Below are 144179 nucleotides of genomic sequence, written 5' to 3'. Positions count from 1 at the left end.
CCCCTGTCGCAACTTTCGCCCATTCCCCCTCGTCCTGTCACCAGGCACGTAGGAGAACAGACCAACCCCCACCTCTCTACAGCCTCCTTTAAGGTAACTGTAGAGAGCGATAAGGTCACCCCTGAGCCTCCTCTTCTCCAGGCTGAACAAGCCCAGCTCCCTCAGCCGCTCCTCGTAAGACTTGTTCTCCAGACCCCTCACCAGCTTGGTCGCCCTTCTCTGGACTCGCTCGAGCACGTCCATGTCCTTCCTGTAGCGAGGGGCCCAAAACTGAACACAGTACTCGAGGTGCGGCCTCACCAGAGCCGAGTACAGGGGCACAATCACTTCCCTAGACCTGCTGGCCACACTGCTTCTTATGCAGGCCAGGATGCTGTTGGCCTTCTTGGCCACCTGGGCACACTGCTGGCTCATATTCAGCCGACTATCAACCAATACTCCCAGGTCCCTCTCGGCCAGGCAGCTTTCCAGCCACTCATCTCCCAGCCTGTAGCTCTGCTTGGGGTAACTCTGCTTTTAGGTACTGGAAGGCCACTATAAGGTCTCCCCAGAGCCTTCTCTTCTGCAAGCTGAACAACCTCATCTTCTTCACAGGAGAGGTGCTCTAGCCCTTTGATCATCCTTGTGGTCCCCCTCTGGTCTTGCTCTGCTAGATCCATGTCCTTCTTGTGCTGGGGACCCCACAGCTGAATGTAGTACTGCAGGTGCGGTCTCGTGAAAGCAGAGTAGAGGGGGAGAGTCACCTCCCTCACCCTGCTGGCCACACTCCTTTTGAAACAGCCCGGGATATGGTTGACTTTCTGGGCTGCAAGCACATATTGCCAGCTCTTGTTGAGCTTCTCATCAACCAACACCCCCAGCTCCTTCTCATCAGAGCTGCTTTCAATCTGTTCTCCACCCAGCCTGCATTTGTTCTTGGGATTGCCCCAGTCCAGATGCAGGACCTTGTGCATGAGGTTTACAAAGGCCCACCACCTCCCGAGTCTGTCCAGGTCCCCCTGGATGACATCCCTTCCCTTCAGCACATCAATTGCACCCCACAGATTGGTGTTATTGGCAAACTTGCTGAGAGTGCATTCAATCCCACTGCCCATGTCGTTGACAAAGATGTTAAACAGTGCTGGTCACAATACTGACCCCTGAGGAACGCCACTGATCACTGATCTCCACTTGGACACTGAGACGTTGACCGCAATACTTTGAGTGTGACTATCCAGCCAATTCCCTACCCACTGGGTGGTCCATCCATCAAATCCATGTCTCTCCAATTTAAAGACAAGGATATCATGGGAGACAGTGTCAAATGCTATAATAATTATAATTATTGTTCTCAGCTTACCTAAGTTAATAAAGATCCAATCTATGAGGTATTTCTGAAATATATTTTTTTGGCTTTTAAACCATAAAAGCACCTGCAACTCACTTGAATCCTTAGAGACATGCAATTGTCTGCTAGCACACTATAGACAAATTCTAAGTGGGGTATTCCATTACAGATACTGCAGTCTACCAGCCTGCTTTCAGAATTAAAAAGGACAATAAATAAACATTTTAAAGGATAATGAAGAGAAGGAAGAGAATATAATGGGGAAAAAATCCCCCCAAAAGTGAAGCTAGATTTTCAATGATTTTTATAAACCATTTTCAGGTCAAGGTAACAAAAAGAATGAGATAGCATATTCGGAAAGAAAAGAAAAAAAAAAAAAAAACCTCAGTTCTTTGCTACTGTTCCCCAAGAGAGGTACTCAAATATAATTAATATCTTTCTGATAGACAGTGAGTTGGAAATATGGCATCACAGTTATTGGTTATGTCCTTTATTAGAAAGACAAGTGATTACTCCAGGTTTCCTATTATACATATTGAAGAAAGAAAAGTTGCAAAAAGGATTAATTCTGCAAAATAGCACAAAAAGTAGGGAAAAATCAATAGCAACAGGCATCTGGGGAATAGAATTAAAAAAAAAATAAATCACAAGTGCTGGAATAGTTACTTGTGAATGACAGATGAAAAGCATAAATAGATAGAAAGCTTTGAAGAAGGTACCATAGGAATAGATGAATATATACTCCAAAAAGATTAATGTTTTGTGTATTGCAGACAAAACCAATAGAACCAGTCATCACAAAATGGAAAATAACATTGCAGCCCATAACACTTGGTAACGATCTTGATAGGAAGAAGCTAACTGCAAAGAAATTACATCTCACTTAATTAGGTAGGATTTTGTTCAGCTTTGAAAGTATTTTCTTGATCCAGTATATTAAATATAGCTCATTACCTATAAACTGCTCATAACTTAAAAACATGCCTTCTTCTGAACCAAATGGAAGCAGTAGTTAATACTATATTTTTTGTATTTGTTAACTGTTTTTTATCAACTGAATTGCATCACTGAGAAAAAAAAAAAAAAACATTGAGAAAGAACTAGTTAGAAAGTTACCCACACACACTTTCTAATTTGAAAATGGTGATTCAAAATGGTTCCTCTTATGCAACTTCCTGGAAATTTTTATGGATAAAACTTTTTCAAATTCCCAAGAAAATTTCTACTACCAAGCATGAATATAGCAGTTAGGGTAAAGGAGATTACAAAAAGGAGAAGACCAATTCATTTGCTCTGCTTAGATTTGACCAAGCAATGTACCTTCCATTCTGTATGTCAGGAGAAAGATCCCTAAGAACAAGTGGTCATTATTTTATGAAAAGTTTTCCTACCATTTTATTCCTGTTCCTGATTCCAGTTGTTTTGTAGGACTGTCATTTCCCAAACTAATACAGAAGAGGCAGTACCATGTGTTTGTTGGTAATGAAGTTTTAAATAGATATAAATTCCAGGTAATGGATTCATCCAATAAAATTCCATGAGATAGCTTTTTTTTTTTTTTTGGTAACTGACATCTGTGTAGTGTGTATTTCACATCCTGTTATATATACTCTTGTACTCACAATGTTAAAAGCAGACAAGCACATATATAGCAGCTCTTTCTTTCTGACAGTTTCCTTCTGATGCACATCAAAGGACATTAAAATATATGTAGAAATCACATAAATGACTGATTTCTGTGCTGTGGTGTCTCGAGTCTTGCCTTGATGTTAACAGAAACACAGGCAGTGTGCTATTCTCATATTGAACTAGCCCAGCTGAGACAGGTATCACTAGATTAACAGGCAGGCTACCTGAACAAAATGTCCTGAGAAGGATTTTGTTCCATAGCTCCTATGCTCTGTTTCTGTCTTGGGACAGATGAGTTGGACAGCCATGAATATAAAAAAGCAGATGAAGGAAACAGAATTGGGAGTTCACATTTTGCTCTCAGCAAAGGATAGAGCATAACTGAGCATATCTTGGAGACTGAACCAGAAAACAAGTGTTCATCCTCTATTGTTCTTTGGTACTTAAAAAAAAAAAAAAAAAAAAAAAAAAAAAAGGTTATTACATCTTCAGCCCTACTCAGCAGACACTTAGCTAGCTTTGGATGATCTGGTACCTCACAATCTACCTAGTGTATTTTTGAGAAATTTGACTTTATTCCATTCTCCTTTCTTAGCTAAGCAAAAAGAAAAAACAAGGATATTTAGACTTCACTCTTTCTTCCTGTGACCATATACCTATAAAAGTTTAAAGTTGGAATAATCTTTACGGAAACTTTGTGAAAATAGCCACAGATTTCCAGACTGAACGGGGAAAATGTGAATATTATTTCCCCATTTTTCTAATCTACAAGAAGCTATTCTCACATCTGGTTTTCATCTTCTAACTTTGGTTTATACCTGTACTAATAGCACTAACTATAGCTGTTCTTCAGCTATGTTGTAAAAGTCTACTTCCCTTGTGTCAAAAATAATTCTATGCTGCCTCAGGCATTTTTTCTAAACTTTCCTTTCACAGAGCAGTGTTTGAGAAGTCATTTAACTCTCCTTTTCTTGATAAGTTCTCAGTTGTACTTTTGATATATTTTACTCAGGGTTTCTCTGACCAAAGGATGGACACCTCTCTCTTCCAATTAGTTAATGGTTTTCTACTTTCTGCTGCTGTAGTTTCCCTCTCACTTGTCATCCTCCTTGACCTCAGAGCAGCTGGAACTCTGCAATTAGACTAGACAGGCTCATGCAACTCAGCTACAGAGAAGCTGCTATAGTACTTCTGCTATTTGTGTCCAAAAACATGCCTGGATTCTTATTTTATTGTATAAATTGTAGTAATGACAGGTGTGTATGGACATGACCATTTCCAATACATATGAAAGCATGAAAATAATGCAAAGCAGAACAAGTAGGAGACAGGCACACTTGTTTTTGTAAACACAGAGACTACATATAAGCCCTCCTAAAAGCTGAATTCAAAACAGTGTTCATTACCCCAGGAACAGTGCCACAAAAGGAGAGCTAACACAGACAGAATGGTAATATAGTCTAGTGATTAGGAACAGCTTATTATTAAGGATTCTGTAATTGAGATTATGTCTGGTAAGGAACTAATCTTTCCATTTCAAGTATGGTATAATTTTAATGCAATGGCAAGGCTACTAGTAATGCTAGTATGCTAGTGTGGAAAAAAAGGATTTTACACAGATTGTCATACTTCTATTTTACCTTCTGCCTTTAGTGAAGCAATATTAAATGAGGTTGAACCAAATATGCTCTCTTATCCTCACTGCTTATATTTTACAAATATTTTAAAGAGATACGAGTTTTGGTAGCAACTACTCATAAAGAATCATTTTCTCCATTTCATTAGCCCAGTGTTGAAAAAGTAGAGTGAAGGCCATGTACCGAAAAAGTCTTCTGAAATGATAGGTAGTAAAAGAAACAGAAGTTAAAAGTGTCAGCTGAAAATGCAACTGAATGAGATGATACAAATGAATTGCTATTCAGCAAGTACCCATCACCTACATGAAGGTATGCCAATGTCTATACGGCTGAAAAATAAATAAATAAATACATACATACATAAATACAGCAGTAGTAGAGGAAGTAATTGTTACTTCTATTATATGCATCTATCTTCTTAATACATGCTGAGAAAGGAAAACCTATCACTTTTTTTATAGAAGACATATATTATGTTATGTTAGTTTTTTTTTCTTTTTCTTAAAGAGTTGTGGAATTAAGTCTTGCACTCTTAGCAATGGTTCATCTTCCACTTCAGTGACTCTCTGCTATTAAAGTAAGGGCAAGATCACCGAGATGTTTGTGCTCTAGCACTTTTTTATTCAAGTTTCAGCTCCTGTGACTGTGACATTGCAGTTTCGTATACATGAGGGTCAAATATAGGCTGCTTGAGCTCTTTCCAAACATTCAGGAACCCACCCACCATCCATACCTCCTCTTAATCTCTTGCATTTATTTAGACAATGAAGAATCCACATCTTAAATCGGGAAACTGAACTCTGAAGAGTTGATGTGAATGAATATAGAAAAATATTTAGGTCAGATTTTTCTACTCAGAAGGTCTAACTGATGTACTCTGAATACCAATGAATAATGAAGCTTCTACTTCTATGATGCCATTACTTTCATTATTACACTAATGTAAAATAATTTCCATGATTTTGCTGATGTAACACAATACTTTGTTAATGTTAAGGATTTCAGCCCTGACAGATATGTGTCATTAAGCAAGAAAGTGAAAGAGTCACTAAGGTATAGTGAAAGGTAACAATAAATAAATAAATAATAGCCAAAGCTGTCATGGAACACAGAACTTCTCACAGATAATCTGTCATTTAAAAACACCAACTGATCTGAATAAAAACGAAGAAAACAAAGAAGGACATTCTCCATTCTCCAGTTGTCAGCCATACTGGCAATGATATTCACTCAAAAGACCAAATTCTAGAAGTTTGTAGGTGAGTTTGATAAAAAACTCACCATAGATGCCCATCTCCTTTTTCCTTCCCTCCCCTCCCCTCCCCTCCCCTCCCCTCCCCTCCCCTCCCCTCCCTTCCCCTCCCCTCCCTTCCCCTCCCCTCCCTTCCCTTCCCTTCCCTTCCCTTCCCTTCCCTTCCCTTCCCTTCCCTTCCCTTCCCTTCCCTTCCCTTCCCTTCCCTTCCCTTCCCTTCCCTTCCCTTCCCTTCCCTTCCCTTCCCTTCCCTTCCCTTCCCTTCCCTTCCCTTCCCTTCCCTTCCCTTCCCTTCCCTTCCCTTCCCTTCCCTTCCCTTCCCTTCCCTTCCCTTCCCTTCCCTTCCCTTCCCTTCCCTTCCCTTCCCTTCCCTTCCCTTCCTTCCCTTCCCTTCCCTTCCCTTCCCTTCCCTTCCCTTCCCTTCCCTTCCCTCCCCTCCCCTCCCCTCCCCTCCCCTCCCCTCCCCTCCCCTCCCCTCCCCTCCCCTCCCCTCCCCTCCCCTCCCCTCCCCTCCCCTCCCTTCCCTTCCCCTCCCCTCCCCTCCCTTCCCTTCCCCTCCCTTCCCTTCCATTTCCATTCCTGGAGGAATTATTCAGATATTTGGAGAAAGAACAGGATCATTGCAGATATTCCAGACAAGATTGTCTGTAACCACTTATTGGCACAATATCTTCCAAAAGGTCATTGATTATTACCAACTGTGTCTATTAAAATTCAATTTAGTATGACATTTTAAGAAGCGTATTGGGTGATAAATTGCTAGATTTAAAGTGTTTTTCCAAAGAAGAGAAGGTAGCTACAAGGGTGGATATGCATTGCAGATCAGTAAGATTGCAATAAACTAGAGTACACTATCAATCTGGTGAATTGATGCAGGGTTTTTCATCCATTGCGTTTGTGTAATAGAGACTGCAGTTGTCACAGGAAAAGTATAGCATTACCAGACTTGATAACTATTACAGTGATAAATACTAATGGATAAGACAATTCTTGAGATGCACACAGCAGAGTTGATATCTAATTTATTGCAGCTGGGCCTAAAAAATATCTTTCTTTTGTCCTTTTTTCCAATGGACCCTGTCATCAATGACCACTGACATAAATGTGGGCCTGAAGAAGGGATTTAGGTGAAGTCTCTTAGGATTCTTTCCTCACCACCCTGTCCTGCAACAGACCCCTAGAGCCCATGCTGCCAGCAGTGGGGAAGCCCAATGCTTGTGCTTATTATGAAAATGGAGAATCATTTTGAAAGAATGGGTTATCTAAACAGTCCTTCTATCATTCTCAGTGATCAACAGCTTCTCTGATACGCTCGTGTTTTCCCCAGCTACACCAAAAACAAAACAAAACAAAACAAACAAACAAAAAAAACAGTAGTAACTCATCAGAGAAGTTACTTTTATTTTTTTTTAAACCCATCTGTTGATATACAAGTAGCTCCAGGAACAACAAAGATCATGAAAACAAGTGTCATACAGTTTTCCATATTTGAACTCTCTGGTGTGTAACAACATCTGAACAGGAATAATCCTTCCTGTGAATGCATCGGTAATATCTTTGTCCCTTGTGAGTTCTCTGGTACTTAATAAGGATTGAGCTCACCCCCCATCCTTTCTTTCCTTTGAGATGAGCTAGTAGTATCTGTCTCTCCTGCAGCATCTACTGTCACAAAATGCATAAGCTACTGTCTCTAAGAATGTTGTATCTTTGTACCAGAAGAGTTAAATATCAAACTGAATGGTTGGAAAGAGAAACAGCCCAACATCATAACCTGCATCTTCATAGGAAACAAGGTTGCTTACTGCCTATAGGAAGGTAGCCCTCCAAATAACTAAAGGATATGTGGGTAAGTTTTACATCTTTGCTATTTAATTGTAAGAATGTTACTAATATACATTTTACTGGTGTAGAAACTTTAGCAATGAGGGAGTAAAAAAGCAAACATTTCCTGAACATCACTTCTCACTAATGGCAGCATAAATCTGCAGTTACTCGGTTGACTTCAATGAATCTACTTTACATTTACACTGCTGTAGCCAAGCATGAAATTCGTCCTAGTGATTTATTCCACAGATGAGATAGATCTAGGCTGGACTCAGTTCTGCACTTAGAAAATGTTCCATAATTGAAAAATTCCTAGTAATTGAAGATAAAGTTCATGGTTAAGGAGTGTTTCCAGAGCTAAAATTTTTAAATGTTTCAGGGATTGCATTACTATGAAGAGCCAGAGATATGCAGTCACCTATGACTTAAAGTCTGTGTGTTGCAGATATGAAAGGGCTCTTAGGACTTGGCTGTAGAGTATTTCTATAAAGCTGATTGCTCCTCACATTTCAGCAAAGGATTCAGCTACATGTTGCATAATTCCTATATCCGTAATACAACTTCATACAGCAAAACAAAAATTATAACCTAAGAGACAGAGTTGGTGAAGGAAATTAAATAAATCCAGAACATAAATCAATTAATCACTGTACTCTAATCTTGAGATACAAATACTTAAACCACTTTCATCATAATTACATAGATATTATGGATGTAAAGAAAACAGAGATAGACTCTTCTCAGTCATATCCATGGCATGACAAGAAGCAATGGGCACCAGAAATTGAAATTCAGAAGATTCCACCTAAATATAAATAGAATCCTCTAACTGAGGACAGTTTAAGATTTCTGTTAATTTCTGCAAATTACTCAGTTATATGAAGCAGCATTTGAACTTATACAGAAATCGGATCATATACCAAAATCTATCTACATCATAGTTCATCAGGTTTGTGTGTGTGTGTGTGTGTGTCATTGTTGATGTTTTATTAAGATTCATCTGTCTTTAGAAAATTAACTCTTGCTCCACAGCTCTTATTCTTCCTCTACAGAGAAAGCAGATGAACAATCATTGGCTGCTAATGATGGCAATTGATATCACAGGATCAAGGTCATTTGTATGGAACCCTTCACCTCTGCCCCAAGAACTGCATTTTAATTTATTGAATGTGGTTTATTATTTAAAGAAAGTTGAACTGGGAACAGGGAAAAAGTCTTGAACATTGTCTCCTCTCAGTAAAGTCAAAGGAGATTTTCTGCGTTGTCCAACATTGGACTGATCTGAAACTTATTATTATTATTTTTTAAGTGTCTGATTGCAATCACAGCTTTGGATAAGGCTCCCATGTTCAAAACCATGAAAGAACCAGGAAAACAAAAAATGAAAACAAACACACACACACAACAAGATAAATTAGATGTTTTCCCCCTCAACTGACTACAGTCTCCACCCTTTTCAGTAGTTGTGCAATAGATGCTCTGTAACAAAGTTCAGAAGAAATTTACATACCCATCTGGGTAAAATATAAAATTCATTAACACCTTATCTTGTAGACGAAAATTGCAAATTTAAAACCTTTCTTCTTGTGAAAAACTGGAGACTTTTTTTTTTTTTTTTGTCAGTAGTGTGAATTGATGTTTCCCATCTTTTACTTCAAGTGTTTGGTGGGAAATGTACAATTTGCACTTCAAAGACTCACTCCAGATTAGTTGTGTGCTTTGCTGCTGCAGGAAAGTCTTATAATTGTATCATTAAAGTCGATAGATTTCTATATATTTAAAGTGACAGGCTTCCATTTGTTTAATTCTGTAGGAAGCATTAGATTGCATATTGTTCAGTGTGGCATTTCAGCATATTTCAATCTCTGATCTAGTTATTTAATCACAGAAATGATGAACTGAGTATCTATTACAGTATGAAGTCTCATGTGTGTGTGAAATAATTTAACAAAAAATCTTAAAACAGGACACAAAAATAAGCCACGGTCAATGGCCCAAAATAATCCACTCAAAATAGTTCCTCCTGCTTCAAGCCATTACTCAATTATACAGTTTATCTTTTAAATCCATGTGGTACCAGACCAAACCCTAACAGCTTTACTCATCCAATATTCCTGATGGAGAATATCCTATCATGAAGATTTCAGATAAGAAGCTGTCAGACTACCCATCAAGTCCCTGTTGCCATCAAAGATGAGTTCTGCTCTGTTTACAGTGAAACTCTGCAATAGCACAGAGGCTCTGAAACCCTCTTTCTTCTGATTCATATCATATGTAGAGAACATATCTTCATGAAAGGATTTGGAAAGCTAATGTGCTTTCACTTTAGCTTAAGCTAAAGTACTATCACAGCAAGTAGCTTACATGGCCTTGCTCTCAGCTGCTAAATCTCTGCCAGAGCTCAAAGCCAGATCATTCACACCGTGCCATGTGCCATTCCCAGCACTGCTGCACTGATGTATGTGGCAGGAACTAAACATCACCTGTATGGCTCCAGGTGCCTGGGACAGAGAACTCTTCACCATTTGGTAGCGGCCATCTTCCCTCCACATGGAAATATATATTAAATAAATAAATAAACATGACACACTGCTACCTAGGAGGAAGGGGCAAGCTGATTATATCTGATATATATCTGAAATTATCAAACCGTTGGGGGAATTATTTGCAAGAAACTCTGTGACATCATGTTTCAAGGGCACAGTACAAAGCACTATGTATTGCACTATGCTAGGCACCATGAGCGCAGGGAACAGCTGGGGCCTGTGGGCCCTCCCTCCCTAACCAGCCTGTCCCACAGCCCAACTGAGGTCAGCTGGGCCAGTAACGGTGCCTGGGGTGTGCCACAGCCTCGCCATCCCCAGGTACTACCACAGGCCCTGGGCCTGTCTGGCAAGGAGCAGGCTCAGGGGTGTGACCAGCTCAGTGGGGCCTGGGGCCAGGCCCAAAGGCAAGGCCAGGACTGGTGGAAGCCCCAAAGGAGGCGTCTCCCTGCCTGCCCGCCATCCCCGAGGCTGTGCCCATTGCCACAGGGCTGCCTCCCTTGGGCATTGTGACACTGATCTGTCACCCAAGTGGAACTAGCCAATGTACAGTGTTTTATTAGGCTTTTTTAGCTTTGATTCTGTGTTGTCAGTGACCACTTAATGCTACTGTCCTCCCCAACACAGCATTCAGTTAACAGAAGTAGTGAGGAATTAGAGCCCTCCCAGTTCAGCATTGCTGATTTAAATGCAGTCACTCCCTTTTCTGAGGTGGGAAAGGCCACAGGTCTGATTTTCCTATTGTGCCAATGATTTTCCTTCTAGTAAAAACTGCGAACAAAGAAGTTACACAAGCAGAAGGAGAGGACCAACCCCATGTTTTTATTTCCATTACTTGATAACTCCAGTGTAACAAAAAGTGAAATACCTGCTTCAGCGACTCCAGGTTGCCAAGCACTTCAGCCATGGGGAGAGCAGTTGGGGTTGAGAGGTCGGACCCCAAGGCCCAGGTGTGACAGGCACCCCTCAGGTGGGAGGCAGTGTGTCCTTACCCGTCCTCTGCTAGGGTTGGTGAGGCTGTGGCATGTGAACGTGTAGCACCAGGTCCTGACTCTTACTGGTTCTGCACTGGGCATCTCTAGGCAGACCCAGATTGCTCAAAAAGAGGATGTGCATTCCCCTCAAATTATCCACAAGGCCTCTACTTTTTATCTGCAAAATCAAGTGTTTTGATTCCAGCAGTGTCCTTGGTCAGCAGATGGCCCACGAAAATATTTCCCCTGGATGATATGAATGATCAAGTAACAAGAAAGCTGGAAAGTGTGTGGGAGGAAGAGGAAGACAAGCTCTCTTCACAGGCCTTGTTTTGGGATAAGTGATGTATGTTAATACTGTGTCTAGATACATTATAAGCTTGGTAAGTATAGAAGGCAGAAAATGCAGAGGTCTTGTGTAAGGTAAAGGTTTTAACTTGGCATCAAGTCTAGCACAGCTTGGGCTGACTTGGAAATCTTGCTAGTACTTCTAATTATAAAACAAACAAACAGAAATCTCTGAGAAATCTAGTACTTAAACATTGTTAGCTAATTGATTATTAAGGGTAAAATAAATGTTGTGGAGAATACCTTAAGAGCACAAAGCTTTTTTTTTTTTTTTTTTTAATACTAAGAACTCTATCTTCTATACTTTTGCATTCTAAATGTCTAAATAGCAAGTGCTTTACAAGTTTTAATGCATTTATAACATTTCTGAGAGACAGAGGAATACCATTGTTTTCTATTTTACAGATGAAGAATGGAGACAGAGGATTTGGAATGCTTTATTAATGACCATGAGTTGGAATTGTCGTTTCTGGGTTGTTAGGCCACTGCGCTATATCAGGCAATACTTTCTACTGATTTTTTTCCTCTGATTATGGATAATTCTAGATAGAAACATCAATAACATTTCATAAAAAAAAAAAAAAAAGTTAGGGTACCCTTCTCTCTTTCCTTGGGAGACCAATAGTGAGATCTCCCCCTCTTCTTTAAAAAAGGCTAGGAAATAAAGCAGAGGTAATCATAGACATCTGAACTGCTTTCAGGAGATTCTGCTCCTTATCAACTTAGCCCAGAGCAGAAAAATCTGTTCTGAGAATTTTGGTCTCTGATGGGCCTCCTAAGCCAAAAAATACCAGCAACGATATACAGCAAGAGGTTTTGCTCTATATCTCCAACGTGGTTTTAATCTAGTCTCCTCACTCAGCTAGGCAGAGAAACTTTTGGACATGGGGATACAGTACCCACAGGACTAGTAGAGTGAAAATCTTTTCCCAGTGCTGAGCAAACAGGATGATATCCCAGATATAAGTACCACTAAAATCAGATTAAAGACTACCAACACCTTGCTATAGCTCTACTTAGGCTTATGCTTTAAGATAAATTAATAGAAGCCTATCAATCTCACTCTCCCATATGCCATATAATTTTTTTTCCCCAGTAACTGCAGCTCTGCAGACTCTTTTGCTGATATATAGGATTTCTAGGTATATTGTTAGCTGGTTGAAATAAAGCTATGTTTGATATGAAAATTAGTAAAACTAGGATGAGGGCCTGAAACAAATGATGATCTTCATATGGCCTGTTAGGCACTAGTGTAGAAGCCATCAGGAGACAGCATGTAGGTAGCCAGGCACTAATGTTATAAAAAATGACAGCCCCTTTGCAAGAGAGACAGAAAACATCCATCTAAATTGCACCTTCTCCCTTGAAAACACAACACCTGGCCTGTTTTTCGACTCAGTCAAATCAGAGAGCAAATACATTCATTCACAAAAGAAGGCAAACAGGTTACAGCTTATAACATTTAGCTATTCACATATACAGTATACGCTCATTCATAAACACTGTTAGTATCCTTGCCTCTATTCCCTGAATATATATTCATCTTGATCCCATAAGAAAAAACATCTCTTGTAACAAGAAGAATCTCAGCAGCTCTAAGTCACATGGTGTTTTGGCTGCCAACAGGGGTCACCATGAGGAAGGAAGAGAATCAGTGGAGGTTCTTTCTGTAGGATTTACCACAGAACTGTCTTGGGGAACAGCCTGAAGAAGGTGCTACAAACCCTTTGTTACTTATGATTTCCATGGCCCAACTGTTTCAAGCCATCACTAGTAAAGGAAATGTGGTGCCATCAGTAGCTGTGGGGAGAATCAGAATTATCTCCCCAAAATGCTGCAGGTTTTTTTCCTGGCCTTCTATAAATGAGCCTGAATCCCTCCCTCCTTCCAAACACATACTTCTTTCCAGAATACAACAGATTTTTTTTTTTCCTCTATAGAATAAAACAATGTAAGATTATACAAATGAAACATTGCTGACTTTTCCACTGCCTTTTGCTGCAGCATTTTCTATTGAATGGTATTCTCCACAGACACATATACCTGCATATTTATAGCTTATCTACATAGATCACGTTTCTCCTGTGCACCTAAATTCTGGACTTTTCTCCAACTCTACTGAAGTCTTTATAATCTTTTCTTCTCCTCTGTAGGTTAAAATATGTTTTTGTTTGTTTGTTTTTTAAAGTTTGTCTTTCTAATAGATAAGACAAAAGCATAAAAATTTAAGGAATCAATTGCATTATTTCTGACTTGAACTTATGTGGTTAAACTCTTTGTATTCATAAACCTGTACTGCTTATAAATTCTTGATATAAGTGGATGTAATCAGAGTTAGTCATTGCTTGCATTGATAATTTTTATACTTCAACTTTAAAAATATATATATTATAATGATCAGTCTCTTGGAATTTGTTTTATATTTTTCAATCCTTTTGTTTTTACACACTGTATAGCTCTAATAAGATAAAAGGAATATATAATGTGAAAATGTTTTCTGCTTTCATCCTCTTTCAAGAATTAAAACTCCTCCGATGTATTATAGATAACTGAAAATTTAAAATTATGGGCTCATTTTTAACTTAAAAAAGAAAACTCTTTCAGTGCAATTCAATCCGGGAAGTCTGAAAGATAAGAAGAGCTGTTTTACAGCATTCAGATAAGGTCCTTTGCAGTGCTTTGCAATCAGGCAAGATTCCTATTCATTTTAATAGAAATTTGCAGCAGGGTACAGGGCTTTGATATTGAAAACTTTCATATATGGAAAGCATGGATATAGGAAAAGAGGTTTTTTATTAAACAAGTAAAATATCTAATAAGGAATCTGACTGGAAAGAGTGAAATATAGGGAGGATACTGTCATCTCCACTAGCTGCATTGCCCTGGATTTGTAATGTTATATAAAACCCTAATTTATACAATTAAACAAGATTATTTCAATGGATAATGGACAAATGATAGACATCTGCACAATGAAGTACATTGAACTGGAAAATTCAAGATCACTGTTGAATGTTCTTGTTCATGAATACACATAGTTATATCACGACAGTTTTTTTGCTGAAAAACTTCTTAAACATACGTAGATACATAAATCATACATACAATACATAAATGTATGTATATTTATATTGGCTTCAATAAGAATTCTTATAGTTTTGAAATTAGAATTTGCTCTCGGTAATTTTTTTAATTTGTCCCAGAAAATGCTGAAATATCATGACAGACTGAAATTCAAATCTTATGTTTTGTTTCTAGTTTGTGTTCTTTTCCCATCATTAAATGACATCTGAGTAGCAGTTACTCCTACTGACATGTCATAATAACTGAAATATTCTGTTATTCATATTTTCTTTCTAAAATCAACATGAACAATTGAATGGTACCTTGATATGGAAAAAAAAAAAATCTGTTGCAAAAAAAAAAAATAAAAATTCAGCATAGGAACCTCAGAAGACAAGAAAATCTATTATAATCTTTGGAAATATGCCTCCTGTGTCTGCTGTAATGAAAACACTGTGAGAGGCACATACCCAGGCATCTTTGTATTGATTCACAAAACTCCTACTATTTACCACATAGTTGTAATGATTTCAAAGAAAACCTGAAATATGGACTAAAGGTGTGCTTTCAGAGATGTTTCTTTCTTGCAGTAAAACCAGACCATTCCCATCCTCTGCTTTATTTCATTTTCCCTGAGCTATCCCATACAACTGTTTGGAAATCAGTGTGATAGGATTGATTTCTGCCATTTTCTGAGCTAAAAATACTTCAGAAATGTATTTTAGCTTATTTTTACCATGAAGGGGATAGTCTGTTTTTTTTGTTTTTCCATTGATCTTATATTTTCCTCTTTAATGGTATGCTGGTAGAAATGAGAGAGCAATAAATTATGATGAAGGAAAGGGAGATGGGATGTTTCAGGTCAGCTTGTCAGTTTAGGAAAATACAGCCAGATTACAAAGTTTAAGGGCTGAAGAGACTGACCTGCAGAAAGCTGACATAACTGGTAAGACTGCAAACTGCTCCAGTCACAACAGAGATTTCCTAACTCAAATCAGGCTTACAGTCTACTCAACAGCTGTGGTAGCATGACCTTGTACTAGCTATATTTGGGACAGGTAACTGTAGCCACAGCAGCTAGGGGGTCCACTGAACTAGAATGACCGTGAGCATCTTCTATGAACTACGTCTGGAAATAAACACGGATCTGAAAAAGCTCTTTTCTTTTCTGCTTTAGTTGCTATTAATTTCAAGACAGTCTATTTCCTGACCTAGTTCATCCATATTGTGGATAAGATTTCCAGCTCCCTTCATTTTTAATTACTCAAAAATCACAAACTATTTATTGAGGAAAAAAAAAAAGTGACTGTACATACTTCTAAATAAGCACACATCCACAAATCTTCAAAATGCTCAGGTTGGAATACTTCACAACATAAGCATATCATACCGAGTAGATAATTACTGGCTTTCTTACTCTTCTTGCCATTCTGCAATTTGCATTTCATTTTGCCAAACTGATAAGCAAGAAAATATGGAAAAAGAGTGACAAAGAAAGCGAACTTGAAGTGCCACCCTTAACAAATTAAAAGACAGTAAAGATAGTTTTAATGATATTCTCTGGAATGACTTCAGTGTCAAAGCATATTGAAAAAAAATTATGAAGTGCTTCAGAATAGGCACGTAATAGACATTTAAAGCCCTAAAATTTCCAATATGCAAGCATATAATTAGGACAGTGCTATATAATAAACACCAATTAAGCCAGAACAATCACAAGGGGAATAACAAAATGAACACTAAAGCAGGAATAGTAAAACCATCTGCACACTGAAAAATACCATGAATTCAAAACAGTCTGTGCATAACTGAATACCTGAAAAAACTATTTATTACCAAACTGGGTAGAGTAGGAAAAGGATGCCATAACAAAAAAATTCTTACATAACTGTCAAACTGATATTAAATTAATATATATGCAATACATAAGAATTTGCTTCACAAAAGACACTGCAAAAGAAAAAAAGTGAGAGTAAGAGAACCTGCAATCAACTGGTTACAATGTGAAGTTTAGGTCTGCTCACTGGCACATTGAGCTTGCCACATTAGCAAGAACAATAGGGTTTTACTCGTCTATGGAGATTTACTGAGGATCTTCGTTTAGTGGCTCACCTCATCATAGGCACATAAAACATGGAAAGCAACAGCCCACACCTGCAACAATTATTTCACCTTCTTTCTAACTAGTATCAATCCATCTCCTTCACATTCCTTTTTGATAACATATTGTATTCCTAATTATCATATCTAAAACACAGAAGTGTCTTTCATTTTCTCCTATATGGACTTCTTGCTTCCTTTGTCCATTAAATAAAGATTTTATTCTCACGACGACTTAAATCTAATTTCATGAGGAACTACGTCAGTGGTAAAATTCACATCAACTGGTATCTGCGCCAAAGAAGTACCCAAAAAAGCTATATATAACCCACTAGCTGTCACAGGAAACAAAACCCTAACCATGAAGGAAAAATGTGTGAATAAACTGATGGCTTTTCACAGATGAGTTATTTGAGGAACAGTACTTCTGTTTCATCTGGCATCAGAATTGCAACCTGACATACAACCTTTGGGTGCCTGTCAATGCAGGTAGCCAACAAACAAGCAAATTCCCCTCCCAGAGCTCTGCAAAGTGATGGCATCAACAATAATGACAAGAAGGAAGAAGATACAGAAGAGGTAAGAAGGACAAGATGCAAGGGATGTAGTTTAGTTAGCATGCGGTCTCTCTAAATCTGGGAATATTTCTCAGCAATGAATTCTTCCTCCTTTGATCACTCCATCCTATTTGGGAGGGTGCTCATCAGCCCCCTGACATGGTGGCAACACACCAGTGGCTCCTTGGCTACAAATGAAAGAAGAGCTGATGACTATTATTTGTTACCCCGCAGTCTCAAGGAGAATTGGTACTCTGATGCCCTTCTCTTGTTCTTGCCAACCCATTTCCAGCCTGGTTTATCAGATAACCAAACCCTTGTAATTCGCCTTTCACTGCAGATACAGCTGGAGAAAAAGCAAAACAAAGCAAAACAAATAAACTTACTTCACCAGCCCATACGTGCATGAAGGGAAAATTTCACTCTTGCTCCCTTTCAGTCTTCCCCGAAGTACAACAGTCAGCGCAGATCCTAAAACACAATCTTCTTCTGATCCACCAGGTGGAGAGGGAGGACTGAAACCAGCATTTGGCACTGAATGAATGTCAGGGCCAAAAGGAATGGGGTGTAGTTATTATTCCATCCCCGCCATGCACATGATGCAACTTTCTCCAGTTTCTGAATAATATTCTCAGCTGATGATCCTCACTTTCCAGGTGCAACAACAGATTCAGGAGTGACCTCTCTGCAGAAACACCTAGACTTTTCAAAACCAGAACCTCAATTTTTGTGCTATAGTAATAAAAAGACATCTACATGAGATGCTGGACATAGCCTGGGAAATAGGAGATCTTGCCTCGAAAGCAAATTGGTTTTAATTCTTTACATTCATGTCCCTTCTGGACCCTTCTAAATTTTTGCCTCTGTGTTGTTTAACGCTAAATGATAAATTAAATATTAGAGTCCTGTAGTTTTTGACAATACATTGTAAAAGCCATCAGAGAAAATAAAATATTATACTCAACAATATTGATCAGTGTAAATTATGCATGACTCATTTTGAATTACTTCTATAACCCAATATTCTCCTCTTGCTAGTGGGAATAAATTAATTATAACATTAGGAGCCATCGTACAAAGGTTAAAAACAGGCATGCATGCATTCAATCTACAGAAAACTAAAAAGTTTAGGTTAATGAAATGTCTGAGGAAAAGAGTCTCATTAATTAGCAGGTTCACAGCATTCTTCACAGCTATATTTTAGAGATGCCAAACTGTAATATATTAATGCTGTAGGCAAAAGCTGCATCTCCATCTAGAGAATCATTTCAAGCTTATTTTATTCAATCTTGGATTTTTTTTTTCAACTGATTTGTATGCTATAAAGCACTGACTCTTCTTCAAAGTATTTCATGAGACAGAAATGAAGTGGAATGTTTATGGCCCTGTACATAATGAGATAAAGCTACTGAAAGAACTCTAGTTATATTTATTTTTTTAATGAATTTCATATTCAAAGTTTCATTAACACGCTACCTGAAATACGTGTTTATAGATTTGTTTCCTTTGTCAGTATAATTTTTTTTTTTTTTTTTTTTGGTGGGGGGAGGAAGGGGAAGGAGGAGGAGGAGTGTTCATCCAAACCCACCGGATCAGCAGGATTCTTTCCATTGACTCTGGTGAATACTTTAAGACCTAGTTACCAGGAAAGAAGTGCAGCACTTTGCAACCTAAAAGACTTGGAGCCTTCTGTATAATATGCAGAAAAGGCATGGATTGAGAAGTATTGGAGCTAGCTTATGACAATGTCCAACCCTCAGTTGTGACCTGAAAGCCATTTGTGAATAGATTTTGTAATGATTCATTTTTTTTTCTCCTTTCAGTCTGCCTTTTGGAGAATGTCAATAATGTTACTGTTCATTGGGATTGTTTTTGTGAGATGGGCACCTGTATTTTTTAAGCAGGAAATTTATTCTGTCACTGTGCATCACCTCTAAGAACCAAGCAGTTAAGTAGCATATGTGGTCCTGTGAGTTGTTTTTGTTAGGAAGAAAAATTGCTCCTGGAGGGAGGAGCAGGAATGGGTGAGCTGCCAGGCTCACAACCAGTTCCAGGGATGGGGACTTCTTGTTCTGTGCTTGAGTGGGCAGGAGAAGGAGGAGCTGCCCACTGAGCCAAGTTTTGGGTGGCATGGCTCCCAGTAAAGAGTGTACCAGGGTAGAGAGCAGAGCTTACTGGAGGCAGCATTTCTTCAGCTGACAGACAGTTCAGAATCAAGCTCTAACTTTAAAACTCAATCATCTGAACTGGAACTGAGCCCATCTGGCTCATGGCTCATTTCAAAGCTGGATGCAGCTATGTCTATGAACAAAGCCCCACCTTGGTGGACGGGTGCTTTCTTAACAATTCAACGTTCTTTTTCTAGATAACACTGCACTCTAAAATCTCCCCCACTGTTACTCAACTTGTTCCATAACTTTTTGTTGTTGTTGTTGTTGTCATTATTTTAACTTTCTCTCCTTCTGAATTTTTATTTTATTTTTTTAATTCTGTCACTTCACATTGCTGATCAGGTTGAATATTTACATTCTTTTTTTCTGGCTCCATTCTTTGAGACAGGTCACCACTCTCCTGCTGGCTGTTACACTGCCCTCAAATCTTCAAGATTCCTAACCTATCCCATTAAAGATGACACATGCAGTTTAGCTGGAGCAATTTAAACAGTAGGCCTTCTATCAGTTAAAATACACTGAGGTAGACTGGGTAGCAGTTATATCTGTAAGAAAGGCAAAAGGCTGTAGAGTTACCAGCAGATATCTGCCGTCTTTCTCATTGACTGTGTGTGTATTGTCCACATTGTTCTGCATTTAGTCTACCAGTCCTCAGGGAAATACTTCAGTCATCTGGGTAGGTTAGCTTATTTTCAAGTCTTAACACCTACTTGAACATATTGGGTGAAGCCTTTATTATTTCCAGTAAACAGGTTTATCTCCCGCTGACCTCTCCAAGCCTACTCACCACTCAAAAAAATGAAAAAGAAAGCCAAGAACCCACAATCGTTTTGTGTGGGCTGCTGAAGAGCTGGGGGAAACTTTATCAGCAGTAACTTGGGCTTCATTTCATCCAGTGATGCTCCTTTTCTTTCCTCAGTTCATAACATATAATGAAATATATATTCTTCAAAGAGCAACCAGACAGATAGTAAGAGCAGGAAAAAAATAAGTTAGATTCAGAAGATATAAAATATATATATATATATATATATATATATATATATACTCTGTTTGATTGCAGAAGACCAGAAGACAGGGCAGATGGACCAGATAAAGTATAAATCAGCACAAGTCCTTCACTTGATAGAGCTAAACTCTACACCATCTGACAACCTGACCTGTTTTTACGTTTGTTTAAAAATTGGTTCTAGTTTAAGACGTTTTGTAGAAGCATTTTTTTCCTCATTACTTCCTCAAAGTAAATCTGGCAATTTTGCTGACCAGAACAGTTTTTCTCCTCTTTAGTTCAGGAAGAATGGAACACAAAAAAAAAAAAAAAAAGAGAAAGGGCAAAAAAAAATGTGGGTTTTTATTAGATCTTTAGTAGATCAAAATATCAATTATCATGAGTATTCTAGGGATCCTATGGGTAAGTTAACAATAACCTATATGAGGGCTGAAGATTTTATTGCATACATATATGTAAAGTATAAAAGTCTAATACCTCTAATTAAACTGGACTCAGAAGGAGACAGATCTTAACAGAGAAGCAGAGTCATACCGTTTCTGGAAATTTTCCAGTTTATATGTGTCTCTTCAATAATGTGGACCTACCAGAATCCCATGTGTTTTGCTAGTCAAAACATTGGGGAATATCCAAAATTCAGCTATCTTAAAATACCATAATATGCACTATATATACCACAACACCTTCAAAACCATAAGCACAGAGCCTGATGCGTTTCATACAGCCCTCTGTTCCTTTAAGGAAAATCAACTGAAAATCAAATGCTTTAAATTAAAAGAATTGTTTTGAATAAGAACTGAAAAGCCAATGCTCCATCTGCTCTGCATCCACGGTGAAGGTGTCTTGCTATATCTTATAGGAATAGGGGTGTGTCTTGGCATTCAATACATGACAATGCATGCACCTCATGTTGAGCAGTATGCCATGCTATGATTAACTCTTTGCCTTCCCCTGAGGTTTTCCTGGAGGGTGGAAACTACAGACTAAAAACATCCATGAGCATGGAGTAGACGGGTGATACGGAGAAGACTGGTAAAGCCTTTAGACACCCTTTGCTCCTTCCTTCTGTTGTGTGTTTCTTAATGGTAACAAAGGCATAGCTTTGCATAGTATGCACAAACTAAATCTTTTATGATACTTTTGAGCACTACAGAAATCTTTGATCTTTGAGCAAAAAGTACTTAATTGCTTGAGACTGCAATCAGGGTCCTGTTTATGTGCTTGCTTAATTCTCATCTTAATCAGTCACTCAAATCACCTGGAGTTTAAGTGTTTTACTGACCCAAGCTCTAAAAACATCTTTAACTGAAGTTGAGTACTCACTCAGCCAAGTACCTAGCCTCATATTTCCAATCAAGATAGCCTTCCAAACCATAAGGATATCTGGGGACATTTTTTAACATTTGACACACAATAAAAAAAAATCCATTGACTTGCATACCTAGCAGGTGGGGTTCCCATTGTTAGAACTCAGCACATGTATATTCTGCAAATACTGTTTGGTTTGTTTTTACATCCATCTTGAAGATTAATAACAACATAAACTCCACTTCACTTTTCACCTATCTTAACTCACTATTTCTCAGTCTTTTCCTGAAGAACCCATTTTGAGGCTGTACAAGGGACTTGAAGCTACAGAATTACATTAATATATATTCAGGCATGGGATTGGTGATTGTTCAGATTCTTCTTTCACTTCCTTCATTTCCAGTGTTGTAATTTATTTCACCGGAGATATTTCTGATGTATATTTTAAAAACAGAGAAGTTTGAGGTACCTAGCATTGGCTTGACCAGTGTCTGACTATTTTGACATGCTGAGATGGCCAAACTAAGCTTGTTTTGATATCATACATTTCTTAATTACAACTATCCAAGTTTTTTTATTTCATTCTTGAAAATCACTTGCCACTTTCTCTTGCCCATCAGAAGGCCACAAAAATCTACTTTGATTAATGAAATTTTATTCCTAATTTTCAAGGAAAATGTTCTGAGTTTTAACATCAAGGCAGTTCAATTAGACTTCCAGTTTCTGCAAAGCAAAAAATGTATTTTAAGAAATTATTTCAGTTCTAAATGCAATAAACTCCCTTTTAACACAGGAAACAAACAAACAAACAAACAAAAACTAATACCACTATTTGCAGGAGCTAGTATTAGTCAGTTCTTAATACAAACAAAAACAATCACTCCAGCCTAATTCTCCTAATTTCAAAATTTCTCCTAATTTTAAAACAAACAAAAAGAAAATGGATAGATGAATTGTGCTCCATGGCTCAATAGTAACTGCATTACAGTCCATTTTTGGACTTCCCAAGGGAACAGAGGCTCCAAGGCCATGTGGGCTACATTATACTGGTGTAAATCCCTGTATGTTCAGGGAGCTCTACTGGTTTAAGCTTTATCTACAACACTGATTGTAGTCTTCCTCTTTGGCCTGTATCCATCATTTACATTTTACCTTTTCTACATAAGGCAAATGAGTACCTACAGGTAGATGAGGTAGGAGCTCCCTCCACTCCAGCTCTGAGCTGCTAGCCATGAGATAGCTCTTGTTGTCAAGTCACTTGGCAACAATGGCTGAGTTAATTAGCTTTGCTGAGACTGGACATATTAATTTGGGTTTTAGGGAAAGGTCTTAATGCAGAAAAGTTCCAATAGATACTGATACATAATTCATGTGTGTGTCATATTTGTGTTCAGTTTTTACAAAGTATACCTTCTTATATTGGTGATGATCTTCTTAAAACCTTGCCTGGGGAGTTTGGAATTTTCTGTTCCATTGCCCTGAACTTCTCAAGGCTAAATTACTCACAAAGACACAGCTGCAAGGCTACTCTTTTCACTCAGGAATCAGAAGTTAAAACAAACACATCATAATATTTTGTATCAGTTCACAAATTATGTTAATTGAAATTTTAGGGTTTCTCTTTTTCCCCTACAGTGATATATTCACTGGAATAGTTATGGGCTAATTGTAGCTGGAGTTTACTGACTGCCACAAGATTTGTAAAAAATCAGTTTAGTCTGCCAATTGTTTATGATATAAATTTCACTATGTGAAACAGTCTTCTTGACTAAATATTGTATTTGAATAAATACTGAGACAGATTGATATGCTTAAGAACACATTAATAAATTACAATCCATTCAATTTACTTGTGCTTTTTTGTTTCTTAATCTAAATAATGGGTTACCTCTCTGCAACAATATTTAGAGCAAGTGCAGTTTGTCCTTGATACCCAAAGTATTCAAAGGCAAAGTTTGGTTGCCTTTAACCAAAAAAAAAAAAAAAAAAAGATCAGATTTCCCTTTGCTGACTCATCTTAAAAACATTTCAAACTCCATTGTCTGAACATAACAGAAAAATACTACTACTACAAAGCTAAGCCTCTGTCCTTTGAAGATCAGGTAGCACAAAAGAGAAGCATTCTCGAAGTGATCAAGTTTTGTGCATGTTGCAGTTTCCTCAACAAGGTTAACCCCACATTGGCATGCTTAGCTATAGTGAAAGGAATAATTTGTTTTCTGTATTGTTGCTATGTTATAGTTTATGTGAAAAGGCTGCCCTCTTCTGACAACTTTTTTGTTTCTTCTAAAATCTTAATATCTTTTTCTCATCTCCAGTTATACTTTATCATTTGTTTACCTGTACATTTTATTGGTGGGACCATTGTCTCTTTCCTTACAATTGTATTCAGAACAATGTAAGAAATGTGGAAATAAGAAGAGTAAATATACTATGCAGTTAATATGTAAACGGTATGTGATTGATAAACATGGTAAAAATCACTGCTTCTCCCCCCTCTCCCCCCACCAATTACTCAACCAAGTGGGCAGGAAGCACGTGAATATCTGGTATTCTGGAGCATGGAAGAAATACTAACTGCCACAGATATCACACTTTCACTTTTTAAACTTGTCACCTTCTCATTTTCAGATGCACACACAGTATGGATACACAGTGTGTTTGGTCACTATTTGCCTAAGCCTTTGAGTTTGAACAAGGACTGTGCTTTTGACACAACCTTCCCTACTTACCACAGTCTCATTTGCATCACAGATCCATATCTCAGCACAGAGTCAGTTGCTTTCAAAAGAAATTGAACTGAAAGTTGCCTTCTAGGAGTACACCTAATGCACTCTGATCAGTATTGGCAAGTCAGTGAGTGGAACCAGAAGAGATTTTGAGGAATAGCTCAAGCATACAGCAAAGGTATGGCGAGCAATCAAGTCTCACATCAACTGCTACCCATCCCCTCCTTCCTGACCACGGTAGCTGACGGCCACAGCCACTCTCTCCAGCTGCACTGAGGTTGCAGCAAGTGAGGTACCTGAAGGCTGAGCATATTTAAAAACTACCATGTTACTTTTTTTAGGGCATAAAGCTCTTTATTAATGTTTCTCTCCTACACTCCTACAGTACACAGAAGGATGCAGAGGTCGAAATTGAAAAGGGAATTTGATGTCACAGTGCAGAGCCTCTTTGGCAGTGGCAGTGAATCCAGAGCTCTGTGGCAGTAGATATATAGACTTCTTTCTTGTGAGAAAGGACAAACCAGTTGGAATTCAGAACAACTAAACACAGACTTTTAACTGTAAGCCCATTTACCTCATTGATAAGTTAATGTAAAAAAAATATGTATTAACAGTCCCTAAAGTAAGGATGGACCCAAGAGTCCCTCTTCAATTGAATACTCCCCTTGATGGGCGTACCTTTGCTTTCTCTAGCCCAGTTAATCATGGTCCCTATCTACACACCAATGAAACATCAAGAGGAGGGGGTAAGAGCTCCCAGCCCAGGACAGCTTAGAGCATGAGGGCAAAAGCACTCCCTTGGGAATCCAGAGATGTAGGCCTAAATCTCCTGAATGCCATGGCTGACTAACTTGTAGTCCAAATGTTTTTTTAACCCTAAATTGTACTTGCTAGGAAGCAGCAGCATATCATTTTCCTTACACTTTTTTTAACAGAAGGCAGAGTCTGTCTCAACTTTTTGTGTGGACTTTAGTTCAAAGCATTAGATGTGCACCAGGTATGCCCACCAGACTGAAGGGAGAGGTGTGTGAATGCCTAGACTTCAGATATTGATTAGCTAGGAGGCAGTGTCAAACTGTTCAGCACTAAGACTGATGCACAAATCTGGATATGCTCAGAAGAAACATTGCAAATGTCAACGTGAAAAAAGAGACAGGAACCCTGATAGCTGACAAATGCAGAGGGTAACTCTGGATTTAGCATAAATCCTGATTAAGTACCTCTTTAGGTCTTTACATCTGATTCCTTCTTTTCTCATTCACATCATTTGCCATCCAAACAGTAATGGCTTGTGTGATTGTTAATTACCCTGAAATGCTCCTTTAGAAGTAACTCGTAACTATTTACAACATTCACATAAAAAGAACAGAGCTTTTTTTACAGAGCTTTCTTCTTCCTAAAAAGTTACCTGCACTCCCTTCAGCCTCTCCTTACTAAATTGCTTTCCACTTAGCTGCATATAAAGCTAGCCTGTAATTCCACCAACATACATCTGCACTTTACCTTGTACAAATAAGGAATCTCAATGTGAAATCAATCCTTAAGTTATCTGAGGTAGAGACCATAAAAAACAGTCTTAACTGTGTATAGCATCGCTGAAATCAATACAACCTTCCCAAATTGAACTGGCAAATGGTCTTGTTCTACATATCTTTAATCTGGACCATTTCAACCTGTTGTGAGTTAAATAAATGATGTAGTGAACATCTCCTGCATTTTATGTTGTCTATCCTCTAAGCTACTGCTTACTCCAGTGCCTACCAGTACTTAATGAATTTCTTGATATATCCTTACTGTCATGACACTTGAAATAGCATGGTTAAAAGAAAAGATGGATTTATCAAATACAAATCAGGTCTTACACAAACACAGGAAAAAATGTGCTTATATTAGCTTTATAAACCTGTCACTCAACAATTTCATCTTCCTGTGAATAAGCATTAAATAAAAATACTACATTAAAAGTTCCAAACTTGTTGCATTTGAATTAAATAATTTAGAATTTATTACTGTAAGTATATACTAGCAAGATCCCTTTGGTATTACTACAATGATCTTGTTAATTACAGAACCTACGTTTACTCATGAGATACATCTTTTTTCATGTGTATAGAGATTGTTCCTTATGGTTAAAAACACTAGCTACAAGTAAACTACTAAGATAACAATTTATCTTTACAAATTGGGATTATTTTTTTTTATTTTTTTTTGACTGGAAAAAAGTCCCTCAAGGGTCAATATGGCATCCAGTATTGTTTAACTTATTCATTAATGGCTTGGACAAAGGGATAGAAAGCCTTCTCAGCAAGTTTGCTGATGATACAAAACTGGGAGAGAAGTTCAATACCCCAGAGTGCTGTGCTGCCATTCAGAAGGATCTTGACAGGTAGAGAGATGTGCAGAGAGGAACTTCTTGAAATTCTACAAAGGCAAGTGCAGGGCCCTGCACTTGGAGAGGAGTAACCCCATGCACCAGTACAAGCTGGGGGCTGACCTGCCCGAGAGTAGCTCTGCGGAGAAGGACCTGGAAGTCCTGGCAGACAAAGGCTCGACCATGAGTCAGCAATGTGCCCTTGTGGCCAAGAAGACCAATAGGATCCTGGGGTACATTCGGAAGAGTGTTGCCAGCAGGTCAAGGGAGGTGATCCTCCCCCTCTACTCAGCCCTGGTGAGGCCACACCTGGAGTACTATGTCCAGTTCTGGGCTCCCCAGTACAAGAGGGACATGGAGCTACTGGAGCGAGTCCAGTGCAGGGCTACTAAAACGATTTAGGGGCTGGAGAATCTCTCATATGAGGAGAGGCTGAGGGAGCTGGGCCTGTTCAGCCTGGAGAAGAGAAGACTGAGAGGGGATCTTATCAACGTGCATAAGTATCTGAAGGGAGGGTGTCAAGAAGATGGATGGGGCCAAGCTCTTCTCAGTGGTGCCCAGCAACAGGACAAAAGGCAATGGGCACAAACTGCAACACAGAAAATTCCACCTGAACATGAGGAAAATCTTCTTTACTGTGAGGGTGACAGAGCACTGGAACAGATTGCTCAGAGACATTGTGTAGTCTCCTTCTCTGGAGATATTCAAAAGCTGTCTGGACACAATCCTGGGTGATATGCTTTAGGGGACCCTCCTTGAGCAGGGAATTTGGACTAGATGATACTCAGAGCTCCCTTCCAACCTCAATCATTCCATTATTCTGTGAAAACATATGTCCACTTTTTTTTTTTTTTGGTATTAAAATGAAAAGTGTTGGTGGATATTTTGTAATCTGACAGAGAATTCAAACAGTACTGTAATCAGTCCAACTGCTCTTTTGCTCTGATGCAGAACTGAGTTATCATTACCACTTGCTTCAGAACAGGAAACCTCGGAAGATTTTTATTTTCTGCCTGACTGTGACATCCTCTGCTGAGCTTAAGAGAGCTGACAGAATTAGTACAAAGTAGCATGTGGCAGTTGGCCATAAACAGCAATGCATTTCCGAACAATTACAGCACATTTTTGCTGGTGCTGGGAGACACAAGGATGGAGTCCAAATGCTTAGCCACTTGAGAAGGGCAATTATGCACTGGAAATGCTCTGTCTGGAACAGTCCCTCTTACAAAATGGAAATTACAAACTAAACTGGAAAGACAGAATTAAAACCAAAAGAGTTTCTTTGTCTCATGTGGATTACTGGAACCTCCTGGTCAACCCCACCACTCCTTTCCTCTTCACCCAAAACTTGCCCCAAACAAGGCAGCAAATCACTGTTTCTTTCTTACCAAAACTTACATAGGTATGGTCCTCACTATACCTTATATAGGTATGTTTAAAATGTGTGAAAATTGCCTATATAATGTATCACTCTTAACACCAGTAGTCATACCCTTATGTCTCCTTGCATCTTCAGCAGCACCTTTCTTGACATTTATTCCATATATTCATAATGGGAAAATTCTAGAAAAGTATCTCAGTTGTCCTGGTTCCAGTTAGGACAGAGTTAATTTTCCCTCATAGTAGCTGGTAGGGTGCTATGTTTTGGATTAGGATGAGAAGAGCGCTGATAACATGCTGATGTTTTAATTGTTGTTGATGTTTTAATTGTTGATGTTTAATTGTTACAGCTGACCCAAACTGGCCAAAGGGGTATTCCATACCATCTGACGTCATGCTAAACAATATATAGGGGTGGCTGGCCGGGGTGGGGGGCCGGCTGCTCGGGGATAGGCTGGGCATCGGTCAGCGGGTGGTGAGCAATTGCATTGTGCATCACTTGTTTTCTTACACATTATTATTATTATTACTATTATCATTATCACTATTATTATTATTATTGTTATTATTATATTCCTGTCTTAATAAACTGTCTTTATCTCAACTCACCAGCTTCACTTTCCCGTTTCTCTCCCCCATCCCAGAGAGGGAGGGGGGAGGATGAGCGAACGGCTGTGTGGTGTTTAGCTGCCAGCCGGGTTAAACCACAACAGCCCTTTTGGCGCCCAACGTGGGGCTCGAAGGGTTGAGATATCGACAAATTTGACCAGAGTGTGTTAAACTAAAATTGGTATAAGTATTGGACCTGCTTAATAGTTGCTAGTCACGATGTTGATTGCCTTAATCTCCAGTCTGCTGTACCTGTATTCCAAATTGAGTTTTATAGTGCGTTACTTTCTGTATGTGCTCCCTGTTGCACTGTTTATCCTTTCCGGGCCCTGGTTTAAGATTGTTATGGTACTGTGCGGTGTAACAATGGCTTATGAAATGATGAAATATCTGGTCATGACTTTAACCTGGTATTTGTACTCAGCACTGACGTCGACTCTATACTTTGGAAACCATATCTCGGAAACTATTAGCAATTACACCTATTGCCTGTTTTCGTTAGGGAGCCAATCTGTGAAGGGGACAGGGGAAGACATGTTTCCCTACCTGTTCACTCTCCCTTTCTCCTTCACCACCACCCTCTTATCCCCCGAGGTAGTTACGGTGGTTCTCCAAGATGTTGAATATCCTTGGGATACTCAGACCAGCCTGCTCTTGTTGTTATGTCTCCTGAATGCGCTTCAGATTTTGTTGAGGGTTAAACAACTACTTAGGAATCTCATCCGGAGATCTGTCTTGAGGCGGGATAGTTGCGAGTGGCAGGGAGTGTGGGAGGATATGGGCAGGTTTCTAGAGCAGTGGTCACCTCCAGTGTTTTGGACATTCACCCCTGAACAACTGCAAAATCCTAAAAAGCTGGCAGAATGCTTGAAAAAAAGGTGTCATGACTCTGGCAGTTCCAAAGTGACACAAATCACTGTAGCGTGCTGGGGTCTGGCTTGTGCCTATCGAGCCGCAATTGATGCTACTAGCAACCTAGCTCCAGCCCCTGCAGCTGCTCCAGCTCCAGCTCCTGCAGCCACTCCAGCTCCTGCAGCCGCTCCAGCTCCAGCTCCTGCAGCCACTCCAGCCCCTGCAGCAGCTCCAGCTCCTGCAGCTGCTCCCACTCCTGTGTCTGGGTCAGAGAAACGAGCTGTAGCAGTGCAAGTTGACCCCGCAGAGGGTATTCCAACCCCTGTGGCAGACCCTGTGTCTGGGTTAGAGAAACGAGCTGTAGCAGTGCAAGTTGCCCCTGTAGACAAGGTGAAGAAATGGTATAGAGGCTCAGGTCATTTAGAACGCAGACAGTCTTCTGCTAAGTCTGGGCATAGTGAAGACGAGGCTGGGCCATCAAAGGTGCAGGAGACTGAAGATGAGGATGGGGATGTCGAAAAATCAACAGTAACTACCCGGACTCTATACCAGCGTGAGCTACGAGATGTGCGAAAAGATTTTGGTCGCTGTATAGGTGAGCAGCTTGTCACCTGGCTGCTCCGGTGCTGGGACACGGGAGCCAATTATGTGGAATTAGAGGGCAAGGAAGCCAGGTGGCTGGGATCCCTTGCTAGGGACGCATGCATTGACAAAGCAATTGGAGATGGAGCACGATCTCGCAGCCTCTGGAGGCGTCTCCTGTCAGCTGTGCAGGAAAGGTATCCCTTCAAGGAAGAACTTGTATGTCTACCAGGCAAATGGACCACCATGGAGAAGGGAATTCAGTACCTGAGGGAATTGGCCGTACGGGAAGTCATTTATAAGGACCTAGACGATGCACAAACATCCGCAGATCCAGATGCAGTCCGGTGTACACCACCCATGTGGCGGAAGTTTGTACGGAGTGCACCATCATCATATGCCAGCTCATTGGCAATACTAGCCTGGAAAGCGGAGAATCCCCCAGTGAATGACGTGGCTAAATTACTCCGGCAGTACGAAGGAAATCTCTCCTCTTCCCTACAGGCCTGTGTCTCGGCTGTGGAGAAACTCTCTGAAGAGGTCCACCAACTTAAAGAGAATTTATCTTCCCCTCCACCCGAACAAACCAGTGTCCACCAGCTAAAAGAGAATGCTTTGGAGAAACTTTCTGAAAAGATCCACCAACTTGAAGAAAGATTATCTTCCCCTCCACCTGAACGAACCAGTGTCCACCAGCTAAAAGAGAATACTTTTGAGAAACTTTCTGAAAAGATCCACCAACTTGAAGAGAGATTATTTTCCTCCCCACCTGTACAAACCAGTGTCTCAGCTATTAGGGCTAAACGTTCATCTATGCAGGGAAGACAATATGGTGGGCACACACACTGCGCCACCCTGTGGTTTTACCTACGTGACCATGGAGAGGACATGAGAAAATGGGATGGAAAATCTACTGCGACCCTAGAGGCACGGGTACGTGAATTGCAAAGGAAAACAATTGGGAAAAAGGAGTTCTCTGAAAAGTTTGCTGCTCCATCTTCCAGCAGGCAGTCCTTTAAACACAGAAATGAAGATTCTGACCAGGACTAGAGGGGCCCTGCCTCCAGCCAGGGGGAGGAAAGGGACAATCGAGTTTATTGGACTGTGTGGATTCGATGGCCTGGCACGTCAGACGCACAGAAGGCTTTGGTAGACACCGGTGCACAATGTACTCTAATGCCATCAAGCTATAAAGGGCCAGAGCCCATCTGTATTTATGGTGTGACGGTGGGATCCCAGCAGTTAACTGTATTGGAGGCTGAAGTGAGTCTAACCAGTAATGAGTGGCAAAAGCACCGTATTGTGACTGGCCCAGATGCTCCGTGCATCCTTGGCATAGACTATCTTAGAAGAGGATATTTCAAGGACCCAAAAGGGTTCCGCTGGGCTTTTGGCATAGCTGCCTTGGAGACAGAGGACATTAAACAGTTGTCTACCTTGCCTGGTCTCTCAGAGGACCCTTCTGTTGTGGGGTTGCTGAGGGTTGAAGAACAGCAAGTGCCGATCGCTACCACAACTGTGCACCGGCGGCAATATCGCACCAACCGAGACTCCCTGAGTCCCATCCATAAGCTAATTCGTCAACTGGAGAGCCAAGGAGTGATCAGCAAGACTCATTCACCTTTTAATAGTCCCATATGGCCAGTGCGAAAGTCTAATGGTGAGTGGAGACTAACTGGACTATCGTGGCCTGAACGAAGTCACGCCACCACTGAGTGCTGCAGTGCCAGACATGCTAGAACTCCAGTATGAACTGGAATCAAAGGCAGCCAAGTGGTATGCCACAATTGATATCGCTAATGCATTTTTCTCCATCCCTCTAGCAGCACAGTGCAGGCCACAGTTTGCTTTCACTTGGAGGGGAGTCCAATATACTTGGAATCGGCTGCCCCAGGGGTGGAAACACAGCCCTACCATTTGCCATGGACTGATCCAGTCTGCGCTGGAGCAGGGGGAAGCTCCTGAACACCTGCAGTACATCGATGACATCATTGTGTGGGGTGACACTGCAGAAGAAGTTTTCGAGAAAGGGAAGAAAATAGTCCAAATCCTTCTGAAGGCCGGTTTTGCCATAAAACAGAATAAAGTTAAAGGACCTGCACGAGAGATCCAGTTTTTCGGAATAAAATGGCAAGATGGACGTCATCAAATCCCAATGGATGTGATCAACAAGATAACAGCTATGTCTCCACCAACTAGCAAAAAAGAAACACAAACTTTCCTAGGTGTCGTGGGGTTTTGGAGAATGCATATTCCAAATTACAGTCTGATTGTAAACCCGCTCTACCAAGTAACCCGTAAGAAGAATGCTTTTGAATGGGGCCCTGAGCAACGACAAGCCTTTGAACAAATTAAGCAGGAAATAGTTCATGCAGTAGCCCTCGGGCCAGTCCGAACAGGACCAGATGTAAAGAATGTGCTCTACACCGCAGCCGGGGAGAATGGTCCCACCTGGAGCCTCTGGCAGAAAGAACCTGAGGAAACTCGAGGTCAACCCCTGGGGTTTTGGAGTCGGGGATACAGAGGATCTGAAGCCCACTATACTCCAACTGAAAAGGAGATATTGGCAGCATATGAAGGAGTTCGATCTGCTTCGGAAGTGGTCGGTACTGAAGCGCAGCTCCTCCTGGCACCCCGACTGCCGGTACTAGGCTGGATGTTCAAAGGAAGGGTCCCCTCTACACATCATGCAACTGATGCTACATGGAGCAAGTGGGTTGCACTGATTACTCAGCGGGCTCGAATAGGAAACCCCAGTCGCCCAGGAATCTTGGAGGTGATTATGGACTGGCCAGAAGGCAAATACTTTGGGATATCATCAGAGGAGGAGGTGGTTCATGCTGAAGAAGCCCCACTGTACAACAAGCTACCGGAAAATGAGAAGAAATATGCCTTGTTCACTGATGGGTCCTGTCGTATTGTGGGAAAGCATCGGAGATGGAAAGCTGCTGTATGGAGTCCTACACGACGAGTTGCAGAAGCTGCTGAGGGAGAAGGTGAATCGAGTCAGTTTGCAGAAGTGAAAGCCATTCAGCTGGCTTTAGATATTGCTGAACGAGAAAAGTGGCCAGTTCTCTATCTCTATACTGATTCATGGATGGTAGCAAATGCCCTGTGGGGGTGATTACAGCAATGGAAGCAGAACAACTGGCAGCGCAGGGACAAGCCCATCTGGGCTGCGGCATTGTGGCAAGATATTGCTGCCCAGGTAGAGAACCTGGTTGTAAAGGTACGCCATGTAGATGCTCATGTGCCCAAGAATCGGGCTACTGAAGAACATCAAAACAACCAGCAGGTGGATCAGGCTGCTAAGATTGAAGTGGCTCAGGTGGACCTGGACTGGCAACATAAAGGTGAATTATTTATAGCCCGATGGGCCCATGACACCTCAGGCCATCAAGGTAGAGATGCAACATACAGATGGGCTCGTGATCGAGGGGTGGACCTGACCATGGACACTATAGCACAAGTTATCCATGACTGTGAAACATGTGCTGCAGTCAAGCAAGCCAAACGGTCAAAACCTCTTTGGTATGGAGGACGATGGCTGAAATATAAATATGGAGAGGCCTGGCAGATTGATTACATCACACTCCCTCAAACCCGCAACGGCAAGCGCCACGTACTTACAATGGTGGAAGCAACCACCGGATGGCTGGAAACATATCCTGTGCCCCATGCCACCGCCCGGAACACTATCCTGGGCCTTGAAAAGCAAGTCCTATGGCGACATGGCACCCCAGAGAGAATTGAGTCAGAAAACGGGACTCATTTCCGAAACAACCTTATAGACACTTGGGCCAAAGAACATGGTATTGAGTGGGTGTATCACATCCCCTATCATGCACCAGCCTCTGGAAAAGTTGAACGATACAATGGACTGTTGAAGACTACACTGAAAGCAATGGGTGCTGGGACATTCAAAAATTGGGATACACATTTGGCAAAGGCCACCTGGTTAGTCAATACCAGGGGATCTGCCAACCGAGCTGGACCTGCCCAATCAAACCTGTTACGCACTGTAGAAGGGGATAAAGTTCCTGTAGTGCACGTAAGAAACATGCTGGGTAAAACAGTCTGGGCTACTCCTGCCTCAGGAAAAGGCAAACCCATTCGTGGAATTGCTTTTGCTCAGGGACCTGGATGCACTTGGTGGGTAATGCAAAAGAATGGGGAGGTCCGGTGTGTACCTCAAGGGGATTTGATACTGGGTGAGAATAGCCCATGAGTTGAATTGTAGTATGTTAATTATTATATAATACTGTATGTCATCACTACCATGATTGCTATATATCATAGATGAAAATGGTGATTAATTAGAATGTATTGGAAAGAGTGTAACCTGAGCATGACATAAATGGTATGGAATAAGGGGTGGATATCTGTCCTGGTTCCAGTTAGGACAGAGTTAATTTTCCTCATAGTAGCTGGTAGGGTACTATGTTTTGGATTAGGATGAGAAGAGCGCTGATAACATGCTGATGTTTTAATTGTTGCAGAGCAGTGTTTACACCAGGCCAAGAACTTTTCGGCTTCTCGCTCTGTGCTGCCAGCGAGCAGGCTGGGGGTGCAGCAGGAGCTGGGAGGGGACAGACCCAGGACAGCTGACCCAAACTGGCCAAAGGGGTATTCCATACCATCTGACGTCATGCTAAACAATATATAGGGGTGGCTGGCCGGGGTGGGGGGCCGGCTGCTCGGGGATAGGCTGGGCATTGGTCAGCGGGTGGTGAGCAATTGCATTGTGCATCACTTGTTTTCTTACACATTATTATTATTAATACTATTATCATTATCACTATTATTATTATTATTGTTATTATTATATTCCTGTCTTAATAAACTGTCTTTATCTCAACTCACCAGCTTCACTTTCCCGTTTCTCTCCCCCATCCCAGAGAGGGAGGGGGGAGGATGAGCGAACGGCTGTGTGGTGTTTAGCTGCCAGCCGGGTTAAACCACAACACTCCTTGCATCTTCAGCAGCACCTTTCTTGACATTTATTCCATATATTCATAATGGGAAAATTCTAGAAAAGTATCTCAGTTTTCAATTCTTCATATTTTCCTACTCATGTCTTATGCGCTACCTCACAATTCAATATAACATGACTGCTTGTGTAGGCACCATTTTGCCAGTACGTTTATATGATAGGTAAAGGATGCATGGGGCTAGTAGCCTGCTCTATATATGAGTTATGACTACTGCCTAAAAGCAACTTCTCCTTTCCAAGGGCTGCAACACCAGAGTTCTGTGGGAAAGGAATTCGCAGGGAGCTTTGTGCTGTTTCACACGTCCCTGAGTTAGAGATAATGAGGAAAACAGCGGTAGAACCAAAAACTTGAGCAAGGTCTAGATAAAGTAAATTGGCTACAGTGTTAAAGATGAGCTTTGGGCAGTGGCCAATTGCTGGCTGGCTCAAGGCCCGTGTCTGAGGGTCTCTAACCAATTGTAAGACAGATTTGGGCGCGTGGACAGCGCGTGGGGCTATGGGGAAAGTATATGTAGTAGTGAAAAAGGGCAATAAAGGACTCCTGTTCAAAAGCCATCAGGAGTCCGTGTCTTGCATCCCTTCAGAGTTCCACCCTACTTTGGGAAGCAAGTAAAAGGCAAAGGATATAATTTATAGTGAAAATGCCAACCCCACCAAATACTGAAAAGGCAGATTTTTATGTATCTTTGTCTTATAGAGTAAGCTGTTGAAAATTAAGCTCATATGGTTAAACAATGTAAAAAATAGAGGGGAAAATACCCAACCATTTGACAACTATGTCAATAATAGCTGTAGTGGTAAACAAGTACTCAGTATCATTACTGGAAAGGGCAGTACATCTACCCTTAATGCTGCCAATTTAGAGACAATACAATTTCATTAATTTTTCCAGATAGTAACTTGCAAATGACTATCTCAAGCAAAATAGAGGTTTATAGTCAAAATTATATTCATACTCAGTACTTCAGTTCTTATCAACAGGACATAAAAACAAAGCAAAAAATAATAATAATAATAAAAAAAAAAAAACAAGAATATAAAACATTACATAAATAGTTGAAATGCCTTATCTCAGAGTACATCTGATACATTTCTCTGCCTGAACATCTATGTCACCCATTGAAAGATTATTTTTTGAGACATTTGAAATTTACTATCAGGTCTCTATGCTTCCTTTTAAGAGACATAAGAAACAGGTATTTGAAGGTAAGGCGATAAAGCAAAGGAAGCTCAGAGACTTGTAAAGGGAAACCTAGGGGAGGTGAAAGCACTGCTGTGCAAAAGCCTACAGAATGAAAACAAGCAGACAAGCAGAATAGCAAGACCAAAAAAAAAAAGAAAGAGGGAGACTGAGATGATGAAATACAGAAAAACACACACACACAAAAACCCCACACTTCCCTCCATACACATGTACATAAGTATACTAATGTGGAATATATAATATAGATGGTTTATCTTTTTTTTTTTTTTTTAAAAGTCCCCGAGCAAGTCTGCCCACAGCCAAACTCAGTTGTTTCTTCTGTTTAACTTCCAAACTACTCTGGCTTGTGAGCATCCCATATTTTCTTTGGTTAACCCATTTAAAAAAAAAAAAAAAAAAAACAACACCAAAAACACTTGAATAACAGACCGTCTTCACAAATAGACTTGCTTGGCTGAAGAATTCCAAAATTCTTTTAAAAAATAATAAAAAGCAAAAATTTGACAGTAGCTCTACAGAGCATATAATTTTTTTTCATCATTTTCTCTTGTATATAAATATCCTGTGATCTGTTTGGCTTACAACAGTAGTAAAACAACAACAAAAACCTACCCAACCAACCAACCAAAAAAAAAAAAAAAACCAAACACAAATTGCTATCACTAATTCTAATTTTAAATCTAAACAAAATGCCATGATGATGTATCATGTAAGAACATAAAAATAAAAATTAAAAAAAGTTACAGAACAACAACTTAGAATATGCTAACACAGCTTCAATCCTAGACAGCCCAAAACAAATGGTTTGCTTATCTGTTTAGGTCCATACTTTGTGCGAATCACTATGGTATCTGAATGATGTTTTTAACCCATCAGCCATTTCCTTCACAGTAATGAACCTGATGAAGCAAGATGCTTTCATTAAAAGTGGTCCGTTCCTAGACTTAAGGTATTTAAAGTGCTTGCTAGTTCAGAATTCAAATGTGTTCTGTGTGAACGTACGTGCATGTAAAGTGAAAATGTGGTTTCTACTGAAATTAAAAGATTTAGATGTCCTTTATGCATCACAGCTCAAATACCATAAAACTTAATTTGAATACCCCTGCAATTAAAAAAAAAAAAAAAAAAAAAAATTTGTTTTCCCTCCTGTGAATGAATGATGGTAGATTGTTCCGGTTTGGTTTTACATGCATGAACCCACAGTCCTTCATGAAGTAAGGGAGAGTGTGTGCAAACACAGATACATCTGGCAGCACTGTCTCCCATATTCCTTCTAACCTAGCTGTTGACTTTCAATACAACTTACAGTTCATAGGTTTTGGACATCCCACACTATTGACATTCAGATGAAATTGGCCACTAGGTTCAACCAACTGTTGCTATCAAGAGCAAGGACAGTGTAGGCATGGGAAAGGAAGGAAAAGGATAATGTGCATAGGACTCATTCACACAAGAAACACGGTTAAATACATATTAAAAGAATTAGAAAGAAAAAAGTTTAAAGAAAAAGAATGCACATATCTTTTCTTCAATCAGTACCATCAGAAAGGCAATCTGGCATTGGAAAACTTTTCTGAACTGGCGGAAGAAATCTTTATGTAGGATTTATTCCTGTTCACATTCCAGTAAGTGAAAAGCTGTCATCAAGTACATGAGCAGCAGTTCTAATTGCAAGAGGCCCAAACTGAAACACAATATAAATGCACATATTTCATCTTCAAATTATTCTCTTCAGAACAGACTTTAGAATTACTTCATATCTGAAACATCACTGCCCTGTCGATAGCTTTAACAGAAAAAATCTGAGTGGGTGCAATAGTATTCATCTCAGATGAGGATACAGATAATTAATTTAAACAGCAAAGTTACACATTTGTTCACAAAACTTATTGTTCTAGTTCTTAGAAACTGAGACAGTACATAATGAGAAAACATGAATTCATTTATCCAATGAACATAGCACAGAAAAACTGCTATATATTAGATCTGTAGATCATATGTACAGTATATTAAATTCACTTAGTAGACAGGTAATTATGTTTCAATGTAAAAACCATTATAAATAATAAATAATTAAATATATGTATGACTTGATTAATAATGTGCTGAGATTATGCAGATAATTCATCTTTAATTCAGTAGTTGCCTCACTGCTAACAAATAATAACTAATAGATCATTGTATGTTTTCTATGATGCATTGATTTTATTCAAATTTCCTGAATACATAGGCACCAGAACTTTTCAATGAATTTCACCCTAAGGCACTCAGAGGAAGTAATGCATATTACCATACAGACTCTTGAAAATAAATCTAGGTTATCTCATTTCCCTTCTCATTGCGATCTTTTGAGGAAGAATCAAATGTCACTGCCATAAGAGAAATTAAGTTAGTAGAAGCTCTCTCTTCATGTACTGTTCTCTGGACAGGGGATGGGTTTGAAGGTCAATTCAGTGTTCTCCATCAGTACAAAATCATATCTGCACAGCTGTACCCTATGAAAGTAGAAACAAAATAAATATATATGTATATGTGCAAAACAGAAAATTTAAGATTAATAGAAAAATGTTTTAGTATCTGAATTATTAAACCTTCAGTATTTACTACCTCTCAGAAACAGTACTCAGGACAACAACAAATGTCTTCTTGTCTAAGTTTACACCCTACTTTATGCATCACTAGAGTAGTTTTGCCAGATTGCAAACAACCAGGTCATTAGATGGATGGTGTACAGTGGCTTAAGAAGAGTACCACATCAGTCTGAACTATGAAGACGCTGTAATTCAGCCACTAAAGCTATTAATCTGTATTAAAATTAGTTCTTTAGAACAATGTTCCAAGTGCAGCCCAATTCCTGTTAACACTCAGTCTGAACAATTTATTTTGAATTTCCTAGGTAGGAAAGTTCCTCTCCTTCATTCCAAAGACAGAAGCAAAATACTGCATCTTAATAACTTCTCTCTCTCTTTATTATTTATTTATTTATTTATTTATTTTTCTGCAATGAGAGCATGTATAAGAAGTTCCATGCAGGAGTGTAATTTATCATCTCAATGCCTAGAAAACTCAGAACTGCACAATACCACAGGAACATATGCAGATGTCACAAAAGGAGCCTCTCACACACAAAATTTTACTTTTTGATGTCAACAAAGAAACTAGCTGTGTGCTTTTAGTGCAGAGACGGGTCACAGCTCTGCCCTTTATGTGCTATAGAAGATGGTGAGAGCTGGATGGGACAAACAAGTGACTGATGCAGCCTTTCCTCTGATGGCACTTCTAAGGGCATACAAACTATGTTACTTATCCTCTACATTGCTCTGAACTGGCTAAACAACACAATTCACCTCAGACTGGGAATTAGGTACAGTGAAACACCTAAGGGAAAATAAAGGGCTGAGAAGGAACATCCCACAAGGCACCTTTGTTTTCATAAGTGTGAGATTTCCAAACAGTTATGAATCCACCTACCTGGATGTGAAAGGACTGACAGATTCCTATATAAGAATTTGAGGCTCTTCAAAGGCCCCACAAAAGCTAAAACAGTAGATTTTGCAACTAAGATCAGGAGAAATTCTGTATATTCTGTATAATGCAAAACGTAGAATTTAACACAGTCCTTCATCCACAATTTGTTTTGATTTGAATGTAATGGTTTACTCTTACATTATTTTTGTACAGGGAGAAAAAAGCACAGAAACTGACAACATTGTAAAAATCCTCACAAAAGACTGTGAAAGAATTCACAGGACAAATCTGCAAACAGAACAATATAAGATTATTATATGTATATATTTCTTGAATTTACTTTCAGTTTACAGTGCTGTATTTCAGTACATTTGCAACAGTAATCACCATGCAACAGCAGAGTATGTTAGCACAGCCTATTCTCCAACAGAAGAAATCACCTGGGAAGGATCCTGTCTTATCACAGAGGATACAACAGTTAGACATGATGATAAATACTAGAAATAAAAACATTGTTTCCAATATTTTGTATCTCATTTGAAGTGAAATCCACCTAAGTTTGTGATTATTAAGAACCAGGCATGTCTCCCAGGAGTGTAGACCTGAGAGAGGAGAGGGTTCTCCAGTTCACTGAGAAGTAGCAAAAGGCAAATAATTTTTTTGTGAAGTGAGGCAATCATAAACTTTCATCCCATGTGGCTTCTCTTCCATCTACTAAAAAGCAAGGGCATGCCATGCTCTCTTGTTCAACAGAGATATTAATAAGGTCTTCTTTTTTTTACTCTTCCTGTTCTTGCTTTGATTAAAAATAAATAAATAAATAAATAAGTTGGCCGGACTAAGTATCTGTGAAACATTCACCTTCCTCATCAGTTGCGTCTGAGCTGAGTGACAGATTCAAAAGCTTTCTGGGAGAACTGACACCTGGATGAACACAAGTTATAAAAGCTTTCTGTTTTTATGCACGAGCTGGAATGATTTATCTTAGAGATCAGAAGAGTCTGAAAATTATATGTACCCTTTAGCACTCCTACACTCCCACACCAGCTGTGTGAATAATGGGTCAGTAAACAATTTTCAGTGATATTCCCCAGACTCCCACCATCCACTATTAATCCAAATCTGGGGAGAGTGAGACTCCCATTGTCTTTTATCCCTGCACCTGTCTCCTGGTTTTTACCTATTATTTTGTTCTATGAATAATTTAAATATTTAAAGTAGTTTCTAGTTAATTATCCTGTACTCAAGTAATTGGTGTAATTATGTATAACTAAATAAGGTAAATATAGGTAGTCATAATTACAATGAGCAATTACGTAATTATACCAACCAATGGTGCTGTAACATCTGCATTTAAATTACCTTCACATGCTGATTCAACACACTTTTTTCCATCACTATCTTAAAGTATCTAATGCCTGTATGACTGCCATCTGATGAGATTCCATAAGAAGAACTTTAGGGGATTCTATATTAAAACAAATCAAGTGCATCTTACTTTAAAACTAACAACAGTCAGAGTAACAGGCATGAAAACTCAAAACAATAAGGATTGTTCAATGAAAGCATTCACTATTTGCTAGATTATTAATCTGAAAAAGTTCTGAATAATGATAGGCTTCCATGAAATGCCTCCTTTGATTTATCACCATTGGGTTGGGAAAAAAAAAAGTCACAATATGATTTAGAGCTTTGACTATCTCTCATCACCAAATGCTTTTAAATAAAATCATTCCAGTTCACCTGAGAGCTTGAAATTTATGGTCTTCAACAAGTTAACAAAGTCTAATGCATATATATTTGGAAGTACTATTTTGATTACCAAGTGTTCTGTTTCTTTCTAAATCTCTCCCACCTGTCTTCTCCTCTTTCTCAGTAAATATGAAATAACAGATTAATTTAACAAGATTTCTTAATTGTTACAAATTATCGTACCTGATTCCTTCCGGACTATTATCATATACCAAATCAGAAAGTCTCAATTGCTGTTTCTTAAGTTAAAAAAATATACAGACTTAAGACTTACTCATATTATAACATTGTTCCCACTCATTAGTTATTTGATTACCATGAATAGAATAGAATAGAATAGAATAGAATAGAATAGAATAGAATAGAATAGAATAGAATAGAATAGAATAGAATAGAATAGAATAGAATAGAATAGAATAGAATAGAATAGAATAGAATAGAATAGAATAGTTCAGTTGGAAGGGACCCACAAAGATCATCAAGTTAAACTGCCTGACCACTTCAGGGCTAACCAGAAGTTAAAGCATGTGAATGAGGGCAGTGTCCAAATGCCTCTTGAACACTGACACACATAGGGCATCAACAACCTTGCTAGGAAGCCTGTCCCAGTGCTTAACCACCCACACAATAAAGAATTTTTTCCTAATATCCAGTATGAACCTTCCCCGGTGCAGACTTTATTTTAAAATCACACTTCGCTGAATCTGCTATTCATGCAAAGCAAATATATGTAATAACTCTAAAATAAAGTATTGTTGCTACTCCAGGGTATTTCTTAAATTTTATATGTAAAATGTTATTTTCACAAGATGAAAATGTAAAATTTAATTGCTAATGCTATATTAGAGGTAACTTTGGAGATGTAAAAAATCAACATATAGCAGCACTGCCGAAGTATTTCAATAAATAAATAAATAATAGAAGTGTAATAACAACACTTGGTATAATAAATGCAGATTATTTCATTTTAAGTGTAGGAAAGCACAGACTGTATGTTTTGCTCTTGGAGGGTCTTCATCAGCAGCAACAGGACCAAATGCCTATTTCAGTCATAGAAGTGCTCCATTCCACGTCTAAGAAAAGCTGTGTGCAGACACATAATTATAAGCAGAAAAGTACTTCATAACATTCATCTTCAGGAAGAGAACTTCTCCCTGCAATCACTGCAGCTGTAAGTCAGGCTGACCTACGTAAGTGGTCCTTGAGAGCTCCTTCAGAGCAGACTGCAGCAGCAGTCTGCTGTAAAAAGGAGCATGTATGACTTTTACATGCACAAGAGTACATTTGAGGGTGCTGTGCACTAAGTGTTAATGTACAAAACAGCTCTTCCACATGATGAACTTTATCCTAGATAGGATTAGAAGAATATTCATGCATTTATGAATATGTGATAAAAAAAATCGATAGAGGCAAGTACAAATTTCTGAGGAAACATCCTGAGCAGTTTAGTTCACACACAACTTTGTAACAAACACTTACCTTTCTGGGTTATTAAGAGATTTCAGCCTCATCTGAAGAATCCTAAGCTTGTATTTTGGACCTATTAAAGTCTTCGTAGAAAAGGTCAAGGAAATTTTTGATATTTTGTCAAAATCCCGGTAAAATCCAGTCAATATTTTGACTCTCTTATATTGCTGAAATGTTGCAACTTCACTAGAAAAAAATATGATTTTTAGTCAGAGTTTTTTTATCTGAGAAATATTCATGATTTCCAAGAGTTATTACTAAGAACAGAAATCTTGCAAGATGGATCAGCTGAGAACATTCAGGACAAGGACACTGAGAACTGAATTCAAACGAGTGGCAGACAAGGACATGGGCTAGTTTGGAAAGGGAGGGAAAATCATTTCAGGTTGAGAAGCATTGCCTCTCACACTGAGCCATATCAGATCCAGGAAAAGGAGCTGTGACTAAGACTTAACCTCTTGACTTAGTTGACAAGTCTTAAGCAAGGCTTAGGAAACTCAGGAAATTAGTTCTACACAGAGATAAAAAAAATTTACAGACAAAGCATGACGTACCTATTCACCTCTGATTCTATTGTGTTTCCAGCATAATCAGTTATCTTAACTTTAATGAAACCTCTCCTAATGCTTTTATTCCAGGTAATAATATACAGTAAGTAGTTATACACTGCAAAAACAAATAGGAAATAGTAAGATTTAAGGAATGAACCTCAACAGGATACAGTTATTATCAGCACCCTTCTAAAAGTATTCACTTGGTGATGGTAATAATAGTGACCCTTTACTTCTAAGTAACCAGCTAAAGCCAGAACAAAATGGCTATTGACAAAAAGAAGCTTCCACAAAATGGCTGTTTGGAGGTCTCTGTAGTTAACGTACATTTTTTTCCAGTTCTTACATGGAAACGACTTGCATCAGAAAACTGCCATCAGAGTTAACATGAGGAGTTTGACCTGCCTAAGGAAACAATGCAAAATTAAGCCCTAACTGGCACCTTCAGTTCTTGGCAAGCTCTGGAAAGTGGGGATATTTGAGCTACTATTGTAGTGAAACTATCACGCTATCCACAAAAGTGACACATCCAGAAAACAGGTGAGGTACATTGGCAGGAAGAGGGAGGAACAGTGTTCATGCAAGTTTTATGGACAGGCAAGCCAGGCAGTTAGCTAGCTGAGCAGATGAGTCAGGAGCTAACAGCTGAAGAGAGACATTATTCTGTGTCTTGATTGCCCAGCCTGAGCAGTTGCAGCAGTACACGTTCTCCGAGCACCCCTCTCTCAGAGGAAGCCAATAGGCCCAAACCTGCTTTTAAGGGGATAGACCACATGAGTACTAGAAAAACTGTGGGGGTGACTGAGGAGAGGAGGCTGACTCCTTTTCCATGCTCCAGTCCCTTCTGCCCTTCCATGGGAGGGCTCATGGCCTTGGAAAAACACACCGGCTGCCAGGGACTGGTACCTCAGAGCACCAGCCCACTTGTTGGAGGGAGGACAGCATGCAGCAGGCCTGCTCTGCCATGCCCTGTGAAACCCTGACCTGGCCTCCCACTGCCCTTCTGCAACCACCACCTATACTGTGACTGTGCTATGGCTTTCCAGAGGAAATACAGCATTACTACTATGAAAATTAGGAAGCCAATTCAAACCCTTCTGTCTTTTTTTCTGGCATGTTTCTCTTTAACAGTCTCTCCTAAACGGCAAAGCCTCACCTTGAATGAAAAACTTGTCCTACTCAGGTTTACAGTTTTATTTAGTTCAAGGCTTTTTTATTTTTCTATTTCCTCATGTTTTCAAACATCTATGAATTAAAATAAGGCTTAGTTAATAAACACCCTCTTTTTCAGACTGGTTTATTAGACTTATTTTTCTTCTTAACTTTGCATATTTTCCCTGAAATTCATCCTGTCATTACAAATCTTCTTACTCCTTTCCATGTATCTCCTCCTATGTTTGGTAATAATCCCTCTGTTTTCTTTCTTCTACCACCCCTGTCCCAGACTACTACATATAATCTTTTTTACTTCTATATACTATTTCCACCAGGAAAGAATCAGGATTCTGCCTGAAAGAATCAGGATTTTCAATAAATGCCCAGACTTCAATATGTGTGAGAGTGAAAGCAAAGCCATATTTTTCTCCAGGAGGATTGAAATGAGGAGACCTAGTAACCTATGCAGCCCTGAAAGCATGGAAGAGCAAAGTCCAAGCAGACCTGATGGGGAGAGGAGCAGTGGTAGCAGGTGTTGAGTGGAAATACCACCGGGAAAAGAAAGATCTATTTTTCTTCTCTGGGTCAGGAAGGAGAAGGGGGAGAAGATTTGACTTGGGCAGTTTAGAGAAAAAGGGTTGGGAAGACTCTGGAGTATGTAAAGGGCACTCAAATAGGCACTGTAACATTAAAGTCAATATACTTGAAATGCAGTTAGCAACCCATATGATCATTCTTCTTCATCTGCTACTATGGAATACATATATGTAAGCAAATTTAAATTTGTGCCTTAGGCTTTGCTCCCCAAGTCTTTTTCTCTGCACACCAAGACCACTTCATTTTGTTAGTCAGCTGCACCAATAACCCTAGCACTAAGTTATATAAAATCTGTAACACCTTTGTTAACCTCTTCTGGGCCCTTGGAAGAAACAGTGATTTAAGCAAGCACAATTACCACAGTCACAAGAAATAATTCAGTCCCTGGTCACAAAGCTTGCTGAGAAAATGGAAAACGCTAATGGGAAAACTTGATTTCACTTGAATTCCTTGTAAGCCTATCCCTATACCCCAAACCAAAGAATTTGTAATATCACTAATTAAAAGGGTTTCTTGATAAAAACATATGAAATCAGAAACAGGATGAGAATCTAAGCTAGACCTCCAAATGGAGAGGTAAATTGTTGTAGCTAAAGCCCACACCAGAAGAGTTCATCCCCATATAGCATAACCCTGATAAAGTCAGATAGGTTTTTCCTCCTCTGTTTTCTCATGGATCTTTAAAAGCTGGAGTAGCTTTAGTTCACTGCAGGTCACTCACCTCCCTGGGGAGGAACATACAAGCGTTTCTTTTCCTTCCTCCGCCCAAGGAACTCCTACCAATTTTTACTCTCTGAAAATGGCAGGAACAATCCCATCTGAGCAGATTCTCTCAGCTTTTTCCCTGTCACTTCATTCTCATTTTTTGTCTTTCTTATTATTCTGTCAGTCAGTCCATTTCATTACTTTTAAAGTCACATTTCTTTCTCAGTTAACATATTGCTTACTTTTCTGCCATAATCACTCTTTTCCTTCCACCCAGTCTGCAAACTGACACTTCACTCACGGTTTGTTCTTTTTCTGTTGCAGCTAACAATAACTTTCTACTTTTAACACATGTTCCCTTCAAGTCAGCTAACAAATAACAACTATAATATTTCATAAAGAGTTTGTTATGTATATATGTATACATATGTGTGTGTGTGTGTGTATTCAGTCACTTACTGCAGAATGGGTCGTTGTCTGAAGTATCAAAATAAGCTTTTGTTGGTGAATTCTTCAGTATTAAATGCTTTTTCCAGCTATCAGCATAATAACCTGAAATTCAAAGTTTAAACATTTTATTTCAGACATAGAGCAGTATCACAATACACATACAATTACATAAAAGCAAGTTACCCAAAGTGACAGACGTGAGTTTAGTTTTCTTAAACATCCACTTAGAAAGTCAATGGCTTGGAAAATGCAGGAATACCATAAGCATAACAGAACAGAACAGCATAACATATATATGTATTTCATTTTTCTAATATATTAGTGTCACTACAAGTAATATAATCAAATAGTTAGAATGTTTTTAGTCTAGAGTACTAACTCTGGAAAACAGTGCCAATAAAATCCTGCAGAGGTAATAAAAACAAAACCAAAAAACTAGCTCACATATTTGCAGAGAACAATTACAGAACAGCTTCACGTTTAGTAAAATGTCTTCCTTTCTTTCTTGAATCATTACAGTAAGCATTTTTAAATCCTGTTTAAATTCTATAATTGTGGATATGATTTAATAAAACATTTGATGCTCATTAAACCTCGTAAGTTCTTGGATGCAATGTATTATTTATTTTTATGTAATTATGCTTTTTGTCTTTGGGTCTTGATAAAGGTCCTTATTTCTAAAATGGCTGATACTATACTGTCCCTCTTGACTTCTTTACCTACACTGGACAATGAGGGCTAGTTCCAGGCTGCATAGCTGGCACTGCAAGACAGCAGGTGGGAAAGCTTGCAGCAGAAGGATGCTGTTTCTCCTCCAAGTTCCCAGTTTCAGCTGCCTCCCATTTCCTTATAGACTTTACGGTTATTAAAATAAAAATTAAAAATGAGGGCAGCTGATTGGCCATCTCCACCTCTAGCTCAGGCATTCTGTGTAAGTGCATCAGGCATGACTAATAAGCATTCTGGGGAAGTCCCTGGGTCTTCCTGCCCTATTAGAAGGTCCTGTTATAGCTGGTTCTTATTATAAAATAGTATACAGATACATCTATTTATGTTTTTTCTTCAATGTAGACCTAACTAATATAACTATTCAAGGACATACATCAGAAGACAAGGTATGAATTGAAAGTTAACTTCTATTTAAATATTCTAAATATTTCATTTTTATGAAAACCCTGCTCTGCCAACTGGGAAATGCTCACGTTATTGAAGCTGCTTTCAGACTGTCCCTAGATCTTCTCTAAAAGTAATAAAGGCCCAAACAACTAACAATCTCTACAAATATGAGCTTGATTCCAAAAGAAGAGCCAGAGACTCCATGAAGTTGCTATAAACATTACTACTCTTAATCAAAAACCACCAGTACTCCAGGAATGATAGCACACTACGAAAGCCTAAAGAGATGGGCTTAAGTAGAAGCAATTTCTCTCTATAGAGGAAATGTATTCTGAATCCATTTCAGACTAGAAAGCCTAATAATCAAATATTAGGAACATTCAGCACCCTATCTAACAGAGCTAACTATAAAGCAGACAAAGCCTTAAGCTTTGAACTGTTTAAAACAGTATGCAGCTCTACCCTCAGTCAGTCTCATCAGATGCCTTAGCAAGATGCTACAGATCCCTGGAGCAGGCCCAGAAGGAGCAAGTCTGAACTTCTCAAAAACTTCATCCATCCCAGAGCAGATATGGTAACTCTTACCCATTACTGGACATGACATTGGTTGGAAAGCTTCACAATCAACACATTTTCCTCTCTTATAATCTGAGTAAGAGTCACAAGGATATGCTATTATGTTGCACTTTCTTTTCAAAGATGATAAGAAGAGGAAGACAGATCTTTGATGGTCACATTTAAAATACTGCAATCCTTCAGGAAAGAAAAAATGAAATATACAAAGAATATGTCATTATGTTTCTTCAGGAAAGAAAAGATGTTACTCAAATAATCTCATTTAACTAAATCATTCTTTGTTAGCCATGTCTTTATGCCCTGTTTAGTTGACCACTGAATGTACAAAACGGATGCACACACAAGAAGAAGAAAATGAAGACTGTTTTGAATATTACAGGTATAGAGAAAAATATTCATGTTTTTATATGCAAGAAATAGTCTGTCTACTACGTCCTATCAAATTTAGACAATTTTTATTATCAGGCATGAGCCTGCATTACAATTGGCTTTGTTGCCACAAATGACACAGTTGATCCTGTGTAATATTTAAGTAGAAAAACTACTGTGAGCACTACTTCATATATATATATAATCCATATGTTTATATAAATACCAAAAAAAATATTCAAAATTATTAAAAAAAAAAAAAAACAACAATGGGTAGCAACTTTGCCTAAGATTTATGGAAGTTGAAATAAGCAAAATTCTGCAGCAAAAGATCATGCAATAAAAATGTTTTCGTTCTGAAGAAAACAGGTCTAAAAGACCTGTTCAAAACCTAGTACATCACTGCCAATCAGGTAGAAACTTAAGACATATAGTGGAGACTTTAAACCCTTGCCTTCCATGTCATCTGAGAGTGGTGCTGTTCAAATCACTTACATCTTCCCTACATCTTTTCCTATACCTGGCCATATATAAACACAGGAAAATATTGATCACTACATGCAGATTATATATACAGTAATAATGGTATGATGGAATATGTATGCATATGGGAAGATCTTTATTAAAAACAAAATGCCCAATATCTTTGGTTTTCCTTTTTGCTGAATGAGAAGACGAAAGAAATACAGTGACCTCAGACCCAATATTACTGTGAATGGGAAGTGCCCATTGAATTCAGGTCATTTTTGATTTGATCTCAGACTCTTTTCTCATTAACTGAACACATTTTTATTTACCACTGAATACTGTTTGTGGGCAACCAGGCTGATCCATTCCTCCATTTGGATAGAAATCAATGGTTCCTAAAGGTTTCTTGAAACCTAGTACTAAAAACATCACAAATTAAACAACAACAAAAACATAAGCAGAATTATCCAGTGAATAATTTATCATTGGATTGCACTACAAAATAACATGGATCTTTTAAAGAAAATATTTGCAAATATATTGTTCTTTTGTTCTTTAAGTGGAATTCATGTTGAGTTAAAATTCACATTTTTTTTCTTTTTAAGAAAGTTATTCAAATTAATTTGCAATCTACAAGTGTGTGCATGACTCTTATTTCCGCAAAAGAAAAAGGATAGGACAGAAGCAATTCTTTAGTACTGCAGCTGAAACATTATTTGCATGAAGAAATTTATGAAATTCATGTTTTCTCTAGCAATGAAAATTCTTTCCCAATGTTTAACTACAGTAAGATTTCCCATTTTTTTGCAAATGACATTGGATTCTGAACTACACTAAAAAAATCTTTATTTCTCATGTTCCATAAAAAAAAAAAAAAGACTGATTTCAGTAAGATTTAGCTCAATCTGACCAACCTTCCTTTCTACCTTCCTTACCTTTATTCACATAATGGGAATGTTGCAAACATTGGTATTTTACCACTTCACATATAAATTTGTATAATAAAATGATAAGTTTTAATATTGTTAAAGAAACTGATATGAAACTACACAAATAATGGGCCACATGTGGTAGATTTGAAAGGTTTCCTAATATTTTGAGAAGAAAATTAAACCAGACTACAGTATGAAGAAATCAGACTACAATGTCCTTCAACCTTACAGTAATGTGATTCCATACATAATTTTAGGCAGTGGATCTGAACAGTGTACTAATGTGTTACAGCTGAGACTGCTTATCTGAGAACAGGCTTTAATTCAGTGATATACACATGCTTACAACCTCTGTGTTCATACACACTAGCACAGTGAAAGAATGTTTACGTGATACTATTTTGCAAAGAATAGTATCAGAAATTAATGCAATAGACACGTTTTATCCAATGTGTAGACTTCTTGGTTTTGTATTCAGAAATAATATACTATAACAAACAAGGCATAAATTATTATATTTGCATGGCATTAAGTGGACTCATGTCTTTATGTTTATGTACACATGCCTTCAGTTAGCTGTTGGATGTGAAAGTTGCTTCAGTATTTTCAGGTTCAGTTATGAAGCTAACTCATTCAATAACAGGACTACTCATGTCAGAACAGAACAAAACAGGTCATCATTGCTTAAATAATCATCAAAGTTGAGTTTCAATTTCTTGATGAACAAGCTTATATAAAACATGATTTCAAAAGCATGCACTGTTAGGAAGCAACAGCACAGCAATCCACCCATTAAAACTACTGCAACGCCATATGCATGTTCCTGAAACAGCTTATCCCATCTCTTTCCCTTTTCTGCCTTTCCTCTAGCTGAAATAGGGAAGTTAAAGCTATGGTATTACCATCAGTATCTGTATGAATTACGTCAACGAATTTTGCATCAGTGCGATCTAATCTGCCCTCTGGTGGTTCTCGAGTGAATGAAGGGCCTGCTGGATCAAGACCTAAATGAAAATGACATTAGCATTACAAATCCTGAGGTCTGTTTCTAGTTATATACAAGATTGACACGTGAGCATTATTCATCAATGACTTACCCCTTTTCATGAGGTAATAATAAGAATAAAAACAAAACAATTATTCACAAGCTTCTATTCTTCAACTTGCTAGGCTAAGTAAAGCAAGGATTCCTAGTACAAGACCAAGCCATATGTTTGAATTTCTCCCTCTCCTATTAAGTTTCTCTCTCTCCTGTTAAGTTGTGCTCATCTCCACATTATCCAGAACAACTATAAGCCAACTATATTAGGAATCAAATCAAATTAATTCATTTCCTTTTTTTCCCCCAGAAAATACTATTCCTATTATTTACTTCATAAAAATAAAATATGAAATGTAGCTGCTCTCACCACCAGAACCCAGGATAGAGACATCTTGGATGGGAGATGATTTCAAACAAGCCTTGATCATTTTACCAATTGGTGTTGGAATTAATTATAGAAAAAAGTTGTTAAAGGAAAAGAAGTGAAATACTAGTTTTTTACACAATTTCACCTGAAGCAGGTTTGGAAATATTATACTCAAATTGAAACTGAGCTATGACAAAAGAGTTTTCAGCTGAGATCCAGAAAAAGCACTTGATATCTAAGAGGAGAGAATTTGGGTGGTAAAGTATTTGAAGCATAAGCATTGCTTATTCTCCTTCCTTTTAGCAATAGAGAATTATTGTTGTGCAACCCTGAAGCCTAACAGTTTTCAAGATAGTAATTACTGTCCTTCACAGGAAAGAAAAGTCGTTAGTTGAGGTTTGCTCTGTTCCTATTTTCTTGACAACAAAAGCAGAGACAAAGGGAAGAAGGTGGCAAAAAAAGCAGCAAAGATGGAAAATGTAATTGTCAAGACAAAACGTATCCCTACGCTTGACTCCTAATTTCATTCTCACTAATTGTGAGATGGGTCTAGCACATGACCTTAGTTTATTCAAGACCCAGCAAATTTGTATTATGATTTAACTGGCAGATGTGCTTTAAGAACTGGTCTAGAAAGTTTTCTCTCAAGATCAAGATAACCAAGATCCAAACTACCACAGAGGCTCATGGAATGCCAGGATTAAACATTCATAGTATCCCAGGTGACAAAGTTTATTGTTTCCATCTATTAATCAGTTTTATGTTTCAGAAGTCTCCATTTTTTATTTATTTATTTTTAATCTAGTTTTTCCAACACCAGTTTGGGCCACTTTCTTATAGTTTTACACCCAACTTGTTGGAAAGAAACAGTATCAAAACAGTCAAGAGATTATGAGCCTTGTGAGTTTGGACTATCTAGTCTTTGCCTTCATCTGTATTTGAAATGACAGGAAGGTGATTGGAATGTTTCATACAATTCCATTTACCCTTGCACATCTGAGTTCAGAAATGACATAGATCTACTAGCTCACAATTAATATAAGAAGTCAGAAAGGCGGCAGACTTGTTGGCCTAGTATTGCCATCAAGATTGTCCCCAACCTGTGAAGGAAAAAAAAAAATACTCCAAGGAATTGTGTAAAGTGGAAATTAATATTTATAACCAAGGGAATATAGCTTATCAACTTTTAGAAAAGGCCATGGCTTTCAGATTGCTGTAGTAAAAGGGGAGGAGTATCTAATTCCCTTTCATAGAACTGGCTACTGGCTTCTATTACATTTGGAAAACAAAACAAAATAAAACAAATCACTTTAGTACCACAAAGAGATGGTTAGGAGCTATGAATCTCAAGGTGTTTCCTTTCAGCCTGAAAACAGCTGCTCACTTAAATCTTAGAAAGTAACAGAGCCTTCTTACCACCTTTTCTAGTAGTTAGCTAAATCAGCTTCCTCCTCAGCATGCTAGCTGCAGTGAATTTAGCTCTTGCACAATAATTATCAGGAGCCTGTGTACCCAAATTAGCACTGTGGATTCTGCCCTAGGAACTAGCATTGAAAAGTTATTCTTAAACTTCATGTGCCTGAAGGATGTACCCAAATGAGGGTATTCAAATTTTCACTGTATACACCACTCCCACAATTGACAATGATGATTTGCAACAAATATTAGGTAAGATCTGCAGTATCCATACACAGGCTGCACACCTGATTTAAGCTTCCTGTAGCAGGTTGCCCAATATAGTAAAGCCCACACCATGCTCAGATAATTCAAAGTGAAACTAAATGCTTGTGCCTAATTCCTGTGTTCTGACCAAAAGCTTTTGAACCTCCCTTAAGAGGGACCTCATTTTCTTCATCAACCAGACTGAAACTCAGATAGCACATCACTTAAGTGGCATCTGGATGCAGCATTTAGTTTTCTTTTGAAAGACAAGAGGTAAACACTGGAAAAATGGGAAAATTCACCAGTAACTTAACTCCTCAAAGAATAATTTTGCAATTTTCTGAACTTACATCAATGACTAATTTTTCTTCTTGTATGTTTCTAAATAATCAGTTCTTATTTGTTGATATTTCAATACCAGCATCTATGTGATCTGTAGCAATATCAACAAAGCAGGGTACACTAGAATACAGGTATCAGGATTAAAAGCCTTACCCGTAATTCTGCCAAGTTTGCCATCATACTTATGGCCAACAAAACCAGCAATATGAGCCCCAAGACTGACTCCAATCATGTGCATAGAGTCAAGAGAAGCTCCATCTGCCTATCAGAAAAAAAAATACAAAACAAGACGCACACGGAGTTAACAAAGCAGACATCAGCAGACTGTTTTAGTATTCACATTTGGTTAATACTCCAGGCTATATATTGTAATTCTGTAACTTTAAAAACAAATGGAAGTTCCAAACTTATTTTCAGTTTGACTTTCTGTAATAGTTATATATCGTAGTAAGTATGAAATTATTTGACTATAAAAATGTAAAAAGGAACCTTGAGTCACATTTCTTCCAAATTGTCACACCAGTTTATTTGAAAAAGGAGAGTATAGAGATGGAAGAGGAAGACATTTACCAGATACAAGAAAGACGAACCAAAACTATGAACAAGGGGGGCAGGGAAAATCTCTTCGTACCTTATTTTTCCAGTATAGTAAATTAAAACCATAATACCATTAACAAACCACAGAACAAGTGAATAATGGTGCCAAATACACACCTGCAGGAAAGTCTTAACAGGCCTATTCTAGAAGGCTAACCGTATTTAAAAAAAAAAAAAAAAAAAAGCTCAAATTCCACAAAAACATTTTATTACAACAAAGCATTAGGAATGCAGAGAAGAAAACTTGGGTGATAAAAACTCAAGTAATAACGAAAATAAATGATACGATTACATTTTGTGTTGATTTGATTAAGGATATAAATCTACAGCCCAGTGAAGAATACATCAGCAACTCTTTCAGCAGCTACCTGTAGAATCAGGAAGTTTATATAAATTTGTGACAAATATTTATATATGTTGGTGATTTCTTTTTTATTCAAGATCCTTAACTATAGTAATTTAAGATTGGAAAGAGTAGTGTGATGTTTTTATTTATTGCTGCACACTATTTGAATAACTCTTACTTCTTTTCCCCACTGGTGCATTCACTTTTTCCAGAAGACTTAAAATTTCCATCTGGCTAAAGAAATGAGATGCAGTCTTATACATATTTCAGTGAAAGGGAAATGAGAACTCAGGTGAGGTTAAAGATATGTAGTAATTACTGCATGCAAAATTAGTAAATACTTTGTTAAAGAAATATCACTTGATATTCTCATGGGGCTCCTCTTTAGACATAACTATATTTTAAATATTCATTCCCAACTGAACTATGCTATTTAAACTTGTTCAGAACAGATACAACTCTCTGCCTTACCAGCATCTGGTCAACATAGTTCTTCAGTGTTTCTGCAACTTTTCTGCAGTTTTCAACAGCAGTTGTATAAATCACAGTTGTTGCACCACGATTCCAGTCAACTATAATGAGATTAATATCCCCAGAAGACAGTAAGAGCTCCTTTATATCACCTAGCCATGCTGGTGGAGACCCTGTTGGTCTGAAGCCATGAATAACAAAGACAGTTTTCTTGGAGGTATTAAGGTACTCAGATGCAGTAACATTATGTTCAATAAGTCTCTCAGAACAATTCGGATTTTCCCTTGTGTACAGCAGTAGCTGGACATGGAGTTCTGTTCCAGATAAAGCATTGCCTATATTAAGGTCTGTAAATTCAGGGCATTTTTCCTCCTCATCTGGAAAAGATGAAAATGTTATTAGACAGTAATTTGATGAGTCAGACCAAACAAAATATCACCTCTTCACTTTTCTTTCCACATTTATCCGTGGAAAGTGAAGAACCTGAATTTTATTTACTCCAGATCTTTGGAATGAGGTGCCAGAAGGTGTGCTGAATGAGTAGGAGCCACAGTTAAATTAATGACTTTGTAGATATTACTGTGATCCTTTGAATAATTCAAATATGAAACTAACCTTTCTAATTATTTCTGAACCATATATTTTCTCCATAATAAATAAAAATTAGCAACCAATGTTGATAAAATCATTCACTTAACCATCAAATTTAGGTTCTCAGAATTTTTTCACAACCAGCGTGTGTTGTATAAACAGGAACACCACTGTGGTTGGTTCTTCCTCTTTTCAGCCTGGGTGTCAAAGCTGCTAATCCTTATGCCTTATTGTTCAATCTAGCAATAAGAAACAGTTATCTGACACTAGGGGATGACCCAGAATCCATCCCCAATTTTGGATCACCATAAGGACATCATTACCAAGAAACAAAGAAACAAGAAACAAAGGATACTGTCCTGAGTTTGAAAAACTTAGCTGTATATAGAGGACACAAGAAAACCTGCAATATTTAGCATTTCTGTAGTCGGACAAAACAAGGTTAAGCTTTAGATCAGTCAGGATCAATAGGAGGATGGCAATTTCCAAGAGTCTACAAAGGCTTAGTTTTCCCCCAAACATCAAAAGGTAAGGCATTAAAAAGTAACCTTCAGCTACTGACATCATAATGTGTGGAAAGTGGTTTCAGGATTCTAGGCATAACTCCTTTGCCTGTCATAGTTTTTCTGTACGACCTGTTCACCTTCTCTATGGTTTAGGTGTTTCATGAGCAAAGGTATTTGGGCCAATCTGTTGAGTTCTAGTGGTTTTAGTGGGCTACTTTAACTTTACATAATTCTTTTTTTTTTTTTTTTTAATATTTGATGGCGCTTGTGTCAACTTTCCTGCCATTAACAATTTTGTAAAACAAGTCAATCAACTTCTAGAAAGCAAAATTAGGAAGAAGAATAATGCCTACTCAGTTCCCTAAAAAAAAAAAAAAAAAAAAAAAAAAAAGAGTAACCTGAAATTTCTCAGTATTTTTGAGTTATAGAAGAGGCAGTTCTAGCTCTTCTCCTTTTCCCAGCATCTGGTTAGCAGGCAGAACCAAATTCACCACATTTGCAAATCTGAGGAAGACGAAGAACCCTCTACAGTTTGTAAAGGCTTGCAAAGCAAGCATGGGGTTAAAAGGTATCTGAAAAATGTGTTTGATATCATAGCAGAGGTCTAAATGAAACCAAACAAAGTGAACTGCAAAATTTAAGATGCAATAAAGATAAAGTGAAAACACTAATTAGCTTAGGGAACTAGACCAATAATCTCTTGGTCAAACCATGTATTTACAATGATTAGACCAGTCAGCACTGGACTGGATATCAGGAAAAATAACAGGTATTTGCAACCCAGAGTAGAGTTGAAGTTACAGCATATTAGAAATGGCCTGAAACTTCCTGTCGAATGAAAAAAAAAAAAATTCATGCCTATCATTACCTTAGCATAAATTACAATAACTTCAAGTATTGTGTCTGGGAAAAGTTAAAATTACTTGTATTTCAAAATAAATATCACAGTTCTCTTAATTTAGATATTGAACAATTTAAGTTACTTTTATTGTGATTACTGGACAGGTTATTAACTAATGACTGATACAGGAAGGCAACTCAGTTTCGTTGCTGAGACTTATACAAGTTCAGAAATCAAACACTGGTCAGCTGCAGTTTTCTTGAATTTAGTGGAAACTTGATTACACTTGATTACAGTTTTGCTGTTCAGATTCATAGCTATAACACAGCTCTTTTATTTTTGCCTAAAAGTGTTCTTATGTTTTGATTCCTTACCATATCATTTGACTGGGAGAAATAACAATTCATTTTTGTAAAGTCAATGGAATGACACTGACATAAAACAGAGTCTGATCCACTGAAGGGAGAAAACTATCACAAGAAATATATTTTAACTGATGAAACCTATTTACTTGCTACAAAACATCAAACAGAAAAAATCATTTACTAAAGGCTATGAAATAAGAGCAGAATTGTTCTTTGAAAAGTAAATTTAAAAAAAAAAAAGTCATTGTGAAATTAGATCAGTCCTAGAAATAAATATGTAGATTTAATAGTTTAAGTTGTTAAGCAATGAATCATTAAGGAGAATTTTTTCATACTCCTCTTTCTCTTTGACACCTGGAAGGAATGCCCAGGTGCCCTTTGTGCGCACTTGTGAGAGTACTCAAGTACACTGTTCTGTACAGTCAGAAAATACAAACAGGGGTTGGGCAGTTATATATGCAGTTTAATTCAGTTAATATACAATCTCAACTTTCCTGTGTGTGCTTGTAAGCATCATAACTGTCTTTTGTGGTCAAAAAGGGGGAAATCTTAAGTGTACACTGCCTTTTCATATCTAAATTATACTACTTAAAATATAACACGTAACTTGAAATGCTGTCAAACTATCAAATTGGCAAAAAATAATTTCAAATTTATAAAAATAAGTGCTTAATAAATATAAATAGTGCTTAATACACTAAAACTATCTTATAATTGCCTCTTTACTTTGTACAAAGTGCACATACCTGAGTGTGTCTCTGTCCAAAGTACAGCAAAAGATAAAGTATCAGGCTTTGTTCTATTTACTTTACAATGGGAACCTTTGGCTCAGTTTCAAAGCAATCAAATTCTCTTTACTAACCATCTGCTTCATTACGCACAGTTTTCACGAGATTTAATCTTTTGGCCAAATTACATAAAGAAATATTAGTTTTTTTATACTTGAATAAAGCCATGAGACTATATCACAGAAGGAAAAAAAAAAAAGTAGTTCTTACCTGATTTCACCCCATATACCAAACAGATGAAGAAACACAATTTCAACATACAGAAACGGAGAAAAGTAATACGTAACATCCACAAACAAGTGGCAAATTAAGTGCTTCCTTATAGCATACCAGAATTCTAAGTTAACTGAATGCCCCTGATGAAGTAGGTGACATGTAGAGTAGGAAGCAGAAAACAAAACTCTGTTTAAGCTTCTGCAATTCATGACTCCTCCTATTGAATGACTTCAGTAGGTAGGGTGATCTCTGGGTTTTCAGGGTTGGGACTGTTTTTTAATCTATTTCCCTCTCTCTTCAGTTATCACCAAGTTTACACGTAAGCAGTTGACATTATGTATTACAGACAACTCCATTAGGAAGCAAAGTAGCTAGGTGTACAACACTTTCAGAGATCCACCATGTCTGTTTTTTGTGTGTTTTTTTGTTTTTTTGTTTGTTTGTTTGTTTGTTTTAAAGTGTGTCATTCAATTGTAATTAGGGGCACTGAAATGGGCAAAAGAAATGTGCAACAAAAAGTCACTTGGGTGACAGAATAAGTTTTATGTAAGAACTTGAAAATAATCATAGAATTATAGAACAGTACACACTGAGTTGGAAGACACCCACAGGGACTATTGAGTCCAACTCCTGGCTCCACAAAGAACCACCCCGCAATCAGACCATGTGTCTGAGAGCATTGTCCAAACACTTCTTGAAATCTGGCGGGCTTAGTGCCATGACCACTTCCCTGGGGAGCCTGTTCCAGTACACAACCACCCTTTCAGAGAAGTGCCTTTCCCTAGCACCCAGCCTGACCCTCCCCTGTCCCAGCTCCATGCCATTCTCTCAGGTCCTGTCGCTGTCCCCAGAGAGCAGAGCTCAGCACCTGCCCCTCCGTTCCCCTCGTGAGGAAGCTGCAGGCCACCATAAGGCCTTCCCTCAGCCTGCTCTGCTCTGGGCTGAACAAACCCAGGGACCTCAGCCACTCCTCAGACATCTCTAGATCCTTCACTTCCTTCAGAGACTTCCTTTGGATGCTCTCTAATATTTTTATGTCTTTCTTATATTGTGGTGCCCAGAAGTGCACATAGTTTTCAAAGTGAAGACACACCAGAGCAGAGTAAGACAATCTCCTCCCTCGACCAGCTAGCAATGCCGTGCCTGGTGCACCCCAGGGTACAGTCATCCCTCCTGGCTGCCAAGGCATGCTGCTAACTCACATTCAGCTTGGTGTTGACCGAAACCCCCAGATTCCTTTCTGTGGGACAGCTCTCCAGCCTCTCTTCCCCACATCTGTATGTATATCCAAGGTTGCCCTTTCCCAGGTGCATAATCCAGCACTTAGTCTTGTTGAACTTCATGGAGTTGATGATTGGCCCATCTCTCATCATGATCTCTCTACAAGAGGATCTCCACAATTGAGGGAGTCAACAGCTCTGCCCAATTGCCATACACAAAATTACTTAGTATAAATTTAAGTCCTGCATTCAAGTCATTTATGAACGTTGAAGAGAACCAGCCCTAAAATGGAGGCCCCACTAGTGGGAACCCTGCTAGTGACTGGCCGCCAGCTTTATGCCACCCCATTTACCATAAACCCTTGAACCCAACACATCAGCCACCTGTTCACCTATTGTATTATGTATTTATCTAGCTGTATGGTGGGCATTTTGTCAAGAAGCATACCGTAAGAAACAATATTGAACGCTTTGCCAAAATCCAAAAAGATTACATCAACTGTCTTCCCTTGGCCAACTAGATGGGTAACCTTGTCATAAAAAGAAATTAAGTTAGTGAAACAGGGCTTCTCCCTCATGAGCCCGTGTTGTCTATGGCCAATGACTGCATTGTCTTTCAGGTGTTTTTCAACCTGTAATTCTGAGAACTATATCTCCATGCATTAATTTTTACACATAATTACCTTCAGAGCCTTTTCCAAGAAGTCATTCTCCAATCTAAATCCAGAGGAGGTCTATGAAAGCATTTCTGTAGGAAAGAAATGGAGAATACAGCCCCAGGCTTATGACAATGACTTGCTGTGTATTTGGGGTATGTCACTGAACTTCATTCTGTCTGTGTTCCCGAACTCTAAAACAAATGAAGGAACATCTACCACTGTGAAGCTCATTTATTTACAAACCATTTCACTGCGTAGGTACAAGAGGACAAACTTAATTTTCTTGGACTTCACGGTAAGGCAAAGAGGCAGATAAGACTCTGAATTACTGAAATGAGAAGTCTGGATGCTTGGTTTGTCTATATGTAGCTCCCAATTATTTCCACTGTAGGAGAAAGAAAGATGTCAGAACCACCCAAATATGAGGGAGACATGTCCCAGAAATGTTTGCTGTGTAGTATATCTTATAGTGCTTCTAAACATATGATCTAGGTATAATTATTTTTCTTCAAGAACAGTTAGCAGGGGGGGTTCAGTATTAGCTTTCAAGCAGTAAGTCTCTTCAGGTAGTTTTACAACCATGAACAGCTCTACAAAGCTGTGCTACAAAAGTTATCATCTTCTTTCTGCAGCTGATAGGCTTTAAGAAGACTCTTCAAAGTCTTTACCCCTTTGAATTCAGCTACAAGAAGAAGACAATGCAGTACATCTGCTCATTTGAAATTCAACCCAGCTTAAACAGTGTCTTTCGATTATTTTTGCTCCCATTTCTCAATTTGTCAGTCTATTTTGAGCAATGTTCATTAAGGTAACTCTTGTTATTTCTTTGCATTCCTTCTTCATCTCAAATCTTTAACACTTTGTCCAACTATTATTATAAAAGCACAGACCTACTGGTATTAAATATTATTTAGAAGTAATGCTATACTGTAAATTTGGCTCCTTTCCCCTACTTTTTAATATTGATCAATGTTACAACAAAAACTTAGTGATTATTCATATACAAGTTAAAGCATGGAGAGCTCAACACCACTGAAAATGCCTAGTACTGGAACCAGTAATGAACTCTAGCAAAACATCTCCTGTATTTATCTAAGAACCTGTCACTTATCTTAGAAGAAAATCTTACATATGCATTTATACATATATCTAATGCCACTAGCTGTAAATAAATTGCTCACCCTTGCTATTTTACATATGAACAAGGAAAAGAAAGGAAATTTTTAGTTCCTTCTAAAGTGAAAACCAATAATCCCAACTAACATGTAAGTACTGTACCCATGTTGATATAGTCTATGATATATCACCTATGTTGATATAATAATACATGTAAAAAAAAAAAAACACCACCAACAAAACAGTTTTAAAGCCCTCTGAAATCAGGGTTAGGAAAGGTTTCCAGCACCAACTGAACACCCAGAAAATTTTGTGGTATTGATCAGCTTGTTGAACAAGTGCTCATGGGACTCACCACTGTCACATAAGGTGACACAACAGTGTCATGCCACTTGGAAATTCATAAATCTTAACTACAGTTCCTGTTTACAGTGTAGTTTCCACTGACATCCCAGTGTCAGGTAAATCTATCAAGGGGATTGTGAGTTTTGGATACACATTCACAAACAGATGTGAGAACCTCAAAGTTCAGGTATTACCTGTCCCTCTTCTCTGCATATTGTTATGTCCCGTGCTTTTCTCAGAAGGTTACACTTTTCTTGCACTGAAATTCAGTTACCTGCTGCTGAAGTGGCTTGTGCAACCACTGGAGGATCACTGCAGTACCTCTCAAGTACTCTGTGTTTTGCAGTGCTCAGAAATGTATGGGTAGCACCTCTAGAATGAACCACAATTCATTTGGGAGAGCCCTCAGTCCATCAGCTTTTATAAAAACCCAAAAGACTGGCCAAGTATTCAAGTTAAAAAATATATAAAACCTTAATTTTATTGCAGTGCAAGATTATTGTGATTTCCAGATATCAGAACAGCAGTCTTACACTTCAGTTTACCGCCAAAAGTTTCTGATAGAATAACAGTTAAAGATACTACAGAATCCTTGCATGGTTTTCAAAATTAATATCAAGTTCTTACACAAGTCTTGATATCCTGATCTGCGGTCACATGTATTTCCCCTTCTAATCTTCTCTCTACCCCAACGATTTCCTAATCTTGGAAAATCCCATTCTTATAAGAATTCTCATTTCTCTTTTGAATCAAGCCACTTCTCCAGAACAATTACTGACTCCTCTCTAACTGCTAGCTTTTGAGCACTACTTCCTTCCAGGCAAGACGAAATCAAATTGCTGTTCCGCAATGCACTGTGTTTAAGTATGGGGAAAAAAAAAAAAAAAAAAAAAAAGCCATCTAAAGATTACAAAGTGAAAAACCCTGACTGTATGGAAAACAATTAAATCTGATTGTTAGTTCTACATTGAGACTTGTAATTCCTGTAAAATGATTTTTAAATAGGTGCAAGAAAAACATGCAGTTATTTACTCGTTTTTAGCTGAAACTTGACAGGTCTGCAACTAAGCCTCCATGAGAAAATAATAGGCAGAGGGAAAACACATGATCTATGCTAGGGAAAAAATAAGAAATATTTCAAAAGATTCCTTACATTTCTGTCATTGACCTCTGGAAATGTGCCTCTTTGTAAAATAACACTTTAAAATATATACATTGAATGTTATGCAACACCTATGTGCTTGAAACCTGAATGTAGCAATCACTTAACAGTGGACTAGCGTGCAGGTGTTAACTGCAGCTTTAAAGATAGCAGTCATCTTCCAGTTCTTTTCACTTATTGAGGAAAGTACAACCTTTGACTCTTCACATGTAAATTTTATTAGTAACTATTACAATGCTTGAGGGTTTTAAAGGGGAGGGTGTCAAGAGGGTGGAGTCTTTTCAGTTGCGCCTGGCGACAGGACGAGAAGCAAGGGGCACAAACTGAAGCACAGGAGGTTCTGGCTCAATATGAGGGGGCACTTCTTTACTGTGAGGGTGACAGAGTGCTGGGACAGGTTGCCCAGAGAGGTCGTAGAATCTCCTTCTCTGGAGATATCCAAAACCCGCCTGGATGCCATCCTGCACAGTGTGCTGTAGGTGACCCTGACTGGCAGGGGAGTTGGACCAGATGATCTTCAGAGGTCCCTTCCAACCTCGGCCATTCTGTGACTGAAGGGGTTTCGAACCCTTTGCCGCTCGTTCGTGCTGCTGCAGCTGCAGTACCCACCGGTTCCACAGGATGGCGACCAGAGAACAAAGCTCTCTGCGTCTGTTTCACCTCGTTCTTCAGCGCCGCTTTACCCTTCATGCAGAACATATAACAAAACATTCCAGCGGCACGCTTCCTCCTGGCTCCGTGCGCCTGTACAATACACATTGCCAACGGCAGGGCTGAAAACAGTGTTTTCCTCGGGTCAGCTGTGAAAACTCGGAGAATAAAACCCGCAGGGCGCCTCCTCACGCTGATGCCCCTCCCGCAGCCGCCGCGTTGCTGGGACACCAGGCCCGCCCCGACGCCGCCGGATAGCGGCGCCGCCATGTCGGGGCTGGGGCTGGGACCGGGACCAGGGCCGCCATGTCGGGGCCGTGTCCGGGGCGGGCCGGGGAGGCGGACAGGACGCTGTTCGTGGGCAACCTGGAGAGCCGAGTGCGGGAGGAGATCCTCTACGAGCTCTTCCTGCAGGTGGCGGCGGGCCCCGGGCGGTGGGGAGCGGGGGGGCCCGGTGGCTCCGCGGGCGGCTCCGTGTTTCTTGCTGGTGTGCGGGGGGTTTCGGGGGGTTGCGGCCGCGCCGAGCCGAGCCGAGCTGCTCCTTTCTCGGCTCTCCTCTTTTCCAGCTTTTCTCTGGGGTTTTTCTCGCCTTGAAATGCTTGTGCAAGCTTTCGCTCCAGAAAGGGGCCCCGAGTTAGTGAGGAAGTTAACCAGGTTAAAAACCCAAGGAAAATAAAATCTTTTATACTTTTTCCATACTGAATAAGATTTTTTTTTGGATCAAGAATTTTATTTAGAAAAATTAGCGCAAAAGCTGACAATGTGTCGAGCAAGGCTGCAGCTGTAAACAGAGTGGGACAGGCAGTAGGAGTAGTCTGCAGGTGGGTTGTGAGACTTCCACCTACATAACCTTTATAACAAAATGCTTTGTGTTTTAATGCTTGAGAAGATGCTAATTCTGTCAGTGGGGTCACCACCCCCTGCCTCCGTTTTCTTGCCATACACCCCAGGAACTGGAAGGCTTGCTGGAAGACAGCAAATGTGGCTGAGCCAGGCTTATTAACCTGAAAGGAGTAAGGAAAAGGCAGGGAGCATCATACAAATAACACAAGCATCAAATTGCAAGGTGAATTGATAGTAGTCGGTGACAATGAGGTATTTCTCCAGGCCTGATACAGTCACACGTATGATGCTCAGCCTGGACAGTTCAGCCAACAGCATGGTGATATACTTGCATCCAATAATTACACCTGGTCTCAGAAGGAGCCTTGTTTCCTTCGGGTGTGTTTGCAGAACAGAGTACAAAAATAGAGGTGGGCAGAATAATCTGTTCTTCTGCTATGTCATTTGCTAATTAGAACTACTGCTCACTGTTTTTATTCCACTGATTAATCTGATATTCATCTTGTTCACCTAAGCAAGGTATCAGCACGCTACTCTGTGTGCATTGGAAGGCATTTTTGTTTGTTATGTTCTAGCCTTGTGCTGTTTTAGGTGGTTCCATTTCTTCCTAACTTCTCCCTAAAATTATCTAAGAAACAGTTGTTTCTTTATTTCTTATTTTCTACACAGTATTCCTACCTGTTTCCAATAGTATTCTGTTGTTTAGCTTTAAAAGTTAAGTTAGGAAGGCTTGTCTTACCAGAGGATATTAGTAACACCATGCAATTCCCAGCATAAAAGTGATGAAAACAAGTGGTTGTTCTCAGAATCCAGTTTTGTATGAATCTTCTGCATAATCTGCTTCGGTCATGCAACTGCTGACTTCTGTCTGGGTTTTCACATCATCCGAACTAACACCTGCTTAACTTTTTCCTTCTCTTCATCACGTTCTCATTCAAGTTGCTCTGTCTTTGCTGCAACAGCACATGCTTCCCGTTGCAGTATTGTCCTTTCTTAGGCAGCATGTAGTTCAACCTTCCTGCAGTGGTACAGCCCTAAAAATGCACTCCTGAGCTGTAGCTTTTCCCCATCAAATTAGGAGAAAATATCTATAATTATTTCTAAACTATTAATATTTTTTATTTATGAACAGGAAGACTACAGAATTAAAAGACTGATCTGCAAAGCATTTGAGCATGTTACTTGTAGTTCTTGAAGAACCAGATTCTCCTCATTAGGCAAATAATCAGAAGACTGGATATACGCTGTTTTTAGAAAAACTGCAGTGTAGTGCAGAACAACAACAAAAAATGCCTTAAAGAGCCAACTCAAGCAAAAACGAGCATGTTCAGAATCTCACTGAAATCCCCTTTAAAAAAAAAAAATAAAGACGCCAAACTTGAAGATACTTGGAAAGACAAAATCAACATATTGAAGATGGCCTGCGCAGGACAATCTAGGTAGTATCCATTGCTCTATAGCCTGATCATCTTTCTGCATCAATAATAAAAACTGGTACATTACTTTTGATCCTTAATATTTATTGTCTGTATGACTCTCCTCCTTTCACGAGGGCTGGCGGGGGGGGGGGGGGGGGGGGGGGAAGAGGGAAAATAATACTCATGTTTCATCAAGAGCATCTTATTTAAGTGAGGAGTAATTTATACACAGCTTGCAAAAGCATACAGCAATCAGACATTATTATCACAGATGACAGTCCTTAGTATCCTCAGTCTGACATAAGAAAGGGTATAATAAGGAAGATGGCTCCAAATCATCACTCTAAACGCTCACAGCAGAAAAATTGCAGATTTGTTGTTTGACAATAATCATTGAAAGTGCAGAATATTAAAGTAGATCACTTTCTATGGCTTATTTTCTTCATCTGAGCATATGCCGTGTGTTTATTATGAATGTTGAACTGTTTATGCACACTTAATTGCTGTGAAGCTGTTATAACAAATTAACTTGTGCTTGCCTAAAGCTGCAGATGACTTCTGAGTGACTTTTACTGGAAAGTGCGCATCGTATCACTAGTAGTAGTGTAAGCCAGTTCTGCTTTTTTTATTCAGAACAATAAATTATCCATCTACTACAGTAACATAGACAACGTTTGGTAATTTTGTCACTGCATCTGATGGGATTTTTTGTCACTTTAAGACACCTCATTTCATACCTGGATATTATATCCTCTTAAAGATAAGTTGTTGCCATCCTTAACATTCCAGATCTGTGGCAGGAGACTTGTTGGCCATTTGTTTTCACTCTGCTAAATCAGCCTTACAGTTTGTTTTAATAAGAAATTGTTAATTCCATGACTGATATGCTCATTCAGCCTTGCATAGGGAAGATTTAGTATTTACTATGAAAATTACAGTTTCCTTGCAAGTGGAACCAGTATTTATGCAATATCACTGCTGTAGTTTGGTTCTTTTAGAAGGACTATGCAAGGATTACTATGCAGGCAGAGATGAAACTTCTTTTCAGTGAAGATACAGAATATCCTGAGTTGGGAGGGACCCCCTAGGATCATCCAACTTCAACTCCTGCCTCCAAACAGGAGGCACATAAGGGTGTGGTTTGGGGTTTGTTTCTTTTTTGGTCAGGAACACTATGCTATCTCCCATGAGATGGTAGAGTCTCTTGATTCCTTGCCATGCATTTGTGATGAAGGTTACATAGTACAGAAAATTGTGTTTTGTGGTGGTTTCAGAAACACTAGTCTCTATTAAGGTGTGCTTTCCTACAGTTTTGGTGCTTCCTGCTTTAGGAATTTAAGGAAAATAGAAATATATTACTGGATTTCATAGCTTTTACATAACTGATATTATCAATTTGTTCAGTTGTGTTAGCTGCGCAAAAGAAGCTCTGTAATAATTGTACTAGCAGCTGTACATGCATAAGGTAACCTTTGCTATAGATACAGTAACTTAGTAGTTACTAAGTTCCTTGCGGCTGTCATCACTGTTTTTTAAAAATAATCTAAAAATCGGATTATTAAAGACTAAACAGCATCGATGGAGTGATGGCTCGTTCTCTTTTTAATATTTTTAGAGATGATTTTTTGTTTTATAGGGAAAGCTTAGAATTTGAGCATGGGGAATGCAGAGAGATTTTTAAAATTAAGTAGAGAACCTTATACTAAGAAACTTGCACTGTTTCTGACTATGGCAAAATGTACATTATTATGACAGGTTTTTGTTTTTTTTTTTCAAATACTTAAGTTCTGTGAGAAAATAATGTAAATTTCTTTCAGGCTGGACCATTAACCAAAGTGACAATTTGTAAGGACAAAGAAGGAAAGCCGAAGTCTTTTGGATTTGTCTGCTTTAAGCATAAAGAATCCGTGCCTTACGCAATAGCTTTGCTGAATGGAATCCGTTTGTATGGAAGACCAATTAAAGTACGGTATCGGTTTGGTAGGTGTACTGGTCACAATGATTACATAAGTCTTTGTAAAAATTAAATTGTTTTCCTAAATGACTATTTTTTAATCCTGCAGTCTTTCAGAAAGATGACAATTTATAGCTGAATCTATTGCATTCTATTTCTAAGGAACAAAATCTTTTTGTGGTTTTTGCATAGCAAAGTATTCACCGTTTTATTTTTTGTTTACTAAGAAAAGACAATGGGTTGGTTCACAACAACACAACTTGCAAGCCAGCAAAGACCACGCTGTATGGAATACAGAAACAACTCCGGTGTGGCCACAGTTGTCATGACACATTACATTTAGTAAGAGCAGCAACACTCAAGCTGTTTGGTGACTTTTATACACAGAGTTATTAGTTTTAAGTGGAAGAGATTGTAGGTAGAAAAACAGTCAAATCAAAGTTTTATTCTTCATTTTATGTTTATGAAAGTAAACCTTCTAGGAAGTTAATGATTAGGCAGTATTTGCAACCCAGACATTAAGGAGTTGTGTTCCCGCTATGCACTGTGTCGCTCTTTACTTAGAAGGCTATACAGAGCAGTTGCTGGTTGTATGTAAAGTGGCTGAGCTTCCTAAAATCAGAAGCAATGAGAACAATTTTCTTTGTGATTAGTTCAACAATCCTGATTTGTGCTTCTGTAAGTGACTGAGTATAAATGATAAACATTTTCAAGCAGTAAATTGATGCTGTAGGTTGTCAGCCATAAATTGACACGTCACCATTACATGCTAACTTTGATATACTGGTGCACTACAGATAACACAGAACTCTTTCTGTGTCTTTAAGTTGTAAATCAAATAGTCATAACTGAATAGTCATTACAGTATTGTCTTATTTACAGGGAGTTCACACTCATCAGAACTAAACAGCCCGACACACGGTTTCGAGAACTATGTTGACTTATATTCACCTTCATATAGGTAACAAAGATCTATAAATTAATTGTATGATTATAATTAAAAGAAATCTTGTTAAGAAAGTGAGTTGATGTGGTAGAACAATGAGCAGTTGCACACTTTAATTGCATCCTTACTCACAGCGGGTTTTAGTTAATGTTTGGTTGTTCAGCTTGCCAGATGTTCAGTTAGTTGAATGTCCAATCCTATTTGGTTTTGCAAGATACAGGCACATTTAAGTATAGTGTTCGTACTGGCAGTGTTTGTAGTTCTTAGGGAAAAAGAAAATCTGGCAATAGAAATAATCGTTTCAAACCCCATTGAGTTTATATCTGTAGTTTTGTGTGTGTGTATATACAAGCAACTGTCACGCACATATGACCACACAGGTAGAAACCTGTTATAATGGAACTCTGGACACACCAGTTTCAATGTTGAAAAATTATGAATTTGGAATGTTAAAAACAAGTGTGACAGAACTCCCATGGTAAAATCCAGGACTCTGAATCTGCGCTTCAGTATGTCAGGGTTACTTGTTGAGTCTTTGGATGTGTTTTCCTTGTTTTATTAGTCTTTCATGTAAGTCCAGATGTTAATATCTGCATTGGATATACTCATTATAGCCTAAGAATTACATCTCAGTAGTCTACTAGGCAGTATTTGGTGGAAGTCTGGTCTCTGTACATTTGCTTGTTTTTCCTAGGTATCAAGAACCTTATGGAAATGTGCCATTTCCTGTTACTCCTTTTCCAATGAACAGTAGTTTACCTCAGGAATACTCAGTCTTTCAAAAGATGGTGAGTTTGTGTTAAAAGTTATAAATGTGGGAACTTTTTTTTGAACCTGACGGTATTCTGCATTTTGGCAAACAAGCGTGCTTATTTAATGACTCAAAATTTGGGTTAGGCTGCTAATTTGACTATTAGGTCTGTTTCTTACTTAAGGGATCTACCTAACCAAACTGTTTTCTTACTGCAGGAATGTCTTAAAGGTTTAGCTTAGGGAGGCTAAAAAGTCAGTCTACAGAAGGAGCTCATTGCTGTACTATGTTTCAAATCAAATCCCCTTGGTGAGACAAGATAACCTAGTAAAATTACAACCATGAAAGCAATAGGTTTTTCATAAATGGCTAATTCAGTTGGTGGCCACTTAGCTCTTCTACTTATTTCAGATATGCCCAGCAGAAGTTTGAAATGTAGTTCTGTTCTAAAACTGAACTAAAACTCCTCCAACAAACCACCACTGCCATTATGAGAAATGTTTAAGTTAGGGCAACAGCAATTTAAGGGTTTCTGGCCTGAACCTTTTCATGCCTCTGCAGTTCTCACATTGAATTCTCTTTCATTGCAGTAGGCAGTGAGAATCATATTCCATTTCTCTCTATCAGACTCAGGTGCACGGGTCTGTTGTCCTAATCTGAGATATTCCCCAAATCAAGTGAACTGATCTCTTCAGATGGGCCAAGCCCTACTCATGAAGCATATCATGGAAATTCTGAATCTGATGAGTATGAGTTGGTAGGACTGAAGAAATCCAGCATGTAACGTGAGGTACAGACTGTGGACAGTCCAAGTGCCACCCAGTCTGACCAGGGAATGGCCCTGCCAGTTGTAACCGTAGAAGGGGTGAACTCTGGATAGATTATACCTGATAGCTGCAATCTGATCAGGAAGATGGAGAGGGTCTCTGTTCCTTGCCACACAGATCTTTCTGGTGGTGACCTGCCTCCCCACTTCATGGGCTCAGTCCTCAGAAGATGTGGTGCTTGCACAAACTTTCCCATCCCCTCCGTTGTGGTTGGATGCTTTGGAGGGTACCATTGCCCCCACTGTGCTCACTGTCAAACCCATTTCTCAGTAACAGTGCAGTACACAAATGTTGAGAGACCAAACTCTCAGCAGACCTGCACGCACCACCAACTTAATTCCATTTTCTACTTGCTAGAAGAGACAAACAGTATCACAGCATGTCTTCAATGATTGCTTGTTGCAGCTTCAGCAGGAAGCAATCTGCATGAATGTATGCCTTCATGCATCTACCTCACCTTTATGTGAGTGTGTCAGGCTTACTCGGGAGTCTCTTTTGCACGCAAGAACATACTCAGACATGCTTCCCATACTTTTTCGGGTTACTACCAGTCAGTAGAAAGCTGCTTGCCCTCTTCTGACCTTTGTAATTCTATTTCTGTATTTGGACTGTGTATTTTATATGAGAGACTCTCGGGATACTTCAGAGAACGTATCAAGAAGCTGTGCACTTATTGTGGTGTTCCAAGTGCTTTAATCTATGGATTCACTATACCTTGCTGGAACTTGTTTCAACAGTAACTTCAAAATTAGTTGAATCAAACCAGACTAAAAGAAAAAAAAAAGAAAAAATCAGATGTGCGTGTCTTTTTATTAACAATAGGTATTGTAGTTACAAATATTTATAAAATGCATAGATGAAGAAAATAAAGGAATGCTGTGTTTGGTCACCAAAGACTTAACAAAGACTCAGCAAAGACTTAATGGGCAGTTTAATCTTAAATCAGATTGTCTGTTTTTCAACTATACTAGTTGAGCTAATAAAATAAATGTTTTGCTTTCAAATTTTGTGTTTATTTACTATATGTAAGTTGCTGTCAATATTTTCATTGTAGAAACTGTAATGCATGTGAAATTAAGCTTTTCAGAACTTCCTCTTAACAGTATTAACAATTCAAGTTATTTCCCCAGATGAACCACTTTTTAGCACAGCAGTATACAGTTCACAGCCCAGTGAGTCAACTATTTCCTTACTATCAGATGACTCCGCCACTGCCTTCAAATTTATCCGTTCCTCCTTATCAGAATCAAGCTGCAAATTTTAAGTCTGGACAGAGTTCCTTTGAATTGGCCTTGCCGCATTCAAGTGATTGCGAAGTGTACCAGGTGGATGAAAGCACTTCTAAAAGAAAGAGAGAACAGCAAAGCTGTGACAGTGACACTAGTACTGAAGATGACCAAATGAAACAAAGAGAGTGTAACCAAAAATACAAGAAGTGCAAAGCCAAGAAAAAGAGGCATTAATACTGTGTAACTGGGTTAATTTTTTAACTATATTTGCTATTTTTATTTAAGAGAAATTCTCTCATCCTTGCACTTTATTAAAAAAAGGAATGCTCAAGATTCATATTAATTTTGAAATGTATTATGCATAAATTATGCTGATATACTTTATCTAATCTCAACCAAATTAAAGAAGAAAGTACTTTAAGCTATGGGAAACATTTAAAAAGTTAAATTTTTCCTATTGAAGGAAAAAAGTAGTTAGTTTTGTTTTTTTTTTTCTAAGAATTGTGAAAGGCAATTATTTCACTACTGTGGAAACTTTATGAAAATATATAATTTCAGCCACTCATAAAGCATATGTATCATTTCCATGATTTATGGAATTTATTTTTGGGACTGGTGTAAGAACTTTCTGGAGCAGTTGAAGAACTGAGCAGGCTAGAAATAAGTGTCATACTAGAGATGTGCTCATCACTGAAGTATCAACACCTATAACTTCTACTCTTTTCTGATTTAGGTCTGCTGTTATGTTCCAATAGGATCACTTTGTATACTTACTGGAACTGTGGTGTGTTTTTTTCCCCACAGTATTAAATGTGAGGTAAAGTACGGGCATTTGCACTAACCACAAGACTTACATAATGTGTCAATACTTGAATGTATGTACTTTATGGCCACAATATGTACTGACTAGAACTATATACATATATATATATGCATATTTCTATGATCTTATTCTCTAGTGGTTTATTTGCTTATTTGAGACTCTATTTGTTAATTGTAACAAATAGATAAAAAACCTAACAGAGTATCTCCATTACAGTTCTAATTGGTACCATAAAAGTCAACTGAGTTAATACTGCCTCTTAAGAAGAAAAGTTCCTACCTTGTTTGCGGAGGAAGAATAAACTCTCATACAATGGTGAATCAAAATAGTGACCTATTTTCTATCTTTTCACAACTTTAATTATTCACAGCTGCCATCAATAACCTACAGACAGAGAGGTATTTTTCTATATTAGACCAAGTAAAGGTGAAACGCTTTCATGATCCTTTTATGAGAAAGCAAAACACTTCATTTTCAGCTATTAATTGCTTAAAGTCTTCTATTGAGACTGGATGTAGGCTCCAAACAGTAAACTGAGTTTAATAAAACCAAAATCCTTTTTCCTTGGATATAATGTTGGGTTGCTCAAAAGGAATGCTTTTCATCCTCACAACAACAGTATTGAGAAAGAATATCCAAGTTTACTGGTTTATAGTTAAGTTTTACAAGTCCAAATGAGTTTAAGAGGTGGAAGAAAACACAGCTTGCAACCATTCCTATTTTTTCTAATACTCTAAATCACAGCTAATGAATTAAATTTCTCAAGGATGCCACTTCTAACTTCCTAAAGGGATTACTTCTTGAGCTAAGGAGACTATTGCTATAATACGTATGCATATATGGCACCCTTGAAATGTAATTAGCAGCAATTCAACAATCTCTGGAAGGAACTTATATAACAGGTTTGTGCCTTAAATAAGATTTATGCCTTATGTCTTAAGAAACTTGTTAAGCCTGCCCAATCGCTTGCTTTTCCCTTCCACACTTCCATAAAAAACACTTGTCCCTTTATCTTTTTTCTCTCACCAGTAGCTCTAGGGCTAAGCTATGTAGATGTAATCTAACTTATGTTGAAATATATTGCTGACGTTATACCAGTAAGTCACTGATCGCAAAACTTGCCACTGGTTTTCTTTAAGTCCATGTTAAAGAAATGTAAATGTGATCACTTAGAAGAAGAAGATGTTGACATCAGCTTAATTTAGAAGTGAAGTTCATCAGACAAAAGAGAAAACAGATGCCCTGGCCAGAGTTGGACAAGATAAAAGAGAAGCTTAGTCTATGCTGACATGTCCTTACCAGACTTGCCCTTGAACAGGTATCTAAGATCATCTGTTTTGTGCAATTATACTCTGCAAAAGGAATAGGGCTAATAAAATACCAGTATGATTTGTTTAAAGAAGTATTTTTCTTAGGCTTTTTCTTCCCAGTCTTTTTTTCCTGAGTGAGGTGTAGATTTTAGCACCTTTCAATAACCACTGAAAACTCTTTGGTGTATTTGAAGAAGAAAAGCTGGACCTGTAGGGATGTGCTACAATTACTTTAGCCATAAATAAATTCTTCTCATACATCCATTAACTTCATCAGGACCTCACTTTAGTTAAGGCACTGCTGATATTTTCATTACTGATATTGCTGATATTTTCAAACTTTGGGCTGCTCAGGGAACTAGTTAGCAAGGTCCCCATGGAAACTGCATTTGAAGTCATGGGCATCCATCAGTGCTGGTCAGTCTTTAAGCACTGCCTCCTAAAAGCACAGGATTGGGCAATTCCAAAATACTGGAAGTCAAGCAGGCAGGGCAGTAGGCCAGCTTGGCTGACCAGGGATCTTCTAGATCGAGCTGGCAAATGTACCAATTTTCAAGAAGGGCAAGAAAGAAGACTGGTAACTACAGGCCTGTCAGTCTCACGTCAGTGCCTGGTAAAATTATGGAGAAGATTATCTTGGGAGTTACTGAGACGCAGCTGGGGGACAATGCAGTCATAGGTCACAGCCAACGTGGGTTCACGTTGGGTAGGTCCTGCCTAACAAATTTGATTTCCTTTTATGATAAGATAACCTATCCCATCGATCAAGGAAAGCCAGTTAATGTAATCTTTTTGGATTTCAGTAAAGCTTTTGATACAGTTTCTCATAGAATCCTACAGGACAAAATGTCCAGCATACAGCTAGATAAAAGCATCATACGATGGGTATACAAATGGCTGATGGGTAAGGCTCAAAGGGTTATGGTAAATGGGGTTACATCAGGCTGGCGGCCAGTCACCAGTGGGGTCCCCCAGGGCTCCATTTTAGGGCCAGTTCTTTTCAATGTTTTAATAAACGATTTGGATGTAGGACTAAAAGGTGTTTTGAGTAAATTTGCTGATTTGATGATACTAAACTGGGAGGAGTTGTGGACTCGGATGAGGGTGGAAAGGCCTTGCAGAGAGATCTGGACAGATTGGAGAGCTGGGCGATCACCAACCACATGAAGTTTAACAAAAGCAAGTGCCAGGTCCTGCACCTGGGAAGGGGCAACCTGGGCTATACGTACAGACTGGGCGACGAGACGCTGGAGAGCAGCCCCGCAGAGAGGGATCTAGGGGTTTTGGTTGATAGCAAGTTGAATATGAGCCAGTGTTAGCGTTCATGAAAACACATAATCCACAAAGTGATTATATGAAGGTGCTTTATTAGGCGCCGGAAGTTAGGGGCATGCCTGCCCAAATCTAACTTCGTCTGATTTGTTCTCTTAGTTCTCTTTTATTTCCTAAGATATTACATATGCATTAGGTTTCACAACTCATCTATGCATATTCATTTCCTAACTCCGCCTAGCCTCGCTTCGTATGCTAATTATCTTATCAGTCCTTCTGCGCTTGCGTACTACTCTCTGGTGGTCATGTGGGTGGTCGTCGAGATGAAGTAAGATGTCTTCATCAGAGTTGAACTTTTTAACCTTTCCTTCTCACGCATGCTCTCTGAGCCCTTGGTCTCAGTCCAAACCGCAAGGTTGGTTTGATCCAGTTCCCAGGGTCCAAGAAGCCCCAGTTATCTAGATGTCTTGCAAATTGAGCATTCTTTTAATCCTCCTTACTCCTCATCATGAATTGGTGCATTCTCATGTTACCCTTGCACATATATTTTGTATCTTCCAAGCGCAGCCTCGGAACAGTAAATCGCAAATGTAACATATTAAACAATATTGTATTATTTCTTCTTCTATTACTAACACCAGCAGTGTGCCCTGGCAGCCAGGAGGGCCAGCCGTACCCTGGGATGCATCAAGCACGGCATTGCTAGTCGGTCGAGGGAAGTGATTGTCCTGCTCTACTCTGCGCTGGTGCGGCCTCACCTCGAGTACTGCGTGCAGTTCTGGGCACCACAGTACAAAAAGGACATTAAACTGTTGAAGAGTGTCCAGAGGAGGGCAACAAAGATGGTGAAGGGACTAGAGGGGAGGAGCGGCTGAGGTCACTTGGCCTGTTCAGCCTGGAAAAGAGGAGGGTGAGGGGAGACTTCATCCCGGTCTACAGCTTCCTCATGAGGGGGAACGGAGGGGCAGGCGCCGATCTATTCTCCTTAATCACCAGTGATAGGAGCCGCGGGAACGGCGTCAAGCTGAGGCAGGGGAGGTTTAGGCTGGACATCAGGAAGAGGTTCTTCACTGAGAGGGTGGTCGCGCACTGGAGCAGGCTCCCCAGGGATGTAGTCACGGCACCAGGCCTGTCAGAGTTTAAGAAGCGTTTGGACCGTGCTCTTAGTCATATGGTCTGAATTTTTGGGTAGACCGGTGTGGTGGCAGAGTTGGACTCGATGATCCTTATGGGTCCCTTCCAACCCGGGATATTCTATGTTTCTGTGATTACACTCTCGCCGTATCTTGCGGCACAAGATAGAGGCCGCCACCAGCTCTGCGGCCGTGCAGCGGGGCTGACGGGGCTGCCCTGCCGCGAGCCCCCGGGCCCAGCGAGCAAGCCGCACCCCGCCGGCCCCCAGCCCCGAGCAGGGCGGAGGCGGCGGAGGCAGCAGCGCCCGCCTTGTCCCCGCCCGGTGTGTGCGGGGGGGCCCGGCCATGGCCGGCAGTTACGAGCGCCTGAGCCCGAGCGGCGAGAAGGTGGGGGCGGCCGGGCGGTGAGGGGGGGGAGGGAGGCCGGGCCCAGCCGGGTCGGGGAGGCAATGCCGGGCCGGTTCAGCCCAGCCCAGCCGCGGGGGAGCTGCCGCAGTGGGACAAGGGAGAGGCAGCGAGAGGGAGAGTCGTGAGGAAGGCGGCGGAGGGGCGTAGTCGTGACGGGGTTTCATGCAGGTGTCCCCGCAGGCCCGTGTAAACACGCAGTTATTAAGGACTGTCGTGTGTTGCAGGAGAACAGGCGTCCTGGGGCGTATCCTTCGAATTCATACGGGATCTCTAGGCCGGGGATTTGCTCAATAGTTCTTTCTTTTTTTTTTTTTTTAATCTTTCTTAAGGAAGTAGGAGCTTTGCCAGGGATAGAAGGATAGAAATAGGAGCAGGATTTGACCAGAAAATGTTCGTGCCCATGGCTTATTCAATAGTAAGAGACGGCATTTCAAACAAGCAATGCTGCACGGATATAAAATCCAGAAGTTGCTATGATCTGTGGCAAATGTTTACATCTGGTAGTGAATGGCAAGTAGGTGCACAAGGAGATGCGTTTGATACAGAAGGAGCATGTACATTTTCCTTACGTACTTGTTTCCTGGATTATCATTCAGTCCTTTTTCACTGAAAGTACAAGAAAAATTGTATTTACCACATTTTTTCAATATAGGATCTCAGAGCACCGGCAGCATACATTTTTGGTAGGTGGTTTCTTCACACCACCTACCGAAAAGAACTATAACTGCATCTTCTGTTAGAAATGAGTTTAAGGTGTTGCTGAATTACTGACTGACGGAAGTTACACCCTGGGGGTGCTAAAGTCTTTCTTGGGTGTGGATACAAATTCCTCAGGCAGTTCGGGACAGTTCATACTTGCTTTCCTGTATTGCACTTATCTCCAGTAGGATATGAACAGGCAGCAGTACATAATCCTCATACTTTTCTCTCCACCTTCACCTGTACAGTACGCTTTAGAAGTACTTCATTCTTAGTGTCTGAAAGGAGGTTGCTTTTCTTTAGATATTAGCAGTTCATCACTTCCAGTAGCCAGGTTTTCAAATAGGGGAAAAATAAAACAAGATTTTAACTCCCAAAATTTAAGGAACACTTGCTTATATTGGGCATGGTTTACTGTTGGTGTAATACTCTAGAGAGTGTGTAAACAGTGCAAAATCAAGCTAAAGTGATGGTTAATTATACTCTCACTGCAAGTGAGTTGTGAAATTTATTAAGTCATGAAACTGAAGATCTCTCATTTGTCATGCCTTGTGTTAGAATGTATTGATGGGAGCAGGAACCAAAAAAAAAAATAAAAAAATGTTAAGTATTAGCAGTGTTGTAGCTCAGAATTAAGTAGCTCCTAAGAATTATTAAGGAATACTAAGAGGGAAAAAAAATCTTTAATCTTTCAAGCAACATTCTTTTTTTTTCTTTTTTCCTTTTTTTTTTTTTTAACAGAAATGCAGCCCCGAGGAAAATGTTTTTTGCGTCAGTAAATTAACATATTCCTGGTTTAGCAGGTAAGAATTTAATAAGTAGCTTGTTAATATTTATTTATTTATTTATTATTTCTTTTTTGTAAAGTTTGGCAATAGACAAAAAATAAAGTAAGGTTTTCTTTGTGCTTGTTATAGTGACATAACAATTTGCTAGATCTCCAGGAACAAATACTCAGTGGTATATTTAAGGTATTTTCAAAGTAGCTGACTTCATACTTGTCTTCCTCCCTCGTTTATGTCAGGCCGTACAGCATTACAGTAGATCACCTGTTCAGGAAGACCAGTAAAGTTCCCCTGCTTCTTAAGAATTTTTCCACTCAAAAATAGGAACTGAAAGTTCAGCTGTATCAAGTCATGCAGCTTCCTGTCAATATTTTGGATGGTATTTCAAATAATCTCATGTGTTATGAATGAGTAATAGTCACAAGATATAACTTCTTTTTTTTTTCCCAAATCATTTAAGCCAGACCTATATGAACATTTTAAGTGAGAAAAAATATTTTAGGAGTATTATAACTACTGCTTGCTGTATTCAATATTACTATTTTTAAGCAAAAACTGAAAATGGTATCTGCACTTAATAAGCTGAGACAAAACAATCAGATTGTTTAAAGCACTGAGAGTATTTGGTTAACTTCAACAGGGCTGGAGTTCAAGAGTACACCATCATTTTCAGAGTAGCTGTGGTTTTCACCAATCCTTCTATACCATACCGAAGTATGCAGTACACTGAGTGCAGTACATTCATATGATTTTTATTTGTTCGTTATGTCACAGTGTTAACCCAAATGTCCAACGTGGGACTTTTTTTTTTTTTTTTTTTTTAAGAAAACGTTGTGTTTTTTAAACAGTTCCACAATATTTAACAAAAAGAAGGGAGTGGGCTGGGGTGTTAAGATTTCAGTTCTGCTCAGTTAGAGCCTGCTTTATTATGAAATAGGTTAAGGAATGCAATTAAACTAATACTGTAAATATTAGATATGGTCCCTCTTCCCAAACAGAAGCAAACAGGAGTAATAAATTGTTAAACTCACCTTCAGTGCTTGCAATCTAAATGAAGAAGTCTCAAATTAATTGTTATATACTAAACACATAATGCCATATTATGTTTCCTTAGAATTCAGGCAATCTGGAGATTGCACTGAGAAGGGCATTTGGTAAATCTGTTTACCAAATAGGTGGAGGCAGCAGTGTTTTTTAGCATTGAGATGAATGGGCAATGTCAGTCTGCATAACTCAAGTATTAATTGGTCTGCTTTCCTCATCTTCCCAAAAGCTGGTGCTCATAGTACAAGGCTGTGTTTTTGCCTTAATTTATCAAGTGTAGGACAAATTCGCTTTGTCTTTAATGTTACAGCTTCAGTAGAAAGGAAGCCCATATGGATAGTGAGGTCCACCCCCACTAGGATTTTGTTACTTCCAACAAAAAGTTTCTGAATCTTACTCTGTGTCCTGTGCTAAGCACAATGGCACACACATTAACATGAAGCCCAGCACTGGCACTGCACTGGAAGCACACTCTAGAGAAGATGGACACTGCATCTGCATTTCAGCCCTCAGGGAGGGAAATCCCCACCACCCTAAAAGCATTACAGCTGCCACTGACAGGAAACACTCCCGTGTCCATGCATGTGTCTCTTGCTGCTTCCTAGATGTTTGGGGCTTTCTTTAAGGTGAGTAAGATTGTCCACATTAGTCCTGCTGCATTTTTTCCATCTCAGAAATGGGATGGCAAGTTCTCTGAAATCTGTCCTGCCCGTCAAAAGATACAGATCAGCTGTTATTCTTTGAAATGGAATTCTTGTAGCTTGTTCATCAGCCCTATTTTGCCACTTTTACGACTGATTTCATATCTTTCTAACAATTAAGTGAGTAACAGCACTTTGGTGAAACAAAATTTTAATATATAAAGATCTGCAGTAAGGAAACTTCCATCATACTTGTGTTGAACCCCAGTAGTTTAAGGTTGTTACTGTGGTTAGAAGTGAGTCACAACATAATGCAATCTGAGAATTAAAAAATAAATAAATAAGGTTTATTTCCCAATTATAATAGTAACTGTAATGGTGCTACACAGGTTTGTTTGTGAAATACGGTATTTTCCTGTGGAGAAATGTGGGATCAGCAATGTAGACAGACTTTGAAGTACAAAGTTTACCCAGAATTTGCTGTTCTGATGTGACAGTCTGTTTGGGCCCTTCTTACTTCAGGTAAATTTCAATATACTTGAAGTGACTATAAGTATGTTCCAGTATTAGGCTGTAGCCTTTATAAGATTACATAAATTATTTTGAATGTGGAGTTTATTTATATACCCAAAATGATATCCTTAACTTTTTGAGTTCGTATTTGTTTGTTTTGTTTGCTGTATTTCATGCTCTCTAAATTCATTGTTTGTTTGTTTTTCAGAGTAATATCTATAGGCTATAAAAAACCATTGGAGAGGGATGACCTGTTTGAGCTGAATGAAAGTGATTCACCATACAGCGTGTGTCCTAACTTTGAAAAGCAATGGAGGAAAGAAATCCAAAAGTCTACTGCAGGATTGACGGTAGTGATAATTAAGAACAGCTAACACCTTTTTTTTTCAACCTTAGACATAAAGTTCTTAAAAGTCTGCTATAAATGAAAGTTCGTTTCAATTTTTGTTCAAGCTTTCCTCTGGCTTTCTGATGCAAGTTTTTTGACCTGTGACAATCATTTGAGGATTAAATTATTTTCTGATTTTGTAGGGTTTCTAGGCAACCCTAGAAACAATATTTATCCTTTCCTAAAAGATTTCTAGCCAGACTAAATAAAACCACAGTTCATTTCTTACCGCAAAGTTTTTCTACTGACCTGACTGTATGAAATGTGCTTCTTCAGAACACAAGTACAAAAATGACTTTAAATGGATACTTCAATGTTACATGGTATATTTGTAGGTGGGGTAGAGGGGAGAAATAATTTTCTTTGTTAATTATCTACATATTTTTGTAATCTTGCAGGCTTCTTACATCAAAAGAATGCTATGCAAAAGAAAGACATCAAGTTTCCATAAACAATCTTTGATTTTGCCACTATGGCAAACATTTAAATTTTTATTGATTAAAGTTGCATTTCTAAAAGTTGCAGCTGACATTCTGCCTTTCATGAGTTCACAAATAATGAAGTAAGTTTTTATTCTGTTTTACCTTATGTTTAAAGATGATTAATAATAATAAAGGGTTACCAGTATCAAAACCAAACTAAGCAACGGCTTAGATGTGTAAAGATGGGGTGGTTTAGGTGTTTTTTGTGGATTTATATATATATTTTTTCAGTGATTATCTGTAAATGATCTAATGAAGGAAAACTCAAAGTGATCAGGAGTTTCTTGGCTGACAGACTGAGATAAAAGCAATAGAAACTCATTTCCACAATATTTAATTAAGTATTGAATATACTTAAACATAAAACCAAATGTAAAAAAAAAAAAAAAAAAGTGAAGTGCCGAGATGTTTAACTTTCCAGCTTTTTGTTAATATTTTTGTGTCTCTACTTTTAACAAAAAATTTAAATGTGCAACAATGTCTACAGTTCCAACATTTCCGGGAAAACTGTGGTAACTCTCTTATAATGTTATCAATACCATAAGGTGGATGGATATTGTGCTTAACACAAAAGTACAAAGAATGTATTGTGTGCTTTTATAAAGAAAAGTAATAATGAACAGAATTATTGTTAAGCTCCATACCCTGCGTCAGTGAAATTCTATTGTATTCTGGGATGCTGAACAAAACTGTTGACTTCAAACCTGTTTGAAGATCTGTTTGAAGATATCACAGTTGCTGGTTATTTAAGATAAACTTTTTCTAACGCCAACATAAGAATTAATTTTCCTTCAGATTTTCTTTCTCACTTTTGTAGTTGGTAGTTGCAGCCTTTGTGACTACATCTAATTAAAATGCTCTTTTTTTCTTTTGTGCCATTCTTTATTTGTACTGCATTGTTAGTGAAGTCAGCATTAGCCAATTAATTTTTAGAATAGTGTTTGATAGTTTTTTCTAGGCTAACATATAGTAAAACACTATTTTTAACGTGGTTTGTCTTCATGACATTGGACCATACCTGGATGAAAAATGGATTTAATTAAGCAAGTTGCCAGTATGTCAGTTTAGTGAACTTTCTATTGTCAGATGTTGACTGTGTGCACAGAATCTAAAATTTTATTTTGCTTCATTTTCAGATCAATGATAACTCTAAGTGAAAATCACCCTAGTTCATATGGAAGTGGATATGGCTACGTTATTGCCTTCTTTTTTGTAGCTCTCTCTCAAACTCTCCTACATCAGCTATACCAGCGTAACAATATGCTTACTGCAGTCAAAATCAAGACTGCCGTTGTTGGCCTGATATACAAAAAGGTAATAACGCATTCTGCTTTTCTTTCAAAACAAAAGTTTAAAATAAGCTTCTCAGCATGATAAAAACCCAAGATACTATAAACTGGTGACAGGCTTACAGATTGCCTTTATATTCTGATGATTGTTTCTGTGTAATAATTTGTAATTTCAACAGTGTTAGTCTTCGAATGCTCCAATCACACAGTTAAGTTTTTTTTAAGCAACCTGTTATAAACTGAGCTCTTCCTATTTTTATTAGATTTAGTTTGGATATAAGGAAGAAATCTTTCACAGTGAGGGTGGTGAGACACTGGAATAGGTTGTCCAAGGAATTTGTGTATGAGCCGTCACTGGAAGTGTTCAACATTGGGTTGGATGGGGCTTTGAGCAACTGGATCTGGAGAAAGACGTCCCTGCCATGGGCAGGTTGGACTTGATAATTCTCATGGGTCCTCTTCAACCCAAATGATTCTAAGATTATGGGATAATTTCCCCAAATTTACTAAATGACATAGGAAAATATTTCAGGCTGGAATTACAGAGAAAAAGCAAGGATGTATGCAATCACAACTTTTACTGCATAGTAGTAGTGAATATAACAAACTAAAGTTTGCCACTTTGTCTCCTCTGGAGGTTGAAATTTTTCTCCTTGATTTAAGTGAAACTGATTTTGAGTTGATTTGAATGTGCAGTAGGTTAACTGCTGTGTAAATCTATGTATAACTTATATTACCCGCAATATTTCTTATTAAAGTTGAGATTATTACTAACTGTGAGAGAGGCAGGTGCTCGTAACGTAATATTGAAAGTATCTGTGTGTGACCTACAAAACATTAAAATGTTTACCATACTGTCACTGTATAGCATATGAGATGAAGCTGGTTTCTCAGTGCTGCGCCTTTAATTCACTCTGTTACAAACACAACACATTGGTATTTTTACTGCAGTATTTGACAATGAAACAAACGTTAAGGAAGACAAGACGTAATCTCAATCTGAAGTAAATTAGTCTCTGTTGCCAATTTAAAATACAATCTTTTTTTCCTTAAGATATTCAAATAAACCTTTCGGCATAGCCTTTTCAGGTATTTTCTGAACCACTACACAGTATTTCACTTGTCGGCTGCAACTCAGAGAAACAGAGGAATTCTTTCTCTCATGTCATGTATGAAGGCGTGTCAATACATCAAGTCATGAACAGGGGAATATAGTGTGAGGCTGCAACTAGAGTGGGTATGTCATCTGGCAAGTTTCCACAGCTACAGGTCACAGAGATAGCTTGGTCCTCTGTCTGAATAGAGTCAGTGAATATCAGATCAGGTTGTGCTTTGCACGTGGAATGGATGGTGGAGTGAGTTGCTGCAGCACTGTCTAGTTCTGTGCAGGAATTCTAGGTGCTACAGTGGAAAAATGTGAGTCACTGTGAGAGAGCATGCATGTGTGTGACCTCTCTGGGTAACTATCAGTCCCCAGACACTTGGACATGTGGTGCCAGCCTGCCACACTCGTATTATACGTGTGCTTGCTGTGAAGCCTGCCGTTCTTGCTTCCTGCACTGGGAAGTAAGCTAGCCCAAAGCTGAGCCTTTCTGAGCTCTCTTTGTGCTATGGTGTCATCTTTATTTACTGTGAGGAGTTGCAAGTTTGTTTCACTGAGCTCGGCTTTGCTTTACTATTGTCCCTTCTTTTAGCTTTTCCTGGGACGTTAAACCCATCAAAATTGTTGATTTTTGCAACTTTTACCCTCTCTGTTTTCCGGTTGCAGGCCTTAACTTTAGCAAATTCCTCACGACGAAACTATACAACTGGGGAAATTGTGAACCTGATGTCAGCAGATGTTCAGCAACTCATGGAGCTAACTGTAAACATCAACCTGTTGTGGTCAGCACCTTTTCAGATTATCATGGCTGTTTTCTTTCTTTGGAAAGAACTCGGCCCCTCTGCTCTAGCAGGTGTAGCGGTGCTTCTTTTGGTTATACCTATAAACGCACTTATTGCAGCCAAAGTAAAAAGTCTGAAGGTGAGACATTTAAATAGGCATGGTAAGGAGAGGTTTAATTGTCATAATGCAGAAATGAAGGGGGGAGGAAGGGTTAAAATTATGCAGGTATAGGAATTATATTGGTACATCAAAATTAAAACCAAAACAATAAACAACCCGAGTTGTAGCTTCTTTCCACTAGGGGGGAAAGTGGGGGAGCATAACTTTAGTAAGAAAGCAGTATGTTTCATAGCTAAGCTACTATTTAGATTGCATACCTAAATTTTCATTGTACTGAAACAATACATTTGTATTAGTAAAAATTACTACATGACTCAGTTTAGAAGCAGTTACGTTTTTGCATATTACACGAGTTAATTCTATTAAATAAGGGATTTTTCAGGATTATGGCCCTCTTCCACTTCTATTATTCAGGCTAAGCAGCTCTCTCAACCTCAGGAGAATATGTTATGTTTATGAGAATTCCCACAGAGGTACTACATGTGTTCCTGCTTCTTTCCTGCTTCTCTGATGCTACGATTCTCTTGCACTGCATTGCTTATTACTATAACTGACAATTTCACGAGGTCTGCTGGAACAAACACTACAGTCCTAAGGTTTGCATTGCTATCAAAGGCAAATACCTGTCTGACTTATTTTGCCTGTGGTAGTGCATCATGCAGTGAAGATTCTTCACAGATCCATAGATTTTTTTTGTAAGGCTGTGATAGTATAGAGGCATCACAGTAAGAAAAGCCCTCACCTCTTTTGCAGATGCAGCAGGTACATATGCTCTTAGATTCCTACTAAGATATGAGAGAGAAAAGAAGTACTGAAGGGTTTTCCTGAACACCCTGAGAACTGGAAGCTTGTTAGGTCATTCCAGTACCTAAGGGACCTACAGGAAAGCTAGGGAGTGTCTTTATAAGGAAGTGTAGTGATAGGACAGGGAGGCCTAGGACATGAGATAGGAGATAGGACAAGGAAAGGACGGCTTTAAACTAAAAGAGGGTAAGTTAGATTTGATATTAGGAAGAAATTATGTATGATTAAGGTGGTGAGGTACTGGAACAGGCTGCCCAGAGAAGCTGTGGATGCCCCATCCCTGGTGGTGTTCAAGGACAGGGTGGATGGGGCTTTGGGCAACCTGGTCTGGTGGGAGGTGACCCTGCCAATAGAAGGGGGGGGGTATAGAACTAGGTGATCTTTGAGGTCTCTTCCAACCCAAACCATTCTATGGCTCTATGATTTTTATTCAATATGAAGGAAATAATGGTAGTAGAGAAGAGATTAAAAAAAATAAAAAAAAATTAAAAAAAGAATTGAAATGTCCTCCTTAATATATATTTTAGGGGGAAAATGTTATAATGTATTTCATAATCCTTATTTTAAGTAATGGATTATATGACTTACGTATATATCTGAAAATGATATAATTGCAGTGCTAGTGTGTTTTTCAGCAAGGCAAAAGTAGTGTAAAAGATAATTATTGCCCAAATATACTGCATATTTTCTTTTTTATCACTGAAAAATGAAAATGTTGCTGTCTTTCAACCAGAAGAGTCAAATGAGATATTCAGATCAACGAGTCAAGCTACTAAGTGAAATGTTACATGGAATAAAGGTAATGCCACAACTAATGAGGTGTGGTTTTTGTTTTGGTCTGGTTTTGTTAACTTGTGAGGACTGAAAAAAAGTTATTTAAAAAACTAGGGTTCTGTGAGTAATCTTTCAGCCAATATTGATAGAAGCTTAAAAAGAGGACATTTTAACATAATGTACTTAAAGTTTTTTTGAAATATATTTAATGGTTTAATGCTATTTGAAAAACTTTATCTGTGATGCATTAATTTGACTACTACATTTTTATTAGAATGTAAAATGTGCTAGTAGATGTCTGAAAACCTTTAGCAGACTAAAATTTTGGTATATAAAGAAAACACTTTTAAAAGTTGACTAGTTTTATTTGTTATTTATACAACTCTGAAATAAACTAACTCATCATTTATGATGCATAGGAATATGTTGAAATTTGTAGAATTAAGGGGGACTAGAGGATGTCTTCCATAAGAATAAGCTAAGTTTCAGCTACCTTAGCTCATACTTTGATTTGTAAAACATTAAAGTTTTTATAGTTTGGTGTTGCTGTATATTTGAAAATGACATTTGGAGCTTAAGCTTATTTTGTGAAGCATGATCGCTGTTTTTTTTTCTTTTATTCAAATACTTCTTTTTGTTTGATTTGTCTAGATCCTCAAACTTCATGCATGGGAACCTGCATATCAAAGGAAGGTCACGAACATTAGAGAACGTGAAGTGGGTGTTCTGAAGTCATCTGGCTATCTGACGACTTACTCCATGCTAACATTGACATGTATTCCTTTCATGGTTCGTTTCATAAAAATATTAATTCATGCAAGACTTTCTCTTGTATTTCCAGTTGCTTTAGTATCTCACAATGTTTGCTCACAAACATTGCCTCACAGTATCTTAGAAAGATTATTAAAGCAATATATCTGAAGTCACAGGTTCTAATGTTAATTATATGACTGGAGAGGGACAAGACAAAGAGGTTATGGATTGAGTAAGCTTTTAGAGACTTCTGTTAGAAAGTGGAAAATCAAATCTATGTCTCCTGAATCTCATTTCACTGTTTTAATTGTACTATTTCTGTTGCATAGAAATAACTATCTTCTTTATACTCCTTCTGTTTTAAGGGAGTGTATTTTCAATCTGAAATTTTTAGCAAACCCTTCTCAAATACTGAACCTCTAAATAAATGGAAAAGAAAAAAAAAAGCAAACAAAAAACACAACAACAACAAAAACAACAAAAAGACAACCATAAGCTGAATTCATCCCAGCTTTGTTTCGGTGGAATTGTATCAGGAAGCCGTTCATGTCTTTGGATCTTTAAATCTCTGTTAAACTTCATTGGAAAGTAAATGGATCAAACTGAAATTTTCATTAGGGATCAATGACCACTCTTAACTGTAGTTACACAGACTGGAATATTCTGATGCTTAACTCACAATATGTGATTAGTGAGGATGAATATTCCTTAGGAATAGTGAGAGAGAGCATTAAGGCCATCCAGTTTGTAACCTTGATAACTGAAATACTTGAAGCAGTGGGTGAGAAAAAATCACAAAGTTAAAATTAAGTCCAGTGAAATAATCAACTTATTATTTAGGACTTCCTTATGACTCCTAGTTTAGGACTCCTGTTTTAGTTCAAAACTCCTCCCAAACTCAAGAAATGGCACATGAGACCCCATAGGACAGGTTCTTAACTTTAAGCTTTTCTGGGTAATTCTGAAGGCTCGAGTATCTGCTGTGTAGGAGCCCATCTTATTCTCTGATGACTATACATTACATTTTTGGAAAAAAAAAATCCAGGTGGTAAAAATAAAGATATCTGCAGTAAACAATTTTACTTTATGACCAATATCATAGAGACAGCAAAAAGAAAAAAATGTGAATTTGCTGAAATGTCAGCACGAAATGTCATGTCTAAGTGTTTTCAAAATGAAGAAATCAATTCCTGAGATAGGAAAGTTATTTCATAGTTTCATGCACGTCCAGTTGGGTCAGCCACAGTAGCCAAGTATTTCTGCACTCAACATTGCAGCCATGAAATAATTCCCAAGTGCAGCAAATGCAGAGAAGTCCCTGTTTATATGTGAACAGAAATGGAATTCCACGTCTTTGAAATGCAAAAAAAAAAAATAATAGATTTTATTTATAATGTGATTTTACTTCTTTTCATTTTTTGATTTTAAAAGGTCTCATTGGCTACATTTGGAGTCTTCTTTTATCTGGATAAAGACAATGTTTTAACAGCAACTAAAGTTTTTACATCTATTACTTTATTTAACATTTTGCGACTGCCTTTGTTTGATTTACCATCTGTGATCTCTGCTGTGGTCCAGGTAAGCATATTTTGACTAAGGACAGTAAAAGGCTGATGTTTGTTCTGTCTTCTTGTTCTTCTGTGGTGTTTCATCTATATCTAGGAATGATTAAGTCATTAAGTTATTTGAAGTTACACTTTGCTAAGATGAAGCTGCACAGTATTTTTACAGAAGGGGAAGCACGAAGGCTTTTTAAAGGATGCCTCACAGTTTTTTAACTGGAATGCCTCACAGTTTTTTGACTGGAATGATAATGGGGTGGAATACTTGATTGCAGCTGAGCTTTCCGTTTCTGGCTTTTCTTCCTTGAGTGAGCTAAAATCATCTTCTGCTTTTACTCTCAATTTCTCAGCTTCACAGTTCCAGTGAAGAGAAAAGTGGGACCAGTTTGGGCCGCACCTTTTTAAATAACTCAAACATTGTTATATGTTGGAGCCCTTGGTACCAAGTAGGGGAGCCCCAGCATGGCCTCTGCATTTCTGTATTTCACTAGTCACTGCTGAAAGAATTAGAGAAAAAAGAGAAAAGAATTAAAGAAAAAAGAAAAAAGAATGTTATAGTTACCTAGCAGTGTAGATCCTGGGGGAGAGGGAGGTGAACACTTGCTTATGGCTTTATTTACCCTGAACACCAATTTTTGTCTACCTTTAATTAAGACAAGGAGTATGTCTTTTCATACTGTCTAGAGGGTTTCGTTGTTGTTGTTGTTTTAAGTATTATTTAAGAATTTAGGTAGCACAGGTATGCTGTATGTTCATCTTGCAGACCAAGGTTTCTCTGAGACGTTTAGAGGATTTTCTGTGTGCTGAGGATCTTAACCCTGAGGATGTTAATACAAGCTACAGTGGAAGTAAGCTGCAGTTACTCATTTTTAATTGGTCATTAGTTTAAATGGGTGATCATTAAGAACCTCAACTGAGGGGATAGATTAGCAACTGTGCTCTTTTTTCTTTACTACAACAGATCATGCTGTTGGGTTTATTGGTGCTTCTTTCCGCTGGGAGAAAAATGGCCTGCCAATCTTAAAAAAGTAAGATATTTATTCATTATTTTTATAAGCTCTTTTAGCAGAGTGTGACATCTATAAAGATTTTCAGGATTAGGACTAGTTCATGATGGAGACACCAGAGAGAACATACACTGTTATTTGTAGAGTATCCCATGTGATCACTGTGTTCTGGAAAGTCAAATCTGACCTGGCCTCCCTCATGCTCTAAGAGGAACCACATAGCATATGGTTCTCCAACACAGCACTCCTATCACTTCACCCTTCAGTTTGCACAAGGAAGGTTTAACTTTCTTTGGAAAGAACAAACAAACAAAGTTTGCTTTTCTTACAATGGTCTCTCTTGCCTGAAAATGCTCATTTTTTTGTATGTCATTTCTTAACGAGGTATTTTTTAGGTATAAATTCAGATATTTTTAAACTGCTACACAGTGAGATCATTGCAGGGTTAGTAAGGAAATGGAGTAACCATGCTCTGGAGTAGAATGAAGAACCTACTTGATAAGCTCTGTTCAATTTTACTAGGGCAGCTGAAGCGGTTACCAGCCACCCAATCTAACCCTCTCACCATGCTGTCTACTCTGTTCATCTCAGGGATAGAGGGGATCATTTGCCATGACATGGCATTGGGTGTCCACATCTCAGCCACCATAGCCTGCAGTATAATATCCAGGCATAAACTAGCTTCGATAGACTTCATTAAAGCCTGGTATAGTCTCTGTGTACAGTCTTTCTCAACTTTATTTGTGCTTCAAACTCTAATCTGAAGGGGCTACACTTATTTTACCATAGGGCCTTCAGTTTAGAACATGCTTAGATCCAGATAGCTGGAGTACAGGTAGAGCAAGTGGCTCTCCATGTATGCAGAAGTTTATGAGATCAGATTCTACATGTTTTGACAGCAAAATTTGTGGAGGATGAAGAGCACACATTTTTACTCAGATATTTTTCACGTTGCGTACAGTAGGTTCTACATGAGAAGTCTAGCTGTTGATTGTCAGAGCAAGGTAAAAAGCAAACTACAGGCCTGAGACGAGTAAGCGCATGTGCTGGTTAGACGTTCTCCCATTTGATTGCATTGTGACCAGATGAAAACACAACCCCTTAATCTGCAGACCAGCAAATTTATTCTTAAAGTCATTAATGCATGTTTCTGAAGGGTATATAGTCAAAAGGCATGCAAACTGAAATACTAATTTCTCATTGTCCTGAAGGTAAAATAGAGTATTTCTTTCTTACAGTGACCACAACCCATACATAATGCAGTATTTACAAAGAGGGTAACTAATTTCTGTGTCAATATTTCCAGCTTGAGTGTCAGCATTCCTGAAGGCTCTTTAGTTGCTGTTGTGGGACACGTTGGATCTGGAAAGTCATCTTTTCTTTCTGCTATTCTTGGAGAAATGGAGAAACTTGAAGGAACAGTTCAGAGAAGAGTAAGATTGTCTATCTGTCCCTCCATGCCCCCACCCCGACCCTCTCACCAGTAAATAAATTAAGCAAAATTGCTTTTGGAAGTGCCATTTTATCTTTTCATCTATTTATGATTGTAATAATGCTGATAAGTGAAGTTTCAGCACTTAACTTCTTGAATCTTTAATCTTCAAAGACAAATAACATGATGGCATTTTGTAAACTGTATAACTATTTTTATTTGGTTTCAACCAAAATGATTGCAAAGCCATTCTCATATTTAAGAATACATGTAATTCAGTGCAAAACTCAGAAATGTTTAAGTCATATGTTGAACCTAAACGTCGAATGTTTGCTGGCTGTGAACAGCTGTATGGACACTATCTATTTAGAGTTGTGATAAACTCTGCAGAATACAGTCATATCTCTTGCAGTGGCTTATTGGTAGAGAAGATGCAGGATGTAGATACAGAGGGGAAAATGTAGCTTTAGGCAGAAATAGAAGTAAGGTGCTGGCTTTCCCAGTGATAGAAAATCCCGTAGTTTAACTTACCTTGTAGTTACACAGGACAGTGAAAGTCCCCATCACAAAAAAAAAAAAAAAAAAGAGCTTAGGGAAGGTTTTTATGCATTACAGATATGCAGGAAGTTAAATTCTGATTTCAGAATACAGTAATATTTTTCAATTTATATTGCTTGAGCCAAAAAATGTCAATGTATAGCCATGGTATCAGCTAATCTGTTTGCAAGTAGATGTGGTAACACTAAAACATTTATCAGCCTTGAAAATTGGTGTAGAACAAGAACCTTCACTCCTGTGGAAATCTAGTGCAGTATCCTCTCACTGAAGAGGACAGAAAATGAGGCTGAAGTGTTCTGAATCTGAGAGTAGTAACTAAATGGGAAAAAGAGCCGCTGTGTAAAATTTAATAATGAAGACATACCTAGAAAACGTATGTAGACTGTAAATTTGTTGTAAAATTAATAGATTTTTACAGGACATACAGCTTATGTAAGAAAAGATCTAGGAGCATTACCGGTGATGATTGCTATCCTGTAATCTTAATTTTTAGGGGTTTATATATTCCACAGAAAGTTAGGTAAAAATACAGTCAGACTGTATGTTGACACATACCTAATGTAGAGCCATTTTGCTGCATGTAAATATTACCTTTAAAAGATGTCACTTTTTGTCAAAGAGATCTTTCACTGAAGGACTTCACTCAATATATGTCCCAGCTCTGTTAGTTTTATTTGAAGTATGTGCTCTTATAGTAATTATCGGCAAGCTGTTGTACAGGAATATTAAATCAATTGTTTTTTGTTACTCAAAATTTTAACACTTTAATAATGCTTATGTTACGGAAGTAATGTCCTGTTATTTTGAGATAAATCTAGAATAGCAAGCGAATATTAAAATGCTATTTTTGGTGTTCAGAAAGCCCAAGTAAAAAATGTTTCCAATTCTTTTTATTTAGGGTTCAGTGGCATACGTTGCTCAGCAAGCTTGGATTCAAAATGACAGTTTACAGGAGAATATTCTCTTCGGCGCAAATCTAAACAGGTCATACTACGAGCTTGTTTTAGAGTCTTGTGCTTTACTGCCAGATTTGGCACAGTTACCAAAGGGAGATCAAACAGAGATTGGAGAAAGGGTGAGAATTTGAAGTGTCAGAATTGATATAATAAGTTGTTGCTTTATTATTTTTATATATTTATAATTAATATTTATATTAATATAAATATAATGATACATATCATGTATATATAATTAAATATTAATATTAATATTGCCCGTATGCCTGTAAATAATAATTAATTCTCCACAGTGTATTGTATTTGCCCATTTTGAAATGAGAAGTTAATCAACAAGGGGCAAACTTTGCTCTAATTACTTAAAAATATAACTTTTAACTTTTCTACTTTTATAAATATTATAAAATTTACTTTGGTTACCTGAAAAATGCGATGATGAAATTGACTGTGATATGCTGGACTTCTGTAGTATTTTGTATTAAAATGTGGATTTTGGTTTTCTTTTCTTAGGGCATCAATATAAGTGGAGGGCAGAAGCAGAGAGTGAGTCTTGCTAGAGCTGTGTATAGCAATGCTGACTTGTATCTTCTGGATGACCCCCTTTCTGCTGTAGATGTGCATGTTGGGAAACATCTTTTTGAGAAGTTAATTGGGCCTTCAGGCCTCTTAAAAAATAAGGTAAAGTAGGGAGGCTGCTTTTCAATTTGGGGATTAACTGCTTTGTACAATGCAACAGACACAATGTCTCAGTCATTCTGCAAAAGTTCATCTCTTACCTAATATGTTGATGAAAAATATTCTGAATAAAGAGGCTAAATAAAAAGCACAGCTGAATCTACCAGTTTGAAGTCTATCAGGTGGCCGTAGCGTAGGCAGAAGACAAGATTGAGAGTTGGCCTGACCTTGAGGTCTGAAAAAGTCACATAATACTTGGTCATTTCTACTTCGCTGGCAGTTGGTGAGGCATGCTGTGATGTGCATATACGAGGCAGGGTGGAGCCCTTTGTGGTCACTCTTGATGCTTCACTGCCATAAATAAGTTATAGCCAGCATAAGTTAAAGAAAGAAGGGCTTCTTGTTGACTAGGGAAATTCCCAAAGGGAAAGTGGAATGAGAGGGAATAAGTCCTCCCATCTGTTAATGTGGGAAGGCAAGATGGATGTTAAAATATTCTCTCTTCAGTGCTATGAGTTAGTGCAGATTAATCCTGCTGATGACTGCAAAACACATGTATTATTGTGAAATACTTACTTATTATTAATAGTTTACTTACTATGAAGTAAATGTCTTTCACTTCCCTCTCTCCCTTCTTCCTTTTCTTAATTTAAGTGCTCTGTAGGTGATAGGTATCTAGCAGTAGAAAGAACTCTAGTAATGGTAGACTTCTAGGCAAATTTAATGGTAAGACTGTTAAACTGCTGTACTGTAATATGTAACAGCTGTATTATCGACCTCTTCTCTTTATGATCTAATCTAAACCACCCCTGAACAGAAGACAAACATTAAGAAACAGGTAAGTACAAGTAATATCAAATAGCTGTAAGCATAAACAGTTTGACATTACAGTTGGCAATTTAAGGAGAAATGTAATAAAGTAGGCAATAAACAACAGTAATAGTAATAAAGTAGACAAATAAGCAAAATCCCAGAAAATTTCCAACTGATCATTCCAGCTACCATAATAAAATGCCTACTCTTAATACATGCTTTGATTTTATATGGTGAAATAGAAAACGCTGTATTTCAGACTCGTGTATTGGTGACACACAACCTAATGCTCCTGCCTCATGCTGATCTTATAATAGTGATGGAAGAGGGCAAAATAAGTGAAATGGGGACCTACCAGGAACTCATATCAAAGAAGACTAATTTTGTTGAGCTTATTCACGTCTTTGGTGCAGAGAATAGAAGTGAAGAGACAACCCCAAAGGAAGGTGAGAAAACTTGTGTACTATGTTTATTTAGCATTTTTCCTTTTCATTCAAGCTTCCTAAAATATTCCTCCGTCCCTTCCTTACAATTTCTGGGAAATATAGAGTATTCCCATCTACGTTTTGACTATAAACTAAAATAAAATTTAGGCTTTAGTGCCCTGACATCAAATGTTTTACTCTTTCAACTAAAGTATGTATTACCAAGCTGCCTTATGCAGCTGTTTTCTAATCTACATACCGATGGATTACCTTGGAAAGTTACTTGATTCTGTTAACGTTTTACTATTCAATAAATAACTAATGGACATTTCAAATTCTTCAAGTATATCCTTTATATTGGATGCTTCCCATTTCCTTCACCTTAGACTGCTGTAATCACGGCAGAAGGCATAGGAGAAGACTGTCCATTTGGAGGATAAAAAATAAATGAAGCTGTTTGTACTCTAAAAAGATACTTCCAGCAAACTAAACAAAAATTACATAGTACCTTGAAAAAGCATACTTACAAACTATCTGCTTGTTTTGGAACTCACTTCTGTACCTGAGCTGTTCCATATGTGCTCTTTATTGAGCTGTGGAAAAGAAATAGGTACATATTCAATGCAGTCTGTTTGACTTGATTTCGTCACGTACTTTAGAAGGAGATGAATTGTGAATATTTAATTTTGAGAGAATGCATCTCTCCACATAACACAGAAGAGGACTCTTAACAGCTAAATGCCTGCAGATGGTTATAGTGCTGCTTTCCATTTAGCATAGCAACTCTAATTTGAGTTTGTAGTGCACAGCACAGTTAGGTGGGCTTAATTCAGGCCCTACACTGAAGCAAGCACTCTCAAGTATTTGCTGGGGGTTGATGGGGAGGAGGGGAAAAACAGAACTGCAAATTTGTAAAAGGGTAGTCTTAGGTTAGCTGTAGGGCTGATGGTGTGAGGAAACATGCATTATTCATGAAGGATGAATAAAGACTCAAGGGAAGGGGAGCCAAAGTTACAAGGAGGAGAAACAATACACAGTGCGTTGTGATACAAAATTATACAACGGGGTACATGCAGCAGGATAGATGGATGTAGAAATCATATAACTCTGTCTTAAAAGGTCTGTTGACTTAAATTACATTAGGTATGAAAAAGAAAAAAAAAAACATTCTTGAAAAAGTGTTGTTTCGTTTTGTTAACACACAAAGAACAGAGAGTTCAGTTTTCCAACTAAGATGCATGAATATTTTGAGATAAACGCTAGCATTAATATTGGTAGGGAGTTATAAAATAGTATTTTCAGTAAGAACAGAATTCCAAAGGGACTCTGCAAAGTTTCTCTGCTAGTATAGTTGCTTCTGCTTCAGTGAAAATACCATAGCAGAAAATACAGAATAGCACTTCCTTTCTGAAGGTTTAGACAGTATTTCTTAAGTACTGGTAACTCAGAGTTCCTCCATTCATACAGTCAAGCAAACCATAGGGTGTGGTGGTTTTACCCTGCTACGCAGCTGAACTCCACCACAACTGCTCTCTCACTCTGCCTCCTCAAATGAAAAGAGGGAGAAAATATGATGGAAAGGGGTCAAGGGTTGAGATAAGGACAGGAAGATCACTCAACAATTATAGTCACAGGAAAAACAGACTCAGCATAAGGGAGATTAATGTAATTTATTGCCTTTCACTAGCAGACTAGAGCAGTGAGAAACTAAAACCAAACTAAAACCACCTTCCCCCCAATCCACCCTCTTCTACTTCCTACCCCCCGAGCAGCGCAGGGTAATGGGGAATGGGGGCTGTGGTCAGTCCATGATACTTTGTGTCCGCCGCTCCTTCTTGGTCACTCTCTGCCTCTGCTCCACGTGGGGTCCCTCCCATGGGATGCCGTCCTTCTCAAACTGATCCAGCGGGGGCTGCCCACAGGCAGCAGCTCTTGAAGAACTGCTCCCACCTGGGTCCTTACCACGGGGTCCATCCCCCAGGAGCAAACTCCTCCAGCACAGGTCCCCCACAGGCGGCAGCTCCCCCCAGACCCCCTGCTCCTGCATGGGTTCCTCTCCATGGGCCACAGCCTCCTCCAGGCCACATCCACCTGCTCCACCGGGGGCTCCTCCACAGGCTGCAGTGTGGAGATCTGCTCCATGTGGGACCCATGGGCTGCAGGGGGACAGCCTGCTCCACCAGGGGCCTCTCCACAGGCCACAGGGGAACTGCTGCTGCGTGCCTGGAGCACCTCTTGCCCTCCTCCTGCACTGACCTTGGGGTCTGCAGGGCTGCTTCTCACTTCTCTTTCAACTGCTGTCTCAGCAGTTTTTTCCCTTTTTCAATCTGCTCTCCCAGAGGTCCACCCAGCGTCGCTCCCCAGCTCAGCTCTCGCCAGCGGTGGGTCTCTTTAGGAGCTGGCTGTAGCTGGCCCTGGTCTGACGTGGGGCAGCTGCTGGGCTCTGCTCACAGAGACCACCTCTTCAGCCCCACAGTTACCAAAACCTTGCCACATACACTCAATACATAATATTGCAAAATATATATATATATTTTAATATGCTTTCCAACTTCTTCCACATTGGGAGGAAGATTTACTTTTTGTTGCTGTTCTAGTATTTGGTCATAAATGTCTCTGTTTAGTGTAGTAGCTGTATCAAGACTAAAGTGACTTAGACAATTCATAACTTAAAATGCGCCTGTTCATCATTTTGTCCACTTTTTATTTCTAAGTTCTTTCACTGTGCCCATCCACTCATGGTATAATGACTGAAAATATTTTTTCTGGTTTTTTTTTTTGCTGTTATAGTGATTTCTTCAAAAGAAGAGTGCCAACTAGAGAGAAGTCTGAAACAAAGAGAATTGCAGAAACTCAAACAGTAAGTGTAAAAAAGCAGTAGCCATTGCCTATTTGATGCAATGCCAGAGCAACCCTAAGTGCTTATACTGAAGGCTTTGGTGGTACTCCGCTGTGTAAACATGGGTTAAGACTGAATGCCTTTTAGCAGTTGGCTGCATAGTATGTATCTGGAGCTCATCTTCTGGTTTAGTTGTATACAAAAGAAGTATAGTTAATGTACTAGATTATGTTATTATTACATATACTAATGTACATGAGTTCGAGGGATCTGGTTCGGGGGCTGCTTCTCTCTGTGAACCAAAGCGTATTAAGTGGGAGTGAAGGGGAGTTTCAGAAATTTCTGATGTCGTTGCACCCACAGTTCCCTGGCAGCAGCTTGACTTCCTGATGTATTAACAAGCCACTTATATTCTTTGTTTTTCCCCTGTAGCATTATTTTTTTTCCCACCTTTAAGAAAACTTCTGATCTCTCAAGTAAGGGGACAAACTCCTTTGTAATGCAATTTTGTAATTTGTAATGCACTATAGTGGCACATCTCCAGTGGCAGAGGATAGTTCTAAGTTCGCTGCAGTAGAACAGGCTCTACCTAGCAAATTCAGACAATGCAGGTCACTTAAGCCTAACCACCTTGGTCCAGAAGTAGTAGAAATGGATAAGGCAAATAGCAAGACCTATTCCTTGGCCCAGACAAGGACTGAGACCCAAGTTGTACCGTAGTTGCATGCCTCAGAAAAGGACAATCTGACATTTCTAGCTGCAGAGTCAGTCAGGGCAAGCTGAATTTTATCTACCTGTAATAATACAAGAAATTAAAAGGCCATACCTAGTACTGTCTTCTGACCATAAAGTTATTCTAACAGAAAAATAGAACATCAGAGGGCAGTTCCATATCTCCATAAGAAAAGAATTACAAGATTTCGTAGTATATATTTCTGCTTAGACATAAATGGATGTACTCTTTGTATGATTCACAAGATTTGACGGTGTGTTTCTTGTTTGCAGTTCTTTTGATCAGTGGAAAATACTCACAAGCAATAAAGAAAAAGTTGCCACTGGTGGTGTAAGTGTCAATACTAGAAAAGACTTCAGCATGTTGTTGTTGTTGTTGTTGAGTGGATGGTAGTTTTTTGTGTTTTTTTTTTTTTACACATAAAAATATATTTTATTTTTCAGTTCCATTTCTCTGTTTCTTGTTAAGGTTGCCTGACCTCTAATTACTGGTTTTAAAATGAATTTTATATTTTTTACCAGATTTTAAGTGTTTAGCTTGAGATTTTATTATCTGCTACAGGCTACATTTTCATTTCACATCTTGGTTCAGTCTGTTTTATGTATTTCAGAAAGAAGAATCCTAAAAAAGCTTTTATCCCCATTAGGAAAATAATCTGTCTGTCTCATCTTTAGGAAGTTTAGATATCTGTGTGCTGGAGCAGAGATTAGAAATTTTGCATGGTAATACTGCTGCAGTATTGTTTTATGTTAGAAATGCACTTTCTGCATTCCCCATTATTTTTTTTTTCCAGTCGCTAGGGAGAAGGAAAAGAACAAGTGAGATAGAATGTGGGGAAGGTCAGAAGTTCCAGGGAAGCAACATGGGAATTAAAATAAGAATGGGAATGTGGAGGAAGACTGAGTTTCCAGGAAGCGGTAGAGATAAGCACCTGGGGAAATAAACAAATGGACAAAATTCCCTTGTCTCGAATAGCCCATGGTGTCAATTCTAAAGTTTCTAACTCCAACAATGGAGTAATATTTGCTTTAAACAAGCTGCCCAGGTATTGCATACTCAGTTTTTTTTTGTTTGTTTATTTCCTGTTTTTTTTGTTGGTGGTGGTGGTGGTTATTTTTAGTTTGTTTGTTTGTTTGTTAGTGATCTGCATATCAAAGATTTTCTTGTGACACTGGCAAGTGTCACAAGCAAGGTTGCCTAGGATACGTATGATTAAAAATCAGAATGCAAAATCAGACAAAACCTTTTTACAGTATGATTTTATATACCTTAGTTATCAGATTGAATTAAGAAATTCTGTAGACTTAATCTAAATCTAATATATTCAGTTCCCATTGTATAATGTGTATTTGACTTCAACAGTGGTATTGATTTTGAGTAACTCCTTGTATTCTTCTTACCATTAATTCTTTTTTATTATTTAGATGAAGCTGTCAGTTGTTTTAAAATATCTCCAGGCCTTCAACTGGCAATGGATATGGCTGACCATAGCTGCTTATTTAGGACAAAATGCACTAGCCATTGGACAAAATCTGTGGCTTAGCACTTGGACTGCAGAGACAGCAAAAGCTAGTGATTTCACAGAATGGAAACAGTCACAAAACTACAAACTTGGTATTTATGCGCTTTTGGGATTCTTACAAGGTAAGCACGAACATTTATGACTGTTTGCCCACCGTTTGCTGACATTGATCTATCTAAATGTTTATTACTAAAGAAATAATCTGGCTGTTCCATAAACAGAATTATGTGCAACAGTCTAATTGTTTAACAAGGGAGAAGAATAGTAGAAGAATGTAATTTTTTACAGCAATGTAAAAGAAAATGCTATTTAATTTATGATACTTCTGTGAGTTCAGTAGCATCCATGTGTGACCTAATGAAGTTATGTTAGCATCTCAGGGATAGAGGCATGCTTGCTTGAAACTTAATTGCAGGAAGGACATACATTTTACCACTTTGTAAGAAGTATCAACAAAATGCAAATACATCAAATTATGAAAATTAGGATATGAAGTATAAATTGGTCACCATGGTAGAAAACAGGGACGGAAATAATCTCCATCTCCTCTCCCTCTCATACCATTCATACTGTCTTTTAATTTATCCATTCCCAAGGTCTTCTTGTTTGCTGTGGAGCCTATGTGCTCACCAGGGGCTCTCTTTGTGCTTCTCGGAAGTTACATCACCAGCTGTTAGACAGCGTATTGCACCTTCCTCTTCAGCATTTTGAAACTAATCCTGTAGGTCAGATCATCAATAGATTCACAAAGGTAAAGGGAAAACTGATGTATTTTCTGTTTTAAGAAAATGAAGCTTGAGTGACTACAGATTTAATCCTACTTAGTATTGTTGAAAAATGAAAGATATCAAAATAAATGAATGCATTATCTAGCAGTTGAAAGCTGCTTCAGTGCGTAAGAATGGCAGAACTGTCTCTGGTTATTTTCTTACAAAATTATCAAAACTTATTGTTAGCAAAAGTTGCGTGGACCCTATCTACAATCATTAGGAGGCCATTCATCAAATACTACTCTGGCAGAGTAACAAGTTTTCCAGACCTAAACCTGATCTGTTTTTGTTGTTGTTGTTGTTTTTTTAATACAAGCTGTTTGATATTTTATTGCAAATCAGAATCAAATGATATTGCCAAAAACAATTAATACATCAAATTGACATTCTCTGGGGTATATAGACTTACAGTAAATGTGTTTTCTGTTTTTGTAGAGCTTTGACTTGAGTTGGAACCTCTGATACACCAACAGATGTTATTTACTGTGACTTTAATACTTCCGAGTCTTGTCATAACTAGGTTGTTGCAACGCATTACAGATTACTTCAAGTGCAGTCAGTAACTGTCAAAGGCTGTATTTTTTAGATGAGACTAAGGCTTGTTGCGTAATACACTAAAATATCAGTTGATGTAGATTTCAGTTAAGCCCCTAGTCTTTTGTAGCATTTTATTATAAACTGGATTTGAAAAAGCTTTACTGTATACAGTAAGAGATTAATAATATTTCAGTACACATCAGAATTATTAACAGGAGTACATAGAAGAGTTAGGATTTGAACTCATGGCCTGATTTCCAGTCCGAAATGATTTACATAAGCTAAATAGTAGCAAGTAGCAAAATAGCAAGAGCAGTCACTTCTTGACTTCATGCACCCCATGTCTGGTCTCTGACATGCCATGAGTACTCTATCTACTTCGCTTTTAGACAAAAAATAATGATATATGAATAAATTTCATTAGGATGTAATCAGTTGGGGGGCAATCCTACCAACTTTTATTTTGAATATTTTGGTTTGATTCTGATTTTAAAGGATAGTTTCTTGAAGTCTGCAGTGTAATTTACTCAGAAAATCTTGATTCTTCTATGCGTTGTTACAGGACTTATTTATAGTAGACATACGTTTCCATTACTACTTACGAACTTGGCTGAATTGTACACTGGATGTTATTGGAACCATTCTAGTTATCACATTCGCCTCACCACTATTCATAGTGGCAGTTATTCCCCTGGGATACTTGTATTTTACTATCCAAGTAAGTTCATTAAATTTTATAAGGATTTCTAGATGTATGTGCATAAAATGTTCAAAACAATCAAGGGTACTGACCTAAATTATTACTTGCAGTGGAAAAAAATCTATAGAATACATCTGAACTTGCTTTCAGAAAAAAAAAAAATCTTCATGCTTCTTAGAAGGAAATTAGTACACTTCTTGAACATATCCTGTAATACTTGTGAACTTTTAACAATTTATATTTTTCTTATATTTTTCCTTTCTTAGCAAGACACAGTATTGATGTAGCTCCCATTAAGAAATTGATGATACTACCTGAAAAAATGGGCATATGTTACAGAGAAAGCTGAAAGCTGAAGAATAACTCTGAGCAGTATACGTAAAAATAGAATGATGCCTAAACTACGTGTGATATTTTTTGGCAGAAGTGTCACTTATGCTACTAAGAAGCCAAAAGATAAAGTCTCAGAAAGACTAATGTTTACATTCCTGCTTCTTGATGTTCAAAGTACAGTACGTAATTAAGACCTTAAAGATTTTAAAAATAACAATATAGATGAAGGAAAAGAGTGCCTGGATTCAGCCTCTGCTGAGGAATTTACATACAGACATTATTATGTTAAAGAAATAAAGGACAATTTTAATTTGAGTAAGAAAGAGGGCAATCTGATTTAAAAGTTTCTATAGAAATTTTAGTTGGTTGCTACATACCTCTTGTAGTATAGCACATTTTCTATAGAATTTGGAAATTATGTTCTCTTACTTCAGTCTACCCAGGAATATATATTGCAGTTATGTTGGCATTATAATGTTGGTGTGTCCGAAGACACAGATTCTTTTTCTATGTAGAGATTTTCAACTTCATATTCAAAATTTACAGGAATTATTTAACAGATCTAAAAGAACTGGAAATAAATATGGCAAATATTTCAAATATTGTAAGATAAAGCAAAATTATGTAAAAGAAACTGTAGCAACGTAAAACTTTTTTTGTACTGTTTTATTAGCGATACTACATAGCAAGTTCACGACAAATTCGACGTCTAGCAGGAGCGTCACATTCTCCAGTGATCTCCCACTTCAGTGAGACTGTCCTAGGAAGATCAACAATTAGAGCATTTGGCCACCAGGAGAGATTCATTAGAAAAAACTATGACGTTGTGTATGAGAATTTAGTTTACTTCTACAACAATGTCATCTCAAACAGGTACTTTACAGCAGGTATGCATCTCTGACTGAGACCTTTGCATGTAGAATTCCAAGGCTATGTGGTACCTTTAGTCAGAGTAAACTCACTTGAAAAACCAAAGGAAAGAGCAATTTATCCAGCACTCTTTGTAATGAACGCAGAGATTTTGTGTAAGCACTGGGATGATTTCTTCTTTATGTCCCAGAAGCTAGCAGGTTTATAAAAAACTGTGTATGTATTGTCTAGGACGAGTGTTTCCGAAACCACCACCACAACAAAAAGTTTACTGATAGGTCATGGGCATGGACTGTGTACTAACTACATTGCAACTATAACTGTTGCTATGTACAACAAGCCTACAAGCTTCTTGCAAGCATATGAACAAATCTAATTTGTTTTTCAGTAGTTCACATGGTAGAAAGCTGGTCTATACCTAGAGCATAAGTTGATACTGGGAGTGGAATCCTTGTTTTTAGGGAAATACATGCAGTTCGCCTCCCTCATTTGTGATTCAGTTCTAGGTAGAGATTAGTAAGGAGAAGCTTTTCAGTTCTGGTTTTCACTCATATACCAGAATCTTTTCCAGATAGGAAGAGTAGGAAAGTCATATGAGTAGTGAAGAGAGCACTAGCCATTAGTGGAGAGACTGCCATTTTTCTTAGCTGTTTTACAAATTGTAGACATCATATTCCCTTCCCTGTCCATCTGTAAAATGGGAATGGTGGTACTTACCTGTTCTCCAAAGCAGGTTGAGAGATTGATCTCAAAGAGCCACTATATTAGCAATATATTCACTACACTGCTAAAAAAATGCATAGGTAACTCACTTTTTTCCTTTGCTTTGATTACCGCAGGTGGCTGTCTGTCAGGCTTGAATTTCTAGGCAATCTAATGGTGTTCTTTGCTGCACTGTTTGTAGTACTGGCTGGAAATACAGTGAGTTCTTCTACAGTGGGTTTATCAATATCATATGCTCTGAATGTAAGTAATTTTTCTCTTTTTTACTTTTTTTGCTGCTGTCACATTGCATATGAAAAGGGAATAACACAGTGAAGTTGAGTAGATGAATATATATGTATACAGTGGCAACAGCAAAACTAAAACCATGAGTAGAACAGAGCTTTCCTTTAAGTCCCATTAATTCTGGGAAGCTTCATATTAATTATTTTTCCATTTCTGAATTTAGATTAAATAATAATTATTAAAGAATATTTAAAAATCAAATTATATATGGCTTACTTTTAAGTGTTAAATTAAACCACCAAGAATAAGAAGCCTAGTGATTTTCAAATATATTTCGTATTTGATTTCTTGTTCTTGCTCACTTGCTGAATATTGTGTGGGAATGCTTACTTAAAAGTTTGTTAAAATCATTTACTTTTTGCACTGTGCTTGTGAAAATAATATGTGAGAGCTACATTAGGAATTTGACCTGTAGTAAGGTAAACTGATAAGTTGCTAGTTAAAATAAGCCTTAAGACATATATATTCAAACTAAGCATCTTTAATCTTGTGATGCTTGGAACCCTATTGGAGTCCAGATTCTCACTGTTGTGCTTCAGAAACACAGCTGACAGATACTAAATGAGAGAGAGAAGGAGACAGAATAAATTACCCATCATCCACATAATGCCAAATTCACAAGAGTTCCCTTGTCCGTTGTTCTCTCTCTGTCATCACTGAGTATATGATGATATAAAGGAGATTATTCAATGACAGGTACTGCATAGTGTTTCGCTTTCATCTGATGTCAAATTGACACCATTCTCTATTTAGTTACGTAAGGCATCTCAAAACAGTTTAATGTAAAATAAATAAATAAATGCATCTTTTGGCTCACTTTTTTTCCTATAGAATTGGGAGTATCTGGTGACAGAATTGTTACCTACTCCATTATATAGAATTGGTACCAATTAGGTCTGCAGAAGCATTCCCCATGTTTGAAGACAACAAATTTGGCGTGCACAATAGACCAGATCTGTATCTCCACTATAGATTCTTCACTCCATGTTACTGGCTTACTTTATCTAGGAAACTGTGCAATAATGTACCCACAATATGAAACATACATATTCTTCCTTTCAACATATTATGCAGTTACTGTGCACTTGCTGTTGATCTTGAAGTAGTTTCAGATCTCTGGAGCTGTTATGTTAGTGAAAATTATAGTAGCCATTGGGTGTATATATATACATTCAGATCAGTGCTTTTCAAGGTGATAATTCCTTTGGCATGCCACTATTTTCTGTATACTTTTTGGCTTCTGTGATTAAGCATCCAGCCTAGGAAATTATTCAATTGGGATTAAATTTTGAAATCTCTAGGCTGTATTATAGTATAATTAAATTTTTACATTCTACAATGCAACTTTGTTCCCCAGATAATTCAGAGTCTCAATTTTTGGGTGCGTAAAGCATGTGAAATCGAGACCAATGCAGTTTCAATTGAAAGGATTTGTGAATATGCAAACATGGATAAAGAGGTGAGCACTCTCATTGGAATGGTAAATAAATATTTGTGTGCATAGAAAAAAACTTAGATTGAATTTAATATTGGTGAATGGTAATATCAGGTTATAATTTGTTATTACATACTTTGTCATTTTTTACATTAATATGCATATTCTTCATTACATATGTAGTCATAGCAGCTTTATTGTTTTTATTTTGACCAGTAAATCGCTTGGCATCCTTCTTAGTAGTAGATTTTATAGTAAAACTAATGGAGCTGCATCTCAGGTCAACGTTTTATGCTATGTGCAACCACAAGGAGCATTTTAAGAGGAACAGACAAGGAAGAGAGGCCTTCCAGATCTCTTAACTATTATTCACCTCATTACTGGAGAGGCATTTGTTTTTCAAAGCACTTGGCCTTGGTTATTGTACTTTTCTGAAAGTGGCGCCCATATTGGAGAAATAAGAGCCTTGGTCTTCTTGGAAACAAGTCTGTCTTCTAGGTCTTCATTTTCTTTTACCCTTCCCTATGTTTCTGCTTCTTTACTTTTGTTCATATCTCTGTTCTCTCTTACTCCATAAAAGAAAATGTTTCTCATTAAATATGTATTTGAAATATCTGGGAAATTAGGCATCAGATTAAATTCAGGTCCATGCCCGTCAAATGATGGAACAGATAATAGACTATTAGCAACTATGCAGTTAAACTTTAAAATGAGTGCGTATGATTCAAAAAAACCAAGTTGGAATGTTGTTGCTGCCCAGCATCTGTTAAAGAAATTTTTTCTTCCCTTATATCACATTGGAATTATCACAAACCTACTGGGATTTCTAGAGATGTATATAATTTTCCTACTGTTTTCACTGACTTGTGACACATTTACTGTCATAAACTGAAATTATAATGGTTTTAATTCCAGGAACCATGGATAACATCAAAAAGGCCACCAGTAGGGTGGCCTGATAGAGGAATAATACAGTTTGTTAACTACAAAGCTCAGTACAGGAAGGATCTTGGTTTAGCCCTGAATGACATCTCCTTTCAGACACGGAGTAAAGAGAAGGTATTGTATATAATAAGAAATAAATCCAAAGTACAAACTTCTGTTTCTGAACTTTCTACTTCAAAAATATTTCATATGAAGAGACTCCAATACTACATATAGCAAGATTATGTTGAACAAGGAAAAAGGTTAAGTAGACAAGAGACTAAAGAAATAATGCATGAAAAAAGGAAAAGTACTCTTCTCCTACTCTGTAGAAATTCTTATCCCTGTAGGAAACTGAGATGATGTTTTCTTCCCTGTCCCTCCCTCCATACTTTGGGAAAAAATGTTTTTGAATCTGAGATAAATGTTTATTTAACTGTTATTCACTTGGAAAAAAAAAAGAATAGTGGAAAAATACTACAGTTAAAACACTTTTAGAGCTTATGCTATTTTATTATATGCCAATCTGTTGCTTGTTTTTAAGATTAGTCCTGAACTGTTCTAGATCCTTTTCCAAGCCTTTGTGGCTGCAGAGGTGAAGACAGTAAATCATCATGGGCAACTGATGCTATTCATGAGAGTGGCAGCCCAACAGTGCTACGTAGTGTTAGAGTAAGGCAGTTTAGTAGAGTTAGATAACGGAAGATGTAAACTAATTTGGTTCCATGCTGTTTCAGTGCTTGTACGAAAAGGTGCTCCCTTGAGTAGGTGATCCTCACGTGAACCTTCTGAGGAGAGCCTTACTCTAAGAAAAGTCAATAATCACATTCCCAATTAGATTTTCCAACTGAATTTGGCAGTTTTAAGGAAGATCCAAATTTGAAATTAAAACTCGTCCACTGTGCTGAATATTTATGTAGAAAAATATATGCTCCCAGATTGGTGTTGATCAGCTCTGGTTTGGGAACAAGGTAGTTTTGGGTCATTGGTTGGAGCTGAGGAGCGCTAAACAGAAGGTAAGGGATAAGGAAAGGCTTCCCACTGAACCAGGCATGGGCTGGATTGTCAGTCAGGTGTTCCAGAAGTGAGTTTTAAACAGTTTTATCCAATTAAAATATTGCTTGTTGGTAAAAGAAACTGAAGTTTTGTACTGGAAGTTAAAACTGAATTTGCTAGTCACTTTTCATATACAATGCACTGCATAGAAAGTTATAATCTTTATCAGAAAACTTTCCATTTCAGGTTGGAATTGTTGGAAGAACCGGAGCTGGTAAATCAACGCTCACAAATTCCTTATTTAGAGTTATAGAGGGATCTGGAGGCAAAATAATTATAGATGGAATTGATATATCAACTATTGGACTCCATGACCTACGTAGAAATCTTAACATTATTCCACAGGTGAGATGTGTTTTAGAGATTACTGTGGTTTTTATTATTATTATTATTTTACTAACAAGATATTTCAGGGTGTATTTTGTTTGCTTGTTTGAAGAATATGCACAAGATCTCATACCATTGTAATAGTCCTTTTTGGCCACTTAGCTCTCAAAAGTATCGCTGTTCTGCTTGCATGTAACTTGCTAGTGAATGTTGTTGGCCTTTTGCAATCTACCTACTGGGTTACAATGCACTGACTGCACTCACTTGAGAAGTCTGTTCGCTGCCTCTAAAAACACCAGTTCTGTTTATAAATCTGTGCAGCTATTTGCATATTGCCTAGTACTTATATTTGCCCATTTAAGAAAAAGGCTTTTGTGTGCACCCAGAAAAGTTTCAGACTTGATTAAGACTATAGAGACAAGCATTCAGTAATTATGGAGTACTGGAGGTAACTCATACCCTCAGTTGTGCTTTCCTGGCATCTTCTAGTCCACATATACTTTTCCAGATATCCCCTGATGTATTCAGTGCACAGAAGCTAGTGAATGTGCATTCATGCAATAATTGCTTTTGTTCTCATTGCTAAATACTTGGCCTTTTCTGCAGGTAAACTAAGAAAATTTCACTTAAAAACATGGCCTTCACATTTTTCTTAATTGTGTTCATGAATGTAGTATCCAGTGCTTAACAAACCCGACAATACCAATATTTTCATACGTTGTTTCAGTTGCCAGATGCTGAGCAGCTCCTCAGTTAGCCGTTGAATGGGTAGCACAGAGTATGTGTATGAAGTCTGTTGCTCTTTACATTAATATAGAGCTTAGCATGCTGAGACCCAACATGATTTTGTATTTCCATCCATCAACTGCAAAACATTACAATTTCCCTCACAAAGCTTCTTTTCCAATTTATTCATGCCAGTTTCCTATATTAATGTCAGGATACAGCATACTCTTTTAGGTTTGTGATGGAACAGTGCACTCAAATTTTGCTATTATTTAGGACCCCGTCTTGTTTTCTGGGACGCTGCAGTCAAACTTGGATCCACTTGGAAAGCACTCTGATCTTGAACTATGGGAGGCACTGGAACTGTGTCACTTAAAGGCTTTTGTTGAGTCACTCCCAAAGAAGCTCCTTCATGAGATTTCAGAAGGTGGTGAAAACCTCAGGTATATAAATAAGCAAGTGCTGTTGTAGTTACTCACCGAACTTGCAAAATTCTGTTTTTCTTACGGACAATTTACTACAGAAATTATCAGTACAAAAATTACAATTCTCCATTTGTTCAATTTGTACAGTTCTCCAATTGTTCAAGTAGTAAGGGTTTCCTTGATGTAACCAGCTGGTCACAACTGTATGAAGTCTTATGGCCTGTGCTGAAGGGAAGCAGAGGAGGTAGCCTAGTTTCATCTCAACTATATGAATGGGTGCAAAGGGACAGGGGCTTCATACACCACCAAGTTAGATTTAGATACAATAGGATCCATTCATTTAAAAAAAAACAAAAAAAAAACTGCAGAGAGCTTGACCGTTTGCTTTATTTGCTTAGGCAAAGCAACTCATTTTTTTCCTTGTAGAACATTACACCATAGATATCTACGGGAAGTGACACTGGAAACAGAAGGACTCTGAGAGACAAATAGCAAAGCTTTCAGCAGCAAAGGGACAGGCCATAATTTAAATGGAACGTATTAACAATTAACTTGAATTTTTAGGATGGATCTTTTTTTTAAAAAAAGTATCTAGAAGGCATACACCAGAAGTAACATACAGCAATATCCAAACTTCAAACGTTATTAAGTGATTTAGCATTCAATCCAGCCTATTCAAAGTCCCCATTATGATATGAGTATCAAAGTTGAGGGCAAGACTAGGTTTAAAAGTTGCACCTGAGCTTCTACTTCTGCTCAAAACTTCCAAAACGAGGAGAACATTTTTCTCCAGTCTTTGTACAAGTATAAAGCGTTGTTGAGGACAGTAGAACAGATAGGCTCCGTGCTAGTTTCAGCTTTATGTCAACAGTATCTGCTCCAATGTCTAGGGCTAAGTAGTGAGGAAACAACATCCGTCTCCCCTTTCTCAAAGTGCCTTACCTGACCTTCTCAAATGTATTTTTAACAGTGTTGGCCAGAGACAGCTGGTCTGTCTGGCCCGTGTTTTGCTACGAAAGACAAAGATCCTGGTCCTCGATGAAGCAACAGCTTCTGTTGACATGGAAACAGATAACTTGGTGCAGTCCACCATCAAAAGAGAATTTTATAACTGCACGATATTAACTATAGCACACAGGTTACACACAGTCATGGATTCAGAGAGGTAAGTTTTGATATGCCATTTAAGAAATGTCTACTTTTAAATGCGTGTTTTCAGACCTACAAAATTTTACTCTAGCACTTTTTACCTTAGTATCAGTACAATCCAAGGTACCACAAAAGACTTGCTGTCAATATTAATTAAATATTGATAACCTGTGTTCTGTTTCCCCACTGTAATTACAGAACGATTTTTTTTTCTGATTAGATGCATGTATAAGCTACTATTGTGACCACTTAGTTCTCTAGAAAAAAGGGACTACACTGTAGAATTTTTACCAACTTTTTTTTTTAAACCAGCTAAGCAAACATTCCCTTTTCAAAAGGCTTTCTTAATATAGGCATTCCTAGCTTGAGAAACCAATGAATTACCTAATGCAATGATACTTCTTGCAAATAAGAGTTCCAGTTAATATGTATTTGTAGTAGGGCTGGAAAATATGGTTGAATAGCACCTTTTTTTTCTTCTGTAATCTTCATGCTTTCGTATTGTAGAGTGCTTGTTCTGGATGCAGGAAGGATTCTAGAATATGATACACCAAATAATTTGTTACAACGAAAAGGTGCCTTTTCTGAAATGGTTGCAAAGGCTGGAATAACAAGATAAAGAAAACTAATGAAGATAAGAATTCCTTATACTGATAAACGCTCAAAAGATATTTGGCATTCCCGATGTGATGAAATAATTAACTTCCTTGTAAGCTCTTGACAAGATTGCTTTTTGCTACAACTCTTTTTGCTACAACTGTAATCTGTATATATTGATCAGCTTTCTGAAATTAATTTTGTTTTTATACAAATCACTTTTTTGATCATCTTGGCACTGGACCAACAGAATGAAGCAGTAATTTTCATGGCATATTTTAAATATTGCACTAGTAAAGGTGGATTTAAAATAAATCTTGCTGTTCAGTGTTTTAATTAAGAAATAGTGCTTAATTAAATTGCTTGGATGTTATGCCCATTTAGTTAATACATTTTATATGATTGTGAATATATAAAAAAATTGTGTGACCAGAGAGACAGATGCCCCTTGATGCTGGTTTTTAGGACATACATATTTATTTGCTTTGGTAATAGCACATAATTTTGCTATAATTTTGGTAATAATTTTATTTGCTTATACTTTGGTAATTCTTGAGGCAACAAACTTGCCATGGCAAGTTGATTTTTATGTTGATTTTGTGATTTTTGAATAACTGAAAAACAATTTCAAACAGCTGAAAAACATGTAAAAATAATTGAGCATTACAAAACCAGATTGTGAAAGAATCCCATGAAATTGGGGTCAGGTGCAGCTATTTGCTAGTAGATCTTAATGCAAATGTCAATGCTATTTAATGCTGCACAAAAGGTTATGCATATTTACTCAAAGTGTCAGTTAACCATGCCTGTGCTTCTGTAGGCCCTGTGAATATTACCTTTTTTACTACACATCCTAAGAATCTCCAAATTGAATACCAATGGTGGGGAGGAATGGGTTAAAAGCAGAAGAGGATGGGATGAGAACTGCAAACTGGTGAGGAACATTGAAAACATGCTCAAGTGACCTTGCAGCTGTGATGACAAAGCCTGGAGAGTAGGAAAACGCATCATACCTACTGCTTTTAATCCTGTATCTTTGACAACCAACGCATCCACGTACAGATAACACAGGTGTTTTGTAGACTCGGTGGCACCCTATCGGACATGCTTGAGCTCCCTGCCTTGGGACAGAGATCAAAGCATAGTGAAGATCAGAGCACGGTGGTAAACTACACCTGTGCAAACCCTTGATACATAAACAGGCATCAACAGCAGGCCTATGATCCTCTAGCGTGGACCAAGCTTAGCAGTGCCTGCATCCCTGTGTGTGTGTGCTTCGGGGATCCCCCACAGCTGGCCAAGTAACAAGTGTACTCTTTGCATTTCAACCCTGGGGTCTGTGGGCATCCTTGCTGCCTGCCGGTGCTGACTCACACCACCAACTGAAGTAAGCAAAGCCAAGTTTGCAGTTTTAGAAAGGTGGTGAGAAAGGAGGGAGACTTTCTGAAGAGATTTCCTCAAAGATGTGGTTCTACTACAGTGAAGGTAAAAAAACATCTCTGTGCCTTCCTGACAGCAAAACAAAACAAAGTCTTCCTACATTTAAGACAGTACTATGTAGTTTAATTGGCTACAAAACACAACTAACTATACTACAGCTTGCACAAAGCTATTAGAATATAATGATTTTAGAACCCATTAGGAACAACCCAAACCAGGTAATTACAGTTTTCTGACAGTTCCAGAGAGACAAAGTTTCTCAGGAGAGAGAACAGCTGCTTGCTTTTCACCTTCTTTTCCTCTTTTCTCCACCTGAGGCCAGCAGTGGCTTTACAATAGAGCAGAACCTTCCATCCAGACATTTAATTTCTTTGGCCACATTTGAAGTGCCATGGGCAGGCTCTTCTTGGGTCCTCATCTCTTACCCACCTTCACACTCCCCACCAAACCCACCCTTTTCTGGAAGAATAAGAGGAGGAACTGGAAAGGACCAAAGTGGGTACTATTCATCAACGGGTCAGCATATTTTAGGCTTTATGCTAGGATAGGTAAAAGCTTCAGCACTCAGAAACCAACTCCTTTCACAAGGTGCACAGAAAATAGTCTGAGGGACTATTACCACACATCGGTATGTGGTAATTTTACTTATTTAGGTGGACAGAAGAGATTTATATACTTTCTGGTGGACTGGTATTTGGAGAAAGCTGCAGAATGAATAATTGCTAAGTCTGAGAGAAAACAGCTTTAGGGTAGGCAGGAAAAGTCAATTTGCAGCAGGAGCATCACCCAGTATCTGCGGTCTCTACTGTCATCACAAGTCTGATGTCAAAGACAGAGACTAAATCTACGAAAAGGAGGGATCACGTGGCTCTGGTGGACGTTCCCTATGTCCAGTCTGCAGCTGCTGACGAACACAGGGAAGGTCTGTTCCTGCCCAGTGTCCTGTGATCCAGGAGGCAAGATACAAGGAACATAAGAGTAGGAATGGTGTGAGCTGCTGCCACTCCCACAGGAACAAGATCATCATCACTGCTTGGCCCCCTCTTCTCCTTTGACTAGGGTTTCGTGACGTATTAGCATTTCTGCATCCCTCCCAGTCACTCCTTGCTTTCCCCTGTACCAACATGCAATCTTTTTTCTCAGTTCTGTTCATCCACCCAGAATTGCAGCTTCAGGAGCCAGAGATTTTTCCTTCCCACCCTAGTTCCTAATACTCTTTGTCTCTTCCTAGAAAAGGATCTGTCACTCCAGGCCTTAGAAACCCTTTGACAAATTGGAAGATTATAATCTCATCCTCTAAGCTCCAAAGGAATTCAAGGAAGAAATAGAAAAATAGTGCTGTTAAAGTATTTCGCCAATAAATTGAGACAACAGATTGAAAGGACAGAAAATGCTTTTAATAAAAACATTTTAAAAGGTTACTTGTAAAATGCATTTCATTGTCTGCACTTAGAAACAATTCAGGAACATACAATTAGTGAGGCATCTTATGCTTTCAGAATTTCAACTCACAATACAAGCTTTAGCTATATAGATTTGTTATACATCTAACACCACAGGCAACCATATTCAGAATTAAAGGACAGTTTGTAGAAACATTTCAGCCTTCAAATACCAATTTGTTTAAACAGAGACTTTTGATAAGCAGTATGTGTGCATACCTGGAAATGTCCGTTTAGTACAGTGTTCTACTTATCTAAAATGTGATGGTTTGTGCCAAAATACAGTACTAAGATCAAATAAATAACTTGACCACAGAATTCAGAAAAGTTATCTAATAAATAAGGATGCATTGTGAGATATCCAATGTACAGTAACTTATTTACTAAAAAAGTCTGTATCAAAATCTGAACGAATAAATACCCTTTTGTGAAATTTTCACAAGTAAACAACTTACCCTTCCCTTGCAATTCCCAGATTAACACCGGAGGTTGCTTTTAATTATTAAACTCCTCCATACTGAAGGACTATGCTAAAGAAAAAGAGTACTTCATTTATTTGCATTTAAGAGCTTAACAGTTTAAAGTTACTCCCACACTTCTGCATAACTTGTCCCGAAATTGCAAAAATCTTTTAGTTTTAGCTCAACTGCAATGTTTCAATGCACTGCATAAAATGAACAGCTGCATTAAAAACCAACAACAAAAAAACCTACTGAACACCTACTAAAACTCCAGTACACTTTGACATGAATTTTTAGCAGGATAGAAAAAAGGCCACAATGACTCCAAATACTTTGGAATATATGTTCAATTATGTATATACACGTGTATGTCTGCAACGCAAAGGCCCCAAACAGCAACTGCATGTGAGAACTATTGTATATTGGCATTCATCCATGATTTCACTGAAGAGACTTCTTTCAACTCAGGAGTTTTAGTTATATTCACCATCCCTTAGGACCCACTTTTTTTTTTTAATAACTGTACAAATTTTCTTTTGAATACATTATCACAGTACTGGATGTCCCATACAGATGTAAAGGCAGGGTCACTTTCAAATAGATACAAAGGAAGAAAAAAATCCTCAAAAATTCACTTTGGTTTTCAACTCAGTGAAATTAAACAGATGTTAGCAATATAGTGTGGGAGTCTTCTGTGAAGTTAAATAATACTGAAGGAATTGTTGCATGCAACTAAGATTCAATTTAAGAGGTTTTTAATAGGATTACTTCAAACATATGTTTAGAGTATAGCTACTCAATTATGCTGATGCAACCATTTGAAAAGGCAGTGCCGTAAATCAGATCTACCGCCAGGAGAACAATAAACCTATTTTAAAATGGTTCTAAGTTAAGCTACAGATCTAAGCCCATATCTAAGTTCATATCTTGGCACACTTAACACAATTATTTTGAAGCATTAAAAAAATGCTTAGATCACCTGTCATTAGACCTTACCTGATTAAGACTGTGTTGATGGATGAAGAGAAGTCTTACCTGAATGAAGTGTTTTCACTGCAGAGTTCTAAACATAAATTCATCTGGCCCTTTCAGTATTAACTCTTCATAAAAAGCAGAACTGTCACCAAGTTTCTTTTGGTATCAACTTTTTTTTTCTTCCTCATGCATTTGCTAGATAGGTGGGTGGCAAAATATTTGCTGCTACCTCAAATCCTGAGTTACAGGCTCTGCTTCCTTCCCAAAAGAACAGCTACAATCTCTAATCTACGTTCAGTTTAGAGTGGGGATATGACAAAACTTAAACCAAAGATACTATCTATCCAAAGTATAGACTTGGATGATTTTTCACTTACTAAAGGAACTAGACTTCATCCACGTGGTCCCTTCTGCCCCACACTTTCTCTCTGACAACAGCACAGCTGGGAGGTACTCAAGGGGAAAGACATCACACACCAGGAAGTATGCAACAATGAAATTCATGTTGGTCAAATTTAAGGGAATATATACAGATGTAACTTTTAAGATACCTAAAAATAAAATTACTACAATTTTCAAATAAGATGGGGAGAGGTATAAGGAGTTGATGATATGCACTTGTTCCCTGTTGAGAACGTAAGTGGTATGACAGCAGCACCTATATGTTAACCATCAAGAACAGATCACAAAGTTAGCCCTTGGAGACACACTTAAGTAACTGTAACATTAGCAAGAGCTAAATTTCTTAGCATGGCGTGACTGAAACATGAGGCAGTAACTTGCCACTTGATTTCAGTAATACCATTATGCTGTTATGAACAGCAGAAGAATCAACTGAGTGTGTAAATCTCATTCAAGCTGCAGTATGCCTTTTAGAAAGGTTCCTAAATGCTCAAATGACTCAATTTAATAAATAAATTTAAGCTCAAGACTACTAGTGCTATGTGCGTTAACACTGCTTCACATTCTTCCAAAGTAAATATATTTGATGTGGGAACACCTACAGCATAATGCCGTATTATTTCTAAGCTTTGGTCACACTCTCTTTATATTCAGTTTTTCAACAAACACCTCTTTAGGATTTGCTAATAAAATTTAGCAAGAAAATGTGGGTGTGTCATCATTAGCATTTTCATCCTACATCCAGTCTATAAGCAGACACAGGACGCTTCAGAACTTTGAAAACCACTCGTACCTTTAAAGTAACATCTAGTTTTAACACAGGCATCCAGCAGCACGAACTGGAAGTGATTAAAAAAATGAATATTTATGGCTAAGATTAGGCTCCACTGCCAGTCAGATAAGTACGCACCATCAAGGTATGCTTTTTGAGAGATGGAATGCAACGGGAAAGAGTTTATCTTCAGTTAAAATTAGTCTTCCGTAAATGCTTATTAGGAATTTCTATAGCACTGACTTGGAGAGGCCAGGACCCGCCAACAATTCCTGCTTGGATAGCTACACCCATTACAACCGCTAGATCAGGGTCTACAGAGGTGTTAGGTTCCTTCCCAAAGAAATCCCGTATAACTTTGCGTATTTTAGGAATCCGGGTGGAGCCCCCAACTAACACAATTTCATCCACTTCGGTTTTGTGTAGGTGCCCTTCCTTCAACACCTGTTCAATGGGCACAAGAATCTTCTCAAAAAGGTCCTCATTCAATACTTCAAATAGTTTCCTAGAGATTTCTCTTTCAAACACAACTTTGACAAAGTTGTTTTTTCCATTTGAAACATCTCCAAGATCTTCCAGGTCCTTTGTTTTCTGTGAAGGCTTGTCTTTACGAACAGCATTTTGTTTTACCTCACCTTCTGGAAGTTCTTTTGTAAGCTTTGTTTCTGGCATAGTCAACAACACCCTTAGCGTAGATGCCTCATGAACTGTCAAGTTTAATTTAACTGCTTCCACAGCCTGTCTGAGGCGATGTATTTCTTCTTTTCTTGATGGCAGAGAACCATATTTTTGATGGAGCTGATCGTATAAATGCTGCATCAACCTCTGATTAAAATCCTGTCCTCCGAGTTTGTTGTTACCTAAAACACCAGAACAGAGAGCACCAGACACATTACCTTCAAAACTTCAGCAAGCAGCATGCATCTTCTTGTACTGGGAGATGGCACTCAAGGGCTAAAACGATGATACTAAGACCGTAAGCACTGAGCAAGAGCTCAGAGAACTGGGGAAATAGACATAATTAACGTTCTACTGAAGGATACATGATGGATAATCATTTGCAGATTTTTTTTTATTTATCAGCTACTATGGAATCTATCCCTGTCAACATTTTTCCCTGGAACTGCCCTGTTAAGCTGTAACAGAGAAAAAAAGTGGTTGTTACCTCAATGGGAGTGTTCTCTGTAGACAAAAATATGTAACAAGAAAAGTCTGTAGCTGGTAGCCTATCACTGAAGTGCAATATCTCACAGTAAATTGTTTTCCCAGTTAAAACTTCTAGAATGCTTAAATTTCTCTGCCCAAAATTGACTTTTCTATTAGAAGCTAGCAGAGTGCAGCATTATAGGAGTTAGTTTTAACATTTTCAAGTTACTCAGTGGCTTCATGCATTCACATGAAAAATAAGGCACTATTAAAGTAGATGGATATACTCTGAAAAAAGCAGAAAAAATGATAAAATGCAAGCAGTGAGCTTCAAGCTCTATTTAGAAGTATATCTTATATTAGCCTTCAGAGAGAGAGTATTCTGTATAGCCAATTTCCTTCTGAAAGATTATTTTCACACCACATTTCCAAAACCTTTCAAATAATTGTTCGTGTTTTCCATTAAACAGATTTTTAAAAATACCCTGCCAGTTTTCATCTGTGTTGAATAGGACTCTCAAAGTTTCCACCTTTTTGTTATGATTGAAAAGAGGAATTCACTTAATGGACATCCGTCCAAATGGATCAGAATGAAGTAACTGAGTATTTCTTGCTGTTCTGCTCTTACTGGACAGTGCAGCAGCTGACATTAAAACTTGTTCATTTAAGGCAACACTGAAAGTAGCACTGCATCTCAGACCTGTCTGAATCCAGGTCACCCACAAAGCATTTGTCTATTCACTCCAGTTTTACTAAATATTGCTTGCTTCCAGAAACCTTTGCCAAACAATGAATCACTTTGGCATATGTGTATTAAAAAAAACACTTACTTCTGGGTTAACAGAACACAGTTTCCAAAGCCTGCACAACTATGCTGGAGCTAAACGCAGAACAAGGACATTCCAAAGCACCCATCAACAATTCAGTAAACACTCTCAACTCAGACAAAGGTAACAGAAAGCTTTAGAACAAAGCAGTTTGTAATACACACCAGCACTTGTACTAGTAGGCACAAAAATCAACAGCCACAGATAAAATTAATCTACAATGTATTACTTTCAGCCAGCTAAAAACTGAATCTCTCTTAACTGGTGAAAGCAGTTGCAAACCTAGTTTTGTGTGAAGGGCAGTCGAGAACCCTTTGTGAGAGTGCTGTGTTTTAAATAACTTCCCTAATGGTGAATTCAGGTGCAGCTTTCTCTTCCCACTACCCCTTGTGAAAGTAAACCATTTTTCTCACCTGCCATGGCTCGTGTGAGGAACATCCCTCCCTGCTTGTTCAACAGAGACACATCCAAAGTTCCTCCACCCAAATCCACCACCAGAACGTTAAACACATCAGCTTTGTGCAGTCCGTAAGCCATAGCTGCAGCTGTGGGTTCATTGATTACTCTCAAGATTTCTAGCCCTAAAAAGAGCAAAGCAACAGTCACATAGACTAGAAAAACATAGTTTTCACATCATAACATTTACCATTAGTTACTTTGTACTAAACATAAGTGAAACGTGAAGATAAGATAGTTCATCAAGTATTAGTGCTTAGAAAACTCTTTTCCTTATTTAAGCCTGAAGTAATACTACTTCAGTGTCAGGATGAAGGCATGAATCATGATCTTCCCAAACATGTTTTCTCCAGAGAAACCTTGCTAAGTAGATTTATTTCAGAACTTTTTATTTTTGTATAAGTTATGTCTAAGGGTGCTCTGTACATTCTATTTAGAGATTACCAAAAATACTATTTTCCTTGAGTAAGATCAGTTCTTCTAGCTATCTATATTTGCATTAGTCTTCTGCATCTGTTGGTACTCAAGAGTTCTCTGCTGTTCCTCACAATTGCTAGTAGTCATTAAAAAACAAGAAAAAAATCCATAGTCTTTACTGTTAGTGAAATAAATTTAAAGATAACCTTAAGGCTCCACAAAAGAAAATGCTGGGATAAAGAGACATCACCTGCAAGGTTAGCTGCCTTAACGGTAGCATTCCGTTGCCTTTCATCAAACTCTGCTGGCACAGAGATGACTGCCTTCAAAATGGGCATGCCAAGATTGTCTTCTGCCATTCTCTTCAATTTCAGTAGCAGCTGAGAGCCAATATGCTCTGGAGTGACATGAAAGGTTTCATTAGTTGTCACAGAAAATTCAGCTGATCCGCCATTGTTGAAAATCTAGGAGGAAAAAGCAACACAGCCCATTGGTAAGAAGTCCTTCTTACGCCCTTTCCCCCACTCCCACCAAACATTAGATTCCCATACAGTCTGTTTATTCTGGAAAAATATCAATGTGCTTCTGCCACTTCTTGAATCACTTTTATTCTTTGATTGTGAGTACTATGCAAAACCTACAACATAAAGGGTCAGAGTATATCCAGAGTACTGACAACTCCTTTGACCAGGTAAAATGCATTAAAAAAAAGTTAAGACCTAGCAACTGCATAATCAACTTTAATGCTATGTGACAACAACGCATTCAATGATGAAAGTAATGCTTTTTAATCATTAAATTTACTGATAAAGCTTCCCACAAGTTCTTTGTTGTGAAAGGAAGCAAGGTATTGGAACAGTTCCTCTTAAGAATACAGACTGCTTGCAGTAGCTGAAAATTAGTCTCTTTACAGAAAAGACTTCACCATAACACCGTGCTAAATTAATACAGTATTCTTTTTTAGATAGCAGCTCTCAAGATCTGTTGCTTGTCAATTTAGCACTGAAAAGTACTAGGGAAAAATGCAGACAGAGAATATGTTGACTTTTAGGCTTCTTTTCCCCCCCTTATATCAGAATAAAATGAAGGTTCATTAAAGAACAGTTAGAATTTCAAGTTTAAGTTTATATTTTAAGACAAAGGAGAGTTACCCAGAAACACATTTCACAGTAGAGAATAGGGTCCTCTGGAAAATCACTGTCAACTCTCATGTAGCAGTACGCAACATACCCAGAGAAGGGAGGAGTAAACACTGGTGGAAGTCTTATGGTTTCCAGGCCTATCAGATTTAGCCAAATGACACGGGGTCAGAGAAGCTGGTCACTCGTTGGTTACTGACTGAAGTTTTCTACACATTACTGCTTGCAGACAAGCGATGAAGATGGCTGCTTACCTTAAACGGATACCTACTGCTTTCGCTTTTCAGTTCTTCTGCAGTGAAAATCTTCCCGATGAATCTCTTTGCATCATATATAGTGTTCTGAGGATTCGAATCTGCCAGTTCCAGGCCATCATACCCTACGTGCACATCCCCGTCAGTGAAGGACACTATGCTGGGTATGCTGTGGTGCCCGTTTTCATCTGCAATAACCTTCACCTGCCCCGTCCCAGGAAGAAAGACACCAACAGAGCAGTAAGTCGTGCCAAGATCAATCCCGATTACTTTTGGCGTAGGCATCGGTAAATACTGCTGGGCTAGATAGCCAGCTAACAGGAGCGCCAGGACAGCCGAGCCTGAAACACAGGGTTTTTTTTTTTAAAAAAAAAAAACAGGGTTAGAGTCCAGGTCAACACATTACACATTACGTTTCATGCAGTTTTATTTCACGCCCCCAGTTTTATTATTTTATTATTTATTTAGTATTACCAGTTTTATTCACAGTCCCCGGGAGCACTTCCCACAGCCCCGAACCCCTCCCGTGAGCCACTAAACCAGCCCAGCCGCCCGGCCCCAGCCCGTACCCAGCACTGCCATCTGCCCCGCCATCGCCGGCTGCCGCACCGCCCGCCAACGCCGACTGCTGACGAATCCTTCCGGGCCGCGCCGTACACCGGGACTTGTAGTCCGCGCGTCTCGTACGCCCAGCCGATATATACCCGCTGTCCGGCGCAGCGGAACTACAGCTCCCAGGAGGCGCTGGGGCGCGCCTCTTTCCGGCGGGCACGGGCCGATGGGAGCTGACTCTGCTCGGCGGCAGCGGAGGGGAGGAGCAAGGAGCTAGCGAGGGTGGCCCTGCCCGCGCGTGCGCGGCCCGGCTGGGTCGCGGTGCCTGCTGGGAGTGGTAGTTCCGCAGGCGGGCGGGCCTGCAGTCGTGCGAGAACCTGGTGATTGATCCAAGAAGTGGATCTGTGCCTGAACTCCCCGTCTTCTATTCTTAAATAATGTATAAAGTGTCTGCTTCTTCTCAGCTCTGCTAAGCTCTGGTCTCATAAGAGGCGATAGATCCTCAGGTACCTTCAGAGCAGGTCTCTGCTCAGGCAGAAACAAATGGCAAGAACCGGGCATTTTCCTCAGGCAGCTTAAGTTGGGTGTTTCCTAACTGGAAATATCCATAAACGAACAGCTGGTAGCAAACTGCACGCTGGGGGAATACTTAGACCAAGTTCTGTTGCACTCGCCATCTCTAGTGCCTCTAGGGATGGGAAGGTGCATAACCTAAAACAATTCCCAGGAGCTTACTTCTTACAAGCATCTATGTACCAAAAGTGGCACCACTTCAACTTAATAGTAAAAAACATGTACATCCGGTGTTTATTGTTAACATAGTTACAGTGATATGGCTTTCTCTGTGCATGAGAAGGTGGAAACTCCTTGGTGAGGGAAGAGAAAGTTAACCCATCTTGGTGACTCATGATCTGGCTGGTTTTCTAATTATGCATCTAATGACTTTTCCAGACATTTGGAGTTTAATATTTCAATCAGCACGTTTAAGTGTCACCGTTGTGAAAGTGGCCATTCTGAAGTTATTTAAGTGGGGGAAAACTTGTAAAGATTGCTCACAGCATTTCTTCACTCGTATGACTCAATAGCTGGCACTTTGTATTTTATGCAACTGCTGATGGTAAGCAGGCAAAATGAATGGATTTAGTGAAAACAGGGTATATGCTGAAACTGGGGGTTGCTGATAATTTTGATATTTGGTAGTAACCAGTGCTTTAGTACATAGAGACCATCTGAAATCTCATACTTCTGAAGGCTACTATGTACAGGTGTTTGTTAAAAATACTGTGACAAAACCTCATTTTGGAGATTTCATCCTTTCTAAAGCATAGGCTAGGCTTTGTTTTTATCCTCAAGGTTAAAACTGAGAGGCATTGGGTTCACTTGATCAGGTATATGCTGCAGGACAGAATTCACACTCCCTCTCCTACATCCTTCCATTCCGTTTGTTCAGAGTAAAGCTGCCCAGTCAATGCAGTGTGTCAGTCAAAGCTTCCCTACGTACTCCAGCTCCCCGGAGGCCTCTCTGTTCCCTGCAGAATTACACAGCACAGGCCACCTGCCTAGGAGTCAAACCAAGGAGAGCCTCGCTGCTCACTGCAGCAAACATATTGCACCAGAAACTTACTCAGGAAACACCTTCCTCCCTGTAGCTGTTTTCAGCTTTTGTGTAATTGAAGACTGGATCCAGCCTACTTACTCTGTAGTCCCTTGACTGCAACATTTGATCTTCAGCATTAGTGGTCAGACGAAGTCCCAAAGTGCCTCATTTTTCTCCTACATCTTTTCCATGACATATCAGGGCCTGCTCATGGATATTCCTGCATCTACAGAAAGATGCCTGACTTCTCATGCATCTGCAAAATAGGCAAAAATAGTCCTAGAGAGTTTGTGTTTGTTTTCTGGGGCATTACCAGAGTGTCTTCTGGATCAAGTCCTTAGTATCAATTATATTAAAACCAGCTTTTTTATTATTATTATTTATTTATGTATTTATTTATTTATTATTATTTTATTATTTACCCTCATCGAGCTCTTGTACAGAAGGGTGAAATCTGTTTTCATTTTCTTCCCTTCTCTCAGCACAAGCTGCACTCAGTGTTGTTCAGAAGCAGAAGAGCACATTCAGTGTTTCATAAGACCTTTTTTTTTGATTTTGCACAGTAATTTCCTTTCATTTTTCATTGGCTTGGAGGGATAGGCTAATTCAATTAGAAGGGGAAGGCTGTGGGTAGTCTCTGCCCTTCTGACTACGTAGTGAGGAACATAAGCATGGATGGGGGGAAAAAACAAAGGCAGGCCTGTTTGTTTGTTTGTTTGTTTGTTTGTTTTCTAAAATGTTGTGTTTTAGCCATATCCCTGTAATGGAAGGTAGGGCCTGTGCTGTAGTGTTTGACATACTCACCTGACAGTGGGCAATACAAGCTCAGACCCCTACAACTGCCTTTAAAAAGCCTGTCACTGTGATAAAGCTAGCTTCCCTGGATGTGGCAGAATTAGGGTGGATCTACGGTGACTTGCACTACTACGACTGAATGGTATCTTTGCTGGTATCTGGTATCTTTCCTGATTTGGTTGTCTGTGCTGGCTCTGCTGCTGCACTGATAAACCCTTGTGACCACGCACCTGGCCCTCAACATTACCTGCCACTGATTTGAGCAGAAGGTAGACATGTAACTACCTACTTCAGGGTCTAGGCCAAGTGCCTTCTTACGCTTATCAGTACATCTATTCACTCTGATAGTAAGCTTTTTAAAGCATTTCAAAAGGTTTGGGGGCATTAATTTCCTTCAAGGGGGTAATGCTTTTCTCTGGTGCTTTGATAGGTGGAGGTAAACATGTTTATATCTACAAGTAGCTTGAGGGAGAGAATTATTCTTACAATGTATGAGCAGAGGTTGGTTTGACAACAGTCTCCCATCAGATAGGAACAGGTATCTGCGGTAAAAAAAAAAAGTTACACTGGGGAGCATTGCTGAAAACATAGACCTGTGATGTGTTAAACACAGTTCAAGTATTCGTTGTGAGTGGAATCAAATAAAGCTTGTTTTCATTTCTAGAATGTTTTGCATCAGCTGTATTCCTGCACCTTGAGAAAAGGGAAATGAGTTTGCAAAGCATCCTCTTTTCTGCTGTTGCACAGAACAGGGCTTCCTCTTCCTAGGGTTGACTCAGCGAGTGCTTTCTTCACTGTCTAAAATCATTCTCAAGCCAGTGTCCAAAACCAAAACACAGGGTGCTGGGGTATGATCAAAACATGGTTTGATCCCAGCAGCACAGTATGATCAAGCTGTGTGTTCCCACTGTGAAGCAGGAAAGGGAAGAGGGATTTGGATCCACTTTACAAGTAGCCAATGTTTCCTTGAGAAAGGAGGCAAGTTATTTAGATGCTAAAATCTGAAATAACATTTTCATTTTTTTACTTAAGTAAAAGTGGGTTCTTAGCCTTGGTGCAATCACATAAGCAAAATTACAGAAATGCAGAGAACTTCACTGGTGGCTCCTCTACCTAATTAAAACATCGATTTTCTCCTGCTGTATCTGGTTGGGAAAGGGAAGGTTTTCATCAGTGTCCAGTCTTCCTGTGACAGACAGTTCAATGCCAGGCAGTTGGAAGAGAAGTATAACCTTCAATTGAGATGCAAAAGTTTCCATTTAAATTCCCGAGTGTAGCTTAAAGATTTCTTGCTCCTGCTGCCTGGCTGTTGTGAAGAAGGTGTGCAGGGAATCCTTAATTAGTCAGGAACCAGCTCTCCAGCTGCAGGCACCTCAAGTTGCTTAGGGCTACTAGGAGGATCAATAGCCAAAAAGCGGAGTGAGACAATGGCGTCAAGCTTCCAGCAGATGTCCCTGCTATGCAATAATGCTCTTTATATTTGACAGTAACCCGCAGATTCATATAAAGCATATTAACCTTTTGCAGTCGTTATCCAAATTCTTGTAAAGGCATAAGTCATGAAAATGGTGCCTCATTTTTCAATGCAGTTTGTTTAATTCTCTTAACATCTCCATTTCACTGAACCCTTGTGAAATCATTTTGAGGTTAACAATGAAATTATTATTTCCCTTTTCATTAATACAGTTGCAGTGATAACAGCATAATGTAACCCAGCAGCTGTCCAGTCTACAAGTGAGATGAGATTTTCACAGGTCTCTCTCCCACTTCTCTACTCGAATTTCAGTTGGTCTGCACGCTGATAATGGCTTGCTATGATGTGGAAAAAAAAGTGCAGAGATCCCTTTTATTTAAGGGACAAGAAAGGTTTGGCTGGCTAACTGCGAGCTTCTCTTTTTGCTTCACCACAGTGCTGTTCAGGGCCGACATTGCAAGGCCACCAGCTGAATGACTGCCATGAGATCGGCTGTGCAGTCCCCAGCCATCAGCAGCCTGGTTTAGGGGGCCTGAATCTTGGCGTGGATTCATATTGAGGTCTGGAGCACATCATTCAGCTTCTGCTCAGCTCAGGTATCCTGTGCAGAAGCAGGGATGGCCATACCGTAGCGAATCCCAGGGTGACAGGAAAATGGATCGCTTGTACAACAGTTTGGTGGAAGCGAAGTGCTGCAAAGTACAACCTGGAGCAGAAGAAGGAGGATGTGACCAGGAGTCTCATAATCTGCATGAATCATGGTGGTGATAATGATAATGAACAAGAGTCTCAGCAGTCTCCCAGGAGGCCGTTTTCTCATTCACATTGTTGCTGTGTATATGAAATCCATACAGATGTCAGTCAGACTTGTCAATTTTTTCTATTAGGAATGACAACAAAAGGATAAGCAGAGGAATGCACTCAAATACAGACACTTTAACTGAGCTCCCCAGGCCAAGGAAAAGAGCTTTTGCAATATGTTTGGAGAAAGAAAGTCTGTTGTTCTTTTTGTGGGGTACTGATGCTAAGGATGCAAAATACTAATTTTATGGTGATTCTGTTCTTTGCTTGAAGGCATCACCTGGAGTAATTCAGTGGGCTTGTACACTGGCTAAGAACTTTTGAGCCTTCCTGGTGAATCAGTGACACAGATGATCACTTTCAATTATCTCTTACAAATAGTGTTATGGTACTCTAGGAGCAACCATGTCATGCCATGCCTATTTTCATGGAAGAGTTAGTCCCTGGCCTAAATTATTTCTAATCCAAGTATACAAGAGAAATAACAGTTAAAAGAATAGATTGTTCTTCTTTGCACAGTGTGAAGTGGAGGAACACAGCAATTAAATGACTCAATGACTCAGCAACAGACAACGAGCCTGGAGGCCAAGTACAGTTTGGAGCAAGATGTATCAAGCACCACTCCAGAGAGCCCACTACAAAAATCATCCTTCTTCCATTCTCTTAAGAAAAGGGATTCGTATCAAGGATGGCCAGCAAAGTCCTAATGGGAAAGAAATGTCCTCGTTTATACATTGCTCTTTGAGCAAAGTGGTAATGGCATTTCCTAATTGCCTTTATAGTACATGTCTGTCCTGCAGAAACCAGAGTTGGCATTATTGTATGAATGTCCAGCATACTTCAGTGTAATCGATACGTAGTTCAAATAGGACTAAGATGTGAGCAAGCTCATCTAGCATTATACAAACTCAGCTTGGTTTTATTTCCAAGTGCAATGTGTGAAACCAATAGCACTTGACAGCATATCCCACAATGCCTCTTATCTACTCTAGCCCATCTGAAATGGGGAATGAAATTCTGAGAACACAGAGAAAGAAAACTCAGGCTCATCAGCCTAAGTCAAGGTCCTTGGTGTTGCTTCATACCTTCCCAGCACCTCTGGTCAATTGGCGTCTGCTTTGCATGAGTCTTTGCCTGTGCCAAGGCTTGCAACATACCTGCAGGGTTCCTAAACCTATTTCTGACAATGCTGATAGAATCATTCCGACATTAGTCAGATTACTCTTACAAGACAAGCAAAGATGTTAGCCACAGCATGTCTTCTTTTCTCAGTGTCATTCCCACCACACTGTCATGTGAGTAGCAAGTGTCTGTTTCGCCTGGAGAAAAGTTTGTTGAAAGCAGATACTGTAAAGTTAGAGCCATTCTGGAAAAAGACTGCTTTGCTGCTGAAAATGATCCATCCACCAAAGCAGAAATGAGCCTTTCTGTGCAATCACAATAAAATAAAAGCCCTATGCCAGCTCTCTCTCTCTTTCTTGAATGATTGTGCTGTGTATAGGTCTGCTGGACTGCATCAATACCTTCGTACAGCCAATAATTCATCCCCATGCTTTTGGCTCTGTCCTGCTGCTCAGATATGCGAGTGCATGCTTTTGCCCATTTGAAAAATCAGCTACTGCATATGCAGACACCATCACAGTAGTAGACTTTAAAAGATATGTGAAATCTGCATGCCAGCATATTTGTGGGCACTGAGCCCTTAAGCTTCAGAATATTTTTGCAGAATACAAAATACTGTTAAAAATGCAGCAGTATGTTTATGTTGTGGTACTAAGAAATGTTTTTGACTATGTGCAAACAGTCTGATTGGGCAGGGGCTGCCTTATTTTTATTTTTGCTCTTTTAGCACAGCACAAAAGGGACTGTGGCTGTCAGTATGCCTAGGTGCTCCCACAGTACCAACAATAAGAATTAAACAGTAGAGTGAGGGAAGGGAGGGATTTTGCAGTCTCAGAAGGATATAATAGAACTATATTAATTTCCACTGAACTGTTGGGCCAGAGAACGTATCTCTTCGTATGTTTTGGACAAGCCCCAGATATATCTGGTCTCAGTATAACAGCTCTTTTCTTGCTGTCAGTCAGTCCCAAAGTAAACAGAGCTGACAGATGTCGATTCTTTCAGATTTTCCCTTTCCTAAGGACCTTGACAGTTTCAGATGCAGGAACAACAAACTTATTTCATTTTTTGCCTTACCTGTTTACTCCCACTACAGCTCTCTCCTCTCTCTCACGAGGAGATGTAGATTCAGTTTGTATCAAGCAACACCAATGCTTTATCCTCACTTCACTGAGAAAGATCCAAGGAACAATACAACGTGCTACCTGTCCTTATGTCTCTGCTGTTTGCTACAGCAACCAACTTCGTGCTTTCATTTCAGAAACACATTGGTATGACATGAAAACTGTAGGGTAGATATAGATATAAAACAATACACTGCTCAAAAAGAATGTAGTTAGGTGGCAGATATGTGTCTATAATACCTGCAGCATGTATATCAGCAAAATAAAATAAAAGCAAATGGTGAAGAAAGGTTTTCCAATTTCAGTGGTAATAAATAATCTGAACTGAAAGATCTGTGCCTGAATCCTTATTGCTATTAAATTCATTGAAAGCAAAACGGGAGTTTTATATCATGCAGGGTATGCACACAGAACTTTTTGAAGCTGTATTACAAATTCTTGCTGAATCTAGGGGAAATATGGCATGTCCAGATAGTTCCAAAAGGAATGTGACTAGGAGCCAAATAGTAAAACCTCTTTGGTAATTTGATTTCCTACAGTAGATCTTCCATAAAATAACATTGAAGTGACTGTTACCTGCAGTCACTGAAGGCTCGTAATTCACTGCCATTCCATTTCTTCCTTCTGACTTCTGTTTGTGAGTAGGGATATTATGGATTAGCCTGCTTCTCTGTGACTTGTGTATATATTTTAGTTTTGAATTGTGGAGCCCTAAAACCTAATCAAGACAAGCAAAGCACAATTATTATTATTTATTTTATTTTATTTATTTATTTTCTTCTGGAAAGTTAATTAGGCAAAAGCTTCACTAGCTTAAACCTTTCCCGGTTCTCAGAACTCTTTTTTAGTTATTTTATTATTTTTTTTTTTGTGTGTGTGTGTGTAGATTGATAGATTTTAGCTCAAATGTATGATAAACTGTTAGGAGCAGAGCTCTTCCTGTAGAAGGCTGTCCTGAGAAAAATGCTGTTTAGTTTACGGCCTATGATAATCTTAATGAGATAGTTCATGGAGGGTGTGTCAGGAAAATCAGCTTACCATCTCTAATGCCATTTTTAAACAACATATATATCATATACTATATATCTTCTTTTTATTCTCTTTTGACAGAATTATGATGCTTTCTTTGTCCTATACTGAAGGATAGCAGAGGCAACAGAGAAAAAAAAGGTTTTATTTTTATGCACAAACATTTTAAAAAACTTTGGAGAAGTGATTGCTGCTGGGAAACTGATCCACATCTCTGCTTCTCCTGTCCACCTTCTCCATCCATCTTGGCCCTCTACAGTCCCCCTTGCACCCAAGCTCTGTGCCACAGACAGCTTTGCAGATGAAATGCACTGACTCACCCACCTGCCCCTCTGAAGGATCACACAGTCCAGTAACAGCATCTTCCCGTCTCATTTGGGAGTCCATTATTACTCAGCAGTTAACCAGTCCTTTGCAAACCCATCTATGCAAGGATATTTAGAGCTAGATGAAATTCAAAAAAACAGTTTTAGGAAAAAAGCTGTTCACGGTGAAGGAAAAATGCTGTATTTGTTGGATAGTGCTTTAACCACTGGCTGTTCAGCCTGCTCTAACCACCGCCGTGCCTTTCCACATCTATTTTCCAACTCTTATTTTTTTAAATATAGAATAAACGGTCCCAGTCTGCCATTACATTTAAGTTACTCTACGTGACTAAAATATTCTGCTTTTCTATCTGAGCAGGCACTCTTCCATACGAAGAGCAAAATGGATAGAGGATCGCGGTCGTTAGAGAAGGAGAAGCCGTATTCGACTGGAGTCCATCATCCTGTAAGGGTATGCTATAATACCGTGACAGAGGCTGTATCAGGTATTAAATCGATATCAATACAGAATTACCTGAAACTATAACAAGAGACAGCAGCCCATGTGTGGATTTCCCACTGGCGTGATAGCTGGGGGCTGCCAGGAGCAAGAGGCCCTGCACAGGCGCCGGCGCCACTCAGGCCTCGCTGGTGTCAGCCCCTGAGCCTAGCCCCACCAGACCCAGTGCCATGCCCTGCTCCGACTAGGAATGGACAGATTTCATCCGTAGGGCTTGATCCAAAGTCCGTCAGAGGCGAGGGGAGTGTTACCTTTGATTTCTGAGGAAATGGCAGCCTGTCACCCTGCCCCTCGGCAGCTCAGCCTCTGGCCCTGCAGCCTTGTGGAAGGCACTGGGTGCCTGGAGGTGGCAGATCCTGCGTAGGCTCTAAAGGCAACTCTGATGTCTTGCTGGGAGAATGAAAAATCACACGGCATGTTTGCAGAGAAAGGGATATAAACCTTTTGGCACCCTGACTGGATCCAAAATGACATGGATGTTTACTACTTAATTCAAATTTCTCCTGCATTTTAATCGATGCAGCTTTAACTGATGTCATGCTTCCCCCAGACTGAAGAAGGCTTTGACACAGCCCTTCAACTGTCTGTTCCCTTACTTCCTCCTCCCCCCAAGTGTCAGGTGAAACATAGCATTTAACAGTGTGTGTTAAATTTGTACTGCACATTCTACAGTAGTGGAAACTGGCACTGTAGAAATATCCTCTTTCATAACTATTTTCTGTAGATGTTTTTCATCAGAATATGAAACCATGGAAAAGAAATGCTTTTACACTCTACTGATGGAGATATAATTATGAGACAAGGAATATCTTTAGTGAAGTGCTTCAAACTCACAACATTTTTTTCTGTCAAAACGCTTGCAACAAAAATACATTATGCCAGGTGCCCTGGTTTCATTTCTGCATGCGCTCTTCTCAGAGGTTTCACGTAGCTCAGAAATGGAAAGTCAAGCTACAAAGCATACATTTGCTGCTGATGGGCACAAATTCAGGGGTAGACTAATAAAAATACCACATTTCGTCTCAATACAGTATACATTTCCAGTGCTGAGTAAATACTAAACACAATGGCTGAGATACCCTGTTACTAAGGCAACCAACTCCCATGTTATCTTTAAATATATATATATATGCTCCCTATGCTATTCAATAAAAATAAATGAATAAATAAATAAATAAAAGTTCCTGTCAAGATCTAGTGAACTGAATTCTTGATGAGATCTGTCTTATAAAAGACTAAATGTTGTGGATGCCTCAGACTGGACTTTCAGGTTTAGAATAAGAGTAAGCACAGAAGCAAGTACAAGGACTAAGGACTTCTGAGTTGCAGAGTATTGCCCCAGTTGTACAGAATAGGTGTCAGGACTAAACTTTTCTAGGGTTTATGCATGCCGTTACTGCTTTCACAGAATTTGTGTTATAACATTTCATAGCATCTCCTTCTGAGACAGCTCTTTTTGCTCACTATATTCGAGAGACCAGCGTATGTCTCAACTGTGGTAATTCTTGTTACTAATAAGCCAAAGCAAGGAAATTTCCAGCTGCATGGAGTATAATATGTAGTCTCTTAAATCTTGCTGTTATTTTCTGTTTCCATATACATATTTTCAATAGTTGAATACAACATATAATAAGCAAGTGTGTACTCTGAGAGTAATTAAGGCACTACTTGTATAGTAGTTCTTGTGCTCACTCTTGCTCCCTCTCTTTAACCCCAACAGAAAAGTCTGTCTCTTCTCTCACATCATGCAGCAATGCCAGAAGGTCCTTATCCGTGTCCCTCAGTAGCTTGCTCTCTCTCCATGGCTTGAGTCCAAGTAGTTTCATCTTTTTTCTAACATCTTAGAGGTGACACCATTCTGTCCCCATTTTTAGAAAACACCAGTGATACATCAAGACTGAGAAGAATCCTTGCTCCTAAAGAAGCTGTTCCAGAAGAATCTCTTCTTGAAACCTCATTTCTTTCCCAGCCTTTTGAGATGTTTCCTGTGTCGTTGTAATGTCAGTGCTTTGAATTAGGGAAACCCTAAATTCCAAGCACAATTGATGCATTTCTTTGGCCAGTTACCCCCCAACAGGGATAATAGTATTTTATCAGCCTTAAATCCAAAAGTTAAATGCGATGCCATCCTGCACAACATGTTCTAGGTGATCCTGCTTGGCAGGGGGGTTGGATCTTCAGGGGTCCCTTCCAACCTCAGCCATTCTGTGATTCTGTGATTTAACCAAAGTGCTCAAACCCAATACATAACAGCAATGTAAATGAGGTCTGTCCCATACAGTCCTTTCCTTGCTCACCAGCAGATGCTGGAGGAGTGTGCCCTCCCCTTTGAGGCCTCTGTCCATCCAGAGTTTCTAAACAGCCCTTAGGCTGCACTTCTTCCTTTCAACAACAATAGTCTTCTTGCTCTCAAAACCTTCAGGGAATGTGGATTACACTTGCATGGAAATGGGATTTTTAGTAACAAGTGGCCAAATCCTGAGACGTCTCCTCTAAAGATATTTGTGCTTCTAGTGAGGAGGAAAAAAAAAAAAGCCTGATTCCAGTAAGGAATCTATTTCTAAATTAATAATAATTTTAAAAGCCCCTCAAGTCTGACATACTTTAAAATACAAGGTGACATTTGAATGCATACTTTGGGTCAGACTCTGGTGCTCTAAGGCACGTTGAGTACTGTTTTACTTGCAAGCAGTTCCATTAATTTCAGTGACCCAGTTATGGAGTAAGACACCACTCAGCAAGAGAAAAGAAGTTAAAAATCTGCCCGCAGTATTTGATGGTAATTTGATTTCTGTACTCTCTCCCAGACCCAGTCACCCCATTCCGCTTTCACCACAGTGCAGCGTCTCTTTCATAGATGCTGACATCTCTAGACGGCTGTCAGCCAGTGTGATTAAGAATATTAGAATAACACTGTATCTGTGTCAATAAAGCCCATACGCATCCATTCGTGAGGAGGGTATTCTTACAGCTATTCTCCCAAAATTCCTTGGCTTTTTTCAGTTTGATATTCAGGTTTCTGTGACTATGGTAACTTCCGTACATTTGCATATTGTAGGCTGTGCAGCCACAAAACTGCATTGGAGATAATTGATTTTCTCCCCGAAGTAATTTGGTGCTCTTCACTTCAGAGATCATCCTTTGGATTATCGACTCCTTATTATCAGTCATTTGCAAAATTATTGCCATGGCTGTGAGGTTCATAGCCCTATTCCACTTTTGGCTTCTATTTCTCACAGTTTGCTTCTTGACCTGGAAGGTTTTAATCCTCTTATACTTGTTAAAAAAAAAAAAAAAGCTAGTTCTGCTGGCACTATCTCCTGTAAGGCTGATATTTCAAATCAGTTCTTTACCAACACATGCTTCTTGCTTGCCGTTATGAGAGCTTCAAAAAATGCTACAAAGAGCTTGGTCAGTGATGATAACCTCTGTACTCTGCGGAGTACTGACCCACTGCGAGGAGAGGAGTGTTTCCAAATGAGAACAGCGTATTAGCGAATAAGTTTGTGCTTGCACTTGACTACACTATCACTATTTTCGGTGTTTCACAGTTGGACTAACACTTTGTTTATAATAGCTCCACCCATTTTTTGTTGTTTCAAATTAATTTATAACATCAGCATAAAACCTCACTCTAGGCTAAATAGTACATACACTGCCTGCCTGCAATTAATTGAAATATTTAGTCCAAAATTTTCAAATAATCGGATTAACTTTCAAAGATCCAGTGGGATTTTTTTATTTTTTATTTTTTGGTGGGGGGAGGATTGGATGATCTTTTAATGACAAAAGGTGAAATTCTTTTTTTTTTTTTTTTAATATTTTACCCATCATCTTGATAGCTGTTTACCTCTTAAAGCACATTGGTTTTTTACGTTGATTTTCAAAGCATTTAGGTCTTCACAGAAGTGGTAGTGATAATGCAAATGTAAGAGAATATTTGAGTTTAAGGTACTGCTATTTCTCTGTGTTTTCATGCTATTTTCATAGCAAGAAAGTGCTGTTTATCAGTGCAGATGCTACAGTGTTCAAACACTGCAGGTAGCAGTAGTAGTGACTCAGTGCTTCCATTAGCATCTGTGGTTTCCCCTTTGGGGCCTTTGATGGTTTCTGGCTTACAGTTAAGGTAATCATTGAGTGGAAAGGATCTGGTTTAGTTGTGCTGTGGTATCTGACCTAGGCAGAGGGGTGAAAATGATGAAACTACTGCGATAGCTCCCATGGCAGTAGTCTGTTAACTTCCATGTTGCATGTTATTTTGTTTCCAAATCCAGCTCCATCAGCTCCCTGCTGAGCTCATCATCCTGTGGGAAAATAACAGCAGAACTGGGACCTAAAAATGTAGGTACAATTTTAATAATGTCCCTGTCATGGTTTCCATAGCACTGGGGAAAGAAAGACTGATATGGAAGCACGGTGTTTTGGGACAAAACAATAAGGGATGTGACTACCAAGAACTTTTCTTTCCCCATAAAGTGTTAATTTCAGCAATATTCATGCACATACTCACGCATATGTTTATACACAAGCCTCTCATTTTTCTCTGAATGGTTTTCTGTTTATGGTGCCTCTGCCCCATCTGTATATGAGGGACTCCAGAAGACCCCTATGTGCTGGAGAAGGATTCTGAACTTCATTGGTTTAAGCTAGCCCTGACAGATGAGTGTCTAGTTTCAGCCACATATTTCTCAGGTAGTGGCAATTCTGCAGTCTTCTCAGTAAACTTGTTCCGTTGCCTAACTTTTCAAATAGTTATAATGTTTTTCTAATATTAAATCTAAATTCCCCCTTGCTGCATCTTAAACCTATTACTTCTTGTTCTGTCCTTGTTCTCTAATGAGAATAATTGGTCTACGTCCTTTCTACAACAACCCTTTACATATTTGTAGACAGTAATGCTTCCCCTCAGTCCTTTTTCCTCTAGACTGAACAGGCCCTGTTCTCTCAACCTTTTCTCAGAGGTCTTATTTACTAACTCTTTAATCATTTTTGTTGCTCTCACATGAACTCTCTCCAATTTCTCTGTCTGTTTTAAAATGTGGTGCCCCAAAATGAATGCCGTTTTCCAAATGAGGCCTAGCAAATGCTAAGTAGAGCAGAATAATTATCTTGCTTGTTAAACATGAAGTATTCCTGAACATGGCTCTCACCTCTTCCCTGAGACCTTGGTGATCTTGACTCACGTCCCATTTATTATCCTTTATAACCCCACAGAAAACAGGAGCTCTTTAATAAAATATTTAGAGCAAAGAAAAACAAATTAACTTCCAGCTTCTGAATTATCCCCATTTCCAAAGGAGAGGCTTTACCCTGCCCACCAGCTTACACTGCCAACAAGCACGAAGAGGTCTCAGAGGCTTTGAGGTCCCCCACCCCACGGTGCCGGTGCTCCTCACCACAAGACATCATGTTACTGCCTTGCGCCCCTCCTTCCCACACTTGAGCGGGGCTATGGCCTCCCACTCCTTCCCCTCATGGTCCCCCGAGGCCTCTCTTTGCCACCACCGTGTGCTGCTGGCGGCAAGCCCCGTGGTGGGGACATGTTCCCCACATGCTGCTGATGGAGACCAACGTTCCCCTGAAATGCTGCAGCAGCCTGGGACAGTAACAGCTGCCAGCCCTCAGCAGGCTTTGCTTAGCATGGAGGTTTCAGCTTGGATTTTATTCTCATGCAGGTGCGCAGCTGGCAATTTCACCACTGTTTCCCCATATCACAGCACTGCTAACCATTACTGCTCAAGTGCAATCACATGTTGAGGCCAGGATGGCTGCTAAAAGCCCAGGTCACAGGGTGGTGCATAGGCAGTGCTGCTAAGGGCTCACCTGCAGCTTCAGCCACCCACCCAACAATTTTAGTGAGGATTCACCATTGCTGTTGGGCTGCTTTGTACCCCACTGGGCATGCACAGCTATCATAAATCCACGAAATACGAATGAATCGGGACTTGTGTGTTTGAAAGAAAAAACAAACAAACAACAACGACAAAAATCCCCAAACAGAACAAAAACAAAACCCAACACATTCATTAAAAAGTAAAAGAACGTAGCCACAATAATGCAGAGTTGCTTGCCTCTTTTTCAGATTGAAAAATGAGTTTGCACATTGTTGTATACTAAATTACACCTCCTCGTGCTCCTAATTCTGTCATGTTGTGATTACTACCGTGCTGCATATAGAGTGCAGGCTTTTAGCTGGGAAGCACAAGGCATGTGTCTCATGCCACTGCTGGCTTTATTTTTGTTTGTTTGTTTGTTTGCTTTCTTCTGGATCATCTTGAGGTTTGATTTTTAAGAGTTTCCGTTTAGCTGCTTGGGGCTGTGCAAGCCCTCCCTTCTGGCCTGCCAGAAGTCAAGCCTTGTGTCTTGCCCATCTGTCTTCCTAAGTCCGCTGCAGCTCTGGAAACCTGCAATGAGCAGATGAGAAGTAGAGGCCTGGGGAGGGCTGGAGAGCTGCGACCAGCACGCTAGTGACAGAAATAGTAATTGGAGGATTGGAGGAGGAAGAAAATGCTAGTTTTTTGAGTCACACCCAGGATGCATTTATCTTAATTCAGAAACGGTTACTAAGGGCAAGGTTTTTATTTTTTTTTATCTGTGCCCTGTGTGCTTGAGCATCACTCCTGACGCTTGTTTGGGCACTTAGTAGAAAAGGATTTTCAGGAACTGCTCTGGACATTGTGGCACTGCAGTGGGTGGGTGCCTTGCGATGGTAGGCACCTTTTCCAGGCTCTCTTGCAGGCAGGAGCTAAAAAACCCAGATCCTGCCCCAGCTTTTCCCTGGTGAGGGCTGGCGTGCTGATGCCATCAGAAGGAAGCCTGGAGTCTCACTTTAATGCCAGCTGCCACCATTTAGCTTTGGAGCCTTTACCAAAACATTATCTCTTTCCCTTACAACGTACACATGATGCAGGGACAGCAATGCTTTCCAGGAGAGCCGTGTTACGTGCATACTGAAATGTCTAACAGATTTGGGGCTGGACCCAACCCTCACACCCCACCCTTCAGACATCCCCTTTGCTTTTGCTGAGCTTGGACTCAGCCCTTGAGATCCCCCGACTGAAGGCACTGCTGAAGATCACTTTTTTCAGAGACCAAGACCCTATCTGCTGACACACCAATTTGCCCACAAAGAATTAAAAATGAGTGAATTCTGCAGAAATGTTCCACTTCCAGGCTTCGAGGGAGAGTGCAAGCAGCACAAATCCACCCACCTCCCCATCCCCACAGTCAGCAAGGGCACTGGGCCAGAGCCTCTGCTTTGCTGAGTCTGTGTTTGCCAAAGCAGGATGAGGCACTGCCTATGGCTTCCCCTCTCTTTGCCTGGCTCCCAGCCCAAATTGCAGACTCCAGGGACCCGCTCCAGCATGTAGCATTTAGCAGCAACTCCCAGGCCATGGCCGCAATGAACACAGGCCGACAGTGGTGTGAACCATGTTTCCCTGTGCCCTTCTTTCTCCTCCTTATCTCTGCCTCCCCTGCCCTTTAGAGCAAAAGGGGCAAAGGAGCAGTGGAGCACCTGGAGGCACGCGTTGGTGCTGGTGATCAATCATGCGTGCATGCAGGTAACACAGCTCTCTGTTACCTCAGCACCTCTTAAGTGATGCAGAGAATGTGCCCACTATTTATGAGGCTCGTGCTGAGTGTAGCCGGCATCATTGACTGCTACATTTTTCCAGATCGGTGCACCAGTATGCTGTTTAATAGACCTCTAGCGTAATGTGCAGCAGTAGAGCTCCATACCTTGGAGCTAAAGCTGAGGAGACAGGAAGAGATGAACAACACAGTTGTTTTTCATACTGCACACAGTGAAATTACACAGGAAGTAAGTCACCTCCTGAAGAGACCAGATACCAGAGTTATCTTTCTCAGTTAAATTCAAATGAGTGATTAAATGCCAGATAGTTAGATCGTGTACAGCAGATACTCCGCAAGTGCTTTTCTTGCTAGGGAACTGACCACATAAGTTATCTTTTGATTTGAAATATCTGAGAAAGTGGAGTTATAAAAATCGCTACTGCCAATTTATTTTCTGACAGGAGTAGAAGAAACCAGCTTTAGTTACTACATAATGTATTAAAATACCGTGGCTTGTAAATAGCGCATGAACACGTGAGGACATGGTGTCTGCATTGCTCCATGCTTGACTGATGAACTTGCATGGCCCTAACAAAAACCTCATGCACTGAGCAAGGAACCGCGACACACAAACCCAGCTGACCACAGTCTGCTCTGTCTTTTGGCTTTGCAATGAACTGCCATGATGTGGGACACTGGATGCACATAACCCGACTGAAGGCAGGAGCAAGGCATCCTCAAAATTCTGCTCAAATCCAGCATTTCTGTGGCATTTTTTGTTAGTGAGGGTCAATATAGCTGTCAGAGGAAATCCTTCTCCTGGGGCATTCTCTTGCCATCCAAACACTGACCCTGTTCTGTATCAATTTCAACAGCTAAGCTAGACAAGAGTGGTCCCTTATTGCTACATAACAAATATCTCTAAATCAGATCTTGTACACAATGCTTTTATTTTTTTTTTTGCCTTTCTGATTTTGTCCCCCTCATTTGTCACCAGATAGGAAGTAGCATATTTCTCATATTTAAAGGATAAATTCAATTAATTTTAAAGGCCATCCCACTCTGTATCAAAACCTTTACATTAATCTGAGCAGATGTTGGCAACTTGCAATCCTAACTACCAAGGGCAGCCATATGGAGAGAAGGACTCATGCTATACATATTTGTCCCATTTCTAAACTCTGATTATGGAGTTCAGCAATTTCCTCTTTGCAAAGATTTGCCTCCTCCAAAAAGTACATGCCTGAATATTGCAATGGTATGGGGCTTAACTGGAACTGATCACCTGCACAAAGCCTCTCTCCACAACCCTAGTTTCTTCATAAACAGGAAAAAATGAGTGTATCATAGCAGAGTAAAGTTGTCTGCACAGAGACCTGGTGCAGTATTACTGCCCCACATGGACTACTTCATGAAGTCAAGCCTTACATAAGGCCCTGACACCTACAGGCTTCCCACTCAGTGGGAAGTTTGGGGGAATTTCTTCATGGGCTCCTGCTCTTTCAGACTCCCAGTATTAGCACAGTTCAAATTCTCTGACTCAGTGGAATAGAAGTTAAAAATAGAGGGGGCTGTGATTGCCTCTGCCTAGTGTTCTGGGCCAGGAGAGAAGCAGAAAAGCTGTGTTCAAATCAGCAGCATACTAATGTGGTTCTTCACTTTTCGTCCTTGGTTACTTCTCTGGTTGCTGTCTGAATGCAATAAAGGAATGAGAAACACCACTGCCTACTGTTTAGAGTTCACATCAAAAGTAAACCAAGCCAACCTGGCCTGTTTCTCCCCAACCTTATAAATGATAGAGACAACTTTTGTAGGATAGGAAGGGATCAAATAATTGTTTTGATACCATGTTCCTTTGAAATTCAGTTGGCCATGTCTACTTTGATACTCAGTTCTTAACAACTTGATAGGCTATCCATAACCTTTTCTAAAAAATCTTTGAAGTATGAGTGGGACAGGAAGCCTCTTAATCGTTTAGAGACCAAACCCAAAAGCAAATTTCATCTAAATCCACCTATTCCTGTTAGTAGGACTTGGCACAGCCACTGTGTCTACTCTCCCAGACCTCAAAAGATAATTTATAACAGAACTTTGAATGTTTCCTGGCTCAATGCATTTTTTAATATACTGGATCATTTGCATCAGTGTCTCTGTTCACCTTATATTTCATGAGCAAGTAAATTGTGGAAGGTTAACCTTTTCTGTTAAAAAAAATAGGACTTTATGTGGAAGTCAATATTGGCACAGTCTGTGAAAGAACTGTGTCTCAGCTGTCTGGGTGAATGTTTTGTCTGGCCTTCCTTGCAATTCATTGGGTTGTATTCAGTATCTTTTTTCCTTTTTTTTATTCTTAAAACTGAAAAAAAAAAAAAGAAGTTTCACAAACTAATATTAGTATCAAATTTTCTAAATTGTCAAGTCATGCTCTGGCTAGGTTTTTCCCCTCAATAGTGCTTCGTGCCATGGTGAACATTTATGCTTACAGCACCTCCCTCCTGGGTAATTTATAGTATTTAAAAGCTCAGATGATCTTGTGGACTTCTTGGTTTCTCAGTGCTTAAGTGGACTCTTGGCTCCATAACAGTGATTCCCGATCTAGCAGGCATTTGTGTGCTGCTGCTGTGCTTGATTGCTCCCATACTCATCCAAGGACATAACTAGCAGTATGAAAGATTTCTCCCAAGACCGATGCTCGCAATTAACTGAATTACCTCAACAGGGTGTAGATAGGATAGATTTAAAGTGGAACCTGTTACTGTGCCAGTGGCTGGATGACGATCCTGCTGTGCCAGTCGAAGGAGAAGAAAATCCTTCTCTGCCAGTTCTCAATGAAGGAATTCTTGCTGTGACAGCAGATCTAGCTCACATGCTTGATTTAATGCCCTCAATTACCATATCTTTGTAATTATCGTCCATGTCTGATAAGTCTTGTGGAAACTATCAGGTCTTGAGTAGAGGATTGAGGAGTATTGTAAGAATATAAAGTCTTGAATTGATCCTTCTGTTTAATGTTTCATCACTCTGCTACCAATTGATCATTCTTTGAATAAAATGATAGCATAGCTGTATGCCAACACTTGTGATTCATTTTCACTTAGCTAATCAAAACGTTGTTTCACAAGACTCTGATGATGTTCAGGATGCCTTTTAGGAGGTATTACCTTACTCCAAGCTGGCTGATTCAGATTCTGTTTCTTATAAGTCTACCAGGCTAAACACCATGATTTACAAGGCAGATTTTCCTCTTGCAAAGAGTTCTGATGGAGATACAAAACTGTTTAACTGCAAAGTTTTTCAGCCAGTGAGAAATTGTAATAAATATATATATATATATTTCCTGTTGAAGGAACTGCAGCATCTCAGCATATCCTGGATCAATAACTGTACATTTTCTCTTTTTACAATAAATTTAAGGATGAGGAACAGATTTCTAGCCTGGTCCATACAGATCAACCATTCATCTTTAGCTAACCCTTACATGCATCTGTTTCTCTCTGTCATGCTGAAACCATAATGATAAGATTCAAACACTGACTTTCATTGAGGAAGGCTTCTTTTAGCACTGTCAACAAAGTAAAAGTAAGTTTTTGACTCCTTTAGCAGTCATGAACAATGTTCATATTTGTAGCTGAACTTTGAAAGCACATACCCATCAGCCAAGTATGTGACTCTTTCTTGTGAAGATTAGTTGCTCTTTTGACTGATTTAGTGCTAGTAAGTCCGAGTAGTGTAATGGAGTTTGATGCTTGCTATATCAACAAAATGGCAACTAAAGATCACCTTTAGGAAGGTTTGAGCTCTGAAGCAGGAAGGGGCAGTGAGTCCGGATACTGTAATGTAGTTAAGAGACATTGTAGTTCTGAGTTTTGCAATAATAAGCAAGTGTTTCATAGGCCTTAGGGACACACTTGAATTTTACCCAGAAAAAAAAGCATTTTCCTACAGTTTTATGTCTGGTATAATTATGTTCTCAAGTTTTAGCATAGTTTTTGATATTTCATGAGCCTCAGCAGCAGTAGCATCAGGAAAATTGCACTGTAACACTGAATGCTGTCTGCCTACAGCAAAGACAGAGTTTATAAAGGACACAGAAGGCACAGAGCCCCTGCTAATCTTTTGTGAATATATATATATATATATATTTATTTTTTTTAGTACACTCCAAGAAAGTAATCTTTTTCCCCCTAGGTGTTTTTACAATCTTGGATGTTTTCTTTTCTAAAGAGAGAAGACACCACTGTAATTTTGTAAGTACCATCAGCATCAAAAAGACTCTAAAAGCATTTGTTAGGGCCAGAATTGTGATTCATGATGTCAGACACCTCCTTTCACATTAACAGCCTCTCAAACCCAGGCAGGTTGGATATCAGCCTGACTCAGTGGCTGGTGTGGACAGGCTGATTGTTGTGACTCAGTGGTTGTGGCTAGAATGGCCACCAGATGAGGTCATGTAAAATGATCAATAATCGATACTGGGTTTTGTTTTTGTTTTTGATGATCAGTGTAATTATTTACATCTGATAAAACAAGCATTCCTCTAAGTCTAATGTATTTTGGGCTGTATTTCCATGAGTGCAATTACAAATTGCACTCACTGGAAGTTGCACGTGTCTGCCTCTTTCAGAGACTGGTATGTTGGACTTCTCACCAATTGCCTTTGCTTTCTACAACATTAATGGTTCTTTGAGTTAGTGATGCTTGAATAATTCCAGATGAGAGCTTCCAGTACCCACATGGTAACATTTCTTCCTGATTAAGCAGAACAAGTGAGCACCTGATTGACTTTTACCATAAATGCTGACATTCTGCAGCCAAAGGGGAGAGGGAAAAAAAGAAAAAGAAAAACACTGATAGTGTTTAAAGCATACAGGCCATTTTCAGCACGGATTTCCATTTCAAGGGATTTGTTAGTGTAGTCTTGGATTAGCGTATATATTGAAAGCTTTACTTAGGAAGATTTTCATCCTCTGAGGCACAGACATACCACAGCTCTTTGTTGTTCTGAATCCATATGATTATATGCTGAATAATGAATATTTTTAAAAGCTTTGTGCAGCCACTCTGTGACACCTTACCAATTTCATCCATTCTGACATTCTCGCTCTAATTTATGTTGTCATTTCCTAAAATAAAACTTTCAGCAAAGACTTGTAACTATTTAGAAGTTCTTCCATCCCAGGCAACTGAAGTGCTGAGATGCTGATTAAAAAAAAAAAAAAAAGGAAAAAGAAAAAGCAAACGGTATCATATGCTGATTTTGTTTTAGAACAAGCTGACTAGCTGCAACTGAGGTTAATTGACCTTTATAATGGATACACAGGACAGTACTAAAGCTATATACATAAACTGCAAGTTTATTTGAAAGCAAATTGTGTTAATTGACATTCATTGTGCTTTCTGTTGTTTATTGCTAGTTACTTATGTGAATAGTTTGTTGATATTATAGATAGGACAAACATTTGTTTCAGATAAATAGGATTTTCAGTTGAATAGGTTTTAATTAAATGATCTCCTGTACTCAATTTTGAAACTGTGAATTACTGTACAGTATGTAGTTAATCCTGTTATCTAGGATCTTAAATTGTTGAATCACATCTCACACAAATTTGTTTATTTTTGGCAAATAATGTCTAACATCTCTGACAGTTGTGCAAGACTTAGGTCCTTCTCCAGAGTAAAACATGAAATTATGGTGCTGTAGGAACTGAGTTTATGCAAGAATTATAGGTGGCTTGTCCATCTCACAGGACAAACCAGAGCTGTAGTAAACACGTACTCACTGTTATATTAAAAGCATAAGTCAGAGTATAAACATCTGCTCTCATACATGGGTCCTATTCTGTAGATGCTCAGCTGTTGTCCTTCCTCTCACAGACCTCACTAACCACCTGTAGGGCCTCATCAATATAATTGTAGACTTAGAGACTACTTATGTAGACTCCTAACATAGAGTATTTTATGATTCCTTAACTAAGTCCCACGTATGTATGTCCACAAATTCTATACAAACCAGTTGATTTTCCCATTTTAGTTCCTAATGAAGGGAAACCATAGCTGACAAACCACACAACCACTTCCATTAGCGATAGCTTTCCCTTCATTTTGAAAACAAAATGGAAAAGTACCCTCTCCGAAGCCCCAGATAGAACCCTTTTCTAGGGTAAAAAGTACGTTTTGCTTAACAGAGTGAGCAAAGATTGTTAATACATTTTATCTAAAAATAAAAAATAAAACCAAACTAAGAAGGAAAGTAGATGTCCTGCGGGAATGCTCATAGTATTCATTCACTGGTACCAAGCTATCAGTTACACTAAAAATCTTCAAGGTCCTTCTGATCCTACCTCACTGTCTTTAAATAGCCACATAGCTAGGCATAGTGAAGAAAATAAAATAAGTATTTGCTGTATATTTTTTCTCCACAAAAGTATTTAAAGGGAGATAACTGCTATTCTGGTAAGTTACATTTTATTTTAATATGCCAGTCTAAAAAGTGATGCTAGTCATTCACCTCGAATTAGAGATGAGACCAAACCTAGGAGGAGATAAAATATTTAGGTAATATATAGAGAGATTTCTCTAAAAGCATGCAAGTTCCTCAGTTTTGTTGTATTCATTTTTCTCTAAAGCATATTTTTCCCACACGAGTGGCTCTCTCTTACTGTTTCTTTTACATTTGTTCTCTGTAAAGTGTAAGGTTATTGCTGATAGTATTTTAAGAGGTGCTTTCCCTAGAGGATTTTTTTTTTTTTTGATAGCCGGCAAGGGACTGCTCTCAAATATGATGGTGAACATTTCAGAGAGATTTGTGATATAATGTATGTCACAGACACAACTTACAAGTACCTTGTTTCTTTTCATAGTGAAGTGGTAAAAGGCTGGGGCATCCAAGCAAAACAGGTCAGCAGCATCGAGCTGAAGGTGCCTAGAAAACTGAGACAGTAGAAGCAGCACAGGCTGGCTGTCATGACGACTGAATACATTTTGCTGTATTACTTGGGTCTCTAGTCCAAACGTGATCCTACCTCATCAGCTAACTCTTAATGCTTGTATGTTAGTTTGCATTTAGGGTAACTGTGGTTTGTACAGTTTGGCTCCTTCTGCAGAAAAGCTAAGAGCTGGGAATGATTCATGTCGAAGTCCTTCTGCTTTCTCCCTCAGCGATGTGGACATGACTGGTAGCCAAATAGTGCCAAACAGCTTGCCCACAGTCTGGCAAAACTGCCCCATGGCCTTGCATGTTCTTGACCTTGCACAGTGGTTCTACACCCTTGACGTTCCACCCAAAAGACATGCATGGCACATGACAAGAGAGCCATTTGTGAGAGCCATATGTGGAGATCTCCAGAAACCATTGACTGAGGAATGGGGACAGGTATTCTGGAAAATTTGTGTTCTCCAGCTTCTCCAAAGGGAAACTAATGGGATAGTAGTAAGGATACAACTAATCCTAACTCACTGCAAACACAGAGGACCCATGGAGAATCAAACTTTGAAATTTGAAATCTCTGAATGTGGATCATTTGAGGAAAAACAGGGTGTCCCACAGCCCTGGGTCAGAGCACCAGTGAGTGGGAGCATTAATGTAGTTGGTTGGCATGGGGCATGGGCCTGAGGAAGTGAGGACACATGGCTCTGCCCAGTGAACAGATGAACTGTGGGACACCAGCCAAGTTCAAATTGAGCAGCCAAGGTATGTGGACTGGTAAGGCACACCACTTCCTCTCCAGCC

At 38.8% G+C, this 144179-nt stretch overlaps 3 protein-coding genes across 13 annotated transcripts; 1 reads left to right on the top strand and 2 right to left on the bottom strand.

Moving 5' to 3' along the window:
* Positions 1-36183: 36183 nt before the first annotated feature.
* LIPI (lipase I) lies at positions 36184-58396 on the bottom strand. The gene is made up of 10 exons (XM_013188190.3): positions 58197-58396; positions 54896-55272; positions 53635-53743; positions 50971-51072; positions 49466-49555; positions 48309-48476; positions 46617-46709; positions 43704-43815; positions 43162-43335; positions 36184-38957 (listed from the first exon to the last, which is right to left on the bottom strand). The coding sequence occupies exons 1-10, from the start codon at positions 58273-58275 to the stop codon at positions 38870-38872; spliced, it is 1392 nt and encodes a 463-aa protein (XP_013043644.1). The 5' UTR covers positions 58276-58396; the 3' UTR covers positions 36184-38869.
* A 5228-nt stretch (positions 58397-63624) lies between these two features.
* On the top strand, positions 63625-112686 carry LOC106040396 (multidrug resistance-associated protein 1). 11 transcript variants are annotated; one of them, XM_048052934.2, is made up of 32 exons: positions 63625-63769; positions 65331-65637; positions 67434-67580; positions 68453-68531; positions 69211-69304; positions 77710-77771; positions 80160-80301; positions 80738-80901; positions 81958-82135; positions 83879-84133; positions 85653-85718; positions 86345-86482; positions 87878-88024; positions 88772-88856; positions 88970-89036; positions 90322-90448; positions 91904-92080; positions 92472-92639; positions 93709-93895; positions 96665-96734; positions 97719-97776; positions 98871-99090; positions 99565-99719; positions 100838-100993; positions 101982-102181; positions 103018-103144; positions 104544-104645; positions 105537-105680; positions 106788-106946; positions 107931-108097; positions 109050-109244; positions 109736-110140. In XM_048052934.2, exons 5-32 carry the CDS (start codon positions 69260-69262, stop codon positions 109845-109847), a joined length of 3873 nt encoding a protein of 1290 aa, XP_047908891.1. In that variant the 5' UTR covers positions 63625-63769; positions 65331-65637; positions 67434-67580; positions 68453-68531; positions 69211-69259; the 3' UTR covers positions 109848-110140. The 11 variants fall into 11 exon arrangements, with proteins under 11 accessions (XP_047908891.1, XP_047908890.1, XP_066857326.1 ...); XM_048052933.2 differs by having other exon boundaries at positions 67434-67596; XM_067001225.1 differs by having other exon boundaries at positions 65331-65692; positions 67434-67596.
* Positions 112641-120282, bottom strand: HSPA13 (heat shock protein family A (Hsp70) member 13). Its single transcript, XM_013183034.3, has 5 exons — positions 120126-120282; positions 119557-119897; positions 118414-118627; positions 117704-117871; positions 112641-116177 (listed from the first exon to the last, which is right to left on the bottom strand). The coding sequence occupies exons 1-5, from the start codon at positions 120148-120150 to the stop codon at positions 115507-115509; spliced, it is 1419 nt and encodes a 472-aa protein (XP_013038488.3). The 5' UTR covers positions 120151-120282; the 3' UTR covers positions 112641-115506.
* Between the last annotated feature and the right edge of the window lie 23897 nt (positions 120283-144179).

The sequence above is a fragment of the Anser cygnoides genome, chromosome 1 (assembly GCF_040182565.1).
Source record: "Anser cygnoides isolate HZ-2024a breed goose chromosome 1, Taihu_goose_T2T_genome, whole genome shotgun sequence".
Lineage (NCBI taxonomy): Eukaryota > Metazoa > Chordata > Aves > Anseriformes > Anatidae > Anser > Anser cygnoides.
This window is presented reverse-complemented; position numbering and strand designations above follow the sequence as displayed.

Coding starts and splice junctions, on each gene's coding strand:
- LOC106040396 (XM_048052930.2), top strand. CDS start 63,662: ATGTCGGGGCCGTGTCCGGGGCGGGCCGGGGAGGCGGACAGGACGCTG. Junction 69,305..77,709: donor ACTCAGTCTTTCAAAAGATG/GTGAGTTTGTGT, acceptor TTTTTTTAACAG/AAATGCAGCCCCGAGGAAAA. Junction 88,025..88,771: donor TGATCTCTGCTGTGGTCCAG/GTAAGCATATTT, acceptor TTCATCTTGCAG/ACCAAGGTTTCTCTGAGACG.
- LIPI (XM_013188190.3), bottom strand. CDS start 58,275: ATGTTACGTATTACTTTTCTCCGTTTCTGTATGTTGAAATTGTGTTTC. Junction 48,477..49,465: donor CCCACAAACAGTATTCAGTG/GTAAATAAAAAT, acceptor TCTTTCCTGAAG/GATTGCAGTATTTTAAATGT. Junction 46,710..48,308: donor AATGTCATGTCCAGTAATGG/GTAAGAGTTACC, acceptor TTTGAATTTCAG/GTTATTATGCTGATAGCTGG.
- HSPA13 (XM_013183034.3), bottom strand. CDS start 120,150: ATGGCGGGGCAGATGGCAGTGCTGG. Junction 119,898..120,125: donor GGGGCAGATGGCAGTGCTGG/GTACGGGCTGGG, acceptor CCTGTGTTTCAG/GCTCGGCTGTCCTGGCGCTC. Junction 118,628..119,556: donor GCAGTAGGTATCCGTTTAAG/GTAAGCAGCCAT, acceptor TTTTCCTCCTAG/ATTTTCAACAATGGCGGATC.